This window comes from Aquila chrysaetos, chromosome 5 (genome assembly GCF_900496995.4).
Source record: "Aquila chrysaetos chrysaetos chromosome 5, bAquChr1.4, whole genome shotgun sequence".
Classification (NCBI taxonomy): Eukaryota; Metazoa; Chordata; class Aves; order Accipitriformes; family Accipitridae; genus Aquila; species Aquila chrysaetos.
The window spans coordinates 50,106,851-50,210,921 of NC_044008.1; the positions used below are offsets into that span (position 1 = coordinate 50,106,851).

Below are 104,071 nucleotides of genomic sequence, written 5' to 3' on the forward strand. Positions count from 1 at the left end.
ACATGGTACAAATCCGCATATTAATGATTTCTATTTGATCATTTTCATTTTGCATTTATTGCTCTCAGTCTTTGACTAGAAGATAAAGAATAAGGCAGCAGTTCCCGAAACATATGAAATTAGGCACTGGAACTCTGACAACTTGCGCAGGTTTTGCTCGTTTCCTGTTTGTAACTCTGAAGCTGGACAGAGCACTTGTACATTCCAAATGTGTTCAGCAGCAGGTGTCGGGCCTTGGACTGAACTTCCTCCCATTTAGATGAACTACCAGGAACTGGAATGTCAAGAAAATAATTAATAGAATTCAATCCTCAAGAAACCTGGACAATCCAGCTGTTCTCAAATTTATCACAGTGTTACCAACTAGAATAATTGTTTTTCACACTCATTAATTTAATATTGTTCTGTGGTCACTATGTATTCTCTATATATTATTTTACACCTTTTAGGTCTATATCCTCTAACTAGAATCACCTCTTGATAAAAGTGTGCGTGTTTGACACCACCCCCCACCCCACCCAAAAAATTGAGCTTTCTTACTAAGAATTAATATTCATGGTACCATTAGATATCTAAATCAGCACGTTTTGGCAAAACATATTTATTATTTTTATGTCAGATTGTTCCATATTAGAACTTCACCCTGTCTTTCCCTGGACAAAATAAGGGAATTTCTGAGAGAAATTTTTTTTTTCTTCCTCCCCAACCCCCCCCCAAAGAATCTGTATTGAATGTTTCAATACAAATATATTTTCTTTGCACAATTTTCATTTACACTGTGTCTTTCTGGGCCAATGCGTTCTATACCTTGCTGTACAAAACCATAATTAGTAGATTTCCCCCCCCCCCCCCCCCCAGAATGGTATTTCCTGGTTCAACTTAAATAACAATATGGGGCAGGGGGGAGCGGTTCTACACTTAGATTTAATTTAGAATTATGCTATACAGCAGCTTACCTAGTTGCAAGTGGACTATGGCAGTTGTTTTTCCTGCAGTGAGAGACCAAACATTTAAATCTTCTATAGAATAAACATCTTCAATTTTCATCAAGTCTTCCTTAATGCGATCCACATTTAAATGCCTTGGAACTCCTGCAATACCAAACATGAGATAAAATTAATTCTGTCTTCTGCAAACTCTCAGTGGCCTTTAAAATGTCATGACAGATCTCCATGTCAAAAGAGTTTATAATTTGTGCTGTTGGAAGTCATTAGTAACTTCCAAGTTATCAATAGAGAAGAATATGCAAATTGGCATATTAAGTCCAATATGGGTACAGAAGTTGTACAGGAATTGCAGTGTTGTCTCAAATGTTGTTTTTCCTGTCCAGAATCTGCTCTCTGGCAGTAGCCAGCATTAGATCCTTTAGAGCGATGTACTTGTGTAGACAACTTTACTGCAGCTTCTAACACCTAGTAACTGCTTAGACCAGACACTTAAGGTCAGAATCTAAAAAAAAAAATAACGCTAGGGCCTGTATTCTGCTGTCTCCTGAAACTTCTCTCTTCAGGTAACTGGTATCATTTTCAAGTGCTCATAGTAATCCATCTACAGTGGTTAACGCATGACTTTATCTTATAGCATGGCATCTTTGCAAATCAATGATTGCACTGATAAAGTCCTTCTGGACGTAGTATTTTCAGCAGCTACAGCACCTCTAATGCTTCCCTACTCCACCCTTTAGCTGTACAAAGGGCAGAATCAAAATTTTAGACTATCAACATGGGTCAAAAACTAGTACAAAAATACTGAATAAACTCTGTTTCTGAACAGTTTTGTTTCTATCATAGCTTTTTACTGCTTATCTTCCAGTTTTATGGAGTTTGATTATACGTACTATGAAGAGTTCAGCCACTTGCTTCTCAAATTTCTTCAGAATTTTTGGATGACTTCTCTCTGAACCTGATGCCTTACTGTCTTTTAAAATTATGTTCGTTCCAGTACCATCTCTTTTGAAAGGTCACTGTTTAGGATTGTCTCATATTAAACAAAATTTTCCTTCTAGTGAAGACCATAAAAAATTATTTAACTGATAAATAACTAGCTAACTGCGAGGTATTATTTCTACAGCCGCCTTCTCCCCAGGAAACATGGACTCAAATTTTGATATCTCACATCATGCTATTGATAGGCTTCCATGCTGCCTTACAAATCTGTATTAAAAGCTAGAATCTCATTGCTTGTATTAGATAATCATTTAAGTTTTTAATTTAGCATTCCTAGTATAATGATGAAACTTAAGTTAAAATTAATACTGAAAGCTGATACAACTCCAAGGACATAAAGCCCACCTATCATCACTTTTAATAACATCATTAATTTGGAGATTCTTATGACAACTAGAATACCTCTGCAAACAGCTACAAGTCAAAATATCTGGAATCTGATACACCACTAGTTTCTTATCTGTTTTCTTCAGCTAAATCTTAGCTATTGCATTGGAGCTAATTGAGGTTTCTTAAGCAAATATCACCATTTTTGCCTTCTCAGTGAACTTCCATTTTGTTGTTTTGGGGGGGAGTTTGTTGGGGTTTTTTTCCCCTAAATGACAGCAAAAGCACCTGACATTGAAGATTTTTGAGGTCCTTGATTTAACCTCGTAACATAATAAAAGTAAAGTCAGTAATAGCTCACGTGAGACACCTAGGAAGGTGCAGTTAAAACCTAGGATTTTTCTCCCATCCCTAACATCTTCACTTTCATAAGGTAAAAGTACTAAATCAAGCAGTAATAGTTGGCATGTTAGCTATGATAATGCAAAGAATGTTGCTGGCATCTTTCCCTCTAAGTCACCACATGAGATAAGATTCTTGAGCTTGTGTTCAGCTTTTTCTTTCCTTTTTTTTTCTTCTTCCTTTTTACACCACTCTTTACTTGTAGATTCCCCTACAGTAACAGTAGAAGCACACAAGTAATACAACAGCACTTGTGGAAAACGGGAAGACGGGACAGGCGTGAACTACCTGTCCAGCCATTTGGCCTAAGCTTGCTTCCTCCTTTTACGTGTGTTCACATTCACTTTTAACTTTACAAGTAATGAAAGTGTAGAGCTGAGTGTGGGCAAATGTTCGCTTAGTTTAGCTGATAGGCACTGCAGACGCACAAGAAAGTTCTGTACATTTCACTTTACCATCTCCTGATGGGAAAGGGTGAGCAGAGCTAGGACTTGTGTCATTCTGGCAGAGGTCAAAGACACCTAAAGACTGCTGCAACTTAGATGAGCCATCAAGAACCAACAGACTAAAGCAGCAGCAGGATAAACAAGTCTCCAGACACAATCCATATTGTTAGAGATGGTGATCATGATGTCAAAAAAAGTGCCAATGCTCACTGGTATTTGACATGTAAAGTACTGCAGACTGTGCACAGATCTTACCTTCCAGAATAATAACTCCTGTGTCACACAGAATTCGAACTGTTGTCAAAACCACCAGTATGGAGAATACATATGTACATATAGGATCAGCAATCTTGTATTCTGGCTGCAAGGGAAGTTCCAAAGTGTTAAAGGATGTATGAAAATAAGCTCACTTATAAAAAAAATGTGACTCAGAAAATGCAGTTACTTCTAGCTACAACTTTAATGAATATTTCTTTTTGTTTGATACATAATAGAGATAGCCTTTGCTTATTTTGCATGAATGTATGAAGCTTATAATAGAATATCACGAAGTATTTTTTTTAATAACTTAAAAAAACAAGTCCCTTTTTAATTTAATCACTGGAGTTGAAATTAAAAAAATTCCACCCTGCCTCAAAGACTAGCCATTCCTTACCTTAAAGCGTATGATATATGCAGCTACGAGCACACCAATACTTTGTACCAGGTCCCCAAGGGCATGTACAAATGCTGCTCTCACGGCAAGGCTGCTGTGTCCATGGCTACTGCTGTGGGCTGTGTTAGGAGAGTTCGACTGAGGTACGTGAGAGTGAGGGTGGGAATGGGAGTGGGAATGAAGGTGGCCAGATTGATTCAGCAAAAAACCCATTCTGAAAGTGAAAGAAGAAAAACACGCCAAGAAACAGGCTTTAAGTTTTGGTGGGTGGGGGTTTTTTGTTGCTTTTTTTCTTGTCTTTTAAACCAAAGAATTGAAAAAGTAATACTCAGTATCATTTCTTGTCTTAGTTATGAAAATGAAGAGGTCCAGCAAAATTACATCCCATGAGAAAGTTACAGGGCATGAATGAATTACCAGCTTATTCAGAAATATATTTATAAGTGTTAATGGAGAGAAAGGGAGATCTTACATTAAGTTAACTGCAACACCAACCGCTGCTGTAATCAGCATGATATCGCCATTTATTTCATAGTCCATATGGATAGTTCTTTGAACAGCTTCATACAAGAGGAATGCCATAAGGATATAGACCAGCAATACACTAATGATGGCTGACAACACTTCTGCAAACAGAAAGGAAACAACATTACAAAAGTGAGTCTCAGATCTATTTCTATTTCCAAATTAGAATGTGGACAGAGCCTTAATTATTTTAACTATACAATGCGTGTTATAACCCTTATGCACAACTAACAAGTTGTGCAGTAAATAAAACTCATAAAATAGGATTAACAAATGGAGTTTGTTCTAATAATTCCTTCACACTTCCCTGTCAGTATATCCCTCAAATTATGTTTTCTCTGAAAATTTCTGCACGGGCTATGACTGTGACTTCTTCAGGCAACCCAGAACTTTTGCCTGACAAGTCACAAACAAAGGCCCTGTCCACAGGAGAGGAAGATAGGTGATCTCAAACATCACCAGCCCACCTACAAATAAGAGAAAACTTGATTTCAAGTGTCCACAGTATTAAGCTGGATTTAGATAGGACTTTTGTATATCCCTTTGTATTTAGGATGGAGAAAAAATTATAAAAAGATTAAGAAACTGAACAGTACAAACTTGTCAGACATATTACTCCTAAGCTTCTTGACATATGTGTACCTACATGTTATTCATTGCAGATTTCAGCTATGAAGGATTGCTTAATATAAGTTCCTGTATTGCTGTAATACACTGTTTTAGCATTAGCTAATGTTTACCAAATACTCATATTTCACAAAAGTAAGAATGTTACAACTAACATTTTGGTGTAGCAATTTTATCTGATCAGCAGGGACTTTCAAAAGGGCACATATATCAAAATAAAGAGAAAATTAGAAAGTTAATAAAAAGTATTTCATTGTCCTGCACCTTCCACTGCCATTTACATCTGTGGAAATTGGTTACAGCTCTCTATAAGGTTCCTGCTGTTCTGATGTGAGGTAAATAGGCCTGAATATTTTACGGGTCGGGACCTTAGTGCTGTCTGCCTCAGTACCCAAGTCATGAAATTGGGCTAGTAATAGCATACATAAACCTGTGGAGGATGAGTCCACACTACAGTTTTAAGGTCCTACTATAAAGAATATAGGTATTTCCAAATGGGTCACTAGATTCCTTTTAACATAAACATACTTTTACCCTCTAGCTTCATATTGTGAAAATGATTGCCCTATTGCAGCTGAAACTTAAAAAAAAAAAAAAGGGGGGGGGGGGGGGGGCAAGATACCTGACAGAGAAAACACTGGCCCAGTTAAAAGACTGTCTCAGTTAGAAACAAGTTAATACAGGGCTTTACAAAAAGCACTGGGAAAACCTTAATGCTAGCTCCATTGTATTGCATGTAAATCTGCAGCCATGCCTGAGTAACCTGTAATCATTATGCATAATGCTCTTGACTGTCACTTGCCAGATGGACCCCTGGGATCTTAGCCTTCTTGTGTGAATTCAAAGATCAGAGTTGGAATTAATTTACTTGGAATTGTAATGATTGTTCTTCCCCCTTGTTCCACACATGTTGCCCTCATTTATTCCCCAGTAAGGGCAAAATTCCGCTCTTGGCTCTACCATAGCTCTAAGAATACTGATCTGAGAATGGCCTTGCTTTTCCCTCTGATTTGAATCTGTCAGCGTGTAGTATAACTTTGGTTACTGCAGAAGGTGTCATTTCTAACACAGAACTGCCTTAATTTTATTTATTGAATATTACAGTAAAAAGCATGCAGCTATATAAGCATTTTAATATCACTAAAATCACTTGATCCATACACTGAATTTTTAACATCATTATGGGCGAAGAAACTCACACCAACGCATTCAGCTGCTCAGTAGTGTGTCAGTGCCTGGACAAGTACCAGCATTACCAGGCAGTAACAAGGCTCTGAAAGGCAATTGTCACAATCTCAGATGATTGCAGAGCAACATGAAAATCCTGGAAATATCCATGCAAGTGGTAGCGTTCTTTACAAAGCAGGCAGATTATTCAGGGCAACAGCCTTAAAAAAACCCAGTACATTGCTTAGAAGATTTTTCCAGAATGCTTTTTAAAAAATTTGTGAAGCCATAGCACATTAGCATTTACCAAAGAAATAACATATTTTGGTTTTACAATCTAAAAACTTATTTTCTGCAACGGAAACTAGCGTTTTCCTTGCAGTTTCTTTCAGAGTCATTGTCATGTCAGAATTGTAGATTTGTGCTGAGATCTTTCACTTCCTGTGAAATGAACTGTGCACTGTCTCAGTGGACTGACTGATTCTGTCATTACTAACATTGTCTCTGCAGCAATGGAAAAATGCCAAGTTCCATATCTATGCTTAAATCTGCTCAGCGTCTTGCTGAGAAGGAGGTATCTCCACTTGGTGGTGAAACAGAACTATTTTTGGCTTCAAGAATATAATCCTTCTTAGACATGACTGCAATTTCCATTATTTTGTCTTCACTTTTCTAACCCATTCCTGAATCTGTCAGCTTCCTTTTCACCACTGAAAATGGAATAAAACTGAAGATGGAGCATACATATTATGTATTCAAAGAGAATTCAAATAAATGAAAACTAGTGCTAATTTCCTTCTGGAATTTGACTAGACAACTAATGGGTCTGTTGTCTTTACAATGCAGTGTTTATGGGAACGAGTTTGAAAAGTCAACGTTCTGCAAACTAAAGTGACAATGAGCACCAGAAACATTGTTCATTAGAATGTTTTCATGCTTACATTATCTTAAAACTTGATGCAAAGCAGGTCAGCGATGAGACAGTTCTTGCATGTATTCCCAGTTTTAAACAAATGCTCCCCGTTTTTTCTGTGACAGATGCTCAATCTGTACCCTATCTTTAACATTCTGTCATGTTTTAACATCTCTCTCATGAAATTCAAGCTATTGTTGAGCTTATATTATTTGCTGACAAGCTTCTTACATATAGGTTATTTGGAAAAACATGTTACAGTGAGGATATACCCTAGAAGCAGCTTTGTTCCATTGCCAACATTCACTGATGTGTGAAACTGGGCCCTCAGGCCACGGCATCCAGACTGGGTGCCTAAAATCAGGCAAATAAATTTCACAAATGTGACTTTAGAAAATCTGTGTATAGTAATTTTGAACCATCCCATCTTCTGTACTTGCAGAGCCTAGGTCAAGGTTTGGGGGTCTCTTGCAGGGCCTTTACCTGCTTCCCCTTCCTCACTGCAGCCACAGAAAACTTTTCCCCCCACCCCCAGGCTCTAGTCCTCCTCCTCCTACAGAGAAAGCTGCACTGCTGCTACTCACGCAGAATGGTTGAGGTAGAAAGGAACCCCTGGAAACTGTATAGTCCAGCTCAAAGCAAGGTTAACTCTAGCAAGTTGCTCAGGGCTGTGTCCAGTTGGGTTTTGAGTATTTCCAACTGCGGAGACTACGCAACCCATTCTAGTGTTTGACTACCTACTGGCACTGGGCAGCAGAAAAGGAGTAATTGTTGCAGAACTGAGAAGCTGCTCCCTGTAGCTTCTCCCAGGGAGAAGATGGTGCCCAGGGAGAAGATGGTGGGTGATACGGACTAATTCTATGGGCCAGATCCGACCCATGGGCCACCACTGGATCAGTCTGGGCAGTATTTTTATTTGCAGTAAATGCAAAAAAAAAAGAAAAAAAAGATATAGAAAGTGAGGTGGCAGGAATCCTCAGGGATTTGTGTTTGCAAAGTGCTATGGAGTCCTCAAATTAATTGAAAAGTCAGTGAAAAATTACAGAACTGACTGAGATTTTAATGGTTAAGTAAGTTTCTTCTATTTTTCTTAAGATTAACTCATCTTTTAAGCTAGGCCATGGCATGTTCAATGTATATACTATTTGGTTTTAGAAAAGTTACAAAGACAGACACATAAAGTACTCAAATGATTTTTAAATAGGGTTAAAATATGTATAAATGCTAGCAAACATCCTTCTGGGGAGCATGAGCAAATGCGAGGGGCATATCTGCAAGGTCAGGTTTCAGTATGAGGGGAGCTCCTATCGCAAAATTAAAACTTCTTGAAAGAAAAGTTTGTAATGGGAAATGCTGGCATTGTTAATGCTTTCTTGCTAAAGCCCCAAAGATCTTTGCTAGTGTATAGAGTTATGCATTCATGCATTAGTGACTAACCGATGACAAATGACTGGAAGTGATGGAGTTGTTGAATTCTACTGCTGTTCTAGCAGCCAAAATAAGAATTGCAAATAATGACTACAGAAGACTTTGAAATTCCTTGAAAAATATACACTATAGAATGTATAGAGCAGAGGTAGCAAACTGTGACACTAGAAATTATCTATTTCATGAAGAGTAAAGGTTGAAGCTTTTGGTAAAATGTCTACAAGACCTGCAGCTGTACATTATGAATTACTATATCCAGTTAGCAACCACATGAAAACACCCTTTATCATCATTATGTTTCCAAATATGAAGTAATGAATCCTGAAAAAATACCCTTCCAAGGTTTAATACATAATTCTGTTTATACTTCTTTTTACAGACACCTAAAATGAGCAGAGGTCAAGTAACTTACTGTAATGTAAACCATGGGACATTTTGACCTCTGCTTTGTGTGGTTTGGGGAGTGCAAGAGGAATACTGATTTATGTAGCTTCTGGCAGGGCAGAGCTCTCTGATAATATGCTCTACAGAAATTTTTAGTTCTGGATTAAGATGTCATTTTTCACATTGAATAGGACCTTTTTCCAGTGTCATAATTCTACTGAAGTCAATGGGACTTCATAAATCCTAGGCACTGGCAACAATCTGTTGTGAACAACTGACTGACATGTACAGCTCCTGCACCAACAAGCTCCTCAGTGTGTCACACAAGCAGTAACAGTGGTACAGCAGTGAGTGACCAAAGAATGTGCCCCTCTTCTGCTCAACAGCCTCAATTCCAAAGCACAAAGGTGCACAGGGGCCTAACCTAAAGCAACAGCCCAGTAACTATGGATGGGCTGTGAAACACAGCTGCATATCCACCCTTGTTCTTGCTGGGGACAGCTTCCCTCCTCTGAACCCTTTTTAAACTTCTTAGGCCATGGTTCATATGTAGGAAGTCATATTTACAATGTCATCATGTATCCAGTTCCCCAACCTTCTTCTTTAAGATGGAAGATGTATCAAGCATTCAGAATTTAACTCTGAATCTGCTAAGTCCTAGTTCCACAGAGATGGAGAGACTCATCCTGCTCCCAGTGAGTGAAATGCTGCCATCAAACTTCACTTTTGGCTGAGGTTTAACATTTAAAAATTTATTTTTTTATTATCTATTCCCTTGTGGCAATACAATCTATGTAGTGGATTCACAATGGCCAGTGAAAAGGACATGAGAGTCAGGGTGTTAACCATAAAGCAACTTTTAGGTTTGTTGCTACTTTCTTTCTAGTTACCTATTCTTCTAGAATTAGGTGACCTTTACAATTGTTGCTTAAAATACTCTGTTAATAGCAAAAGCTGGTATCTACATACCTAAACGATGAAATCCAAAAGTGAACCTCTTTGTGGGAGATTTTGCAGACAGCCAGAGAGCAAGCAGGGTCAAAATAATACCGCTAAGGTCAGTTAACATATGAAGTGCATCTGTCATAATTGCTAGACTGTTAGCAACATATCCACCTGAAAACAAAGTTGGAAAAGTCAGGACACATGACATTAATGATTCTAGATAATATCCTCTTGGCATAGCTTACAGGTTGGGGGCGGGGGGTGTTGTATTTTTTTTTTCCAGAACAGAGCATTAAGTGCATGAGAGCCTTTCTTACAATCACTAAATGGGGTTTTCTGCCATTACAATCAAAATGCCATGCTATAATTTAAAGCTACCATAGTTACAAGTGCAGTGAAATGTTCTTTTAAGAGTGACATAGAAAGTATTCACTCCTGTTATTCTCACAGAGACTACCTGCATCATAACATTTGCAAGATCAGGCCCCAAATAGTTTTGTATCTTTTCTCTATATATTATTGCGGATGTGCTTAATCAGCTGATTCTTTTATCAAGCTATGTCTGTTAAATATGTTGACATTATGGAACAGGGACAGAAATCCAATTACTCAATGGCAAGGCAATTTACCCTGCCCCCTTTTTATTCTCATTACATTATCTTTTAACCTTCATTATTCCCTGTCCTGGCAAGGGTGTATAAGTTCTGCCAATATATATTGCAGACAATGACTTTCACTTGCACAGTGTTTTCCTTTGTTATTTATTACCCTAATTTTTTCTCATAATTATGAGCTGCATTGAGACAAATAACCTCAGATCAAAGGTTAATATCTCTGTTCCAATTCAACTGCTAATGCTACTATGGGATGGGTGAGATTTAAACAACGCACCTGTCTCTTAAACATCCCTTATCCAAAGGGGAATCAAGGACAGGCTGCGTTGTCTTCCATATGCATGAAGGTAAGCCCATTTTCTCAGAAAGATCACATCTTTAGCGTCAGCTCAGCTGTGATTTAGTTTCTCTTTTTACCTTGAGATTGTCATTCAGCCTGTAAATTCTACTGAGCACAAGCATGCAGCTGGTGTGCCATTTGGCAGGCTTGAGGCTCCAACTAACATTCTGAGTAAAGGTATCTTCATATACAATTAAAACTGTCTTAAGTGAAGAGGCTGACCATGAGGAGATAGCAACGGGAAATTCACAGCTGGCTGATTGCTTTCAAGACTAGTTATAAAACATGTGTGGGTGGGTGGCTGTGGGTGTTTGTATGTGTACACACCTGCAGACAGCATGGCTGATACTCTAGTATTGCTTGTACTGTGGGTGACTACCAAATACAGCACATTTCAACCAGTTCCTTTCCTCCATCCCCCTTTCTTCAGTTGTTCCAAAGTTTCCAAGTCACATTCTTCTGAGGCTGCAATTTTCCAAAGGCCATCACAGCTCAAAAATAATGAGTTTTTAAGATTTAGCAATTCAGCAGCTTTTCAAGTAAAATGAGTTATGCCTTTCCTTTCTGAATTAATTTGTGTTCTCACATGATTTAAAAAAGTATGACTTAGAAATGTGCAACTCAGCCTCTTTTATAGTCAACATAGAAGAAACAGTAATTTATATCTAAGGACATTCAATTTAGTAGTTTACATGTATGATCATTTAAAGTATCTATGTTAATTCACATGTATTAATTTTGAGAATCACTTCAGTGCAAGATGAGTCAATTCTATTTCAGCTAGCCTCTCACTTAAAGATTTTAAAAATAAAATGATAAAGAAGGAATTCAGGTACTGAAGCTAATCATAATGCAGCATGTGGATTAAGAAAACATAATTGAGATTTATGAAATTCTGAAATCAAAGGCGCTCTGTTTCCAAACGTATCAGTTCATTGCTTGGTTAAAGGTACTGCCTAAGGGCTGTTTAAACATGACTGGCAACTTGGAAAAAGAAGACATCTATAACCTTTACAAATAGACAGCTTGATGGCTCACCACTGTTTTCAGTGACCCGTGAAGGACAACAGTCCTCCTCATGGACGATCAATTAGAAATCTCTAAACATAGCTGAAAACATCAAAATCCTGTCAGAAAAGCTAACTAGGACTTGCAATATGTTTTTCATTTCTTGATGCTAAATGGTTCCCACAAAGTGTAAGTTGTTATCTGACTTTTACAATGACTGTTCATCAAATTAAATAACAAACACTGAGGTGGGCTGGGGTAATGAGCTTGGCTATACTTTGGAAAAAATAGGCCAATCAAGATTTCATAAAAAAGGTGCTGAAACAAGATTTCCTTCATCTTGACATCGGTAACAGACAGCAGAAAGATTTTTACTGAACAAATCAATTGTCTGATTGCCTTTTTTTCAGAAACTCAAATCTGTCAAAGATCATAGAAAGAAGTCAGTTAAAATGTCCTATGTGATCAAACAAAGTTTCCCAAATACCTGAGCTACAGATCAATTCAAAGAGTTCCAAAATTTGAAACCAACCAGACAGAACACAGGGCTGGAGTGAAATAAATTAAACAGGTAGGGCACTGACCCAGGACTTGAGGGCTCCATCTTTAATTACTTGTTCTGCTGCTGATTACTTGCCCTATGACAAGTCATTCAGGTCAAGATCCACAAAAGTACAGAGATACCCAAGTCCTCTATTTATTCTCTGTGGAGGCTGTATGCCTGAATATTTTATAGGTCTGGCCCTTAGTGCTGTCTGCCCAGATAATGAAATAGGGCTGGTAACAGCATACATAAACCCGAGGAGGATGAGCCCAGACAAATCCGCCACCCTGAGCTGAGCCTACAGGAGTCCTGGCTGTAAGGGAGAAACAACAGATGATGTGACAGTGATGAGGGAGTATTTTTACTCTCAACACCTATTATTTCTAGAGCTCTCCCTGCACTAGCTATGGAGAGGTCTACAATAGCATGAATCGGATCCGAAGCCCCTAACAGATACACTCTTAGCAACTTCAGCATCAAGCTGCCAACAGCTCAGACATATTATTCAGCAAGGGGCCCTTCAGACGAACTCAATTCAGCATATATTAGAACTCTGATATGAATACAATCAAATAAAATCACTGTCATGTTAAAGGATGTCTGTGTCTGAGATACAACACTATGTTGCTTATCAAATTTACCCTAGTTCATGCTGAACCAAAATCTCAGCCAGAGACAAAAAACGGAGCCAAGGGGCAAATGGAGGCATTCAGCCAGATCCCTGCAACAGGTTTGATGTGAAGTGCCTTATCCATGATAAGCTGATGTATTGTAGCAGTGTTATTAATGACTAACCACACACTGAGAGATGCTGAAGGACAAAACCACTTTTTTCCATTAACCAGTGTTCCTGAAATAAGGCCACAAATAAAACTGGTGCAGATACAGTCAGCGTTCTGGTCTCTCTTTGAAAAACGGACCATTTCTCTGAGGGATTTTTTTTTCTACTTATGTGGCACATAATATATTATTTATCCTTGGGCAATGATTTTGCTCCCTATCCATCTTGTAGAACTTTCTGTCTTAAAGATATAATTCACAACTGTCCTAGGACAGGTGATCCAAGAGCATGAGCTCACTTCACACCAGCAAACATCAGATCTTCAGTCATTACTGACCAAATTTGCATAGGTGAGGAGGAGTATGTAGGTCCCATGTTACTATACCTGAGGCATCTCTGTTCTTTACTTCCAGAAAGTTTTTGTGACTTGATTTCTCCTTTTTTTTTTTTTTTCCTGGTGAATTACAGCTAATAATTCATCTGATTAGCTCTGATTTAGACTTGTGTGTTAAAATGAAAACAATTTAAAAGCCATTAATTGTTAATAGTTGCTAGAGACCTGGCTCAACATGCACATCAATGTACTGGCACTGTGTAATGCTCCCCACTACTTCAGGGGAAAGCAGATGAGAGAGTTTAAGCGTTCTTCAGGATGCTGAGTAGCACCAAGCAGACACTTGCACTGAATGGCATAGATGTATCCAGAAGACAGATGGTAACAGGACACCGATACTGATAAATGAACAGAGATTAAAAGATAAATACTATCCTTTGTAAAAATGATTAGATAATGGCAAAGGTATAACATTTAATAGCTCACCTACACATCCAAGGGACCTTCAAATTTACTTTTATTTCAAGCCTGTGCTGCTATAGCCTATTGAATAAAGCACAGTCCTTTTGTAGACTGCTGTATAATGCACAGGTTCTCTTCAACCTGAATAGCAAATGACAGCATGCCTTTATGAGGGAGCAATAAAAGCTGAACTTGAGCACCAGATTCATTCTTCTGACCAACAACAATCAGACACTTATATAGGAACAAATTCCCAGGTAAAAACCTTCTGCAAGTACTAACAAACAAAAAAGATAAAGAATTTAATCAAACAAGTTGGTGTTCTTATGCGTTGTAATGGGAAGTGTTACAATACCTATTATTTTAATTGACTTTGGTCATATGATTTATGTCTGGACAGAGCATATGCTAGTCCAGAGCACAGCAGGACATCAGGAAGTTGTCAAGGGAGTGGCTTTCTTCACTGGCTTGTTACTGATAGCTCAGGATTTGTCTTTTCAGTTGTAAGTAACAGTGTATTGCTGTACCTGGTGAATAAGGACGAATACCCGCCCAATATTAGTTTTGTTATTACGGTAAATGTCACACTTAGAAACTCTATTTCCCTCCTCTTCTCTTGTTGCAAACACAGCAAGATATTATGGCAGTAATTAAAAAATACTGAGGATTAAATTTTTCATCTTTTATTGATGTCTGTAATAAAACGCAGCTTCTCCCTTGCTAAAAACACCTTACAAACTTACAAGAGAAACTTAAAAGGAGAAATAAAAAGCCATTAGACATACCAAAAAAAAAAGCATGTTTTATGCCATTTGGGGGGACTGATGAGGTTCAGGTAAGGGAAGTTGCAAATTCCTCTTTCTTTTCTTGCGTGGAAAATACAGGTGGACTTTGCTCCTTCTCACTCTCTGAACTTGCAGCTAATCTCCCCGACCTCTCTACGTGACAGATAGTTTCTCTTAGTAAACGTTTAAAACCAAGGCCGGAGCAGCGTAACAGGCTGAGAGGCACCCGGGCCGGAGAGACGGCACAACAAGCCCCCCACTCACCTATGAGCTCCCCCGTCATGAAGAGGAGGTAGAGGAGGGCAGCGAGCGTCAGCCGCTTCTTCACCTTCCTCTGCTTGGAGCGCTCCCGCCGGCTGCTGCAGCTGCTGCAGGGGTCCGGCCGGCCGGCCCGGGCGCTGCGCAGGGCAATGTCCCGGTCCAGCAGGGAGTCGTCGTCGGAGGGCAGGCCCAGGGGCGTCCCGTTCACCGGCGTCTCCGGGGCCGCCTCCGAGGCGTCGTCCGACACCACCACTCGCAGCTTGTTAAACCGGGGGAAGTCCTCGTCCCCCACCTCGTCCGAGAAGTCAAAGGCACTGGAGTCGTTCAGGAACAAGGGGTCCTCGCTCCTCCTCAGCAGGGACTTGATGCTTGTCCAGAGGCCGGGCCCAGCCATAGCGGCGGTGCCCGGGGTGGGCGAGGGCGGGGTGGCCTCGCCGGCTCGCGGCCGATCCGCGGCGGGCGGCCCCCGCTGGCGCAGCTCCCGGTCGCAGGCGGCGCCCGTCCGCTCGCCGCCCCGTCAGGGCATGTCCCCTACATCGCCCCGCCGGGCCCTGCGCAGGCCGGGCGGAACGCAACGCGAGGCTCTGCCGCGGAGCGCGCGACGCTCGCGGCCCCCCCCCCGCCGCCGCGCCCGGCACCCAGCTGCGAGGCGCCGCGGGCGGTGTCACCGCCGGAGCCCCGGGCCGCCCCGCGGAGCCCGTCTCCTCGCCGCGCTCAGCCGGCGCAGCCCCGGTCACGGCGCGGCCGGGCAGGCGGCGCCGGGCGCAGGGCCGCCTCCCTGCCGGCGCAGGGGAAGCGCCGCCGCCGCCATGCGCGTCACCTCTATCGGCGCCGCGCTGCGGGCATCGCCGCGGGCGGCGACCGCGCCTCAGCCGAAATCCCTGCGCGCTCCCGCGCCCGGCGCTGCACCCGGGCCGGCCCCGCGGAGGACGGCAGCGGTAGGCGCGGAGGGGCCGGGCCGGCAGACGGGAGCCGGCATCCCCTGCGCGCCCGCGGACTGCCGCGGCCCCCGCCGGCACTGCGGCTGCGCCGCCCGCGCGGTGGGGCCGCGGGTTCGAGCCCCGCTCCCGCCGGCTCGCCGCGCCCTGCGCTGACCGCGGAGGTGGTGGGGCTGCGCGGCGCGGGGCCGGGCGCGGGCGCGGAGCTCGGAGGGCGGCGGGGGGTCGCCCGGTGCGGTGGCTGTTAGCAGCGGCCGGCCTTGCGGCTCCCGCGCTTCCTTCGCGGTAGCCCGACAGGCTGTTCCCGTCCCTACGTGCGTTCGCGTTCGGTGGATAAACGTCATGCGAGGTAGAGACTGCTAACTGTAAAAGCCGTAAAATCCACAGACGGTCTGTTGACAGACGAGCAACAGTTTTCATATACGCTGGAAGCCTGAACTGCATAGATCCGTGCTCCGGCTTCAAATTTTAAAAGCCACAAGTTTGCATTGTGTAGCGTTTTTTCTTTCTCTCCCTGTCAAAGGCACGGTTCTTCACACCGTTTCCAGGACCTCCCGTTAGGGCAGTGTCGCGTGGTAGGAAGTCACATGCGCCTTTCTGAACATTCCTTGAAGGGTGTAGGGAGAAACAAACCTCAGAGGCCCTGCTGTCATGTAATTCCTTTCATAACCATGCTCTAAGTTAGAAGTCATTAGGTTTTTGCCTTTATTAATGCTGTTGAGTGGTTATTCCCTCTCCTCGCTGGCCTGAGTACTAGCAATTTTCTTCTAATTTCCAGCCTACACGTATTCAGGGCCAGTTCGTACCCATGGCCAAATTTTGTTACTGTGTCAGTCAGTTCCCTAAGTCATAAACTTCTCTGGAAAAACACACCTGCCTGAGGGAAAGTACGTAACCTGGTTTTTGACCTGGCTGAACGAAATTACCAAGTAAAGACCAGACAGTTGTACAGAACTGCAAGATTTTTGAGAAGGGCACTCCCTTTCTGGTGACGGGCTGATAGCAGATTCTGGCACCCATCAGGGCAGCACTGCAGGTTGTGGAGCGAGCCCCTTCTTGGAACAGGCCCCGCAGGAGGGGAGTCGTGTGTTGTAGACTGGCCTTGGGTGGAGATTGCTTGCTGTTGTTCTCCATAATGATGTCCAAAAATAAGCAGTAATTTGCTTTGTCTGAGCTCCCTTGCCACTTTACAATGTGGCCATTTTCCTATCCCCAGCCCTTTCACCCACCTCGTAATTCCCCCAACAGGGTTACCAGCACAATTATTTTGGGGCCAGATGATGAACTGGGTCCCTGAAATGGGCCAGAATTAAAAAATACATATTGGAGGGGGTTGAGATATATTTGTATGTGTAACTGAGACTGCTTCTGTGATCACAACTTGCACAGCCATCCATATGACAACTGAGGGGGCAGCTAACAGTGTGGGAGTCAGAACGAGCAGTGGAGGCTGGGAACCTGTTAAGCCAGCCTTGCCGCCTAGGGAAGGGCTCCCTGCTGTGTTCCAGTTCAGCCATTCTTAATGTTTTTGTTCTCTCTGGGTGATTTAACTCACTCTGTTTCACCAGTTTCACCACTTGTACCAGCACAAGTGAGCGAGGACACAGGCATGAACGACTAGCTGGTAGTAGCTGCCAAAACAACTGCTTGTAAAACTCTGTCTTAAAATGTTGGGCTTTGCACTGCGGGATTGAGGAATAGGCTCATGCTCTGTTCTGCTGCCCCTTCTACAGGAACAGAAACTTCTAGCACTGAGGAAGGGTAGTAAGTTGGGGGGACTTAACACCCTAAACCAGTGCACCAAGGTTTGCCAGCTTGCCTTTTACTGAATAACTAAGACCAGATTTTTCTGAAACGTTGCCAAGTCAAGAACCAAGTCATATGTTGTCAAGATGAATCTTGGTTGAACAGAGCCTTTTGTAACAGCCTGATACACTCCCATTTCTTTATTATGACAGCCAAGGCTGTACTCTCTCTGTAGTCTTGTTTACTTAATAAGAACAGAGAGTCTTAAAGAAGTTAACTGTTAATGTGAAATATTTCCTTTTCATACTGTCGTCCCTGAAGTCATACAGCACTTTCAAAGCTGATGGTTTAAAACCTACTATTTGCTATAGAATTCAAGGTAACTTATTCCATTTTTACTCAGATTTCTGGGGGGGGTACTGCATATGTAACTGCTTAAATCAGTTACAACAATAAAATCCAGAATGTGTGACAGTGTTGCATTAAAAGTTTCTGAACACAGTTGCCACTATACAAAATTAAAAGGAAACATGATTATCTGCTGTTACAGTGTCACATACACAGGCACTTGTCTTGCCAGTAGTTTGAAATTTAACAGCTTTCCAGCATATGAGCCTGCAATCTTGCTGGGAGCGTAAGACCTCAGAAAGAAAACTAGAAAGTTGTATACAAACTTTGGGCAAGCATCTGGAGATAGACATTAAGTGTGGAATTGTTGTAGGATTAGGAGTAGCAAGTAACTGCAGGAATACAACAGAGGACTGTAGGAGAACAGGAGAGAAAGAAAGGAAGTGTATGAGGACATTAAACACAGATTCATGAATATTGCTGCCCATGGATGGGTAGAAGAACCATCCGCTAAAGAGTCTGGGTTCTTCACAGTCTCCTTTGGGTAGCTCTGTTGCTGTGTAGGGACTATAAATCCAATTCAGCTAATTGTATAGAGATGTCCTCAGCATGATTTTCTTTCTGATTAAAGTTGTTTCATTGCATGGCACCGTGGGTTATAAAGTTTGTTGTTGAGGGGTATCTTATTTTTACATAACAATGGTAATGTTAGTACTGATTTTGCACAGCTCCTTGAAATGAAATATTTAGACCAGCAGGTAACTGTGCTTTTTGTTCGTTTAACCAAATGTTTATGTTCCTTATTATAGGGTTCACTTTACTTCCTTTTCAAACATCTTTTCCTCTTAGAATAAAACCTTAACTAATCCTTCACGGGATAATGCACTTGGTAACGCACTTGGGAAACTGTTACCGTGAAACAGAGAACATTTTGGAGAAGAAAAGGAACAAGAGAGGCTTTCTATCAATCTCTTTTTGGGAGCGTTTGGGTTGATAAATAGTTAAATTTTAACTTGTCTAGAAAAACAGATACCTACCAATTTTATATTCCAGTCCTTGGTCTATTTCTGCAAGACGTGGGAGGGCCTGGAACAGGCAGAGCAGGAGCACAAATCTGAAACTCCCACATCTCAAGTGAGACTATTTCAGAGTGATTATCTCACTTGTTCGTACTAGAAATTCCATCTGGAAGCTGAGAAGTCTTTCCCAGTGAAACTTGCCAAAAAAGTTTTTTTCTCACTGAAAGAAACTTTAAGAAAAATTGCTAACCAACTGTAATTGAGAATTTGATTCCAGTCTAAGTTAATTGACAAGTTCGTGTTGCTGCAGTCCAGCTTCAGACCAGGCCTTTGATGCTTCTTTTTTAAAGCAAAAGCAGAAAAAGAAAGAAAAACAGGTAAATTTTTAATCCAATGACAAAATAGTGACATAATTGTGATCAATAATTAGAATATACTTAAAAAGAAAATATAAACAAATTTGCAACAATCTTGCCAAAAATGTCAATTTTAACAATGACAGAGGGCGGTGAGGTACTGGAACAGGTTGCCCAGAGAGGCTGCGGATGCCCCATCCCTGGAAGTGTTCAAGGCCAGGTTGGATGGGGCTTTGAACAGCCTGGTCTAGTGGAAGGTGTCCCTGCCCATCGCAGGGGGGTTGGAACTAGGTGATCTTTAACATCCCTTCCAACCCAAACGATTCTATGATTCCATGATCTCACAAGTCTGGTTTTTGCCTCGGACTCTTTCTGAAAAGCATTAGTGGGACTACCTGAATTTAATTCAATCTGGAAGGTTTGGGGTTTTATGGAAATATTGGTTTCAAACACTTTCAGAGTACTTCCTTCATTAGTTTCATTCCACAGTTGTGCCTGCCTTTCCTGAAAAGACCTTTACAGATAAAAGAAAGACCCGTAAATCCTACCACACCATATAAAGGTGTTTTTTTCATTAAAAAAATTAAAATTATACACTTGCAAGTTATTATTACTCTTAAAGACTGTTGGGGGAGATGCAGAGACAGATACATACCCATAAACTAGCCCTCAGAACCTTATTTCCTACGGAACAAAAGCTACAAGTTGTGAATAACCTGCATGATTTCTGGAGAATAAAATACAGATTTATTAAGTACAGGAGAAAGTATGTCCCATAGAAAGACCACCCTGCAGTGATTGTAGTTGTTTGTTTTCCCTTGGAGACAGAACTCCCTGAATTCTGCCGTGCGTTCCTTCTGCCCGAAAGCAGTTATTCCCCAGTACCGTGAATGCGTTGCCCGCTGGTGACCGAATTACTCCTTGCCGCTTTTACCTCCGCCTTTGTCAGGCCCCTCGCACCCAAGCAGCCGGGGAGCCAGCCTCCGCAGAGAGCCGAAAACCCCAGCTGCCCGCCCGTCCGCCCGCCGCCGCTCCCGCCCGGTACCACCAGCTACCGGCAGGCCACCGGCCCGCCTTCCCAAGGCGAAGGAGCTGCTCCCGTAGGTCCCGCAGAGCAGGTACAGCCTCACAGGAGCATGCCTGCGGCGGCACGGGCACCACTAAGGGCGACCCGACGCCGAAGCTAACCCTGCCTCCGCGGGCGAATTCCGCCCTGGGCCCCACTGCCCCGTACCCCCCACCGTCTCCCACCTCGCCCCCCCGTACGGCTCTAGCTGTAACACAGGCGGCCGCCCGTGTTGCTGAGCCTGGGCCCCGTCCCCGGCGGCTCCTCCCGGGACCACGCGGCCTGCCGCGCCGCCCCGGGGCAGTCCAGGGTGGCCCTGGGCCCGCGGAGGGGAGGGGAGCGGAGCGGAGCGGCGCCCCGATGGGCGACACTGCCCCGCCCCGCCCCGCTGCCGGGGCTCGGAACGTCACTCAATACGTCCTTTCCGCATCCGGCGCAGCGGCCCTTCTAGCCAGGTGGGCGCTGAGGCGGCTCTATGGTGAGACGCCGGGGCCTGGGGCGGCCGGTGCCGTGCCGCCCCGCTCGGTGAGGGCAGCTGGGCCCCCGCCGCCTTCCGCCGCGGTCTCGGACTCCGCCCTGGGCGGCCTCCTGCCCTGCGAGAGGGGCGTCGCGGGGAGCGGCAGCGATGAGCGTCGCGGAGCGGCCCGAGGAGAGGGAGACGGCGGCGGCCGCGGCCAGCCCCGAGCGCTGGCTGGGTACGTGAGGGGCGGCCGGGCTGGGCGGAAGGTGCAGCGAGGTCCGAGGAGGGGGCTGGGGCCGCAGGCGGCCGCCCCCGGCCCCGGTCAGAGCTGAGCGCCCGCGGGGAGCGGGGCACGCCGCCGTGGGACGGGGCTTTGGCTCCGGCGCCCGTCCCCGGCGAGGGCGGTCAAAAGTCTTACGGTTGGATTCGCTCGGAAACGAAATGCGAGGCGCTGTTGTCGTTTTCTCCCACGCGGTGTGGCTTGTAGATTAAAGTTTTCTGTCTTGGGAGAGCTCTGCACGCAGTAAATAATCACAGCTTGCCCGTATGAAATTTACAGTACCTGTTAACTAACTCTTGCAAAGTTTCGGAGTTCGGCGTGTGCTGTTTTAATGAGTTCTTCATGTGTTTTGGGTGACAGGCTAAGACCTTTATTTGGTGGGCCTAGGTTTTTTCTCTAACTTTGAAAGCAAAGAGTGGGAGTGTGTTAACGTTCAGGTATTCTTGATGCATAGCCAGAACAACTGATATTGCCCCTTTTTTTTCCTCAGTAGACTGGAGTACATGGAATTTTTTTTTGTATAAGGTGTCTTTAGACTACTCTAGTTCCCTCTTTCTGTTGTGCTGGTGTTCAGATAAAACTGTTCCACCAGGAAGCTCATGATACAGGACTGGGAATAAAGGAGGGATAAAGAGGGGAAAGAAAAAGGAAGTGCTGTTTAGTTAATAAAGTGCAAAGAATGATTTTTTCATTGTTGAAATGCTTTTAGTTTTTACACAGGAAAGTATAGTTGCCCTAGGTGAAACCTGAAGTCTGTGCTGACCTGTCACATTCAACCTTGCTATTCTTTGGTGTAGGTCATAGTGATGCATCTCCAGATGAAGGAGTAGAAGAAGATCTGCCTTTAATAGATGAGAAAGCTGTGGAGCAGCTAACTGAAGGATTGATTTCTCATTATCTGCCTGATCTTCAGCGATCAAAATCAGCACTACAGGAACTTACGTAAGCAAATTTTTAAACCCAACTTCTTATGTGTGCATGCTTTGCCACTTCTTTCAGTATAATGTTTTAGTTACCCTTAACTGGAATATAGTTTATTGTAGCATTTCTGTGTTCTGACTATAGCACCCTGAATAGCTAAGTGATTTGCAGGAGTACTTGGGGGTGTATAAGCTGTGTAGCCTATCAGAACTTTGACTGAAGAATGTATAACACTAGAACACTAAAATTCCCTAAGCCAGGTATAGCAGAAGACATGTAGATTTCTCAAATGCTTGTTCACTTCTGTAGTGGAAAGTCTGCTGAAAGCTGGATTTATTTTGCTTGCTGAGATGCAGTTCATATTCAGGGCAGCTTGTAGTATGGTATATTGTTTGTTGTCCAGTCTCTAAATTGTGTTGCAAAAGATAAGACTTGGAAAATATAATTAAGGAGGTAAACAGATAAGAATTCTTCGTACATTGGCATCTCACTGATAACTGAGAATAGTTTATTTCAAATGCAGGCTGGAGCTGCCATGGATGCAGAGATACTGGAAAGGGCTTTACACAGATCCATCTCAGGTTTTGCAGGGTACATTGATTTGGGTTTCACGATGCATGATGTGGTCACGCTGCTGCCAAGGACAGCCTGTGTCTGGAAAGGCTTTAGCAGATTTGTGTGGGATGGAGGATCCTTAATAAAGCACCAAGGATCCATGGAAGTTCTATACAGAAATAACTTAGTCCTGCAGTGTGATGTAGAGGCACCTGAGTGGAAAATCAAGAGCTAATTGTTTTCCCCTTCATTCAACCTGGGTTGTTTACTCACTGCAGCCTGCAGAGTCCCTGTTCAGGGTTTTTGGATAGTCATCCTGAATATCCATGCTGTATGATGCATGCTGAATTTGTGTGTACTCAGCTGGGATTTTTCTAAAACCATTTACTCCTGTCTTTATTGAAATCACCTAGCAATGCATAAGAGGAATCTGATATTGGGAAACATGTATTTATATTGTTACAATCAAAAGTAGTATTTATTTAAAGGGCTGGTTGAAAAGCATATGTGCTTCATTACTTTGGTTTTATGCATCTTTTTTTGTTTCAGACAGAACCAAGTGGTATTATTGGAAACATTAGAACAAGAAATTTCAAAATTCAAAGAGTGTAACTCCATTCTTGATATCAATGCCTTGGTAAGTACTATTAATGCTTTCTTAAATCTCTATTAGTGTAGATTTTTTTGCTGAAGCATTAGTAGTAACTTGTGTATTTTCCTTGTTCTCAATGACCTACAGAAAGAGAACCAACCAGTTCAGATATTCGGGACAAATTGTTGCTGGAGCGGGTGCGGAACCAGCATATTTCCCTTAAATAGGAAGGGCACTGGGAAGAAACAGCAGGCTCAGTCAGCCAGTGGTAGTTAAGCCTAGTTGTTCAAAACCAGTAGCCAAAGCAAATGTATGCCATTTTTTGGCAGGACTGAGGCTCCAACGTGAGCTGTGTGCACCTCTCCAGGCTAGCAGGAAGGGTGCGTCAAACACTGATATATGGTGCATAAAATGGTAATATTTTTATTCTGTTTAATGAGTCGTAATTCAGTAGATTACTGGGTTTATCTGTTGAGATATGGTAGTGTTCTATATTAATACATGTACTATGTTGAACATGTTTAATCCATTATCAAACTGTTCCAGTAATCACTGTTTTTGATGGCTGTTTTGCTGTGTAGCTGTAGAAAACAACTGTTCAGACTTCACAGTCACTGCTTTAATGGTTATGTTTTTGAAGTTTTCAGAAGCTAAACACTATCACAACAAGTTAGTGAATATTAGAAATGAAATGATGATGCTCCATGAGAAGACATCAAAGTTAAAAGTGAGTGGGATAAATATTTTTACTTTCCAACATAGATATTTAATTATGTATTATTGACTTCCAACTTTTATTTTGGATGCACACTGGAAGTTCTGATTAAAATAGAATCTTCAATCCTTATCTTAAATGGATGTTTTCAGTAGTGCCAAACCATGTATGTTTTCAAACTTCCACTTCTATCTGTGCTCAAGCAACTTATGCATCTGAACTACTAGTAAATCTCAGTGTCATCATCGTGTTTAGGTGCTATAAGAATCATGCTTTCTTCTGTCGCTTAATCCACTCCATTCCAACTCGTTCTCTCTGTTGTTTCAGTTTCTGTGCCTTTTTAATGAAAACTAGATTGTCATAAATGTAAGCGTTTCTTCTATTGAATGTAATATGAACAGTGGCATACGTTCACTGACTTGATGCTATATAGGCAGTCTCTGGTTGCATTCCGGCAAGCCCAGTCCTTCAGTATGTTCAACAAAAGGATTTTCTCTTGGAGGCAATAAATTGCACAGTATGCACCTTGTCTGGTACACACGAAGGATGACTTTTACTGAGACTGAAGGGAATCCAGTTTGTATTTTCCCTGTGTAGATCACAGACTTGCCGTTTCTGAATGGTAGGATGGAAGTGGGAGGGAAGAAGAAAAAATGAACAGTTTATGCAGCATTCAGTCATGAGCAGGGTGAATTGGAGAAGATGAGAGAATGGGAGGGATTTTGTTGGTAGCTCCAACTTAAAAACAGCTATAAAACTTCCTTATTTTCTTGTCTTTTCTCTTTAGAAAAGAGCACTTAAGCTGCAACAAAAGAGGCAGAAGGAAGAACTAGAACGAGAACAGCAACGTGAGAAGGAACTTGAAAGAGAGAAGCAGTTAACAGCAAAACCTGCTAGGAGGACGTGAAAGCAGAGCATGCAACAACTTGTCCGAATTAATCATTTCTGCATTCTCTGGGATTCAGGCAGACTTTGCTTAAACTAGCAACAGTCTCTCTATGATACTGTAAATTCCAAAATGGTAATAATAGCGTTGGTAACATTCAAATTTTTTCATTTCAGCCATTCAAGTTGCCTTCTTTTGTAATGCTATGCAGTTTGATCTTATTATAATGTAAGTTAATTTTTATATATGTATATAGGAGAACTTAGGCATCACAGTTTTAAATACCTATCCATTTTTTTTCATCTGTTCTTCTGGTGTTTAGAATTCTGAGAGATATTTGGTGACTGGCATACATGTTTTTCAGACAAAATACAGAATACTAGTTAGAAGTTCAGTTCTCATCACTGGACTTCAGTGGCCACCTATTTCACTGAAACTGCTTTGATTCAGGCAGTTGGGATCTTTTTTTGATGGCCTGGTTCATAAATACTGACTTTGTGCAGCCTTAGTTTGGTCCATCTCTAATGAACTGAAGAAACTTCCAGTGTATTTGCCTGAAAGCTCACTTTATTGCAGCAGTCATTATTTTTTTGTCATCAAGTAACTTTAACAACAGTTTTAATGTAACTTTCGAATAAGTTCCCAGCTAAATTGGTTGCAGGGGGGAAGCAGAACACTAAAGATTCTCAAAATTTATGTGTGCACAGTGCAAAGACTAATGAATTTGTGCTTCCCCAAATATTTGAGTCAAATGAGGGAACTGTTGCTCCTGTAATGGTTCAGCAGGAAGACTGTGTGGTCAAAGCAGATTTCCGTGGAATTAGAAGTTGTAGTTTCTTCATTTTGTGCGACAAAATAAAACACAACCAAAACTAAGCGATTTTCCCTTCATGTGAAATTCAGTTACCTGTAGGAAAAACTACTACATTTTTTTCCTTAACAAATTATTCATTTGCACTTTGGGGTTATGTAAGAGAATTTTTGTTGTGCTGTCCTCACCCAAATTGATGATTATTAGCGTATACTGATGATAAATGGAATGGAGGTTGATATCCATTTCTCTGAATGTAAATGCTTTCTTGCAGCACTTGGTGTGAACTCCCATTCAAATGAATGTACATGTTGTCTAGACTGGTAAAAGAGCTTTAAACTGTTTGTTCCTACAGTCTAACAAACTAGTTATTTTATATCTGTGTTATTTTTTAAGTAGTAATGTAAGCGGTGTGTTTTGAAGTAAGATGAAGGGTACGCGATGTAAAGTTTTCCATAAAATATGTATGGTAAGGTATCAGAGGGGCACAGTCAATTTTACTTTTTCTTCCATTTTAGATGATTTACACAGTGTACACCTGTCTGGACTCTTCTGTATTGTAATTTTTTGAACTACTTTCCTGTTCTTAATATTTGTCATCTTTTTCTGTGAAAGACTTACTCTAACGAGTAATCATCCAACATGCAAGGTAAACTGGGATAATGTTTTGGGGCAAGGAGAACAAACTACTTGAAGTAGTCTGAAAAGACACTGAAATGCTGTTACTGAAGCAGTAATAGATTAAAACTTTCCACAGGTATTTTTCCTTTAGGTTGACTTGTGTCTGTTAATTGCCGGTGGATTGTTGACCTGTGCTGTGGTTTGTATGTATTTCTAAGAGAAATGTAAAGAATTTCCACAGTCCATTTTTGGAGCAGAATGTACATAACTAAATGTTGTTTAAATATTTTATTTTGTAATGTAATCTCAAAATTAGATTCTTGGAATTTAAACAGTTCTTATTAAAGTATAGCATGAAACTAGATGCCTCAGTATCCAAATCGGGATTAAATTCCTGTGGTATTTCTTGATTTGTGTTCCCTCATCTAGAATCCAGTGTAGAGTTTCAGGTTGTGGTCTCTTTCTGCGAAAAACTGTGAGGTTTTTTTTTTCCAAAGAACTGTGGGTGTTTTTTTTTGTTTTGCTTCAAAAATCATGGCTACTTTTACTGAAAATACAGAAGTCTAAGCATAGAAATTGATGCTTTTGCAGTTGCATATTTCAGTGTTTCTTTGGAATAATTTCTGATCAAATGAATAAAAGCTTGCAGTGCTTGCCTGAGGAATCCCATACACGTATGTAAAAATGTAATTATAACTTTTCCCATAAAATTGTAGTAAAATCTTGGTTTTGTATGAATAAGGAACCAATTTTACTAAATGACCTTTCTGTAATAAAGCGGAAAAAATGAATTAACATATATAGGGGGAAGTTTGGTCAGTTTATATAACTTTTTTTTTTTAATTAATAAGCTCTTAACTTATTTCAGTCACAACTACAATTCATTATATCCATAGGATGTTGTTCTTCCAAATACTCCTCTTGCATCTTAATGCATAAAAAGTAAATGCCGCATTGGATTAATTTAATGATACTGGCATCTAAAATTGTATGCTTGCATTAATATGCACTGCTAGAGTAATTTCTATTACTGTATACATTTAGTCTTGCTTGATTTTATAAAAAATTCCTGATCAAGTAGATAAATGTGGTAGTGTTAGACATTTTCTTACTGACTTTTTATTCCATCCACATGAGGAGGTGCAGCTATCTGCATCTTTTTTAGAAACAGATAAAATGACAGCTTTAAAACAGGTTTTGGGGGGTTTTTTCTTTGTTTGTTTGATTGTTTTTTTTACTGTTTCATACCCGGTGTACTCACTTGTTTTTAAACTAGCAAGTCATAGCAGCAGAAGTAAGACACTTAACTGTGCAATAACTCTTTGAATTTTTATTTTGTAAGATTCTACAAATTTAGGAATTACCATTGCTAACTGGGGAATCTTGGTTTCCCATGCTTTTATCTTTGCTGTTGTTAACCTGGATGCTTAATTTGGGTTCCCCCACCTATAGCCATACAGCTTTATGTGAGCTGATTTTTAATCCAGTGAAATCTGGCTTTTTCACTAATAGTGGTAGTTTTGCCATGTTCATAAGACAAATATTTGTTTCCTTTTGCAAAATGGCTACAGAATTATTTTATCTTGTTTCATTCTGTGTGCTGTGACCTAAGTGATAATAGCATAAATAATAATGTAAAGGATGTTTCTACAGCTGTTCTGTTGGGATTCTAGCAGCTGAGAGAGTTCTCTGGCTGGTTTATTCCAAATTATGCTTCAGTAGATACTTCTACTACCTGCTGCTTGCTTTGCAACACTGCTGGCTGTTCTTTATTTTAATTCTGAGCTTGGCGCTTTCATGCTTCACCTTGCAGGGGTCAATTTTTTTCAAGTCTCATTAAATCTGATTGGTTGTTTGATCTTTGTTGGATTAGTTGTGTGAATATAACTAAATTACTGCTAAAAACTTTGCAGGACTTAGTGATGTAAATCTCTTAAGAATACAGACTAGCAGCATAAATATTAATACAGCTATTCATGCTAGGCAAAACAGTATGCACTAAGTTTCTTACTAAGGAAGCATGTGAAGGTAGCAAAGATGATTTGATTTATTTATTAATTCATTTATTTATTTTTAAATCAAAGTGTAAGCTTAAGTTGAAGTAAACAGTTGGTTTTGGCACAAATATCACTGCTTTCCAGTAATTTGAGGTACACTTGTACTTACTTTACTTTTCTCAGTCCTTGGCAAAGTGATTTGTAGAAAAATGGGCACCAAAACTGGACAGTCACATCCCCACTATCACCGATTTATGTCTTCAAACCATCCCTTTGTGATACCAGTGCAGCCAAGAACTCTTATGGTGTGACGAGTTTAGTTTTCTCAAATATTCTCTATATAGGTGATCAAACTAAAACTGATGGGAAGAACATCTCTGTTATTGGTACCTGACAGTGTCACAACAGTGCTGGTGTGGAGAATTTTAACTGTTTTCCTCCAGGCAGTAACTGTTGGCGACTGCAGATCTGGGAGGTTATGATTAACTCAAGTCCATAATCATGAAGTGTTGCGTAGCTTTAAAGCACAGATGTTGGCCCTACCTGGTAACTCAATATTTCCTTCTTGGTTTTGCTCCTGTCTATCTGTTATGTCGGTGATGTCAAGCCATGGGGTGTAAGAAAGGAAATAGAACACCCTCCATGGCAACTGGAAAAGTTGCAACAAATTTATTCAGCTTTGACAAACTTGCAACTTAATGAGGCAGATAATTTAAAGCTTGATGAAGAATAATTTCAAAACTTGTACCCATGCAAAGGCAGTAGTCTCTAAAGCAGTAATTCACTGTAATTTTGCACTGTCATTCACACCGAGATGTAAGACAAAAGATAAGGCTGATCTATTTTGTTTCATGTGTTGCAGTGAAAATACATCCCAGCGCTACTGTGAAAGCAGGACCATCTCTACATGTACTGGTCAGGAAAGCACTATATCTGTAAACTAGCAATAAAGTTTATTGCCTTGATAAGCAAGACTTCTCTTCTGTCACCTGGAACTCATGTAAAGAATAATATCCTCCCATGTAAATACAGCCGGCCAGAGTAATAATAGAACAGTTAATGTGAACTCTTTGCCACCCCGCTGCTATCTGAAACCAATGTTTCACCCCTTCAGCGCTCAACTGAAGTTGCTAGTTTTCCAGTCTTTAAAATTGGGTAGAATTTTGGTAAATTATGCATGAGAATGTATTTCTTACTCTGTTTTGCTTCTACTTTTTTTTTGCTTTTACTACTGCTTATTTTTTGTTAGCCTTACAGATGCTATGATTTAGAGGTATGCCAGAAGAAGAATATCTCCAAGAAAAAATATCAAAGATGATGTGAGGAAATTACTGCTTTTCTTCTACATCACCCAGTGTTACTAGAATTCATTTGAGATTGTGCTCACTGTCAGGTAGGCACTTTCCACGGAAGAATAATCCCCATCCTGGAGAACTCGCAGTCTAAGCATAGACAGACATGGAGATGTCCTGTGGAGAGGTCAGTATAATTAACAGGCCAGGAGGTGCATGCTCTGGGCTTCCCAGGAAAGCCCAGTTGCCTGGTGAGCAGGGAGTGTTACCCATAGCTTCCACAGCCACCCAGGAAAGCCCAGTTGCCTGGTGAGCAGGGAGTGTTACCCATAGCTTCCACAGCCACCCTGGGGTGCTGGTGGCTCTGAGGAGGCGTGCAACCAGGCAGCGTGTGCCCAGCCCTCGCAGAGCAGCTTCCATCCTCTCATCCTGCCTGGACTTTGCTGTTGCGGGAGGGTTAGGCAGCACTCTCTGCAGCTGCAGGAGGGCTTTGTGCTACAGGCGAGTAGTTTCTTCATGTTTGGTTTATGTGTTCTGTTTCAAAGTTAAGGTACTCATTTAAGTAATTTCTTTATTAAAATTGCAGACTATCTCTGTAAGAAGTCTGTGGGGAAATATGCATGGGAGCATAAAGAAAGTATTTTAATATTTGAAGACAATCCTAAATATATATGTTTAAAAAAAAAAAAAAAAAAAAAAAAGATGAGGCTGTCTCTTAGAACAAAAAATGTGGAAAAAAGGCTGTACTTTGACTATACCGGGGCAGCTGGGAACAGGAAGTCAGGAAGCTCCTAGAAATTAGGAAAATGAGCAGTCTGGGTGTTTTAAAACATGTGACTGTAAACTATGGGTTTTTTTCTCTTGAGAGAAGTCACTCTTATCAACAAAGATGTCTAATCTCTGTGTCGTATTTTTAAAGACACTGATTGTGTCTTCTCCCAGTACATTTTCTGTCCATTAAAATCTGTGAAAATGTAGGTGTTCAGCAGCTCTGAAAAATGAGCCTTTGCCTCTACATGGGAATGCACTGTTATCAGAGGTCATTTATTTATTATTAATTATTGATCTAGTAAGTGTTTGGGTTTTTTTAATTCAAATTTAATTATTTTGCTATTTTTCTGTCTATAGAAAAGGACCACTAGATTAAGGTTTAGGGTTGCTGCTTATAGGTAACCTGATAAAGTTCAGATATCAAAGTATTGGTGGTCATTAGGTTACAGCTACTGTAGTTGTGATTTTGGTTTACGTCAGCCTGAAGTGAGTGACCTATGCTAAGTGGTTCTAGGTGGGACTTCTAGGCCGGTGCCAGCCAAATATGCAGCTGAGTTTAGATCAGGGGTTGGCAGGGGTCCAGATTTAGGATTGGAGTCAAAGTTTGTTTCAAAACTTACAGAAGCACATGTATTAGGGGTTTGTTTTCAGATGCACTCAGAAGTGAGAAAAGGGAAGGCATTCGACAAAAATTGGGAGGGAGGGTTTATTTATGTGACAGTGCTTTTGTGTAGAACGTTGTGCAGATCTTCTGTGGAACTACTATTAGATGTGCCAAGTCTTATGCAAGCAACAGGAAAAAATAGTTTGTTTCGGAGGCCTTTTGACTTTGGGCTTGCTTTCTTTTATGTTTACACATTTTAGCCTGGTGTAGCTGGTTCTACGTAGCTGTGGAAAGCATTTACAGAAACCTTACATACCTGTATGGGACGACTAAATACTGAGAAGTTCCTCTGAAAGGGTAACTTGTATCCTGTCAAAATTAATGATATCTTTTGGCTAAACTTGCTTTGTGTATTTTCTGTGAGAACAGTCACTGACAGTGTGGGTTTTTACAAGCAGGCAAAATGAGTCGTTCTAATTCAGATGTTAAGTGCTGTGGCCTCATCTCCAGCAACCTCTGTACCTGGCAGGAGCATCTGTGAGAACAGAGGTAAATTGTCAGGCTTGACTTTACGATTATTGGCCTTCAGCCGTAAGCCGAGAAAAGCAACTGAAGCTTCTTTTCTATAAATAGAAGCTCAAAGTAACACCAAGCATAGGGCAAGTGGCACAAGCAAGCTAAGAGTATTAGCCAGCTTGCCACTGGCTGGCCGTGAGGAGTGGTAATACACTTGAGCTGAACGAATGACAGCTGTGGAGCTGGGACAGAGAAACTGTTCTTGTTTGGAAGCGCAGGACATGATTGCAGTGTGCGTGCCTGGATGCACCAGGGGACTGACACAGGTACTACTTTTTAGATGGGCACCCTGCACAATGTCTTGTTCCCTTCTGCTTCTCAATTGCATGCAGACAATGTAAGAGCCTTGTGGTATCTTCCCATTTAACTCCTGAATGCCTTTCCCCCATTCTTTATAGCTTTCCATAGTTGGCTGTGTATCAGCTGAGTAGTTTTGCCTGTGCAGAAACTTTGTGCTAAGAGAGGAAGGTTGAGCCTGAGAAGGAAATGGCCTGACACATGGTTTGGAGCTGTTGGTTGCTTGATGCATATGAGTTGGCACAAGTAATTTTGTCTGTGTATGTTACTCTCAGTGCTGATCTTCACATGACTTTTTTTGGCTTGACAAACATGGCTCAGTGGATTAACAGCTGTTATTACTTCACGCTGTCACCATGCCATAAATCAAAAGGCCCTATAAAGTTTTTGGGGAAAAACATTTTAAAGCTTGGCTCAGCAGTGGGCTGCAGTTAGCTGGATAGAAACAAGAGATGGCAGCCCTACTCTCTGCTTGTACTGCAGCTGGAAGGATCCTCTTTCTCCATGCATGCAGGTGAGTTGCACCCTGATTTCAGCTTAGTACTCTAATAGTTTGACTTACCTTTGTTTCTTAATATTTCATGTATTTTTTTAACGTGGTGGGATTCCAGGCTCAGGTCTGATTTTTGAGACAGCAAGCTGCAAGAGCAATTGGTTTGAAGACGGAAGGACATTTAGGGGAAAAAAGATTAACGCAAACCCGCAGGCAAAGCTGCTGTGATGCTGAAGTCTGCTCAGCTTTCCTTTGAGTGCTGGCAGCTGCGATAATGGGTTTTGGATCTTGAAGTGAGATCAGATATCCGACTGAAAGTTGGCAGCACCGGCTGGCACGGCACCTCGCGGAGGCGCAGCGCCCAACAAGCTTCACGACCACCGGCTGCTGCGCACGCACCGCCCGGGCCGGGCCGGGCCGGGCCGGGCCGAGCCCGCCTGCCCTCCGGCCGGACCCCGGCCTTTGCCCGCGGGGTGCTGGCCGAGCTCCGCCCCGCCGCTCCCGCTGACAGGACCCGGCGCTTATCGCGCACGGGGCGGCGGCGCGGTCCTTTTCCCCCGCCCTTCTCCTCAGCGCTCGGCGCAACAGGCAGGCAAGTGTGGGGGGCCGCAGCTCGGGGCCGGCCGGCCCGCCCGCCCGCCCTGGCGTGAGAGGGGAGGACGGGGAGCCGCCCTGGCGCTCGGGGCCGAGGGGGTCAGCCCAGCCGTGAGGGAGCGGAGGTCCCGGGTTCGCCCTGGCGGACGGGCCGAAGGGGGAGGCGGCCCCGGGGCGGGAGGGCCGTGCCCGGCGGGGCAGCCTGCGGGCTCTGCGGCGGCAGCGGCGGCCCGTCTGAGCGCGGCCGAGGGAGGCACCCCTGCTTTGGGGTTTCCTGCAGGACGGGGTACCTCGGGACTCGGGGATGGGCGAGGAGAAGCGGGGTGCAGCAGGGGCCTCGCGCGTCCTTTGCGGCACCCACAGCCATTGCTGTTCAGAACTGGGGCGTCCCCGGCAGCAGCAGGCGCCGAGCTGCGCGGTACCTCACCTTGGGTGCGGGGCTGGGTTCACGGAAAGGCAGCACCTGCCAGGGCTGTGTTTGCTGCCTCTGGTGCCGCGGGGTGTCCGAGTCGGGCGACAGCCAGACCCGTGCGCCTCGACCCGCTGGGCGGCTGGCTCGGAGGCCGGAACAGTTTCGCTGTCGTGAGGTCGATACGCGCGGCGTGCAGGCTTTGCATCGGGGTGAAAAACTGCTGCCTGCCGTGTTAGCACGCTGGAGCTGCCGAGTGTTTGTGCATGGGTGGAGTATTTGAACTGTTAATCCGTGGCCAACTGTTAAGAGGATAGTTGCAATGATCTTTACTCTTGCTAGTAAGACTTCTCCAACTTCATTTGTTCTAACTCCCTGCAATAGATTGTTCACAAACAGGCTCGGTGAAGTAGTCAGTCTTGGGAGCTAAGCATACGATAGATACTCCAGAAAGGAAGAACGTGTAGTCGTCCGCAGTGCCTCTGTGTCACACTTAAGTTAAATGTTTCTTCTAGGCACTAGCTGTGTCTCAGGGCTTGTTTACTGGATGTGAATCTATAGACCTGACAAGAGAATGGCTTGTAGCACTTGGTATTCTGCGTGTGTCCCTTGGGTCTGAGGATGTACCTGTTCTGTGATACCTCCTCTACGTGGGTAATACTGCAGAATTAATTGTGACTAAGTGCCTTCCATGTTAGATCAGCTGGTGGACCGAATGAGTGCATGTGAGAAGAGGTTGAATTTTGGTGCTTGTAATTAACCACTCTCTTGTGATTTGTCAGCATTGTATTTTTGTTGTCTGTGTGTTTATTGCATAGAGGTTGATTTTAGTTACTTGTGGCCATTAATACATGGAGAACTGTAGCCAAAGGTAACTTCTACACTTTGAGCCTGTTTATAGGCTGGATGGTAGGTTATAGCAAAAAGTGTAATGAATGCAGTTAGGTGGATTTCAGCTGCTCTGGTTTGGATCCTGCACAGAACTGGCTGAGGCACGCTTATTCTGTTGAATCTGCTGTTTTCTTGGATAGAGATTGGAATTGGTTAGAATACACAAAAATATCAAATTGTAATGCATTACCTAATAAGCCTATTTTCAGCAAGGTTCTTCTTTAAAGAAAAGTTAAAAAAAAGTTGGTAACCAATTCATTTCCTCAATGATGCTTGTAGAAATGTCACTTATTTGTTTTTTAAGTACAGCTTAATGAAGATAGTTCTTTATGGTTTGTTTTCTCAATCTCTTAAGGGGATATAAGCCACTAACTCTGGAAAACAGTGTTTTCTATTTCCTTTTTTTTTTTTTTTAACTGAAAAGTCACTATTTTTATGTTTGTACTACCTTAACCTGCTTAATGGCATTCAAATGCTAAGTGATACTGAACTCTCCTGGTCAGTCTTAACTGTTGATTTTTTAAAAGTGCATTTTCTTCAGTATTAAACAGACTTATTCTAAAAGCATGCAAACAAATAGCCTTACAGTAAAAGGGAAAAGGGATTTATGAATGGAGGTGTGCCAGTCACTGACTATCTTCAAGCTAAGTCTGTTTAAAAACAGTCTGTTTTCAAAAAATGAGTTGGGGGGTAGGGGAGAAAGCTTTGAAATGTTAGCTCTCCTGGTAGAAATGACATTTTCTGTGGACTTACCATGAGTCACATCACCCTGATTTTTATGTGGTGCTAGGTGAGTTGTGCTGCAGTAGCGTTGCACAAGCTGCTGACGCTGTAACAAACCACTGTCCTGAATGCATTTGTAGAACAGATTTTCCTCTCTTGGTAACAGAACTAGTTTTAAACAGCAGAACTGTCTCAGGCTAAGCAGAGCACTCACTAAGGTGGAGAAGTGTATTGTAGGCTTTACCTTTCTAGGCAGTGCTTTAAGACTTGTATACGAATCTTCATTAGGCATGTGATTTCACACTACATAAGGCTAGTATCAACTGTTGTGTTTTGTTGTTCATAGTCTAAAGGATGATAGGTAAGTGTGCTGTGTGTTAAAATGGTCTTGTAAAAGCTTAAAATTTCAGCTCAGTTCAGGAGGCTAATTACAAATTTTCCCCTTTACCTTCATTTTTGTTCTGTAATTCCCCTGTTCCTTTATCTCCAGTGTCCAAAGTAGAGGGTCGATGTGTTGTTGACTGACTCAGTCGTACAGCTGCTAACTTGAGAGTTTAATATGAAGAATTTTGCTGTTCTTTTTAAAACAGCTGTCTACAAATGACACTTCAGATTGTTCATTTCTGTATACTTTGAAGCAACTTCGAAGCAATACAATACTGCATTCTCATCAGTTAGGCTGCTGTTAGTTAAGACGCATCTTGTGTGTGTTTATAAGCATGCTTACTTCAAAATCTGTTTTGTTAGAGAGGATAATTGTTCCTTAGTTAGCATTACAAAAATGAAGTCTTGTTCTCTTGGTCCAGACGTGCTGTGTGTTGTCAACCAGTAGGCCGCTGTGCCTGTTCTGTGTATTTAATAAAACCCAAAGCAATATCCTGCGTTCATGAACTTCCGGAAACAGGATGTCCCTCTTAAAACTGTTTTGCAAACAGAAGTTGCAAAACTTACTCTTCACCATTCATCTCTCTCTGACTTGGAGAAAGCAGGACACATCTCCATCAGGTAACTTTTATTTCTAGGGCTAGAACAACTTCCTCCCTTTGCTTGAGTGGTCTTTCCACATCTTTAAATAACTGCCTCCACTAGACAGATGATAAACAGCCTTCTAAAGTGAAACTAAGTTATTTGAAACTAACTTATTCTAGAGTTGGGTGTTTTTATTTTGAATGGGGAAGGGGATGGGAAGAATATGTCTGCATCTTGGAAACTTCCTGTAAAACAAAATGATTGTTTCTACAGTGGACACTTCTGAGATTTTCTCTCTCTGTTCCAAATTAATTGTACTGTAGGGATTAATAATGGGACTTCATAAAGAATTTGGGGTACACAGCGATGAGGGATGTTAAGATAGCACATGAAGGTGCAGAATGAATCTCAATTGGAGAATTTTTGAAGCTGACCTTGGAAGATTTTCTTTAAAATATTGAAGGTTTCTAGTTTAGTTTTCAAACTCCCGTCTGTAAATACCATAAATGAGTTCTACCCTTTTAAAGTGAAAAAGCTGGAGTTCTTGCCTGATGACTCAAGAAATTAAACAAAAGGGAGCAGGTATAGAACACAGGAAAGTCTTGTCGTAAGTTGCTGTTAGAATGCTTACTCATTCTTTATTGGCAACGTGGCAATAAGGAACTGAACTAAAATGAGTTTATACCTGTTTTATCATTGAAAAGCTAAAAACTGATATTCAGCATGTGCAAACAATGGATTTAAAACAGGAGAAGCTCTTGTTCACTCCAGCAGAGGGAGGGAAATGTGGGTTAGCCCTGACTGTCTTCTAGGTAACACAATTGCATATCCAGTGCTACGGTTGTTGAGATATATCACGCTTTAGGGTTCTGGCTCTCAGTTGTCAGGCGACAAGGTGCAGCTGTAGCAAGGATAAGTAGGTTTCTGACCTTTGTTTCCAGCTACTTTGCTGATGTAAAAGCTAAGAGGTGACCATGGATAGAGAACTAAGTGTTTTGGCTATACTCAAAGATCCCACATCTAGGAAGATGTAAACTCTTGTTTCATGGAACTTTGTTTTCCTATCAAGCTTAGGGCTCACTACTTCTCCTGCAAGAATAGACTAATACACATGCCCTTGCTCAAAGCACCATAGAACTTGGCATGCTTACTCTAATGGCTTGCACCCCTGGGAGGCAGCGAGAAGGGGTATGTCTGATGTGTGCGTTTGTGCTGGTACATCCTAACATTAAAATACAAATGTAATGATGTGTTTGACTGACACATTACAGTTAGTGGAAAGGCACTCAGTATGTTCACACAACTACCTTGTTCAGTATTTCAGTGATCTACAACGCCTAGCAAATTCTTGTTCCTTTTTTGTGGCACTCCTGTCCAGGATTGTAGTATTATAGCTGGAGTTACAGCATATGCATTGCCTGTACTATAGGATCAGATACACTTTCCTGCCACAATAACCAGAAAATGTTCTTATGCTTTGTTAGAATTCATTTGCTTCTATGAAATTTCAGTTTCCTGGTGGAGGCCATGATATACCCCCCCCCCCCCCCCCCCCCCCAATTGATTACAATCCATTTGTAAATTAGTGGTTTAGCTGCAACAACGGTTTAGTATTATAATTCTTGCCCTGAATACTCATCCAGGCATATAAATAAATATAAATTCTACATTCTGTAATTGTTACTGGTGCCTTTCCTTATCTTATAGCTTCCCACTTACTGAAAGATGTCAGCAATTGGAGTAGTGTCCTCCTGTTCCTGTCTCCGTCCTGGTGTACGGCTGCGGAAACCGGGAATGGAGAAGATGAGCTCCTTCGGCTTACACACAGCAGCCAGGTGTGCTGCCAAGGATTATTATGAAGTACTTGTGTTGGGTGGAGGCACTGGTGGAATCACCATGAGCGCGCGGATGAAGAGGAAAGTGGGGGCAGGAAACGTGGCTGTTGTTGAGCCGAGTAAGGTAAGTCTTCCTTGACTGTAAAGCGTTGAAAAGAATAAGCGTTTTACAGGTGTGACCAGATTGGTCTGATTCTCACCCTTTTCCAACCCCACATGTTTTTAAGTGTGGAGAGGAAGCCAACTAGCCATCTTTTAGAAGGCTTTGCAAGAAATTTGTTGCTCCATGATAGAGATGCATGCATCCCTCCAGCTTTGTCATGCAAAATTCTTATTTATACAGCTTCTTTTGTTAAGAATAATACAATGTTAAGAGCACATTGCTTCCTGTTTGGAGTGATGTGCCTTCTTCTTAAAGTCCCTTTAAACAGTTCTTAAACATCCATTTGAACGTTTCTTTCAGACTCATTACTATCAGCCACTGTGGACCCTCGTTGGCGGTGGTGCAAAGCAGCTGGCAACTTCTGCGCGTCCAACAGGAAGTGTAATGCCTAAAGGTGTTGAGTGGATCAAATCTCGAGTTACAGCATTGGATCCAGATAAGAACTGCATCTGGCTGGAGAATGATATTAAGGTAATAATGTAAAAAACAAACAAACAAAACAAAAGTTATTCTTCTTAGTCTCTTATTCTATGTCATGAGTTGTCTGTCCATTTCCTGCAGATCCCCTTGGAAATGCCTATTGAGCAAGACCTTCTTCCAGCATCTAGGAGGCCAGGAAATTCCCCTAGTCTTATGAGAAGTACTTGATCCTAAAATCTGTTCCTAATAAAAATTTGTTGTAGATAACTAGGTTAGAATAACATCAACTTAAAATATCATTATCATAAGTCTTTTCCCTGTTTATAGTGAACTGAACACAATAGAGAGAATATTTTGCTCCAGACACTTGGTTTTATGTATAGCAAGGGCTGTGTGTATAACTCATAATGCAGTTAGCATTTTAACTACAAATTATTCTTAGAGCTTAACATTTACATTACTAATGCACCCTCCATGTCCTTCCCTTATGACTCTGTTGCTGTCAGGCAACTTAAATTTGCTTTGAGGTAATTTTGGGGTTTGGGTTTTGTCTAAAATACTTTTTTCCTTTACACAACAGGTATCTTACAAGTATCTGATAATTGCTCTTGGGATTAGTCTGCATTATGAAAAGGTATTTGTTTTACAGTTATCATGTTTTTACTAGTTTTAATGGCATTACATACCCTCGTGATTCACTAAAGTAAATGGCTTTTCAGTACACTTTTTTTACTGCAAGATATTGAACGCTAATACGAATTAAAGAGCCAGAAGACAGCCTAATGACTTTATTCCTTCCACAGATCTCTATGTAATAACCCAAATTACCCTTGGGAAGGTCTTTTAAGACAGCTTTGTTCCATCTCTGTGGCAGTATCAGAAGATGGGGCAGCAAGTTAAATCCAGAACTTAAAGGCAGTCTGTAATAACGAAATAATAAGGTATGCTGGCTGTAGTCTAAAGCATCTCTAATGTAAACAGAAGTGAGGAATACACAGCAGTCAGTAAAATCTGTCCTGCAGAATTAATTTGACCCACCCTCACCTTTCTTAAAGGATGCACTTCAAAAGGAACCAGCTGAGTTACCATGCTTGTGCTTAAACAGGCCCTGGGGCCATTCCCATTTATTAGGCTTCCTGTACACTTTATATGGTGGTGCTCAGAGGAAAATGTTAATACCATTTTATGGCACAAGAATGACCCTAGTGATACGCAGGAGGAGGAAAACACAAAGGCGAGATGTTTGAGTGATTTGGTTCTTGTGGTTTTAACCTGACCTGTATATGATGTAGTAGTACCTGATAATATATTTGAATATCTCTCTGAAAAGCTTCCAAGGTATCTGGAAAGCAAGAACTCAGTTAACTATAGTCACACCAGATAAACTCTGGTGATTAGGTCTGTGGAATGAAGAGTTGTATTGTGTTCAGTGACCCTCTCAGTCTTCATATATCTCTCTTCAGTACAACCTGATAAAACTAAATTCAGTATTCAGTAATTAGAAGCCATGTGATACAGTTAATCACTATTACTCTGTAGTGAATAAAATTCATAGTAACAGATTCATATGGCTTTAAAATGAAAGTAGCCAGTTTGAAAAGAGGGATGGTTTCTCCTACTTGTCTTCACCAACAGTATACTTCCTGGTGTGGACTGTAATGTCCCAAACACATTGCAGTGCATGTAACATGAGTCTGTTTTCTCACAGAATTTCTGCAATCCATTATTTTGAAATGGGGACAACTCCCTTTCTCAAAAGCAGATGCTCAGGCGTAGTAGGAGTAGTAGGGAAATAATTATTGGAGACAGTTGAGTTAAAACAAAATAACCCTAGGAAGTACAGGTATCTGTAATCCGACTACTGAAAAGTTTCATTCAGCTTATAAATGTTCATAACACCTTTTTTTTTTTTTTTTTTTTTAACATTTTTACTTATGATGATGTGGCAGTGACTTTATCTATTCTTACCCTGAATTTCATGCACTAGTCTACAAAAACTTGGATCTAGGTCTGCACTGAACACTTATGCAACAGATGTTGCAGACCAGAGTCATTTCAGTAAATGTTACATCTACTAAATCATCTACTAATGGAAATATGTTTGATTGCTAGGCTTATTTTCAAAAATGCCAACTAGAAAGTATGTATGGGCTTTCTTTTTGCTAGAGTCTTCTTAAATAGCTATTTCTCAAGTCTCCATTTAATACTTGGTGATGATGACAGAATTTTTGCCATCTGTACTTTAATTTCATTTTCTTAGATCAAAGGCTTGCCTGAGGGTTTTCATCACCCTAAAATAGGTTCCAATTATTCAGTTCATACGGTAGAGAAAACATGGAAAGCTTTACAAGATTTCAAGGAAGGAAATGCTATCTTCACTTTTCCCAATACACCAGTGAAGTGTGCAGGGGCTCCTCAGAAGATCATGTATTTATCAGAGGCCTACTGGAGGAAAGTAAGTATTCTATTCTCTCTGCCAGTGCTTGTTCCCACAGTTGGAAGGAAGGCTTGTTCTAAGGCATTCATATTATCTTTAAAACAAACAAAAACCACACGAGAGGAATGTGACTCAGGATTATTAAATTAAAGTGACCGAGTTGCTTTTTCTATTATTAATGTATAATAAGTGAAGCTAACTGAATTGTACATAAATATTTAGCATATATTCAATACTGGAGAAACTTGTAGAATTCAGAATCCATAAGGAAACAACTGCGTATCCTGCTTCTGGTGAGCTACAGATCCAACTGTTCTCAGCCTAATTTATAACTTTAGGTGGTATGCTAAAATAACGCTGGCTGGAATTAAGTAATTCTTGTTGCTTTAAGTACTTAATACCTGTTGCCATTTGTCTTTCTGCTAGTCTGAAAAGTGCCTATGCTTCCTCCTTGTGGTGCACTGTCTCGGCATGAGGAGGAGTCTCAGCCAGGCTGTTAAAGCAAGCTTAGTGGAAACAAAAGACAACTTCAAGTGGAAGTGTCAGGCTTCATATATGTTTAAGTATCATGAGCTATCTACTAGGCCAGTATCTGAATAATGCATAGAAGTGAGGGTTTCAGAAAGCTATATAATGCTAAGCTGCTATAAGTGCTTAACCTGCATACAGCAGTTCCTCAGTGAATTGCAGCCACCTCTTCTCACTAGCAATTTGTGTGGGGTGTCTTCAGTACCTCACTCAGAAAGGGCAAAGATTATCTTGTCTAGCATCTAACATGGTTTGAAATAGCTGTACGTCAAGAGTTCTAGTGTTAATACTGCATTAATAGTTGAACTGCGTTAATAGTTCTATCAACTCTTCAGTAGTGCAGCATAGTTCTCTTGTCTCTGCTAGCTTGTCACAGTTTCTTAGTAGAAAAGGCTAATTTGATCTCTCTGTCCAGACAGGAAAACGTTCCAAAGCAAACATAATGTTCAACACTTCACTTGGTGTCATTTTTGGTGTTAAGAAGTATGCTGATGCATTGCTTGAAATAATAAAGGAAAGGAATATTACTGTTAACTATAAGCGCAACCTTGTAGAAGTTCGAGCAGACAAGCAGGAAGCTGTGTTTGAAAACTTGGACAAACCTGGAGTGACTGAAGTTCATCAGGTCAGGAGCTTTCAGACCTCTAGTTTGGTTCTATTTCTTTTCCTCATATACTGTAACATAACTGCCACACTACAATAACATAATGTTTGCTTCATTGTATACTGCCGTTTCCTCCTGAGACTACCACCTCTAACTTTAGCAGAAGATTAAAAAGTTTGAAACTAAGGTGGAGAGAAGGAAAAAAGTATTTCATAAACCATGCCTGGACTCCTGTATGCCTTGTCAGTGTAATTTGGGAATGTCTCTGATGTACACAGAGGAAGGCAAATTGCTTTTATGCCAGTCTAAATGGAGGTATCTGATAAGGTTCATGTTAATAGAAGGATGCACTTAAAATTTGAGAGCAAATTTTCATTCTATATACTTGGTTTTGTTTCGTTTTGTTTTTTTAAACACAACCACCAAACCAACCAAGAAAACCCCTCTCCACACTGTGCTTGTTGCCTTGTATCAACACAGGTATGACTTACTCTGGTAAACTAGCCATTGAGTGCCTTTTCTTTCTGTCTAGTATGAAATGCTTCATGTCACACCCCCAATGGGGCCACCTGATGTACTTATCAACAGTCCTGTCTCAGATGAAATGGGCTGGGTGGATGTAGATAAGGAAACTCTACAACACAAAAAGTATCCTAATGTATTTGGTATTGGAGACTGCACCAACCTTCCAACATCAAAAACTGCTGCAGCCATAGGTAAAGTTGCACGTGTGTGTGTGTGTGTGCAATGGAAAAGTTTGAGAGTGACAGTAAGCTTCTTGTTTAGTTTGTTACTTCTGAGGTCTTGACTTCAATTATTTCCAGCTTTCAAAAAGACATAAGTCTCCTGGGCCAACTAATTAGCTGCAGACCATGCTGATGCCGTTAACTCACAGCTCTCTTGTTCCAAATGCCTCACAGATGAACTAATGCTATTTTCTGTGTTCACAGAATGGCATAAAATGAGTGTAATACTCTCGCATTCCATCATCATTCAGTAACAAAACTTTCTGCTCTATCTCAGCAGCTCATGCGTATGTGTCAGCTAACTGATAAGTCACTACTGAAGGATCACGTGTTCTGTACTTGTAGGCATAGGGTCCAATATAAAAACACTTTAGGCATATGGTCTCACAACTGAAAAAAAAGCAACTAAGAGTGTGGAAAAAAAGAAGGGCTATACAGTATGTTATTGGTGTAACTTGAAGAACGCTATAGTCAACTGTTCCAGCAAATGGGTCTAGAATACTTTCCTTACAGCACTCAAAATGAAACAAAACTTCACTGTCACAATCTTAGTGTTTGGGAAGACTGAGCAAGTATAATTTAGGATAGGAGAGTGGGCATAAGCTAAAAACATACAGCTCAAGTTTCATTAAGCTTTAGCATGTTGGAAACAGTGAGGCTAAAGCATTATTTCAAAATTTTTTTTTTTTTTTTTCTTAGCTGGGACTGTAAACTTCCCAAACTGATTTGACATTGTAACTTCAATTACAGCTGAATTGTCCAATAAAATGCCTGGCTACTAGTGTTTGCTCTAGTGATGACAATAATTGCTGCCTGAAACAAAGCCTTAATACACTTTTTTTTTTTCTTTTTTTTTTTTTCTTTCTTATGTAGCTGCCCAGTCTGGAGTGCTTGATAAAACTATTTCCCTGGTAATGAAGAACCAGTTGCCAACTAAAAAGGTACCTACAGATCTTATCTTAGGGAAAAGTTACCTTGACTGTTTTCTGCATTGTTATGCAGGATATCTCGCAAGCAGCTAAACCGTGTGAACTGGAAGGCAGGAAGGGCTTTGCATCAGCAGCTGGGGTGCAAAGTGGCTAAATACTGTATATCATGATAGTAATTTCGTTGCACAATTCATATTCTCGATACTGCCATTAAAAATACTATCTATTTAATTCCCTGACTTCTGAGTGGAAAGAAGTTTAAAGGCTGATGAGTCTGGGTTCTTCACTAATGCAGGTGACTTATTTACAGTAAAACTGTTGACTAGTATAATCCCTACTCCAGGAAAACCCTTGCCAACTTGATACACCTGTACAATGTTAAACATGCCTCCTCTGTACAGAACACGATCTTTTAAGGAGTTGAATTGAAGGTTTTGTACTACAGGAGATGTTAAGCCTATAGCTATGTTCAAATTTCTCTTTGGGACTTGGCTTTCATTTTACATATGGCCTCTGAATTAATATTCCTTGGGCTACTAACCTGAGTATCATCATCCATACTGCTGCAATCCTATGGAAATTCTCGCAACTAGATTCAAGATCCCATTTATATACTGACTGTTAAAGCCAGCACCAGCTCTCATCCTTATCTACTAATCACCTATTCTGCTGGTTACAATAATAACCAGCAATTAATGACACAAAGCCCTATTGTTCTAGGTTAGTTCTAATTTAAGCATTGTTAACCAAATCTACAGTCTGTTTGAAATAAAATGGCTTAGTATTATGGTTATTAAACCGTAATTGGCTTAGCAGCCTTCCACACTCCCTGGTATTAGTGCTATAAACACAGAAACCTCCCAGTAACTTATTTTGAAACATGAATATTAACAATATGGCTTGTAATACCTCAGCATTTACACCTTATTCGGATTAATGAAAAGGGGGTATTCTTCATTGCAGTATGACGGATATACTTCCTGCCCGCTAGTAACAGGCTACAACAAGGTGATTCTGGCAGAATTTGACTACAATGCTCAGCCTTTGGAGACCTTTCCCATTGACCAGAGCAAGGAGAGAATAACCATGTACCATATGAAAGCCGATATGATGCCTTTTCTCTATTGGAACGCGCTACTTAAGTAAGTATTTAAATTCTGAGCAGGCAGAGCTGCTGTGATCATTCAGAAAAAAGCCAGGTAGAGACACCTGTTCTGGCTTAGTTCCTTAATATGAGTAGGACCAAATGAAGCACATCCTTAGTCATGACTAAGACCTGGACTTTCTGAGGATTTGGGGCACTTTGCTATTAACAGGGGTTCATTTGTTCAACCAGAATAGAGTTGAATTGCACAGAAGAGCAGCCCTTGCCCTATTGAAAACCTCACTGAAGCAAAGATGATTTTCCAAAACAAACCCCTAACATTCATCTCTTAGCAAGTATGGTCTCTTATGGGAGTAAGGCGAAAACACTCCCCGCAAACCCTACTTCAATAGTACATACAGAAAACTTGATGAAACAACTCTCTCCATTTCTAGGGGATACTGGGGAGGACCAGCTCCTGTCAGGAAGCTAATGCATCTGGGCTTGAAGTAACTACTGGTTCTCAAACCCTTTTGAAGAAAAAGGACTGGTCTTACAATGGATCAATATGTATCTTCCCTCTTGGACCACATAGTACTGATTTTTTTTTTTTTTTAATCAAGCTTTTCTCCTAAATTCACTTTTTTTTTTATGAGTGATTAAGCCTTCATATGCTCTCACTGCTCTTCTATGTAAACCAAGGCCTTAAACCACTTCTGTACATACACAGGAGTTTGAACTTGCATTAAGCTACAGAACACTACCGAAATCTTCTAGAGCAATCAATTTTAAAGCTGTTGTATATGTAAAATTTTCTCCCTGATGCTAAATAGAATTGTCTACATCCACAGTCAATGCGTGCACTGGATTTAACAGAATAATTCAATGCTAGTAAAATGGCCTGAAAAGCTCCTATTGTTCTCTCATTTTTTGAAGAGCAAAATCAATCCTAATTTCTTTGTCAAGAAGCATACTTAATGCGTAATTAGATTATAGAAATTCAAGCAAGTTATTGAAAGGAAAGAACCCAAAGCAGTGTATGTACATAGGCTAGTTGTGCTGCTTCAGTTCTGCTATAGTGTTTTACTCTCACAGGTTAAGAACATAGTGAAAAGAATTCCCCATAGACTGGAGAGTGGGAGAACGCTTGAGATCATCTGAGGCCACATACTAGGCTGAAGCACAAATTAAGATGACAGACAAGGGGGAAGTGCTTTTTAATTATGACCATATGAACAAAGTCAAATTTAAGAGTTGAGAGTCTTCACAGAAGCTGGAACTTTAGTGGCAGTCAGGCAGGCAGCGCAGAGCAAATGGGAATCATCTTCACTGACAAGAATCACCAGCAGCAGGTTATTTCTGAACAGAAAGATATACAGGAACATATTTCAAGTTACAGCTTCATGCTTGTTCAACATAGCCTTTAAAAGGGTTGCCTTTGAGTTGCAGTTAAGCATGAACACGTACCTGCATGTCAAGTAATTCTTCAATCTTATTCTGGATCTGTCCATACACATCATTAAACAGCTCCTCCTTTGATTTTGTTCCATTCAAGTGCACTTAAAGTAAGAAAGTAAAATAAGAGAGCTATAATTGAATGTTTCTGTAAGCCTGCCAGATCCCAATTTAAAGAGCACGAACTTGACTGGTATCAGAGAAATATACTCCATCCACCTGCTTCCACTCCTCTCGTGCACTTAACCAGTATGTATATCCCAGGTTTGGAAAGCACTCTCTCATAAAGCAATCTTTCGGAAGTGCTTTTGTCATTAAAGACTTACCCACATCAACTCCAAGATCTTCCATTATCTTCCTGTGCTTCACATACATAGGCCAAACATGGCCATCAAACAATCCAGGTGGATCTGGTACAGTGTAATTCCTTGAACTATAAATTAAGACATTGTTATTCACGAGTAGCCTAATTACAGTTTAGGGAAATGACAGTTCATTCAGTTTCTCTACACGCTACCCTGAGCCTGTTGCCTCCAATGCAGTTTCTGAGTTTATCAAAAGTCAGTATTCAGCATAAGCTGCAAGCATAAAGATTCCCCCAAAAAGTTGCAATTTGATGTGTGGGTCCAAAGTGTTCAAGATGCAGAAAGGATTCCCAAGACGGACTGATCTTAACAGTGACAAATAGCCTTCTCTTAAAGCTTTAGCAGAACTTGGGTAAAACAGTTGACTGCTTATTCCTTGGAAACCCAACTTTTTCAAGCGTAACATGTTTCATTTGCGTTCAGAACAGTGTACGTGTACAACAATACAGCCAAATATAAAACCCTGGGATAGTTTGAGATCTGGGAACCGTATCATTGGAAAACTAGAAGGGGAAAAAGTCTGTTGAAAGATCTGTGCTGAAACTGAGCATCAGTCTCATACACAACAGCTTGGTAGGAAGCTTCTGGGTTGGTTTGGTGAAGGAAGCTACAGTCTACTCACAACAGCTACATTAGTGTTTATCCTTTCTTATCTAAAAGCTTTAGAGAAACAAAGTCTTGAACGGAGTAAGACGTTACTGGGCTAGCAAGGGAACTTCAAAAGATAAACTTACCTTCTTCTCCTTTTACACTCTTCATATGGAATGGAAAGAAAAAATCGATGGTGGAATACATCAATCAGTGGCCTGAAAGATACACGTTTGGTTGCAGCTAGACTGTTTGATTAGTAGCAAGAAATGGAAAAGTAAAACTACATTCATTTCCTCTGTCTAGAGCTATCTTCAGACTTGTGACACCTGAACTTGCCAGCAGTCAATACTAGCTGCTAACTCTTGGTTTAGAACAGGTCTTTTTATTCCCTTGGAGGTTTGCCTACCACGTAAAAATCAAAATACGTGAAGTCACACTCGATTACCTGTAGGTGTAAAGTAGGAAGCCTTCAACAATAAGAATGTGGATTGTTTTGTCTCCTCCCTCCTTATCTTGTAAGATTGGGACATCCAGTGTGTTGTTGATCCCGTGAGAACGTTCAAATTTGACTGGGTTTTTTATCCAAGCGTTTATGGTACTCATCATAGCTTCCATATCTAATGCACTAATCACTAAGACAAATCAAGACAACTATCATTAAGCAGTAATCAAGTATCATCTAGTAATAGAGTCAGTACAAAAAAAAGCACACATAAAGGATCAAAATAATGCAAGTTTTTGAGTTGCACTTTGGTAACAGCGTAGCAAAGCCTTACCATCGTACTGTTTAAACCCGTCTTCAACTTCTATTTCATCTTGGGGCTGAAACAGTGATAAGAAAAAAACTGCTTGGTCAGCACACCTGCTGGGAAGCTCGATACCCATTTCAAAGCAAGATTCAAGATCCGAACCCTGAAGCTACAAAGAGGAATCTTAACCCTCCACCAGGTTTCTTGGCGTGCGATAAAAAGCAGTAGTAACGAGGCTAAGATAAAGTAGCCTGCTCCTCTATCTTCCCGCCGTACGGCGCCCAGAGAAAACGGAAAGTCATCGGGTCATGCGACAACGTGGGCCGGCGGCACGGCCAGCCCAGCCACCGCTGCAGAGGAGCCGCGGCAGAGGGCAGGGGGACGCCGCGGGCCCTGGGGCGGAAGCACGCGGGGTCACCCCTCGCCCTCCGCCGCCCGTCGGCGGGCGGGCGGCCGGGCCGGCAGGCGCCCGCCTCACCTTGAAGAAGTCATCCTGGTGCACCACGCTGCAGTTGGGCAGGGCCTGCATCAGCTTGCGGGTGAGGGTGGTCTTGCCCCCGTTGGTGACCCTGCGGCGAGAGGGGCCCGGCCGTCGGGAAGCGCCGCGGGACACGTGCGCGAGCGCGCGCGCCCTGCCGCCTTCCCCTCCCCCGCCCCGTCCTCCGCTCTCGCGCCACTGCGGCAGCGGCACCAGGAGGGCCGGGGGGGGGGGGGGGGGGATGAGTGCCCGGGCCGCGCCTCGGCCCCCCCCGCAGCCCGGCGGGCGCCCCCTCCCCCGAGCCGCCTCCCCCCGGCCCGGCCCGCGGCTCTCACCCGCCGATGCCGATGATGATGTTCATGGCGCGTCCGGCAGCCGCACGGCCCGAATCCTAGGGCCTGTTCCTGAGGGGCGGGGGGGGGGGGGGGGCGGGTATGGGGACCCGGCGTCTCCGGTACCGGCCGCCTACGTGCCTGAGCCGGGACCCGGGGAAGGGGGGAAGAGAGGGGCTGGAGAAAGAGGAGAAGGTAGAAAGGGGAGAAACCCAACGTCAACTGCCGGGCAACGCCATGGTCGGAGGAGGAGGGAGCAGCAGCAGAGCTGGTCCGCGCCGCACCAGAGCGCTCCGCAAAGGGAGGCCAGCACCCGCCGCATGGGGCTTCCCCTCACGCTCCTGCGCGCCCATTGGGCGGCTGCCACCGCCGCCGCAACCAATGGAGCGCGCGCAACGCGGACGCCTCACGGCTATTGGGTAGGGCGCGTTCACTCACGCCCGAGAGGGTTACAGCGCAGCCGTTCGGCGGCGCTCATTGGCCGCCGCGCTGGGGGAGGGCGGCTGCGCCAATGGCAGGGGAGCCGCGCGCCGGAGGGGGGCGGGTTCTGGCGGCGGCAGCAGCGCTGTGCGGGCGCGGGGGCGCCGCGCCGGGTCCCGCGCGCTCCTCTCAGGCCCCGCTCGGCCGCGACAGCTCCGCCGCGGGGCTCGGCGGGCGGCTCGGCGCCGCCGGACTCCTGCGCGGTGGTAGCGAGGGGCCGCCGAGCGGGGGCTCCGCCTGAGGAGGGGCGAGGTGGAGCTCCGCGCCCCGAGGAGGGCGGAGCAGGTGTCGGTTCTGCCGGCTCCTCTTCAGGCGGAGCTGCCCTCCGCTTGGGCGGGGTGAGGCGGCGGGCGGCCCCCGCCGGGCTGTGCCCTTAGCCTTGTTACGCGGAGGCGGTTCTCCACCTCGCTGAGCCGTTAGTGCCCGTCTCCGAAGGGCCCTCCGCTCCGCAGAGCGGCCCGGCTTCCGGTAGCGAGGAGCTGCGCTCGCCCCCAGCGCCTCCCCGCCCGACGCCGCCGTCGTGCCGCGGCCCGCGGCTGCCCGCAGGGGCGCGGCGGAGCGGGGAAAGGCACCGGGAGGGTGGCGTGACTCGGTACGGCAGGGCTGCTCCGAGTGGGAAAAGTGGGGAAGGAGTCCCGCGGGCGGCGCGGTTTGCGCTGTGGCAGGGTGACCCCTGCAGGTCTCCAGGGGGAAACGCGCCAGCAGTTGGGCAAGCATCGGCGGCGTTCAAGGTCGAAGTTTGTCCTTGGGCCGTGAAATTAGGGAGTTCTAATGGGCGTGTAGAAAGTCGAGTGGGAAACCTAGTGTGGAGGGTTTGTCTCCTGCGACCCCCAGGTGTTGAAAGAAGGGCAGTTCCCTACTCCTTCAACTGGAGGAGCACACGTGTTTCCTTGGCCGTGGTGTTTGTCCCTCGGCTGCCGCGCTTGGACTCCTGCAAACCGCAGAAGACCACAGGACTGGAAAATCTGCTACGCCTGAGGGACTTCACCTCTTCTGGTTAAGGCTTTTTTCCCTTCTATGAAGAAATAAAATGTATGGTCGTGGCCTTTTTTTTTTTTTTTTTAATCTAATCTGCATTTATTCTTGGTAATGTTGAATTCCATCATTTACAAGCTACTAAGTCAATTCAACATGTTTACAATAGCAGTGGTCGGTGTGTTGCCAACCATTCAGCTTGCTTCTCATCTTTTTGTGAGTTTCACTGATTTTCTTCTGGTAAGGCTCCAGACGAATCTCAGTTGATTTCTCTCGCAGTTATTTTTAACTTGCAAACAGAACACGTAATTTGGTCTCTTGGCTCTTGTTTTTTGAGGGGGGGACAGACAGTTAGTTAAAAATGCATTTTTTTTTTTTTTCACTTTGTGACTGAGCTCATTTCTGATCTGCAATAGAGGATCTGGGGGTGGGTTTGGGGGGTTTTGGGTGTGGGTTTTTTTTTTTAATGGGTGTGTCTACTTAGTTTTTAAATGGAGAAGCTTCACATCTCAGATGACACCCAAATTCCTTAGATTAATAATACCAATGCACCTAGATTAATGGAGGTCTCAGGTAAAACCCCATTCTCAGCTTCCTATGAAGCTTCAGGATGGCAGAAGGCCAATATATAATCAGACTACATATTAGTGTTGTTATGTAGTTTGAGGACTACATAACAAACTTTGTAATCTGTACATGTATTAATAAAATCAGATGCTACTTTAAAGCAGTTAAGCTCACTCTACAGCAGGAATTCAGCTGTTTGGCTCCAAGGTTCTTCCAAAGTCTTGGTAAATTTTTTTTTTTTTTACTCTTCACCTTTCACCAAGCAAGATGCACTGTTCAACTTTCATGCTCAAAACTAATTTTTGATGTGGAAATTCAAGTTCCGCTGTTTTTTACCATACCTTGCCATTCAAATATGTAAACATACAACTGTTTCAGTATTTTAAGATGCTGTAAATACCAAACGAGCACAGTAAGGATAATGAACAAATTAGAAGCACAGTGATTTTTAGAAAGGCAATTAGGCTGAAATATGCTGCTCTCACCTCAACTCAGTACTGATAGAGCTGGAATGAAAATGACAGTGTCTGGACTCAGAAGTTACCACAATTTAACAGCTTGGTTGAGGCAGGGTGATGGTAGCCTGCACCCAATGTGTGAAAATATATGCTGACTTTACACTCATTGTCCTTCACTAATAGCTCAGAGTCAAGGATTTGTCATGATCAGACCTCGAGTCTAAAGGCCAATTCTGAAGAACAGATACATTTAGTGGATGTTGTTTATCAAGATTATAGTGCATCTCTCATGTCCATGAAAAGGGAGAACTCTTGTTTTTGAGTCAGACAAACATTTTCCACTTCATATAGAATGGATATTCTGTAAGTAAAATACAAGAATATTTTGAATACTGTTTAATACATGGCAATGGTAGAACAAATTGAATGTTATGCTCAGTAAAGTATATCTAAACATTAATAAAGCTTTCGGGCGCTTTAAGGCTACGGACTCCAGAATGGCTGTGCATCCTGCCCATCGCATTCAACATCTGTGTCTGCGTGTGCTAGCCATTTCCCTGGCCCTTTGTCTCTCTCTCCTCGATGATACTGCTGCTATGGTGAAAAATAGAGAGAAAGAACAACAGGATATTGTCCAATTCTGGTCTGCGTGCCAACACTGACAAAATGTTGTTTTCTCCTCGGTTTGGGGATTCTTGTTGGCTTTTATTAGCCCTGGGTGAGCCTGAACACATTAAGATGTTTTTAAAATTCTTCCAGTTAGCGTGGAAACCTTGAGTCTGTGGGAGGAAGGTGGTGTCCCATGCCCCAGCACAGACATTCCTGTCCTGGAGGATGATACTCTGACTCACGCAGAGGAAAAGCAGCGTTCTGTTGTAAAAGACAACAGGAAGACGTCCAGTGCTGCTGTGTGCCAGGAGGACACCTGCAGAGCTGCCGCAGGGGTGGAAGTGAGCCACAGGCTGTATGGATAGTGCTGAGAAAACTGCACGGCTGCACAAAGCTGACGCCAAACTAGGGTGCTATTTGTGGTTTCCGTTCTGCTTTTCTGACACCTGTAGGTAAGCGTGAAGTGCACAACAGAATTCTGCAGCACCTTACAGAGTGAAGGAACCGTCGCAGGGAACGGGATCACAGTGAAGCATTCTTCCTTAGCAATCAGGATTAATTATAACCCGGGAATATGAACTGTAAATGTGCTGCAGTTGCCAAGACAGGAGCTGGCTGTGTGCCAGCGCTTGCATGAGGACATACCATCCCGTCAGGACTCCCTGGGAGCAGCAGGTAACACCCAGGTACGCGTGGAGCCCCACCGAGGTAGATGGCCAAATGCTGGGGGGTACGGCAGGAGGAGAGTAGGTGTTCGACCGTTATTTTGGGATGGGAGTGTTTCTCTATCTAATTTGATGCTCATCTCAGTCTGCTTTCAAAATAGGTTATTAGCGTACAGCAACGCACTTTATGATTTTTAAGAAAATCTTAGCTTTGATACTGTCTCCTTAACATGAAATAAACCCCCAAATTCTGCAATTAATGTGAAGTGTAGGCAAAAGCTTCGGCTTCCGCATGTTCTTATGGTTGCATGGGCCACTGTCCCTTCTTTGCTGCACTCAAACAAGGTATCAGTGGTGATAAAGACCATTGTGGGAGGATGAAGTGAGGTGAAAAATGGTAATTGAGACAGATAATGAGTTGTATTAAAACTACCCAGCATAAAATGGAATAATATATGACACATTCTGCAATAAGTATCACATAGGCCACCTAAAGCTGAGGCAAATGTAACAAACGCTTTGAAAGATAAATGGCAGAAATTTAAAAAATCTGCTTGAAGTGTGAGAAGTGATGAAGTGTAAGAAAACCACAAAGGTGAAAGAAATAGATGTGCTAATTACATAATTGTGGGACTACATAAGAAATGCCTGTGAAGGGGGAATCTTATGTTGTTTGCTTGCGAAGACTTTAGTGGAAGCTTAGAAAGACTGAATTGATGAAGCTGGAACTTCTGTTAAGCTGTAAGCTTTAAAAAAAAAACCAAACCCTTTTTTATAAATTAACATGTTATAATATTGTTTTAATAATCTGATGTATGAAAAAGTTGATATGAAAGGCTACTCTATAGTCCTGGGTTTGATTTGAAGGAAGATATTAAAAAAAAAAAGAAAAGAAAAAAAAGGGGGGGCGGTAACCACTAAAAAGTTGGTTTTTATCATAGCTTCAGGGCACTTAAAGTTAGTGAGTTTCCTGGTTGTGTGTCTAGTTCAGGAGTGCTATGTTAATAGTTTTATACATTCGGGGAAGCTCTAGGCTCTGATGAATGGTTTCTGTTGCTGGTATACAAAGCTTTTTTTCCCCCTCTTTTAAGGGCTTTTTGGAGTTGTAGAATAGTCTTTACTTTGAGCTTTTCTATGTCTAAGAAGAGTAACTATGTCAGATGTAAGAAGGAAACTTTCTTTTGCACCAGTTTGTAAATGTTAAGCATTCAATCTGTTGTGCTTCAAAGCTATTTTCTTTCAAAATACTAAATAGTTTATGAGTATTGGCTAGCTCTGCTTACAACTAGATCGCAGACTGTTAAAGAAGACCTAACTTAATTCTAGCATTTCTTTTATTACGCTTCTGTAAGGAAACCAGAACTTATACTACTGGCTGTCTGGGTGTAAATGTGCAGAGTTCTTAACCCTGACTTCTGACATGAACATACTCATCTCAAATTGATGCTACTTTTCAGTCCAGGTGTGTTTAAGAATTTTACAGTCTTGTTTTAGTCTTCCGAAATGTCTGTTGCTCAATAACTGTTACAAGACTTTGATATATTTTAGTATAAATTTAAATAATCTCTTTGCAGGTATACTCATCAGATGCTTTCTATGATCTTTACCAGTGAATCTGTACAAGCAATTCGTTCCTAAACTCACCTTAGGAACTGCATCTTGGTCCTCGTATTGCTTTAACTCCCAGAGAAATAATTACGCTTAGCAAGACCTTATTACCTGCTGAAAAATAGAATGACTGAGTTCCTGGTTTGTTTTAATTGGTGCAATGGTGAACAGCCCCAGCCGGTAGGTAGATGCACAACTACCATCCTTTGTCAGATTTGAAATTTTGTCTTTCAATTATGGGGAACACTTCCATTGTCACATTGTTTTGATTAGTTTGGGCTAAGTAATGCAAAAGCTAAAAGCATGCCTGTTAAACTATGTTTAAGCTATGTGTGTTTTGCCAGAAACTTTGGCCATGTGACTGTTTGCAGTTCTCAGGCCTTGACTTTCCAACATTAAAGAAAGTTCTTGCAAAAATTCAATGAGCTGTAATAAAAGTGACTTTGACCCTCTCTTATTGCAAACAGTCTGAAACTTCAGCCTGGTTGTCATGAGGAGTTATTAGGGGTCAGTACTGACTGTCTTTTATCTCAGCTACTTGTTTCTGTCTGAAAGTTGCTCATGTTTTCTGAATAGAGACCTAAGGTATCTTCTTTCTTATAGAAGAGGCGTCGGAGACTGGACCGGAATATGATAGGAGAACCAATGAACTTTGTACACACTGCGCATGTTGGGGCAAGAGAGATGAGTAGTGACTATTCATCAGTAAGTGTGCACCTCTTGGATAAGCAGAAATCTCCACTCAGTAATGTGTAGAACAGGTAGCTAAAAAAGTACTAGATAACTGTAAGAGAGAGAAAAATCCGACTTCCCCCCCTACCTCCCCCATCAATAGAATAGCATCAGAACAGAACTCCTCTTTGGTTTGTAAACATAAGACACTGTGGAAGATATATTCAGCAGGAACTGCTCATTTCCCCAGTATCTTTACGTATGATGAGAGCCTTTTGGATAAGGATTCTGTGGATACATTTGATACTAGGTCCAGATAACAGATCACCTTGAAGTCAAAGCTGTGCCAGGGTGAAGGATGTAACAATAAGTGGATTTTGAATAGCAGGACCCATCTCATGCACTGACTGAAAATAGTCCTTAACAATCCTGGGTTTAGCTGTTATTTCTCCCTACTACTGTTGGGACCCAAGAGTGTAAACATACTCACCTGCCTCTGCAAATTGATGCTTTTAATAATTGTTCTGGCAACTAGACTTTATAAGATGCATGTTCTAATAAACTCTTTTTTCTAGGCTGTATCAATTCAGGACCACATGAAGTCTAAAGGTGGCTACACAAACGGCACTTCTGCAACTGTTGAGATATAGGAAACTGAGAGGATGCTGGAATCTGCTCTGTCTTATGAGGACCCCCTGGACTGTGCTTTCATGTTCTCTAAAACCTCTTTATCATGGAGTAGGGAGAGTACTTGAATTATAAAGAGGTCTGTGCAAGCTTTGGTGGTCTTTGCTCAATAGCGTCTGAAGGAGTTATTGTAAACTATCCTTAAAATGCTCTGTCATGGTAGTGTTGTAGTAGCAACTGTAATTTGTCACCGTAGATGGCTTCCTAGCTGTGTTCCAAAAACCTCACAAAGTTGTCTTGTAGGATGGGATTGGAAGTCAGTATGAATTGTCTGGGGTTTTGGTCTCTGTCTTTTTCTCCCCTCAAGACATGCAGAGGTTGACTTAATTGGAAGATATCACAGGTTTGCACTTTTTATGTGGGCTAACCTGAGTTGCTAAGTAGGATCTTGTAACCTCTAATATAACTTCGGACCTGTTTTTTAGATGGCTTGCAGCCTAATGCATAAATCTACTGAGCTGTACTTTGGTATTTTTTTTTTAATGTCTTTTGATGGTGTAACGTAATATATTTACCCGAGTCTGCAAAACCCAGTGAAACTTCTGCCTTGCTGTGATAATGCTTTTGTACCTAAAAATTGAGGTTTTGCAAACATACACACTCTTGAGTGAGGCTTAGAAAAACAGACGTTTCTCCCAATTACTGGGCTGCCTGCCTTCCATACGTGCACTAGTGTGACTGACAGGTATTACTACAACAGAGCTAATAATATGTACCAGTTAACTTCAAGTGGTGCTACAATATGCTCACAACTGTGTGTTGATTTTGCATGACTACTATTGAATTTTAAACTAAACATATCTAAGATCACCCTCTCTTACTTATCTGTAACAGTAACTACATGGGACTTCAAGGGATATCTTGCTTGTCTTTGTGGGTCCTTAATTTCAAGACTTTTTAGATGAAATGTATTTTTTCTTGCATATGTTTTATTTAAAATGTATGGTTTAAGTGATACAGCCATGTGAAGGACAAAAATTTAAACAATATTGTGAAAACTTGCAGGAGAATATTAAATAGAAACAGTGTCTTGCAGAGTTCCAGCACTTCATAAATATTTAAATAATAGCCATAAATATTTAGCCCTACCCAAACTATGGTTTATTACTTAGTTTGTATTCATCTTTCTATTAAGTGATACGACAAAACTGCTGAAGTAGAGCTAGGGTTTTCTTTTACCCAATCACTGACAACTGTTCCCCAGCTCTAAATGCTGAATGACTACCAGTGCAGAAACTTAGGAAATCTGCTTGCTGTCATGGGGTTAACTAAATACAAGTGTTTAAATTGCTGCCATATCAGCACCAGTTCTGCTGGAATTCAGTGGAACTCTCTCCTTGCTCTAGGCATAAGATCCATTACGAACTTTTTTCCATTTAAAAAAAACCATCTAGCTGGAAAATCTTTTAATTTGTGTGATTCTGTTTGTGGCTTGTGATACTTCCAAAATCTAGACTGCTGGCTTTGCTGAGTTGTTAGGCTGCCTTTTGTGAGTATACTAGAGAACTGAAAATATGAAAGGTAGCTCTATGTTTCTGTATGCATTCAACACACCACCACCCCCATTTCATCTTTGAGGGCCAAAGAGGAAGAGAGAATGTTACTTTCTGTAACAGTCAACAGCTGATCATAATGTTCTGCAACCGTAAGAAATATAATATCCATGTCTTGCTAGATCCTTACTCTTGAATTACAATGCATGCCAAATTTTAATATATTTTAAAATTAGCATGAGCTAGATGTACATTTAGCTTTTTTAAGTCTTTCATATTTCTGTCTTCTAACTTCAGATTTATTCCAACAGCCTAGTTAAGATAGAGATTTTAAAGAAGCTAAATCCTGTATACTGTTGAGGAAGCATAAAGTGGCCAAGTTGTTTTAAAGAACAGATCCTCATTCATCTGCTATTAAATGGAGTTCATGCATTCATTTGTCCATACCTGCCCAGAAAAAATAGTGGTAGGGCAGCTGTCATGTAGAAAATGGGTTGTATTTTGTTAACACTGTAAGAAAACAAATTGAACAGGAGCTGGTATTTCCTGAAGACCCATTCAGTATCTTTAAGATTGGTGGTATATGGATAACTAGAAATAAAGGAGTTGGTGATCACATCTGTTCTTCTCTCTAAAAATAAATCAACAGACAATTTTGTTATTAAACCTTTATTTATAGAAAAATCCTAGTTTTCATTATGTAAACCAAGTAGCACTATCTGATGTAAAACTAACCTATTTTCATCAGAACATACAGTATTATATATGACCATATTAAAGTCTCACATAATTAAAAGGAAGTATTTTGCTATTGTCTTAAGGGTGACATTACTTTTAAAATCTAAATAAACATAAAAGCATGTCTTGAGTTTTTGTTGTTGTATATTTAGAAATCTAGCTGTAATCTGTCATGTAACTCAGTATAAACCTATATCGGTTATAATAAATATGTTGAATTAGGCACTTGCACTCTTTTCATATTGTGGAAAATCTTGATATTTTCTCTGCACTGAAAACCTGTTGGTTAAGTGGATGGATCAGCGTGTCTTGAAACTTTATTGCACAAAATCAAATTTCTCCACCAGGGAGAACAATTTTATATTAGGTCTTTTCTGTCTGTTCTATGCAAGATATTACTCCATTGTGGCATTTTTTTTGTTTGGTGGGGTTTTTTTTGTTTGGTGGTTTTTGAGCTTGGCTGGAATAAAATATAGCAAAAAAGACCAAAGGATCAAACTTTTTAATCTATGTTGTAGGCTGTGAAGACCATATATCAAGACAACATGGTAATGGAACATTACTGCTCTGACTTGATGGTGTTTTATGTTTGGGGGGTTTTTTTTGGTAGTAGGAAGTAAAATAACTTGCAAGTGGAGCAGGATCAAGTCTTTCATATGTAGTCTGGCAGAGTCTCAGCACTGTATCTGTTTGCTGCCTTCAAAAAAAAAAAAAAAATCGGGGACTCACTGTTATTTTATATACTGTCTGTCTTATCCCTTGATGTCCCTGCTAGGCTTTACTGACTGTCCCATAACGCTGCATAAACCTGCAGTCAGTATATAGAAAAGGTTATTTGGCTTTTTCACAACCTAATATGTCTTTTTACCTCCTGTAGAGCTGCTTTTAGAACAATTATGTGGTGTCATGCTATGTTCCAAGTTAGCCTGTAATATGATAACTTGCAACCCAGGCATGTAGCATTATTCCTTTGTATGGTGTAGCCATGTTGGACTATTGGGTGCTTCTGTAGCTTCCATTCTGTATAGACAAAAAATGTTTAAGACATTAATAAATACCCTTAATCTTACTGTGCCAGCAAGAATAAGCACAATTTGACAATGCTAAATTCCATGGAGGTATGTTTATGAAATTAATTATATGTTACTAAATACAGTAACACTGGGGAAAAAAACCAAACAAATCTGCCATTGAAAGATGATTACATGGCTGCTCTTGATTGTGTTTGGATTTACTTTGCTATCAGCACTGTGACATTGCCATAAAAACCCACCAGTTGAAGATAGAATGATCTTGTTTGCCTTTCATAATCACCGTGGAGATAGACGAGATGAACTACAGGAAGAAAACATTGCTGTGTTACAGTGGTGTCAAAAAGATCTCCGGTGAGTGGGTTCCTGTAAGGTTTCCAGATACTTTGTGGTTCTGCAAACTTGGTTAGTCAAGTAATGACACTGTACTATAAAATCACTCAGATAAAGTTAGGCAGTCAGGGAATATGAGGTAGAAGCCAGATCTTCCTTCCTAGCATTTGTACCTTCTTTCCTCATGAGAACAAACTTCAACGGGACTAGTTAACAAGAGTACTTGCAGTATTCTAGTTTACTAGGTTATGCTTCTAGTTTCTGGCTCCTGAAGGTAGACTTTGAATTCTAAAATCTGTAAGACAGGTGAATCGCACACTAAGGGTTAATGTCAAAGTGTGGAGTCCTGAAATAAAAAAATTTCTGGTTCATTAGATTGCAGATTGGCTTCAGGGCAGAAAACAAAGACTAAGCATAAACAGAATGTTTTTCTAAAGACAAGGCTGCTTGGAATAAATCTTTTTTATTTTTTAGTTTTTAAAAAGTGGAGGAGACTTGCATTTTTAACTCCTTGCTATTGTAGTACCAGTCTTACTATGTACCTTTCTGTCTTAATACAGGGGCTGGATCAACAGAGTTTAGACCCAAAGTAGCAGTTAATGCTTGAAGTGCAAAATTTTGGATGCTTACCTCTACAGAAGTCCCTGTGCACCTTAAGGAGATGCTCTATGTGGCTGGTACTTGGGCTCCTGCAGAAAAATTGCCCTTTCTCCATACACAGTAATTCGTCTGGTACACAAGGCCCAAGTTACTTACATCAGTTGTTTTCCTGCTGATATTCGTGTGGTTACAGCGTATATGTGAAAGGTTTCCTAGTCCTGCACAGATCAAGTCCTCTCTAGGAACTGGCCTGTTAGACAGTCGTTTCCTCAATAGAGCCTTAAGCTGTGGAGTTACTGAAATTTACCACCACGTGCAGCTCTGAGCCAGTTTTGTGCTTTGCTATGTGAACGCATAAAGTCTCCTTGTTATTGCTTAATTCTTCATACTCGAGGGAAGGTGATCAGAGAGGTCAATGGGTCGATCAGGAACTACAGAAAAATGAGATACACAAGCGAGGCAGGTTTAGAAGGCATAGACAGGCAGTGTGGTATATGTTTATGAGGAACGAGCAGGGAGCAGAACATGTGTGCATATTAACTTTTGTTATCTGCAATGCACAGGACATCTTTGTTGAAATCAGTTGGAAAATACTCATAATATGTGCATAATTGGTATATGGAGGAAATTGGGCACTTAAATGCATGACTAAGCTGGGACTTTGAGACACAGATTGCCAATGTAACTTTAATGGATAGCAGAATACTCTTCCTGTGGTGGCTTACAAAGCTATTTTCAGAAAGTATGGAGCCACCCAGAAAGCTAGCTTTGGTTTCAGCAGTTGCAGACCGATGGCGCATATATGCTTGGAAGATGAGATGGCTTCCCTCCACCCTGATGAATGTGAGGTTGCAGATGTTCTAACTGCTGAGGCCTGCTGCACCCAATGCTACCTCCATGGAACACAAATAAAACTTAGAGTTAATACAAAATAGCAGTAGTAAAAGGGTATTTGCCTTTGGTCCACCGTGCTGCCAAAACTTCAGGGAAATTAACTAGATCCATCTGATATTCAGCTTCCTGGTGTTGGGAGAGAATGGATGGGTTGGAGCTGAAAGGTCATGAAGACTTCCTCGTGCCTGAGGAGGTTTGAGTGATGTTCTCCTGGACTCGCTGCAGGCTGAGGTGCCAGAAGGTCACCATGGCTGCACCAGATTTCTCCCAATGCTATGTAGAGAAAGGAAACATGAAAAAAAACAGTGAAAGCACTTTGAGCAGGCAGGAATATTACTAGTGTGTGTTCTTGTGCCAAAAAAGCTCCCAACTTGAGGTGCTTGACACTGAACTAGGACTGCTGTCTTCACCTGGCAATTTATAGATGAGCAAACTCATGTTATAATAATAAAAAACTGCCCTTTCAGGGAGAGGGGGGTACAAGGGCACCCATGGCATGGTATGCTCTGGCCTCTGCATCACCAAAACCCAGCCCTAACTGGGTATGGCTACTGAACACCCTGTGGCTGTCACTTCTTCCATACATCCTGTTTCTGTGCATCCCATTAGCGTGACCAAAATCCTAAAATGTTAGCCAAAAACGTCGTTCAAATGGGAGGAAGTTCTCTTAACCTAGTTTTAATCTCATTTAGAAAAGAGGAGTAACAGATGGACAACAACTTTGAGGTGTCTGTTGAGATGTCTACAGTAAATTACTCAAGAAATCAAGGCCACGAAACTGTATTGAAAGTACTTTACTCAGTGAACCTTTTTTTTTTTTAATTAAAACAATGTAAATGGGAAGAATATTCTCTTTATAACAAATTTTATCTTTCCTCTGATATTTGCACATAAATCCTAACTGAACAAAATCGAGGTGGTTATTACTAAGGGCACACCCTAATTCAGGGGCAAAAAAAATGAATTATGTCTTTTAATGTTTTAATATATATGTATATATTTAGACCTTCATCTTAAGTAATGTGGAAGGAAATAATCCGTTCTTTTAAAGTGAAATTAGTACGATTGCTCTGGCTTACTGGAAGTTAAAAAAAAAGGACTTAAAATCTACATTTTAAACTACTGAGAGAATTTGGTGTGCTTTTAAAGCTGACATTGGCCTGTACAAGTGGCTGACTAATTTCAGATTCTTCATCAAAGAGCTAGAAAAAGTGTTTGGTTGCAGGATTTTTCTTTTTTTTATGTAATAGTGTATTTACATGCATCTGATGTTGCTGGTGCTTAAGACAGACATGTACCTTTTATACAAACTACTGAGCTAAGTCTAAAAGTGTACAAAGACTATACTGATAACCAGTAATTAATCTCTTCACAGTGAGCTGTCCGAAATTAAGGGTTCGTAGATCTGGGAAAACAATGGCACTTATTCTAGTCAGAAATCTATTTTTAAAAAAATTGATGAGATATATGTAAGTTTGAAAGTCCAGTCTCAACATGAGCTGAAGCTACATATTAATGGTGAAAGTAATACGCTTTTAAATGCAGTTACCCACATTTACCCTTGTAGTCTCTACCACCAGGAAATATTAAAACCTGACTCAATACCTCTGAGGGTGTGATACAAGCTTGAAAATATAATTCAAATGGAAGGCTTACAGTCCTTCATTAATGCATGCTAATGTGACCTTGCTGCATAATGGCGTACAAGGAAGGCTTTTAACATCACCTTTGAAAATGCATTTGAAATGGTTATTCTCTCTGCTGCGTAATGTCCAGTGAACTAGGGTATCTCTTGCTTGCATAGAATGGTGTTTACTGGTGTTCAGATAAGGCTGTTAGTACATGGGGAAAAGTTGCTAGACGTGTGTATTAATAAATGATTCTTAAATACCAGTCTTTCTATGTTTTAGATTATTTTCTTGCCAGGAGATAGAGGTCCCATCAGCCTGTTGTACATGTCCTCATCTTTGCCATGCGTGTATGTCTCACAGAGATGGCGGTTTTCAGTAACAATGTTCCCCGTGTCACTTTAATCAAGAGGTTTCACAGTGTTATCTTGCTGTCTTGTTCCAGACTCCAGCCAAAAAGCTGTGAAAATAGGAAGCACTGAAAGAGACAGTTTATAGGACAGGGTAAAATTTTCTTTGGTTAAGCCACTTCCTTTTCCTTGTCACCTGCTTTATTCTGCCCTATTACTCTACTGCCCACTAAATTTCTTAGAAATATATTTACATTGACTAATTGGGTCAGTGTTCTCTCTTAGTTCTTAGAAATTAATACAACGTATTAAAAATTCCTTCTTTCCTTTGAAGCTTGTGTATTGATTAACAAACCCCAAATCCCCTCTTTACTGATTTTTGTATGACATAACCATTTAGTGAGCAGAGTCTAGTCCCTTTTACAATCTTAGTCTTTTAAAAATTGTGCAATATATTTTCTCTTAAATACCTAATGCTGATAGCCGCCCTTCCAAATCTGCCTACCTGACAAGGCAACTATTTTCTGTTTATGGTATTTTATGCAAAATTAACAGAATTAGACAGTAATTCAAAGTCAAGCTAATGGAAGAGCAAACTTAATTGCATAAGGAGTTATAGGGAAAGGAACAGAAAAAGGCAGATTGGTTGGGATAAGTTCACTCAAAAGCCAAGAGGCTGATAAATATGAAAAAAACAAAGTAGCACTTAATGCAATGGGAGAGTCAGGAGAATGGCCTTGGAATAGACGATGTTTTGGATGTCTTTCCTTGTGAGTCAAAACATTTGTGTTTAGAAGTGTGTGTATGTATGTGGTGGAAAACAGGCAGGGAGAAGGAAAGGATAATTTCATTATCCCTTTGAAAAGGATTGCAATATATGTATAGTATTATTCAAGCAGTTTATTTTCTGTGCTAATGGCTATTTAGCTTGAGTTTCCGCTTTCTAACTAATGTGCTCAAAGGCTACATTAAACATCTCTGTTCCTTAATGCTTCAGGAATGCCTGAGTTGAGTTACAGATTTTATTTCATGTTGATATTTTGGTTGGGAAAGAGATTTTTCTGAGCGCGTTGTTGCTCTTTTTTCTCTGATGGAAATAATTATGGTGGTATAGAAAGGATGCAATTCTTGGTGTAGATTTTTAGTATCTTACACTGATTATGGGTAGAAGCTATATTGTTCATTCCAAATAAGGAATTTCAGGTTTCAAACTGGAAAAAAAAAAAAAGGAGGATCCTTTTTATAGGAAGCTTTGAAGTCATTCTTCAGGCTCTGAAGGCCTTTATAACCCAGTTTTCTTCTGCCTGGGATTGGAAATAACATATATGAATAAAATCTAGTTTTTCTCATCGTGTTGAAGTTTGAGACTAGATCATCTGGCTTTAGTTTTGGTTATACATTAAAGCTAATGGTAAAAATTAGGGACTAAAGTTGCTAATAAAGATTACCTAAGAAGTTGTTATTGATGTCCTGAATGTGAGATGCCCACGTTCTGAGCTAATATTAGGGCTCCTCAACGCAGGTATTTCTAACCTGCACAGTCCTGCTGGGCTGCAGGGAATGTGTTTAACGTAAGAGACATTTACACAATACCTTTAAACATGCATCAAAGCAGGGGAGATCAAACCAAACACACACTTTTTGGGAGAGCAATTTCCTTTTATTTAAAGGAAATGATACTGCTAGTATTTCTCCTCGACCCGTTTTTTTTTCCAGCTGCAGACAGAATAAAAACTGCTGTGCTTTCCTGGGGAACGCAAGGAGAGGGGTTAGTATTTGGTAGGGAATCTGATCCCGTGAGCAGCTAAGCATTTGCAATTCAAATAAAACACTTCTTCCATGCCTGAAATACACTGTCATGTACATACACTTAGCTCTTTACAGATCATAGAACTGGCAGATTTATTGAAGTAATCTGTATTAATCTGTCATCCAGATCTTGTTAGATTCAGAAGAAGAGAGAGTAGTCGGCGTAAAGTGTCATGGTTACTCTGACAACAGCACCAAAATAAACACACAGATGGACAATGTACTAGCCGTTTTTTTTAAATACCAATTCTGCATGGAATATTAATTATTAGCTGTGTCATGGTGTACCATTTTCTTTCACTGTTTAAGCACATTAAATTGTTAGACACGCTTTTGCGGCCTAGCAAGTCTACAAGATGCATAAGCCTGTTCTGTTGCTGATATAAAGATGAATTGCAGATTGTCACTGGGGGAAAAAAAAAAGCTTGCCTGTTATCATCAAAATATGTGTATTGATCAAAACACTACTTATTTACAGGTATGTAGATGTTATTCAGATTTTCACAGCAACATAACAGCTTACTGAAAATTCACCACAACGCAGCGGGGAATGTTCCCTGTAGCTGTTTTACACGGCTTTGTCCTAAATTCACACAGAGGGAAAACCACGCGTGCAGGAACGCCCTTCCTCAGTAGTAATAACAAACGGCCACTTAGTTTGTGAGCAACTCAAGCAAGCGGGTTACCCGCTGAAGGCTTGGATTTACTAACGCCGGACTGCAGCTCAGCTCTTCCCTCATGCCTCCGCCATCTCGCTCATGGCCACATCCCCTCCTTTCTACAATTATTTTTCTTATCTTTGCCTCTTCCGCTTGCTTCCCTGTGCGCGCTCGGCCCGAGGCAGGCCCCGGCCTGCTTGGAAACCTCTGGCGAAAGATGTTGCACACCTTCCTTAGCTGGTGAATCACAGAGCTGCTTCGTCTATCTCCGTCCTGCAAGTCGGTGCTGGCGCTCACGCCGGGCGCATCCCAGCCCTTCCAGAGCCTGGACCACATCCCTGAAGCGCCTTTTTTTTTCCTAAGCGCCAACAACGCAACTCCCTCAACCTTTTGCTACAGGTCATGTTTTGCTGTTTCCCGCACTGGTCGCTCTTTGTCTCGGGAGACGTGGGGCAAGCCCGACCCTTTCCTTTCCCTTGTAACGGGTGTGAAGGGTTTCGGGTAGCACTAAAGCACCTAAAACCCGCGCCTCCTGGAGCTGCTGGGTGGACCCCCCCCCAGGCTGACGGCTGTTGACCACCCGGAGAACCACAGGGCACGAAGAGACGCGGGGGGGGCAGCCCGGCTGGCAGCAGGAACACGCGTGGGCGGCCACAGAGCGCTCCGCCCGGGCGCGGCCCCGCGGTCCCGGGGCGGCCGGCTCGTCCCCCCGGCCCCGCCCCGCGGCCGCGGCGAAGGGCGGGCCGCGCCTGCCCGGGGGCCGCCCCCATCGGCCGCGGGAGGAAGAGGAAGAGGAAGAGGAAGTGGCGGCTCTCGGGAGCCGGCGGCAGCGGAAGGCTCGGCGGCGGGCGTGGGGAGCCCGAGCCCAGCCCAGGCCCTTCCCCGAGCAGCGGCGGACGACGATGATGAGGGCCGCCGGGCTGCTGTGGGCCGCGCTGTGGGGCCTGCTGCTCCCGCCGGTAAGGGGCTGCGCTGCGCTGCCCGAGGCGCCGGGGCCCGGCTCCCGGGCGGGCCTGGGCCGCGCCGCGCCGCTTGTGGCGGGCCGGGCCAGTGGTGCGGGGTGGCAGTGGGGCCGGCGGGGCCGCCCGCCGCTCCCCCTCCTCTGCCGGCCGAGGGGCTTCCTCTGTCCTCCTTATCCCCCGGTCCCATCGTTCCCTGGAGGACCCCGACCGCCGCGGGCAGGGTCCGGTCCGCGTAGCTCTCGCCTCCTCCGGCCGGACTGGTGTGTGCCCCCGCCGCCAAACGCCTCCGGGCCGGTTTCGGGCCTGCCTTGGGCAAGGACCCTCGGTCCCGTCCGCCCCCCCAAGCCCCTACTCTCTCCCCCGTGCCCGGGGAGCACAGGCCAGACCCGGGCTCCGGTCACGCGTCGGTGGGTTTGGATAACAAATCTCCAGGGTGCCTGGGTAGATAAACGCTGATGTTGTTTCTAGAGGTATTTAAATTAGGGTGCTGGGGAAGGGGGGAAGCTCGTGGTGTGTGTGGGTGTCCTGGCTTTTGGCATGTTCATCTTAAGTGCCATTTTGGTTCCTGCGTGGGACATCTTTGCAGCTTCTCTCTGCACACAGGTGTATATTGCTGTGGAAATTTGGTAGATTGCTTTCTGCCTAATGGAGTAGTGTGGTGGGTTGCCCCTGCCTGGGGGCCAGGTGCCCACCAAAGCTGCTCTATCACTCCCCTCCTCAGCTGGACAGGGGAGAGAAAACAAAGGGCTCATGGATCGAGATAAGGACAGGAGGAGATCACTCAACAAATTACTGTCACAGGCAAAACAGACTCAACTTAATTTATTGCCAATCAACCAGAGCAGGGTAATGAGAAATAAAACCAAATCTTTAAAACACCTTCCCCCCACCCTTCCCTTCTTCCCAGGCACAGCTTCACTCCTGAATTCTCTACCTACCCCCTGCCAGTGGCGCAGGAGGATGGGGAATGGGGGTTATGACCAGTTCATCACACATTGTCTCTGCTTGCTTCATCCTCCTCAGGGGGAGGACTCCTCACATTCTTCCTCTGCTCCAGCATGGGGTCCCTCCCATGGGAGACAGTCCTCCACAAACTTCTCCAACATGAGTCCTTCCCACGGGCTGCAGTTCTTCACAAACTGCTCCAGCATGGGTCCCTTCCATGGGGTGCAGTCCTTCAGGAGCACACTGCTCCAGTGTGGGTCCCCTGAGGGGTCAAAAGTCCTGCCAGCAAACCTGCTCTAGTGTGGCCTCCTCTCTCCATGGGTCCACAGGTCCTGCCGGGAGCCTGCTCCAGCACGGGGTTCCCACGGGGTCACAGCCTCCTTCGGGCATCCACCTGCTCCGGTGTGGGGTCCTCCCCGGGCTGCAGGTGGATGTCTGCTCCGCCGTGGACCTCCCTGGGCTGCAGGGGGACAGCCTGCCTTACCGTGGTCTTCACCATGGGCTGCAGGGGAGTCTCTGCTCTGGCGACTGGAGCATCTCCTCCCCCTCCTTCACTGACCTTGTGTCTGCAGGGTTGTTTCTCTTGCATGTTCTCACTCCTCTCTCCAGCTGCAGTTTCTGTGCCCTCTGCACCTTTTTTTCCCTTCTTAAATATGTTATCACAGAGGCGCTACAACTATTGCTGATTGGCTTGGCCTTGGCCAGTGGTGGGTCTGTCTTGGAGCCAGCTGGTATTGGCTGCATGGGACATAGGGGAAGCTTCTAGCAGCTTCTCACAGAAGCCACCCCTGTAACCTCCCCACCGCTACCAAAACCTTGCCACACAAACCCAATACAAGTAGTGAAATGGGGAAGCCATAAACCTCTGTGATCTGCTGAAGCAGTGTGAAGGGCATATCTGCATTAAATGCTGCTCCACTAAGTCGTTTTGTTGTTGGGGTTTTCTTGTTTGTTTGTTTGCTTGTTTTTAACATAATTTTTACCTTGTTTTGGTAAAGCAGGATGCAGAGTACTTTCCTGTGTAGGAAGTCACCACTGGATATGCTCAACAGCAGGTGCACAGCGCAGTTTGTTAATGCCTTGAGAATGTCTTTGGGTGAAGTAGCTACGAAGTGCTCCCTTGCTGTTTGAGAGTCCCATGTAGCCGTCGTTAGTTGTGTTGGGGTTTTCTGAAGAGTAGCTTTGCTCCTTAACCCAGTGGTTTGCTGCTGCTGACAGGGGAAGGGGCTTCTCCTGCCCTCCTGTAAGACTCCAGCCCTGTGTCCTGCCTCCTCCTTTGCTCTACAAATGCAGGTATAGTAGTGGTGAGTTTTAGACCAGGCTGTTCAGCCTCAAGAACGGTATCCTGAGACTAACAGTGTGGGGAGTTAGCTCTCGGGAAGGTAGTAGTTTTCAGGGAAGGACCACTGCTGCTCTCTGGGCACGGGCACCGGTTCCCCTGGGTCGCAGTGTCCGGAGGGAGGGACGGTTTGCGTGTGTGTCACGGGGATGCTGGCAGAACTACGAAACGATGCTTGTTCTGTTCATGGCTATTTTTTTTCCTACCTTTTTAGGTTTCTGTGAGGTTTATGTTGTTACTTGCTACGTACAAAATACCTTCTCCCCGTTCTGTAGCTTTGTGTTTCTTCTATGTCTTATCTAGATGCCAGCTGTGATGCGTATTGTAAATATAGGCTCGGTTTGGTCTCTATGTCCACTGGTTCATATAACTTCCAGTATTCTAGGTGGTGGGGTTACTGGTGTACTCCAAAGCTTAACAGTCAGCCCAAGGTTATATCCCTGCAGTGACAGGGACATGTTAGGAAAAATAAGAATTAAGAGACGTCATCTTCTCTATCAAAGATAAGGAATTATACAATAAAAGTTTAAAGGTGGTAAAGGAAGGAAATATAATGAGGGAATCATCTGTCAAAAATAGGAAGAAATTTGTTTGAAGGTGAGAGGCCATTGGCAATTGTTTGAACCTGAAGTGAAAGCAGGAGATGATGCCCCTTTAGGTAGGGACAGCTGTCACGCCTCTACTCCACACGGGAACATTTTTATGCTGGAGCAAGTCAGCCTATGGAAGCAGGTTAATCTTTTCAGGAGCAGTTTTGTGGACACACTCTTAGTCTTCTACTTAAGTAACAAGATTGAAAATGTGCTCAGTAAGAAATTTTTACTTTGCACATATGCTGAGAGTAAGATTTGTTTTGTACGCTTCAGTGGCGCAGCTGACTGCAAGGTCATGTACCCAAACTGGTAGCCCTTGTCTGTTGTGAAAGAAGGATACTGAAGCAATTGGAAAATAATAAAAGTTCAGGTGGATGCAGCAGGATTTCAGTGGGGGTGTTCCAAGTGAGGTGTAGCATGTAGCGTTTCTCTTCATTTTTAACTTCTAAATGCTGTCTTTAGAGCTCAGCAGTGAATACGTGAGGGTAAATGTCATGCTCTGGTCCTCCCTCCCCCACCTCACGAGAAAGAATTGTGTTCCCTGATTCATCCCCAGAGAAGGGAAGCTTGCCAAACAAAACCTGTGTATCAAATAAGCAAGTAGTCACTCCTTCTAGGTAGACTTACACTTGTGGAGCATTAACATTTGATTTCCTGGAACCCAGAAAACACTTACTATTCTACTTTGTGAAACAGAAAGAGCTTTTAATGGATGGAAACATCGGGGTTTTGCACCTTTTGGAAGTCTTTATTGCTTTTAATTTGCCATTAGTTTGTACTTTTAGGTGAGTGCACTTAAGAGGGAAGCTTGATAACTTTTGTACTGATCATAAATCATGAAACAACTTATTTTACCTGACAGCTGAAGAACTGTTATATGTTAAACAGTTAATGCGCTCAGGCCCTTTGACACAGTTCTCCCATCAGATGTTCATGTGTTATGGCCAATATAATGGATTCCTCTGAAGAAGGTTTTTTGCTATTCAAACCAGGCAGACGTAAACCTCTGAAACAATATTGTCACATGTTTTTCTTTTCTCTGTAGTTCTCGCTGCAGAATACTGATACGCCAGCCTGAGGAAAAATGCCTCTATAGCACTGTTAATGATTAGCATTGTATATTTGACAAATATTTGGGCTTTCCCCCCTTACCCATGCCTACTTCTAGCTTAATATATCAATGTTCTTTCAGACAAACCTGGAATTTACAACAGGATTTAATTTTTTTAAAATCTATTCATACTTCCTAATATTGAGGTCAGTTTCTCTCAAGAAAAAGTCAAAATGAGATCATCTCCCAGTTTTCTTAAGGTGACACTTCTTTGAGATACAAATGATACTTACTTGTTTTCACTACTTTGCAGCTGTAGCTACATCTAATCCTTAGTCTGTTCATTTATCTCCTTAGATACCTGACCTTTATTAGTATATTAATGCTTGGGGAGAAGTATATATCCCTAAAATTATCAGAAGTTTTAAAATTCATATGTATTAGTAAATAACAGAAATCGTAGTACATGAGGCACTCTGAGAGTACTCTTAAGAGACACCAGTATTTCCTTAACTACGCAAGTTCTTCTTAAAGTACACTAGTTGATCTCTTTGTGTTTACAGTTATTTGATGAAAAATATTCTAGGAATTGCCATATAATACCTTTATTAGTAGGGGAAATTCTAGATTCTGCAAGCAGGGAAAGACTTTAATCCACTTTTCCATGTACTGTTTTAATTGCTTTCTATGTAAAATTTTACACTTTTGGAAAGTACAGAATAAAGAGTCTGAAATCATTTGCCTGGGTTTCTTGATGGGATTCTATTTGGTGACATGAACTGTACAGGTAACAAATACATTGTATTTGAAATGAGGATAAGCAGCATTATACAGTGACTAGATTCTTACTAGTTTTCCATCCTTCTCTCAAGCTACCCATCTCTCATGGACTCAATCATTATATAAAATAATTAATTGAATAAATTCATTTTCTTCTAACAGCTCTTTCTCTTCCTAACAGCTTTTTAGAAGAATGCCTGTATACTGATATTCTGAACTTTGTTTAGTTCAGAACACCCTGGTTTATTGCAGGTAACTGCAGATGAGGGGATCCTGCATGCTTCTGGAAGTGGTGTACCACCAGTAACGAAGGATTACTGCATAATTTACAATTCTAATTGGATTTCTCTTCCAAAGAGCCTGGACAATGCTGTAAGTAGTTTATAATCATACTCCCTAAGAAAACTAGAATGCAGAATGAATTTGGGTCAGCTATAAGTGGTCTTCAAAATCTTGAGTTAAATAGGTGCTACAATGAATATTTACCTTTTTGGGTCATGTTCCCGCCCCCAAATATCTGTAGCAAACATTTCTATAGTTTAGAAAGTCAGCTTCTAAAGTTTACAAACATGATGCTCTCTCTGTGCTTAGAATCGATTTGAAATATGTTTACATACTCATCTGATATTGTTAACTTTTTTCTTCAGGTGTTATCAGTATGTCTAAGTTTTAGATTTGGGTGTGAAACTTCTGTTTATTTGTTGACAAAAATGTTGTAAACTTGTGAAACAGATGTCTTATACTGGTTCATCAGTTTGATCTTCTGTTTAATTGTCTTGAAAACATGGTGGAATAGGAGATTATCTGGAATCTATCATCACGCTGTATCTTCTGAGTGTGTTTCTTTGAGCCAAACTAGGGTGTGAAGCATAAACAAATTTTCTTTAGGCACTCTTCATATAAACAGGAAATACTTTGTGTTTGGAAGTGATCAAGGCACTCTTCTTTCCCTCCTGTCATTCATTAGCAGGTTAACTCAATGTAAAACAGAGTAAAAATCATTTGTCTGCCCCAAACATCTTTGCTGTGCTACTTTGGCCACTGGAATGTCTTGACCAAAGAAAACTGACAATAATTTAAAAATAATTGTCAATATGAAATTGAACTTTGAAATAAGGATAGAAGTGGTTTTTTTTGTTTTTTTTTTCTTTTGTAACAAGTAATATGTTATCAACCTCGCCAACTGTTTTTGAACAAGTATTATACTTCAGAACTCTGGTTATGTTGTATCCTTCAGTGTTCTTTTGGCTTGTGAAGCCTGGAAATATCACAGAGTGTACTCTGGATTCCCCAGAACTACAAGCAGTGATTTTACTATATAACCAGTTTCTTACATTTAAATTACAGCAACAACTGCTGTGAAATTGCATTTAGAAACAGCCAGATATTTCCGCTATATGCTGCTCTAAATGTCCCTCAGTATTGCAGGCTGCAGAAACTGCTGCTCTGATTTTATATTCCTGAATTAATGATTCCCTTCTGTTACACCGCTTTCTGGCAAACCTCAAATTAGGGAGCGTAGTAGTCTTCTAGATGAGTTTGCAGTATCAAATTTCCTACTTTTATCATGTTCCTTTTCTCTCTGCAGACTTCCAGGACTCTGGAAAACCTGACTTCTACAGTACTTTGCAGTTCTTCTGAAGTTCCTTCTGGCTTAATGAAGGACAAAGCAGTTGTAGTGATGAGAGGAAACTGCACTTCTTTGGAGAAAGCAAGAATTGCACAAAGTTTGGGTGCTAAAATGCTGTTGATTGCCAGTAAACCTAGGCTGGTAAGTTACAACATATAGTTTTCTTCTGCAGTGAAATAGTGTCTTACCTATTTGGTCCGATGCAGTCTTGTGCAGGGTTAGCTGAGAGAAACCCCAACAGCAGAGGACCCTGGCAACGTGTGGGATTCCAGCATGAGTCATTAACCTTCCCCACAGAGCGCTGTGTTGGCGTGACTGCTGTTCCTGAGACAGAGGGTCGTTCCGAGTTAGCTCTGTGCAATGCTGTGTTATGTCATCTAAAAGTATCTACAGCTGAATTGTATTTTTAATCTGCTCCTTGTATCTTTAATCATGTTTCTGAATGCAAATGCTTGTCTTTGTCATTCCCTAATTTGAGTGTACTCTGAACTCCCTGTAATCTTAGGTGATACTGTTTTAGACACGCGTGACAAAAATAAGGTAGGAAAATGTAATCCAAAATTGGAAATTAAAAAAGGCATTTTGAGGTACCTTTACAGGTACTTCTGTTGCTTTTTTGTTCTTACAGCTGCAGTATGCATGTACAAATTTTGCAATTTGTGAATTTGTGTGATTATCATGAAAAGTTAATCTTGTTTTAAAAGCATAGAGAATAAAAACAGTTTTGATTATCCCTTGTAATACTATAAAAACACAAGAACTTTATGAATCTGGATGTGTTGGTAGTATCACCTGCTTTGATTTAAGTAGAACTGTCTTCATTAATCTTTTGCAAAAGGTGATGCATGAGCTCTTTTTTTTTTTCCTACACATACACTGGAATTTAAAGGATAATCTGCTTTTGGGGATCTAACCTGCTTTGCAAATAGGCTCAACATACTTATCACTGACGCTTTCTCTTTTAGTCTCCTCTTTCAGATAACAAGACTGATTTTGAAGATGTAACTCTTCCAGTTGCTCTTATAAGATATAATGACATAGTAGATATGCAGCTGGTAAGTAATAAACTTCAGCATGTTATGGTTTGTATAAACTTAAGTTTTTGGACAAATAGATAAAATAATTTCAGGTCAGATCTGGATGTCTGTGTGATTTGAATGTGTGTAGATACTGCTTTCAGTTTCACAGGAGGGGATGGATATTAAGTCATGGAAGTGCTAGTCTTCCTAATTCAGGTTAATTTGAGAGAATGATTAGTTAGAAAACTAAGAATGGGAAACGTAATACCTAACTGGAGGGAGGGTAATCTTAGAAGTCTTGCTGGTAAACAAGATAAGCAGCCTTCCAGTAGACTTGTATGCAATTGCAGATGCCTGACATACGTCAGGAGCTATAGCCTGAGTGGGCTGTTCCTTTAGCACAGATGGTAGAACAGTTGAACTTGTACCTACTGGCATATCTTTCAGGCAAGCAGTACCTTATCAGGTTGGATCTTGAGGAAGGTGTGAGGGTTTTTTTTGTCTTTGCCAGATGATGATCGCTCTCTTTTACAGCATGACAGCATCTGTTACAGAGCAGTTAGGCAGTATAGTTTGAGTTTCTGCTGATGAGTTCATGGTGAGATGCCAAGCGTTTGTCATTAAAATGTGGCAGTTGTGGTATCTCCTACACTTTATAAGCAGGGGAGTTTGTTTTGGGGGTATTTGGAGTTTGTTTTCCTTGACATGTAATATTAGGATACAGGATATTGCAGAGGGTTTTAAAGAAAATAGTATCTTTTCTTCAGTGTGGCCTTTTCTGTTGTTATTGTTGTTTTGTTTTTTATTTGGTGTTAAATAGCTTTGCTAGGCAGGAGTTGCACTGCACATGTTTTTCTGTGAATAGCAGAGGCTAGTGCTGACCTGTGTAGTCTTAGCTTCTTGGATTGAATTTGCAAGCTCACTTCACCATTTCTGCTCTTAATCTTCAGAGCTGCCATGGGAGGTTGTCTTCGGTAAGTATGCAAACTGAAACGGTGCCTAGATGTATAGGACTTTGGTTGTTTACTGTCTGTTCCCATTAAAGATTGGTTCTTGCTGAGCACTTGCCGAGCACTGACATGACTGAAGGTTTGTGATGACTATCCTCAATCTGCTGTAGTCTTGATGAATACTGTGTTTTGGTTCAGGTTGTCCTCTGTCTTCAACTTTGTTCCTTCAAGTAAGACAAGTGGTGTTTGCTTAGTTGAGTGGTTTAAGATATGCCCTACTAACATGAAAGGGAACTAGGGCAAGATTAGATCCCTAACTTGTTCTAAATCTTCTCAGCACCACTTTATTGCCTAGTGCTGCTTGGAGTGGTGTCGTGTAGAATCACTTCTGTATAACTCTAGTAATCCACCAAAGTAACTTTGCTAGTACTGTGCCAGGTGTTGAATAGTTCATAGTGCTGTTGAATCAAAGAATTCAGTTTTGTCTTAGAATGTGAGTCATGAAAGTAGTGAGGAACACAGCCTAGACTACAAGTTCTGATGTAGTTTTTTGCTAAAGCCTTCTGTCATGTCACTGGCAGCTGTTGTTTTGAATGGCACGTGCTGCTTAGAAGCTGGCAGCCATTGTAGTCTTCCTACTACAGTTGTATTTCTGTTTTAACTCTTTTTAAGGCTTCTAACTTTCTCCTTTTATTTACAAGAGACAGCACCAGTCTGAGGGCAGCTAGATTGTGTAAGCATTCTTTCTACTTTTTCTTAGAAGACTTCATCTCTGTTAGCTTTCACCATTCCAGTCAGGAATAGTACGAGTCCTGATAGTGATAGCAGAGTGTTACAAACCTTCCAGGAAATGGACAGCTCTCTTGCAGAGTTACCTGATGTGATGTATTTGGTTCTAGTGCTCCCTGTGGTGGAAGTTGAGACTCTGCAAGTTTTTAGTGAAGAGCAGAACAATAGGAACAAAAGGAAACAATCACTCTAGATTCTAATGTGAATTATACTTTATAAGATTTATGAAACCTAAAGGGAAAACTGGATTAAGACGTGTTGGAATTGAATACTAAAAATGTATAAGCTTTTAGGTTTCTTGGGTTTTTTTGGCGCTTTTTTTGTGTCTGTCTGTGTTTTGGTTTGGGGTTTTGTTTTGTTTTGTTTTACGTACAGGATGCTGTAATTTGAATACGGGTTTTTTTTGCCTTTTTCTAATGTTATGTTCCACTTCATACAACTGCAATGTTTCACTAGAATTTAATTTAATTTCTTGTTTTCTGAACTTCCATAATTTCAGGCAAAGGAATTATTCTGACTTCTTTAGCCTGCAGTAAGGTTAATATCTGTAATTAGATAATTCAGATGCTGAAATGAATCAGCTTTCTTCACACATGGCCAGTGTATTCCACTACACTACACTACACAGCTTCCCATTCAGTCTCTCCACTGCCAGTTTGATCTTTCTGTAGCCAAACCTGTCTGGTATGTTCATCTCCTCTCCCGCCTGTATCCCACATGCAGGCTGTTAACAAATCTGTTTTACTGCTGCATCTCTGAAGTCGTATGTTCACTGCAGGATTGCTTTAGATGCCTTGACTGACTTTGACTACAACAGCAAACCTTTCTTTCCTACCACCTTTCATTTCCTGTCAAATTATTATCCTTTCTTTGTTTCTTAAGTCTCACCTTTTAATCAAATGGAAACATCCTGGTTTTGCTTTCAACATTTTTGTACAATTCGGTATCAGTTATATCTCCATGTTCCTTCCCATCTTCTTCAGTGTCCTTCAGCTGATTGTTTTTTTTTTTTACTTTGGTCTTAAATTTTGTAAGTAGCGTGAAATTGCTTTATTTTCTTTTGAATCCATCTCAAATCATGTACGTATAAAGCTGCTGTTTACTAACTTTCTGCCACCTTGAGTTTTCACTGTGTCCTGTCTGAAGCATTGTGCCTGTATCTCAACTGAGTTTTGTGGTTTCAGGAGCTAGAGGTAGACCTCTGCTGACATGTTGGTGGACCTGTGAGTTTGTATTTAAAGCTGATTGACTCACATAGGCTTTCCTGCAGAGTAGATGTCTTTGATAGTACTTGGTATGTTTGGGGGATGAAACACTTGGGCTAGAGGCACAACTTCTCAGAAGTGTTGAAAGAATGCAAAGTAGTACCATTTTGCCTTGTGGTATCCATATATTTCCACACAGTAGTAATAGGGTTGATTTCAAACCCGACCATCCTGAAAGGTAGCATGGGAAGCATTGCTTCTTTACAATGACCAAGGCAAATATGTGGCATGTCTTGTGCAGTAAGTTGAAAACTTGCTCTCAGCATTGTGTAGGTTAAGAGCAGGAAGTCATGATGGGCATCTTATTGGAAAATAAGCAATATAATTTCTTTATTGTCCTTATGAACCAACTTGTATGTTATTTTTCAGACGCTTGGAAATGAAGTTAATGTGACTCTGTATTCACCACCTTTGCCAGAGTTTGATTGCAGTATGGTTGTCATCTTCCTAATTGCTGTGTTTACAGTGGCACTAGGAGGCTACTGGAGTGGAGTAGCAGAACTGTAAGTTTGTTAAACGGAACTACTTAAATTACGTGGAGTACAAATTTTGTGAAAACTGTCACTATGATCAGTAAGAAATTATGTTCCTTTAGGTTGGTAATTAAAAAATGAGAAGATCTGGGTGCAGTAAGCTGCTTTGCCATGAAATGCTTGAGCACTGCAACCTTTGAAAAGTCAGCATAGATCTTTCAGGAGCCTTGACTAGTAGATTGTAAAAGTCCCTGAGGGCTAAGGCAGCTCTTGGGAGGAGGAATGAGTTAACATTTTGACAAATTACCAAATACCCTAGATATTTTAAAGATGCCTTTAAAATCCAGTGATCCAAGAGGTACATACGTAGTTGTATGTAGTGTCTACTTTGGCAGGGATCTGTACAACTGCTTCCTCCCAGCTGGCTGACCAGCACCCTCTGGGATGTCTCTGCACTGGACTCCTGTCACTAGGAGCACTGGGGAATGCGATCTGGTTGTGTCTGGGTGGCTTCAGACAGTTAAAGTCCAACCCAGGCTTATCTGCTTCAGCTTTGTGTGTTGTCTGGTGGAGCAACAGAGCCAGGGACAATAGCAGCTCTAGGACTAGGCAGGGGCAAGGAGGCAGCAGGAGTCCCTTTGCAGGGAAGGGGATGGAGTGGAAGTGTAGAAAGTGGCAAATGCAGGGAAACGAGGGCTGGTAAGGATTTCTGCACTGTGCTTGAGGGGTGTGTGGCTTTTAGTGAACTGAAGCACACTCACTGTACAGAACTGTTTTTAGTCTGGGGTTAAACTGGATATAGCTGGCCTTTCAGAGCATGGTATTATTCTGCAGTATTTCTTGGATGCCTGCATATGCTGAATGGGCCAGTGTTTGTTGCTACCTAGGGTTTACCATCTCAGTGGTGTTCCAGTGCTTTGCTCCCCAGAACAACAGGGAATGGATTGTATGTGATAACAACAGCTTCCTCTTTCCCACTAGTTATGCAAATCTAGTGATTTTAAAGAGATTAAAGTAGTAGAAGGGAGGTTGTGTGTTTCTTTTTTTAAAGGTTGGATCTGATTATGCTTCTTTTTTACCCTGCAGTGTTATAGGGTGTGGCTGCACTGAATGCTAAAATAACAAAATGTGATGCTGTCTCCCATATTGAAAAATACCTAGATGTAATTATATTAAACTTTTTAAAGTGCACTTTCATAAAACTAGGGTGAGCTTTTTTTTAAAAAGCTGCTTATTCAAAGTGAGAAGGTGATTCATCTAACAAAGTACTTTATTCCTGTGGGTTTTTCTCTTTTGAAGGTAGCGGTTTCAGTGCTGAATTCAGCATTTTGTAGGTAGGTGCTGGGATTCGTCAGGAACATGCTATCTGATGGGCAAGTTGCACTAGCGTCTGTACTAAAGAGTAGTAGGGATATCTGCTCAAAGAACAAACACAACAATTTAAGTCTCCTTATTTTGCATGGTGAGGTATAAATATGGAGTATGTATGTACAGAAATCATACTCCCAGTGAAAATCCCCAATTACACCCCCTCTCTTTCACTTACTCTCTAATTATGAGGTGTAAGGGTAAAAGAACTGGTAGTTAGCTAGCTTCATCCTGCTAACATGAATGGGATTTGCAGACACTTAATTTCTGTAGTTGAGGTTTTAAAACAGTGTGTTAATACCCATGATTTTGATTTATCATAGGCATATTGATCAGATTGACTACGTTTAGCCCAAGAAATTTTGTAGTCAGAGGTGATGCACTAATAAGAGTTGAGTGCATGCATCCTGAAAAGGAGTTTAAGAGTTTTGATATTGGACTACTGTTCCTCACATGGGTCAGGGTTTTGGTTTGGGGTGGTCCTTAAAGTTGGCAATCACCAGACAATTGGGAAGGAGGGCAGTTAAGATTCTTTTATCTTGTGATCTCTGCTAGGTTAGAAGTGCATATGTCCATTAAAAAAATGGAGAGAAATTCAAACAATAAGCATACCATTTTTCTGTATTTTTAAGTCTAACAATGATATGAAGGATTAAACTGAAATGCTGTCAGTCTAAATGCTTTATAACCAACAATTCTGGTCATAGTAAAACATTTTCATAATCTGTCATCTGAGGTAAATGCATTTGTTTTCTTAAAACAGTGAGAATTTGAAAGCAATAGCAAGTCCTGGGGAGAGAGAAACAAGACGGAAGAAGGAAGAAAATGTTACTTTCACCCCTGTGACAGTTATCTTGTTTGTTGTCATCTGTTGTGTCATGCTGGTCTTACTTTATTTCTTCTACAAATGGTTAGGTAAGAAACAATGGATAATTTCATTTGACTTACTTTTCTGCATGATCTTATTAGGTGTCTAAGTCTGAAAAGCTAGATATCATAACTAAAAACAATGTAATTTTTTAAATTGTTCCCTCCATGCATGAATCGAGGGTTGAAAAGATGTAGTTGTTACTTGAGAGAAGCTTTCCTCTGCTCTCTTACAAAGGCTGCCTTGACAGTGCTTATTCTGAATGAAGTAACGTGGAGGAGAGGTGACTAGCAACTAGTAAAAAACATATTTGATATATGTCAGTGTTCTTGGGAAGATCGCAATGATAACTTGGTAGTGTTTAGAGTGAAAGTTTTTGTTCAGTATTGCTACATTGATGTTCAGTTTGTGGTTGCAGTGCCCTAACTAAAGTACCAGGCAAAATGGCATTACCATAATAGAGTAAACTCAAGCATACTAGCAATAAGCTAAGTTCTTGAATCATGTAATTCCAGTAAAATATAGTTTCCAAACTGTTGGTTGATTTTTTTTTTTTTCCCCTGCCCTCAAATCATGCAACCAGAAAATGTACACTGTTTTAAATTATACTTTTTGGTACAAACAATGTAACTTTAATTCTGAAACCTTCCTAAATTCACTCTTTCCTAGATTTTGTTACCAGTTAACCTCCTGCTTCTGCAAAAGAAACTTCACCATCCTGACTTCTGATTTTGTTTAGCTTTTGTTATCTTCACTATGGGCATTGTTTACTAAACTTGTCCCACTAAAAGACTTTTGATGTGATCAAAAGGTTTAGGTTAAAAATGTCCCCTGTTTACTCTGAGATGTTTCAGGTGAGATTTAGGAAGAAGTGAAGAAAGAGGCCTCTTAAAGGAGAAAGGGAGAGGGGTAACAAATTAGTTAGGGGGTGGGAGAAATGTGAATGGTTCCAAGAAAATACGTAGGAGGTTTTTGCTAAGAAGCCTTAGTTTTGTGCCCTTTGGAGCAGACATATATGAAATTTCTTGGAGGTAAAAAAGCTGTTACCATGGTATGGCATGCTGTCCCAGGGAAAAATCTGTATTTAATTAAAAACAAGTAACCAAAAAAACCCCGCTTTGATGTGTCACTACTGTAGTGTGTGAATGTTAAGTTGTAATATCAGTACTTGGGGTTAAGATCAATTCTGTAACCAAAGTACTAGGGAGGGAGTGTTTCCAGCACAAAGCCAATTGCAAAGCTGAGCTCTGTGATGGAGTTCTCTGTATCTCTTTCTGTAAGTATTCGGGCATTATTAATTCTGCATTGTTGCCTCAAAATTTTAGATTTCCTGAACAGCTGATTTCTTACTGACTTCAGAGGAACCTGTTGTGCAAAACTTGTTTTGCCTGTTGGAGGCTTAACAGATCCTAATGGCGCACGATCTTGGTTACAACTATGAAATCCACCTTTCTTGCCTGGTTTTTTCAGTAATCTCCTTATAGGTGTCAGAATTACTTTCTAGCCAGAGCTTCCCTACCAAAAAAACCCCACCCAAAACCCCAAACCCCAGCTAGCAGAACAACTGATTTTATTGTTTGTCCACATTTCAAGGTGCTTACCATAAGTTAGAATACACAATATACTGTAAGTTAGAACATGGAATATTGAGTTCTTTCCTAACCAGGTGGTTCCTAACTACACAGAATTTTTTTGGAAGGGATGGGGTGTTTCTTGTCTTAAAATGCCACCTAAATCATCAGTCAGATCTTGGGGATGCTAAAATTTTTACGCATAAGCAAAGTGATTAAAGGGAGAATTTGAAGTGAGGAGTATTATCAGAAATTGAGAAAACTGGCAGTTGTAAAATATCACTTTGGTTTTAGCCATAACCAAATAAAAGTATGTGAAAGCAGTAACAGATGACATATTTCTTCTTAAAGGGAGGAAAAAAAAAAAAAGTTTTTCAGTTAAAAAATTTCAAAACTCAGGTCTTTCCTTGATAAGAACTCTTGTCATGGCAGAGATGCTCAGAATTCAGCACCTTCTGTAATCAGCTGACTATAGTCTCCAATGACTGTGTCGAGCAGTGCTATAACTGTTAACAGTTTATATCAAATGTACATCATTGTGTTTGATTCCTGTTTGCAATTTTTTTCTATTGTATTTTGGCACTGATTCCTATCTTCCATTCTTCTTATTTAGTGTATGTTATAATATCGGTCTTCTGCTTGGCATCTGCAATGAGTCTATACAACTGTCTTGCGGCATTGATAGGAGAAATACCTTTTGGGCAGTGCAGGTATAGTACACCTTTAAATTATTATTAATATAAGGTTTCTTTTGGCTATTTTCTGGTTGCTACTCAAGGTAGCGTGAAAAAATGAGAACAGTTTGACAAATTGTTTCCTGTATGGTTTAGTGTGTGTGTGATTGTTAAAAAAGAAAATTAGAAGCTCCTTTAATAGATATTAAAGGTATCTGTAGCATAATCAACAGTTAAAATAGCATTATGGGAGACTTGCTGCATTACTTTTATTTGAAAGCATTGCTATAATCAAACTTGAAAGGCTCTGCTTGGCTGTCTGAGCTAGGTTTTACAAAATTCTGATTGCCTGTAGGATGTGCTCACTTTGTTCATCAAGGAACTCCATAAGGGGGAATCCTGCACATGAGATCCTGTTTTGAGCAAGTACTATGCTATAGGCAATAGAGGTGGGTTTTTTTTTCCCCCCACTCATTTTAATCTCTACTGTACCTGTGACAGACCCAAGTTTTAACTTCCTTGCGAAGGCAACACATTGCTCATGTCCTCAGTGTTAGAAGTTAGCAGTTACAGTCCTAACTCCGGGTAGTGCGTTATCAGTGTACAGATAGCCTCTTCTTACTACTCAGAATTAAGTATCCTGCAGGTATTAGTGAGTATGGGAGTGTCCCTGTTTTTCTCCCCTGTATTTTCCACTTTAAAAAACCCTGATGTTTAAGGCAACAAATGTTTCTTTTCCCCAAAAGAACAATGCTTATAAGCTTGGAAGCCTAGGATGATATTTGCATAGGATAGTACAGGATATTAGTGCCAGGTGATCCAGTAGCCCACCAAAGGTAGAGATCAGGTAGAAAAGACAGCAGGTTTTGTGTAAGCTGCAGGACAGGCGTTACTTCTGTCAGTTAATACCAGTTGAAGAACTGTCCCAGAAAATTGAGTAGGCAGTGGAAACAGATATTGACTCACAATTTTGCAATACACAGTTATTCCATTTTTAAATCTTGTATTATGTGTCCTAAAACTGATTTTCCCCACCACCCCCCCTTTCAGGAATTATGATATGACTGTCCCTCACTGACATAGTTCTGTTGGCATAATTGTTACATGACAGAAGTGGATTAAATAAATTCATCTGGTTGCTGCCTTCCCTGGATGTATTTGCTAAAATGAGGACTGGCCATCAAAGCCCAACTTGGCTTACTATCTGTGGGCATGTTTTTAATGCAGCCCAGAGAAGGACTGGTACTACAGTTGCAAGAATAATGCCACCTGAGTCTGGATGGAGCAAATGGGCAAAGGAGAAGCTTTCAGGATGAGAACACCATGTCAGCTTAAGGACCCATGATAGCGCAGGCATGCGATTTGGCTGTTGCAGGATTTCTTTTTTAATTTAATTATTTTCTTTTAGGATTGCATGTTGCAACAAAAACATTGAAGTGAGGCTTATTTTTCTTGCTGTATTCTGCATAGCAGCAGCTGTCGTCTGGGCAGTGTTTCGAAATGAAGATAGGTAAGCAATGCATTCTGACTTAAGAGTAAAATGAGTAATTGTCACTAATGAACTTCCCATCATGTAACTAATCCTGGAGCATAGCATCCTTCTAAATTCCAGTGCTGATGCCAAAAAAGTCATGAAAGTATTATGAGGTTTAACAAGTATGGGAATTATAGAGAACAAAGCTATACAAATGAACTCTGTGGTAATTTGAAGTTACAAAAAAATAGGAGGATGAGGAAGAACTAGCTTGATTGCTAATAATTGCCACAGAAGACAAAAAAGTGCAAAAATACCATAGGGACCATAGGACCTATACTTCCTATGGTCCAGTGGACACACAGGACCACAAATACACAAATATTATAGTACAGTCCTAAGTAGCATCTTAAGCCAGATGTTAAATAGGGCTTCCAATCAAGTGAGCAATCATACAAGTGAACACCAAGGCCCTGTTGTGGCCTCTGTTCAACTCATCTTCTCTGTAGTATGCTGATGAAGAACAGTTACCTATTTATGATCAGAGGCTACTGTAAACTGACCATCTTGAAGCTAGTATTTTTGTGGTTTTGGTAGCAATACTTCCTACGAACTAATTTCTTGCTTTCCAATCCATTTTGCGATCTTGCTATTTCCAGTAAAATCTGAAATTGTTATTTCACTTAGATTCCAGCAGTAGTTTGAACAATGTGTAAAATGTGTTCTTATTTTTAGGTGGGCTTGGATTTTGCAAGATATTTTGGGAGTTGCTTTCTGCCTAAACTTTATTAAAACACTGAAAATGCCCAACTTTAAGGTACTGTAAGTTGCTTCCCTTAAGAAAGTATTCTAAAGCCATGAATCTGTAATTTTAGTGTCAGGAAATAGGTTTTCAACACTCAAGAAATATATATTAAAAAAAAATCTTTACCATTGTAAATAATTATTTAAAGAAATTAATCCTGTTCTAAATGTTATGCCAGAATAAAAACATGGTGGGGAGGGGTGTTTCTTCTTCCTTTTTTTTTTTTTTTTTCCTAACATGGTGGTACAGTAATAGTACCAGAATCTAGCTATGCAGTTCTTGAAAACCTATGGTAATATTTTCTTCCTTTTTTTGCCAGTCCTGTGTGATACTTCTAGGCCTTCTCCTTCTATATGATGTGTTTTTTGTCTTCATAACACCATTTATCACAAAGGTATGTCTGTGAATTTATCTTTAAAATAAAAACAAAAATGTTGTCTGGCCATTGGGGCAGTATTTTTGTCAAACAGATTAGCGTTTTCAGTATTCTTGATGCAGAAATGCTGACTTCCTTTTCTTTTTCCCCTTGTAAGACAGCAGTGGCCTAAATTTTCATCTTGTATGGGCCATAGAGTGTAATGCTTGTGTAGGTGCCATAAATTTTGTTAAATGACGTAAGTTTTCAGCAATCACATGGCCAAAAGTAAGCTGTCCGCAGTTGTGTGACAGCATGATGATGAGGAATTACTGTCCTCTAGTTTTCTTGCTTCTTTTGCTTTTAACACCCATATATTGGAACATGCTCTAGTCCTTTCTGCAGTGCTCATTTGCAGTGTAGTATGAACTGTATGCAAGCATGCCTTCTTTTATTCTGAAGCAGAAAGCTCGTGGCAGAAAAAGCTGACTTGTTTTTATCTAAACTTCCAGCTACATCTAGTGGATTTGTTGTTTGTTTGGGTTTTTTTTAAATGGTTATTTTAGGCTGGACTACATGGTTTTAATGCAAAACAATACTGTATAATACTGTATGATCCTACTGCATTCCTTTTGATAGTCAGGATTTTTCCAATCCTGAATTGTAAGATGAGGTACAAGCAGTTTTTGTAAATGTAGTGTGAATGTTTTGATATATTAAACCACTGACTTTTGAAAAATAACCTTAATTTCAGAATGGGGCAAGTATAATGGTTGAAGTTGCAGCTGGTCCTTTTGGAAACAGTGAAAAGGTATGAACAGCTGTTTTAATATGTGCAACATAAAAATACTGACACTACGTAGCTAATTCATAGTGTGCTTTTCGGCATAACTTTCTCACAAAATATAGCCAGCTTCTGCTATTTTCTTTTAAATATTAAATACCTGTTGACTTGGGTTTGATCCTAGAATGATGGAAACTTGGTGGAAGTCCCTACTGAACGCTCAGCTCCCCATGAGAAAGTAAGGATTGTATTTCAGATACTGGATTTTTAAATGATTCCCTCTGAAAAGACTATTCTTTTGGGGAAAACCTGATTGTCCAAATTTCTCTTCAGGGCCTGGATATCATTGATCAATACTCTATAGTTAGGTTAATAATCCAGATTTGTTACTCCCATAATATGGTTAAATTTTGTCTTAACTTTTTTTGGTGTGTGCATATTATTTGTAAATCTGAAATTCTAGCTTACCTGTTGCCTAAGCTTTATCCACTCTCTATGTTGGTTTCTGTTTTTTACTTTAGGTTCTACCTATTTTGAAGTTCTGCATTAACAATAAATTAATAATATTAAAACTGTTTATTAATTTAAGCAAACAAAAAATCCAAAACACCAGGATGCTTTAGATTAGATTTATGTGGGCTTCTGAAATACTGTTTTACAGTTACCTGTGGTTATTAGAGTGCCTAGACTTGAATACTCTGCATCGACACTGTGTGACATGCCATTTTCATTGTTGGGTTTTGGAGACATTATTGTCCCAGGTGAGCAAATGTTTTTGGCAATTGTAACTTATGATTAAATATTTTAGGTTTGACCCTCAACTGACTTTTATTCTACAAAGTAATTACTGACTCAAATGCAGCAGTTTGCCTTGACCTGTCAGTGCAGAATACAACAAAAGCCGCAATATAAGAAAGCTTAGTATGTTACAGAACACTTAAATAGTAAAGGGGTTTTGCTTTTCTATTGCACTGTGTTGTAAATGCAAGTCCCACAGATAAATCCAGTTGTCAGTATTAATTAAATCTCATCGAAATCTCACAGAAAGCAAGTATTCTGTGACTTCAAAATATTTTTGTATCCTAGACTACCTAATTAGAGGTGAGGTAACAGAAAACGTATTATCAAGTTTTTTCATCTTTCTCAGAAGAGCTGAATTTTGCCATAGTTGGAGTCTTGAGCAAATTACTTAAGTTAGGCATGAAGCACCATCTCGTGAACAGTGTGCAGGCAAATTTGCTAAGAGTGAGCATTAAAATCCTATTGAAGAAAAGTATTAAAATTAGGTTGTTACTTTTCTGTATTAGAAAATTGAAAATAGCACAATATAATTAGCTTGCTTAAAAACACAAAACCTTTTAATACCAAGCTCACTTGGCTCATATTTCCATTATGGCTTCGATTTTCAAGACTTACTGTAGGATTTCTTAAACTGGTTCTTGGCTTTCCAGAAATAAATGGGAATAAGATAAAGTAATAGGAAGTGTTACTATAATTTCTTCTTATGCTGCTTTGATTTGGAGGATTGGGGAGAAAAATATTTCGTTAATTTTTTTTCTTTTTTCTTCAAGGGCTTCTGGTTGCTTATTGTCGAAGATTTGATGTTCAAACAAGTTCATCTTCTGTATACTACATTTCCTGTACAATAGGTAAATCATGAGATATTTCAATAATGTTGATCTTCATGCTAGCTTTTTTTAAATGGCAGAACTAGATAGTTTTCTTCAGTTAAAGGTTCAATGTTGTCAAGAATCTCTTTATAATCTCTTTTTAATATGCCTGCCCATATTTAAGGTGAGTATTCTCTAGGGTAGTCAGTTGCTTTGAGAAAGCTTGCAAATAGAGAGCAACTTACTGTCCCTCTTTTCTTCAATTATATTAACAAGGAAGATATTACTTTATAAAAAAAATAATAATTCTGGCTTACTAAATGAGTGACAATTTAAAAATTCACCTGTTCTTGACTGTGTATGTATAAATATCTTTTTATAGCTTATGCCATTGGTATGGTGCTGACTTTCATTGTCTTGGCATTAATGAAGATGGGACAACCTGCCCTTCTCTATCTTGTACCGTGTACACTCATTACTAGCTCACTTGTTGCTTGGAGGCGCAAAGAGATGAAGAAGTTTTGGAAAGGAAGCAGTTACCAGGTAGGCTGGATGCCTTGAGTATTTTGTTGTTAATTCCTTTGAATATATTCTTCCCTAAGTACTTGGAAATATATCACCTGCAATCCACTTTTTGCTAGTCTTCATGTTATCTTCTGGAACTAATAAGCAAAAATAGTCTTTACTCTTAGAAAATATTAGTCTAGTAGTTGACATGGCAGAACAAAGCTTAGGGGAGATGAAATAGCTGGTTCGGTACTCATGGGAAAAAGTAATTTGTTCTGTTTTATTTTCTTTGAAATGTTTTTTCATGTTTTAACATTCCTCATCTATGATCTTGATGTGGTATAACATGAGTCACTGAACTAAGCATGCAGATTCCAATCTGCACTAGTCCTTTATTAAGAAAGACTTCAAAAAAGTTGGTGATCAACTAGAATTTTAGAAACTTCCCATGCATCACTGGTGTCCTGCATCATCAGGATTATATGGAGCATTCAGCGACAAAATAGCTGGGTGGGTATATAACTGTTTTCTATCACAGCACACGCTGTGTGCACACTGCCTTGGGTTTCCTGCATTTCCCCTTTGGTTATCTCTAACACTACCCAGGAACTGCAGTCCTTAAAATCCCACCAGCTGTCTGCCTCTGCCTGTTGACATGTGCACATTCCCCCTGATTTGACTTGTAGTAATAGAGTGTGCCAGTAGGTCTTGTGAGCTGGCATTTATCATAAGACAGACCAGTCTCAAGATTATTTTAAATTTTGTTTGAGACCTAAAGTCCAATATTGTTTGAATTCAGAAACTATCACCCGTATCTAGGCTGTGTTGAACTCAGCTCAGAGAATGGAGAGTCTGTTGGGGGGGTAGGTGGGTGGTGCAAAGTTGATGATGGAAAGGAGCAGCTCCTGCTTTTTCAGCTTCTGGATTGCAAGGTTTAAGTGGATCACTGGAAGTCAAGGTGGTGGTACTTCTTGTAAATGTAAAACTGCAGGTATGCAGCTCCTACGGTATTATCAGCTAAATGCTACCTTTTGTTGATCTAACTAATATTCTCCACCTGCTTCAGCTGGAGGTTGGCTAGGTATGAAATTACTTAGGATATCTTCAGCTTTAACTAGATACCCTGTCTTTTTGTCTACAAAACCAACTCTTCTCCTTTCATAGGTCTAATGAATAGAAATGTTTCTCTGTAGGTCAGAATGAATTTGGCTTAGCATGCATTTGTATATAAATCGGTGACTGTTTGCTATTCTAAAATAAACAGTGTCGCATATATAAAGCCCAGTAACTCTGGGTCTGTTGCGGGGGGGAAAAGCTTTGCAATTTATTTTCCTCACTTGAGTTCTGAGTAGGATTGGCCTAAGTAAATCTGGCAACTCTTTTTAGCAACAAGAATTTCTTGCACTTCTCATAGCAAAACTCATACTTGGAAGAATTATGTTGCCATAGTAGTTATTTCATGGCCTTTCAACTGGTTTCTTAAAGGATTAAAACTGCTCTGAACTTCAGCTTGTTTTGAGGTCAGATGACTTCATTTCTGGCACAATTTAAAATGTTGATTTCCACCCCCACTCCACCACCCCTGAGTTAGACTTGTCTGTGATTGAACACCTCTGTGTAACTTTACTAACTCCTATTTTTCTATAACTTTCTGGAGAGCTTTTTCTGTATTAATTTTTTTTCCAGAGGGTGTTATTCAAGTTGCACTCTCAGAATGCTGCAGCGTTGATCTTTCTCATATGTTGTCCTCCTCACATAAAGCAGTATTTAGAATTGTCTTTACTGAACTTACAAACATCGGGGAAAACAAAACAAAACAAAAACACCCTGCCCCCCCCCCCCCCCCCCAAAAAAAAAAAAAAACCCAAACCACACAACCCCAGGTTGAAATTGCCAGCTTTCAGTGCTCATCCTGAGGAGGAAAGATGTAGAAAGGTGACAGAAGACTTTTTTTTTTTTTTTTTTTTTTTTTGCTACAACAATGGTAATTTGCACTGGAGCAGAGCTGCCCCATTGACAAGGGTGACCAGACTTCTGTAGAGGTTTGCTTTGTCCTCATGGGAACAGAGAAACCTTGCAGACTTGTTAGAGCAAAGCATGCTAAGAATAGGGGTACAAGAGCATGTACAGTGTATCAGGTGACTAAACTTCATGAATGCCGCTGTTTGTTTATGGTCCATTAGTGAGCTGCTTTGAGTTTGGGGTTTTTCTGATTTTTGTTGTATATGATTTTAATAATATAATGAATTTTATTTAGGTATCGGACTCCTCCAGGACGCCTTTGCTACAAGGTGTGATTATGGCCTTCTTTTAATGCAATTTTATTAATCATCTTATGGTTTCTTTTTTCTTTTTTCCCCTCTGCTTCCTCTTTTCATTCCTTTTTGCATCTATCTTTGTAATTTTCCTGAGTAATTCAATAGAAGAGGGTAGAAGTGAAGACAAAGTATAAATCTGTTTTTATGCTTAGGTGAGTTTTTTTCTGTTTCTTTAAAGGAATACAGGAAAACTTTATATTTGAAGTACCAATGGAGCCACGATTCCTAAGCCTGCAGGCAGGCTTTGTATGCCTCTAATTTCCCAAATCCCTAGGAGTGTCTTCAAATATTTAGAATTAGTGTTAGTTCCTCTACTGTTAACCTATATGGAAGTCCTTCACCTAATTTTTCTGTGCCACTGCATTGACATGAAAACCTGCTTAGTGCTAAACAACAATTTTGTGTTTGTCTCTCTTATAATGTTCGGTATTGTAGTTTGCATTTAGTAATCATGTCTACAGTCCCTCTATCATCTTATTACTTGACAGTATACTTTATCCCGTATTGTCTGCAGTGCTTGCAGTGGGATAGGGAGCAAGGATTTGGACCAGCTTTTGTGGTCTTGCTGTTGCACAGCATCTAGACTGCAGCGGGAAGGTTTAAGTTACTAGGCTATAGCTCATGACTGCTAACACCAATGCTATTTATTTTAACTGTCTCCTGTGTCAAGCACAGCATGGAGAGAGCAATGCAAGCTTTCAAATTTCAACTTCTTGCATTTAAGCATTTAAATATAATCTTGAATTTTAGTCAGCAGTCTAGAGTTACACATCTGTTTATAAAGCGTACCTTGTCTGCCCTATACGCTGAAGACAATTTGAGATGGTGAACTCTGACTATGTCTTAAATTCTGAACTAAAAAGTACTTTTCTCACTAGCTCCTTTCCTCAAATAAAGAGTACTTAAACAATTTAAGTCTCATTAAAAAGCCTTAATAATAAAGAAATTAGATACAAACCCAAGAAGAGGCTAGGAAGTGGGAGGGGCTGAGTGCAAATTAAAATCAGATGGCCAGACTGTATTTTTATAACTTAAACTTCTTCTGTCCTGCTGTGTGCACTCAAGTTCTTGGATAGGATTGTTAAAATCAGTTTTTTCCAGTTTCTACTTTATACATATGGGAGATACTTGACTCCTTAAGATAGCTCTGAGGTCCCATAATTCTTAGATGAGGCCATTTCTGTTTCTGCATGATGATGCAGTCTTAAATTCTAGTTATGCTGTGTGGCTTTTTTATGGAGTAGCCTTGAGCTGTAATGAGTTGCTGCACAGAAGAACATTTTGACTATTCACTGAAGCACAGGGATTTCTAGGGAGAGTAAAGTACCTACTTCCCTACCACTAAATGGGCGGTATGGCTGCTGTGAAGTGTGTAATAAAGGTTTTTCTAGGTTTTTCTGGATTGCTTATACTCCTCATGTATGCCTGCATGATAAACTAATTTGATATGTATTTCCCAGTTACTGATTTAATTTAAAAATGCTATTTGTTTTTTGTATGAGTACAATCTATGAAATCATTTTAGTAACATCATGAAAAATCTAGTGGACTAATGCAACTTTGAAGTCTTCTAGATAGAATAGTCTTGCAACTTTTTAGTTTGTCAATTTGAAGTGTTTAGCAAGATTTCTTATCTCTCTTTGAAATAATAAATCAACAGATTGGTCAGTAGCATGTTACACAGCATGCACCTGCTGTTTAGTACTTAATTTTAAATCACATTTTTAGATACTTGCAAACTAATCATAGCTATAAGTTGTTAAGAATTTTGTGAATGCAACATCATAATGAGTGAATCTTGCAGGCAAGTGTGTATAGGTACTACGTGCTCTTTTGCAGGCAGGAGTTTGTATTGCTGTTTCTAGTTTGGCTCTGCGTGTGGTTTTCGGGGGTTTGGTTGGTTTTTGTTTTTAATAGTTCACCATGTTAGGAACTAAACATAAGTAACTGAAATACATTTATGTTTAACCTATCTTGACACCCCCCACCCACCCTTAAAAACTGTCAGAAATTCAGATGTGGGAGAAAAGCTTCTGAATCTCTTCCACTTTAAAAATGTTCATCAGCTCTCCACAATGTATGGTCTGATTGCTTTGGCTCTTTGGAGGCTTGAAACAATAACTTTGTCCAGGATTTTAGCACAGTGCCTTCATCTTGCTGCTGGTTGTCGCAAAGGTTCCTGCAGCTTCTGCTGAGGCTTTGAGGATAGGGTTGTCCTGAGAGAACCTACAACTGAGGTACACTTGTGGAAAAAGCTGCTTAATGCAATCTTACATGTTCAGAAAGGCATCTGTTGTCCCTGGCTTCAAGTTGTGGGCTATCCTTCTTCTAGAGGGTCGACAGATTAGAAATGGGGTGGGGTGGCTTTTTTTTTTGGCTTTGTAACATCTATGTATATCAAAAAAACCCAAACACCCTTTATGCTCTAGTAGCTATTTTGGTTTTAAAGTTAACTTAAAAATCTGATATATTAAGCAGAGACTTTAAATACAGGTGGTATCTCCAGCGTAAGTACATTTTTTGCTACTTACCTTGTTGTAGGATTAAGAGAAGAATCTTTGAGTTTGGGATACACTGAATTGTTGCAAATAGTGTCAACTCCTCCTTCTGGAAGCATCTTTGATAGGGAAACATTTTACAAAAATGCTTACCAAAACTACCTTCTCTATGCCAGCTGTTAGATGATCCTCCCTAGGATGAAGGAAGATACATGGCATTACTTGATGCAATGTGGTCTGTGTGGGGGTTTTTTGTTGTTTTTTTCCCAGAAACAGACACTTCAATCCTCATTCAAAGTGACTGTTTGACTTCTGTAATTGTAGGGAGTGTTTTGCTTTGGGTGACTTTTGATGTGGGTTTTTGCTCACAGTGTAGGGGGAAAGTTCTAGGTATACTGAAGTGAATGCAAGGTTGTCATTAGCACGGGAGCTTGGCGTTCACTGAGCATGTGCTATTGCTATAACTCAGTTGTTAGGTGTATTGGCAAGACTAGTGCCTGCCTTCATTCTTATTGTCTTAATTCTGACACATGAAGGGAGAGATGTGAAAGACCTTTTCTGGTTTTAGTCACATTGATACTGTGGCCACTAGGCTCTCCTAAGCTCTACCAAGTCTCAGGGACTTGTTTCTGCCTTGGAACTGTCATCTCAACTTACTGCAAGGCATGTTGGTGCATCTGGATTGGGAAACTGCTTGTTTAAGCAAACCTGCTTTTAATAAGGCATGTTTGTATACCTTGCAATCAAACAACTCTGTTGGCATAAAAGAAGGTATGGCACAGAGGTGGGTCATAGCTAGAGAAGAAGAGAGAAGTTAATGGAACTACTCTCTTTGCCCTATATATAGAATTATACCATGCTAAAGTGTTTATGACACAACAGTATCAGAGCCTGGCTTTGTCTTGCGAAGGATCCTGCAGCGGGTGCTAGTAAGACAAGAAAGCAGTTGTGTCCTCATCATGTGGAAATCTGCCCAGTTTAGAACCCACACGGTGAGCAGCTGTTTTACAGAAAGACAAGGAGCCTTTTTACTACTAGGCAGGGTTATTCCACTATGGAAGAATGTATGCAGGGGTTTCTACCTTTTGATGCTGAAAGCATTATGCCCTTGTCCTAATAATCCTGCCACGCTGGGCATATGAGCTCCTTGAGACATTCTGTTTTTCAGCATTAGTTTTACTACTTCTGTATCTTTTGTCTCTGGTTGTCAGCTATCAAAACTGTCCAATCCTTGGCCTCTTGTTAATTATGCTTAATTCTGAAGCCCTCAAACTTTTGGGTCTCAGTTTGTCATGCTAACAAACGTGTGTATTACCTCTGTAATGTATTCAATGCCTTGTCCCAGGGAGGAAGCCAGAGCCTTCATTGCCCTCTAGCAATACAGCAGTAGACAGGGAAACAGGCTGCTTTTTAGTCAGGAAAAGTAGAATGTTGTCTTGTGTTATTCAGGTGACTTAATCAGTTAATTGGAAAGTATAATCAGTCTATATAATAATCTGGTTTAGATTCTCTTCTGTTGCAGGACTTTACAATTCCATTTCCTTTATCCTTTTCAAAATAAAAGGAAAATTTACAAATAAATGCTGCCAAAACAGTTAGGTTTGCTGACTGTAATATAGCTAGCCTTTACAGTCAGGGAAAGAGAAAGCTAGTCTTTTATATTCAAACTATCGCTTGCTACCTGTAAATGTTAGGTAGGATCCTAAGATCTATTTCCAGTTCTGCAAACCATGTCTTTGAAAAATTTGCTTAACCCCAAACGTTTTTTTTTTGTTCTCAGTATTTGATAGTTGAGACACTTTTGACTCATAAGTTTAATTTCTTGTAGAGGTCTTGGATCTTTAGTTGGAGAATGCTTTTGTAGTGGAAAGCATTAGCTAAGAGAGCTTTGATTATTTGGCTTGAAAACTTTTCCAATCTATAGAGGACTTCCTATCTTCTGCTAAAATGCACTCTAACACATGTTTAATTATATTTCTCTTAGCTAACAAATACTTTGGACCAATGGGGGAAAAGCAGTACTTCTTTATAAAGAGCCATCTCTTTTTTTTTTCTTTTTTTTTTTTCTTTTTACATTTAGATGATGGAACACCTGGATTACCCAGGAAATGAAGAAAGCACAGTATCAGCCAGTGAACAGCCTGGAGGACAATAATGTGTAGGATCCTGATTTAAAATAGTATTCAAATTTTCTACAAATTAATTGCAGTAAATTTGGTGAAGTTTTACAATAGAGTATTTCCTACTCTGTAAAATGGTTTTTTACTCCTGCACCTATATTTTTATGGAAAATATTGTTAATAACAGAAAAGTAATCAAAATAGACTTGCATTTTTACAGCCAAACCATAGCTAGTAAAACCGTGCCTTATTTCAATTTAAATAAAAGGATATTTTCTATGCAATTTTCCAAATGTGTTTCTATACAGTATATTTTTATAAGTTGCTTGCCCATATCAGTTTGATGCATGAAATGTTCTCTTAATTTTGATTAAGACTAGTCACATTAAAAAAAGTACAGTACCCTTCATAGGATTTCTTTCCAGATTTTGAATGCAAAGATTGATAGTAATGTAACTATAGCAACTAAAGAATGAAACTATAGTTCCATTACTACAACTGATTGAATAAACAGTGTGTATGTTAGTCTATGTACATTGTAAGCCATAAAATAGATAACAGGGCAAATTTAGCTTGGGGTTGTGAGCCCCCCCACCCCCGGCCCTGCCCCGTAATATCACTGGCTTATGCCATAACTGTGAAAACTGTTAAGCTTTGATGCAAGTCATTGGATTATATACATCGCCAACCATTTAAAAAAAAATAAAAGGGGGGAGGTACTTATACAGTGATCCTGGAAACTTCAGTGCAGCTCCTGGAATAGTTGACAAACAAGATGGTGCAAAAGGCAAGAGAGTTTTTGCTCAAGGAGTGCTATTTGGGAGGGTGGGGTGAAATGTTAACTCTGGCCTGGTTCTTCTACTCATTGAGACTAGGTCTGTATTTGTGGTCTTCATTTGGCTGTGGATCGGTTCAAAGGGGTGGTGGAAGACAGGACAGATTTTTTTAACTTTTGCATCTACACCGTACTTTTTTTTTTTAAACTGTTTTTGAAAATTCTTTGCAATTGATAGACAAAACAACAGGTTTGAATAGTGCTAGTAGTGCCTGTGTTAGTTATAGGCCAATGCATGTGTTTAACTTGTTTAATCTTAATTTGTTTTAGCTTTTAAAGACTTGGAAAAGGAAAAATAGTTTAAATCATTAGTTGGCATTTAGAAGAGTTTGAGTTTGTTTGACACTTCCTTTTTTTCAGGAAACTGCTAACTGAGGGGGATTAGGCATAGAAAATTTGTATAGCTGTAATGCTAACATTTTACACCAAAGAAAATTGGAGAAGGCAGCAACAGGAAACCACTGAGTTCACTTAGTGCTAATGTCAGGTAGTCATTAAAACATTTTTCCTATTCTTTAAATGAATGTCATACCTATAGTCAGTACAAGTTCAAGAACCCTGGAGAAAACAACCGAATAAGCACATGCTGGGCAATGGCAATGCAGGCTTTCCTGCAGTGCCTCACGTAAGTGCCTCAGTGTTTGTCTGAAGGTCACCTCTAGACATTTACAGTTAGTTTGGGGCGTGTCGGCTCAGGAAAATTTACCCAGATTAAATCTAGTGTAGCTAGATTTACTTTGGAAGTATGCTAATTAAGACAATTGTAAATCTGTATCGGCAGTTAACAAAGGTTTACTGCAAATTTGCCACTTTACGTAATTTATATCAAATTTGAACTCTTGTTCACAAGAGTCAGGAGCAGACACACTTACAGCCTGAGTATCAGTTCTTGCTGTTCACACAGATTGACCGCGGTGCCAGTTTATATGGGTAAGATAACCACCTTGTTTTTCCCTAAGAAAACAGAAATTACAAAAGTTTTTGTATGTTAATAGTTGCCCCTCTTGACTTTCTTGACCTAAGCTTGAACTGACAGCCTCAGAATACAATGATCTTGTGCACCATGTTAAATTTTTATTTGACTGGGACTTCAATAAATTACAGCATACCTCAGCGTTCCAATAGCAGACTGAAAATTTGTCTTCTGATGTGTTGTCATGCTCTTCAACAAGCCCAGTATCTGCCAAAGTTAAATGGCTATGAAGTTTCTGAAAATTCCTGAAAGAGATAAAGAAGTCATAACTCAAAGTCATGCACTACTCAAAGCCCTCAGAAGCTTCACAAATCTATGTAATATGACTCCTTTTTCTCTTTGAAATCTTCTGCATGGAGGTTTTATTAAATTTTCAGCTATAAATGATAATTGAATTAGTATAAATAAAGATGACCTTTGGTAACAAGTGTATTCAGCAGCTGGCTGTGGAAACTCTGTCTTGTTCTGTGCCTAATTGTGCTCCGTGCCTGATCATGCTTGAGGTTTCACACACGTGCTGCAGTTTAATGGGATGTAAACTAACTTTTTTCTTTCAAATGCTTAGGTGCTTTGTTTACAAAAATTAAGAATGGAGTTTAAAATTTTATATAAATAATAGGTTAGTGTTGACTACTGAAATGAGGTTTTTATAAGTTCAATAGAACTGATTGCAACACTTAGCAATTTTGAATGTTTTTAGTAGTAAATTTGGTTGGGCTAAACACTACGTTAAAAGCCTTTTTAGTCATACTTTAATATAAAAATCGTACTACCTTTTCATTGTATGTTTACTGACAACAGCCCCCTTCCTTATGACTCTTAAGTTATCACTTTAAGAATGTTATTAATAAATGTTACTTGGAAAAAAAATAGTTAAGTAATTGCTTTGTTCTGACTCGTCTTTTTCTCACTGTGAACATTCATGGCAAAACAGTTAACACTTCATACCAAGTAAATTAAAAATTCATGATACACCTCCATAAATATGTAGTTGCAGTTTTTATACATCCTGTCTGATGTATCGAAGTTATAAGTCTGTTTGTAAATACCTGTGTGGTGGTTTTGGTGGATTGCCCCCCCCCCCCCTTTTTTTTTTTTTTCCAGGGTCTGGGGAACTGAAGTCTGTGAATTTGAGCTACATCAATTTTACTGGTCTAACTCAGCAAAATGCTTGTTGCACAGCTGTTAGTCATGGGGCTCTGTGAAAGTATACCTGACAAACAGTGAGTTAGAAATCTAACGTGCAAATTTCCTGATGGTAACAAGCTTACTTGCATTCAGCCTAGGAAACAGGGCTGTAGAAGCATTGTTCACCTGAATGTACTTTGCCTTAGACATGAAGGGCAAGAAAAAGCCAAGCTTCAGTCTTGAAACCCAGGCTTGGGTTGGAAATGTTGGCAGGAAAAAAAGAAAATTGCTGAACCTGAATATACTTGGTGTGTGATCCTTGTTACATCCCTAGAGCCCTGTGATAGTGTGTTTGTATTTAAAATGTTTGTAAGTATTTTAAGTCTCTTCTGCTCATACACTGGAGGTTCCAGTAGCATTGAGTCATGGTAACTGAGTACTTAACTGGGAGAAAACTCTCCAAAATGCTCTTTGAATTTATGTATTTTTAAAAGTAGAGAAGTTAAGAATAGACGCAGCTCCAATCAGCAAACTTGTTTGTCACTGTCTGTTCCCCATGCATTCTTCTTAAGGCTGGTACATTTGACACTTTAGCAAAAGTGCAAATCTCAGAGGCTTCAAAATTGCAAGCAGAAGAGAGGCATTTTCTTCTAAGGAAGAGGGTTACCATTATTAGTTAACAAGTGCTTGCCTATTTAGATTGGTCCAATCTTTACAATACAGTTCCATTTAGACATAAGAAAAGACACAGCTTTTCACTGTGAGTGTGGTCAAACACTGGAGCAGGTTGCTCAGAGAGGTTGTGGAATTTCCATCCTTGGAGATACTCAAAATACAAGTGGACACAGGCCTGGCAGCCTGCAGTGGGGCTGGACTAGGCAATCTATAGCGGAGCATTCCAACTCTACTGCTCTGATTATTAAGGCATTGTTCTGCTTGTTTTCCGGCTTGAATAATCTGTATATTTTTTTTTCTTCATAGAAAAACTCCGGTTTGATCACCACAACGTGGGTTTGATTTTTCACTTGGAATAATTTACTTCTACTAAACTGTTAGATTTAAGCATATTTAAAAGTTGTCTTTAGATTTGTAATGCTTTCAGAAGCACTGTTTTATTTTCAGATAGCCTATATAGCACATCTTACTGTGAATGATTTATCTTTTTAATTTTTGAGGAAAGGAGGAGGAGAGCAATTCAGACAGTTATCCCCTTTTGTCAGAAGTGAGTGATCAAAGTTCAAGGTTTTGTGTTCTTGAGAGAAGCTGCTGATGGAGGCTCAGGTATCTCTGGAATCCCTCTTAAAGAATGTGCAAGATCCTGTTTCCCTGAACACAGAGGGCATCAAATAGCTGAGAATAGTTTTTTTGCTTGCAGCTCAAAGACCTTTTAACCAAGAAAGTGTTTAGATCAAAAGAGCTTCCTTTCAGCTTTTTCTTAAGAGTGTGCTCACAGGTATTCTGCTGTCTGTTTTTCTGTTCCTTCTCCTTGCTCGTGCACATATTCACCTCCTTTCTTTCCTCCTCTTTTCTATTTGGGGCAATACCAGCATGTTTTGAAGTGTCTTTGCACATTACTTTGTCTTGGAGAATAATATTTGCCTCTCTTCCGGTGTGGAGACCAGAGTTTATGAGGAGGTTTAATCTTTTGGACCCTCTTAAATGCAGCAGTCATGCCCACCAGCTCAATCCACCAGTAACAGTAATTTAAAACAGTAGCTCATGTTCTGCACATCCTTATCTGTGTTACAGTCCCACTGGCTTTCTGGGGTTCCATTGAAGTTGGTGCAACAGCCTGGCTTAGATTTGAAAAACAAAAAAAAGTAAAAGAAGTTTTTTGTACAGTTTTATCAGAGGCTGAAATGTGCTAGTGGTGGCTCTCCCTGTGTTTTGCAGAAAGGCTACCAGAATATATCAACTTCTGTATTGTACATGGTTGGGAATACAAGGAAATACAACAGATATCAATACGCTTAAAAGTTCAACAGTAACTCAGTTACTTTAATTTCAACCTTTGTTGTGATGTGTCCCTATCAAAGCTAGAAGAAAAGTGGGGTCCTTTTAATTGACCTTTCTTTCAAAAGGTAACAGGGACTATGCTGGGAAATTGATCCATCCTTGTGGATTTAATGCAACTAACTGCAGAAAGTTAGCAAATGGGTGTTTCTCTGGTAGGTGAGTATTTCTCTGGTAGCTGATTTTAAAAAAAATTAAAAGTAAATTTACTTTATAGTAACAATGGAAAAAAGAGCAAATGCATGCCCATTGGTAGCTTTTTCTCTAAGAAATGGAGCAGCAAGCCTCTGCAGGACAAAGTGACACTTTTGTCCAGGGTCACTGTCAAATAAGAATTCAAAGTTGGACAATTAAGACCAGTCCTGTATAGGCTTACCTAAAATTTTACCTTTTGATTATGAGGTACCTATCCCTGGATTTAAAAAGAAAAAAAAAATAATCAAGAAATGGAGCTCTGTAAGGGTACTTGTGAACTTGTTTCTGATTTCGCAAATTCAGGAAGCAGTTGGTTTGACCTGCTGCCCTGTTCTTGCAAAGCAATTTGTTTAGACTGTGGCTGGCATTGCCTGCTACTGCTGCCTGACTGCACGGAGAAGCAGCACCTCTGGCTGCTGCTGCTGCTTTCTGCCCCTGGTTCAGGCAGCACAGTCATGGAAGGAGATGCTGCACCTCTGCTTCTTGCACGTGGAGCATCTCTACGCAAAGGCCACCTCGCTGCCTGTCTGCCATGACCAGCTCAGCCGCTAACAAGCAAAAACTCAAGAATTTGTGAGCCCAAAGATTGCAGTGGAAACAGTCTTCACAGGGAAGCTTTAAAAAAAAATCTTATGAAAGTTATGTGGGGAGAAAGTTCAGAAGGAACAAAACTGACATAAAGTAGTTTGGTTTTTTTGGGTTTTTTTTGGTTTTTTTTTTTTTTTTTTAAAGGCAGGCACTGATAAAAATCTTGCAAAGGGTCACCATTATGATGTAAATGTCCCCATACTGTTCCTGGCAGCTCCTGGTTTTACACATGTTGGTAGAGATGTGTGGAGGCACACCCTTGGCAGTTTTGTGCAAGACTTCGGCCTGTGTTGGTTAAGCTCTCAAACACAGTTTTCTGAGCAGTAAGTAACGTATCATATTCCCAAATACAGGATATGCTTACATTATACTTTAGATGATGGGTTGGGTAATGTATCTTTTTTTGTACACTTAAGGAGCATGTCGAAGGAAAAATCGCACATTCAGAACTACTGTGTGTGTGCTCAATTAGCTCATTAACTTGAATATCCCTTCCTGTTAATATGGAATATCTTTAATGCAGATTTTAAAACTGGAAAACCCACACTCTCATTTGCCTAATTTGGATGTGACAAGCCATACCGCAAAGCCGAACTTGGGTTACTGGTTTTGCCCTCTGAGTGTGGTGTGTTAGGTCAGCGGGCCCTTTGCACTGCCATCAGGAAGCCACTCTGCAGTCCTTCCCTGGTGCTGGTGGTAACTTGCCAGCCCCAGAAAAACGGGAAAGCACTGAGAAACTGAGAAGCCTCACGTAGCTTTCCCTGCATCTGCGTTGCAAAGTAAATGGCTGACTTTGTATAATGCTGTAGCCCTAAGTTAACACCTCAGTGCAGTGAAAGCACCCTCCTGCTGTTGTGATGGGCCTCACCCTTAGAGGGGAACTGAACTGCGCTGGTGGCCTTGGCGTGATACCGAATCACCTCCCTTGCCTCTAAAGGCACGCTACCTCCGTGTTCCCTTTTTATAATTACTTTGTACAGTAAGATGTCACTGCTATTTTGCCAATTCTAATACAAGATCAGTTCTATTAATTTAAATACATACATTGCTTGTGAGCTTGGAGTCTAAATCAGTTACAGGGGATAATTTGTTTTATGACTGTTAAATATGCAAAATTAACTTTTTGTACATTATTTTTCTCCTGATGTATCTTGAATTTACCCTAGATTTTATGACCTATTTCTTGAATGTACAGCTAAGACACTTGTTTCCTTTGAGGGAATACATCATCTCAGCTGTTAAAGCTAACGTATTTCTCAGACTAACTACTTTTTGAAGAACCTTGGTATAGTGCAAAATGATTACCTAACCTTTGGGACCACTTCAGAAGATGATGTGTAACTGGAGTGTGCCACATACCAACAAAGTAACCAAAATTTCTAAACAGTTTCAGTTACACATTTTTTGAGTTTTATTTTCCCTGGCTTCAACAGAAACAATCCTCCTCCTTTTAGGTACTATTTCCGAAGTGTTGTGATTGACAGCAATAAGCTGTTTCTACTTCATCCCATTTTGAAACGGCATATTTTGAATTGCTGAAAAGTTGTGTGTTAGTAACGTTATTTGGTGTATTATCTAAGAGGTATTGGGCAAAATATTTTCACAAAAACTTGGCAACTCCAGCACTAGAAAAACCCTTCATGTATCGTGGAGGGGACTTACAGATCCCATTAACCTGTGTCATCGTACGGTTTTTTCTTACTTGACAAGTTTTAAACTTTCATGTTGAAAAAATAAGTATCTTCAGTGTTCAGGAGTAGCAGTCAGAATGTAAACTGGTGAGTTGCCACTTTAGCTATAGCTAGACAGCTGATTTACCTAGATATATCAGAAATGGACAAACGTGTGGCCAAAAAAAAAAAAAAAGAAGGTATTGGGAGAATTCACCCTTGTTAAAAGAATAAGAAAAGTGAATCGTTAATACCTCTTTTCTGCCACAGATGACTTTAGTAAGGGACAAAAATGGTTTCTACACAGAATCTGACCTTGAGTAGGATATTAACTAGATCTCCTTATCAGTTGCCATTTGCATCTGATTTAACTACATGAACTCCAGCACATATTTTGAACAACTTGAAAAGAACAGCTGCAGAATAACAGAGCATATCTCTGGTAAAACTTTTTATGGACAACGAACAAACAAAAAAAAAGCCCAAACCAGATTACTTTTATTTAATGGTAACTTACTTCATTTTTCATAAAGAAGAATGCTGTATTTGATTTTTTTTCTTTCTGTGTATGAGTCAGTATTTCATCTACATGAGGGTGAGTAAGCAATCAAATGGCCTCATCCTGGCTACTGGATATTGCAATATTGAGATTGGGCTTCCTTAGGTTTCTTAAAATCCTTTAGCACTTACTGCAGTGAGACTAAGTTACAGCTGGTTTAATGCAATGTAAAACCTAGCAAAGTTGACATCACAAATTTTACTAGTTCTAGTGATGATTACATAACAAATAAACTCAACATAAAGTGCCAGTGACAGACTGATAGTTTAATCTGAGATATAAATATGAGATACAGGAACAACATAGCAAAAGGAGTTTTGTGTAAACCAGTTATATTCCATTTTACATAACAGAAGCTTGCTTCAGGTTAAAGGTCCTTAAATGCAATAATGTATAAAATAATGCTTGATTATTTCCTTCTAATTCACTGCTGACAGTTGTTGATTTGGAAGGAGATATCAGAGGAATTTTGAGTTGACTGTTGGTGTGGTTGGAAGGTAACACTTAGGGTGACAAGTAGCAAATATTTGTCTTACTGCTTAGCCCTCTAAGGTTGAGCTACAGTGATGAAAACAAGATTTAACATCTGAATGTGCAAGAAGTCACTCTTTTTGGATGACTAAGGCTGCTAGCTTAGGGTCTAATCACATCATGTTCTGTATGGCTGATCAACGTCATAAAAGGATATAAGGTGACTTCCTCAGGCCGTGTGCCATCACTCCTGGGTCACAGGGATGTATTTCACGGTGGTGCTATGCCCTGCCCCCCTTCACAACGCTCTGAACGCTGACCTCCCCCAGACAGAGTGAGGCAGAGAGGATGTTGATGACTCATTTTCCCTTCATTTTCTTCACAAGCTGTTCCAGTGAAACAATGTGCTGTCTCTCCATCTAAGCTTGTCACAAACAGTTTAACTCTCAAACAATTTTATGTCAATCTCTTTACAGTTTTGCAGGATCAACAGGAAAAAAAGGCATGGAAAATTCCTCACCTCAAGCATGTTGTCCTAAAACAATTGGTTATACCAAAGAAGTCTCATGCCCAGGCTGACCTCCAGCTACTTTTTCCTAATTCCCTTGCTCCTTCTAGCTCTTGGATTTACAAATATTAAACTTGGAGGCCAACATGATAACCATGAGAATCAATCAGTATGGCCCAAATACTGCTGTGACGTGAGATGAAGGACCTAGTCATAGAAGAACTTGCTTATTAACTTCATGTGGGATGTAAGGAGGTTTAGATTGATTAATTAGAAAGGGAAAAAAGAGGAAGGGAGGAAACAGGAATGTGGTAGTTTGTCAGAAATGCTTTATAGTGTGAGCTGAAGAATTCAGAAATCCCCCATTTTCTCTGCTTTCCTTTGGAAAGTTATTGAACCATCTCCAGAAAATTTTACTGGGCTTCCACTGCTCCTTCTGTTCCTGTTCCGTAAGCCAAGAACTAGCGCTAGCACATGGGAATCCAGGCAGGAACAAGTAGCTGTGGATCAGCAGGCTTGGGATTTCTCCTGCAGTAAGACAGTGAATTTAGCCTGTTAGTTGTGAGATCTTGTACTGAAAGCTGAATGCTTGCAGCTGCATGGGTCTTCTCAAATTTTCACCTATTGTTTGCAGCAAATGGGTTCTGGGACCAGAATTTACTACTGGACTTGCCTTGCTAAATGGCTGTTAATGCGAGGACGTTTCATTTCTTGTGATCTACAGTTCAGTTTAAACTAGCAGCTGCCAATTCTGCTGCTTTTTTTTAATGCTTGGTTTGATTTTTGATCATCCCTTTCTAATTATTGGAGTGGGTCTAGTAAATTTGGTAGCGTACCGAGCCTCAGACTCTTAAGAGGCTGTTGCTGTCATGCTGAGGCTCACCAGGTTTTGGCTGCATGTGCAGAGCTCTGTTACCCTGTGATGCAGAAACTGATGGTTCAGGTGTGAGCACACACTCACATGTCTATCAGCTTAGCCCAACGCTATATGGAGTTAATGTTGGCTTTTTGCAGCAAGGGGAGACAGATAATACCTGGTTCAACATAGTATCACAACGGTACAGACAAATGATAAGGCCTGACAATGAGAATCAAAGTTTTTAAATGAACTTGAATGTTCTGACTGAGTTCATACAAAATTACCACTCTTGTATGGCTACGGTATTTCAGAATTGGTACCAGGACCTTTGAGCCAGATTTCACTCGCTTGTGAACCATGTTTTCATTGCAAAGGAAGCACTGAGCTATCCACCTGCATATGTCTTAAATAGAAATTAATGTCATAATATTAGACATGCATTTTAGATTAGAGATTTTTCTAGGAAGTCTTTATTTTTCATATTTAGGGAACCCAAATAATTGGAGCCGAACTTAATTAATCTCTTTTCCTAACCTTACAAATGCTGTTTATTCTAGCGTACAGTTTGGGCAAAAGACATATAATGAAACATAGAGTGGGAATTACTGCATGAGGCTTTTTATTCGTGGTACTGATTCTCAAAGTTTGCCATAGCATATAGAGCCCAGAGAAGACAAGGTTCATGCCCTGGGTGGTTCCTAATCTAAACCGGGAACAGAGTTGATTGA

General features: G+C 40.9%; 6 protein-coding genes and 1 long non-coding RNA gene across 22 annotated transcripts in view; 4 read left to right on the forward strand and 3 right to left on the reverse strand.

Annotated features, from left to right (window-relative positions):
* SLC30A4 (solute carrier family 30 member 4) overlaps nt 1-15,563 on the reverse strand; it is a 17,658-nt gene extending 2,095 nt beyond the window's left edge. The window contains exons 1-7 of one of the 3 annotated variants that reach the window (XM_030014637.2): nt 14,898-15,510; nt 9,790-9,936; nt 4,249-4,402; nt 3,777-3,990; nt 3,377-3,482; nt 957-1,091; nt 1-274 (exon numbers count right to left, since the gene is read on the reverse strand). The exon at nt 1-274 is cut by the window's left edge and continues 2,095 nt beyond it. In XM_030014637.2, coding sequence (XP_029870497.1) covers nt 120-274; nt 957-1,091; nt 3,377-3,482; nt 3,777-3,990; nt 4,249-4,402; nt 9,790-9,936; nt 14,898-15,288 — 1,302 coding nt within the window. In that variant the 5' untranslated portion in view covers nt 15,289-15,510 and the 3' untranslated portion in view covers nt 1-119. Of the gene's footprint in view, nt 275-956; nt 1,092-3,376; nt 3,483-3,776; nt 3,991-4,248; nt 4,403-6,127; nt 6,202-9,789; nt 9,937-14,897 lie in introns of those variants that run through there. The other 2 variants (XM_030014638.2, XM_041123708.1) reach the window with 2 other exon arrangements.
* Nucleotides 15,564-19,309: 3,746 nt separating this feature from the next.
* Nucleotides 19,310-20,555, reverse strand: LOC121233326. Its single transcript, XR_005932460.1, has 2 exons — nt 19,957-20,555; nt 19,310-19,815 (listed from the first exon to the last, which is right to left on the reverse strand). It is a non-coding gene; the product is annotated as an uncharacterized LOC121233326 (long non-coding RNA).
* A 236-nt stretch (nt 20,556-20,791) lies between these two features.
* Nucleotides 20,792-27,007, forward strand: BLOC1S6 (biogenesis of lysosomal organelles complex 1 subunit 6). The gene is made up of 5 exons (XM_030014641.2): nt 20,792-21,062; nt 21,905-22,049; nt 23,133-23,220; nt 23,816-23,902; nt 24,678-27,007. The coding sequence occupies exons 1-5, from the start codon at nt 20,993-20,995 to the stop codon at nt 24,795-24,797; spliced, it is 510 nt and encodes a 169-aa protein (XP_029870501.1). The 5' UTR covers nt 20,792-20,992; the 3' UTR covers nt 24,798-27,007.
* Nucleotides 27,008-27,428: 421 nt separating this feature from the next.
* On the forward strand, nt 27,429-45,481 carry SQOR (sulfide quinone oxidoreductase). 8 transcript variants are annotated; one of them, XM_041123702.1, is made up of 12 exons: nt 27,431-29,598; nt 35,662-35,860; nt 36,894-37,012; nt 37,532-37,783; nt 38,123-38,293; nt 38,823-38,876; nt 40,503-40,697; nt 41,623-41,832; nt 42,344-42,527; nt 43,431-43,498; nt 44,450-44,628; nt 45,026-45,481. In XM_041123702.1, exons 4-12 carry the CDS (start codon nt 37,550-37,552, stop codon nt 45,081-45,083), a joined length of 1,353 nt encoding a protein of 450 aa, XP_040979636.1. In that variant the 5' UTR covers nt 27,431-29,598; nt 35,662-35,860; nt 36,894-37,012; nt 37,532-37,549; the 3' UTR covers nt 45,084-45,481. The 8 variants fall into 8 exon arrangements, with proteins under 8 accessions (XP_040979641.1, XP_040979636.1, XP_040979637.1 ...); XM_041123703.1 differs by having other exon boundaries at nt 36,899-37,012; XM_041123707.1 differs by lacking the exon at nt 38,823-38,876 and having other exon boundaries at nt 27,429-29,598.
* Nucleotides 45,482-45,757: 276 nt separating this feature from the next.
* Nucleotides 45,758-48,866, reverse strand: LOC115341497 (nicotinamide riboside kinase 2-like). Its single transcript, XM_030014640.2, has 8 exons — nt 48,544-48,866; nt 48,209-48,299; nt 47,758-47,803; nt 47,427-47,613; nt 47,125-47,196; nt 46,352-46,458; nt 46,038-46,129; nt 45,758-45,929 (listed from the first exon to the last, which is right to left on the reverse strand). The coding sequence occupies exons 1-8, from the start codon at nt 48,567-48,569 to the stop codon at nt 45,924-45,926; spliced, it is 627 nt and encodes a 208-aa protein (XP_029870500.1). The 5' UTR covers nt 48,570-48,866; the 3' UTR covers nt 45,758-45,923.
* Nucleotides 48,867-51,698: 2,832 nt separating this feature from the next.
* On the forward strand, nt 51,699-58,561 carry LOC115342175 (CDC42 small effector protein 2-B-like). Of its 4 annotated transcripts, none has more exons than XM_030016138.2 (4): nt 51,699-52,315; nt 53,869-54,082; nt 54,506-54,607; nt 55,150-58,561. In XM_030016138.2, the coding sequence occupies exons 2-4, from the start codon at nt 54,029-54,031 to the stop codon at nt 55,222-55,224; spliced, it is 231 nt and encodes a 76-aa protein (XP_029871998.1). In that variant the 5' UTR covers nt 51,699-52,315; nt 53,869-54,028; the 3' UTR covers nt 55,225-58,561. The 4 variants fall into 4 exon arrangements, with proteins under 4 accessions (XP_029871998.1, XP_029871999.1, XP_029872000.1 ...); XM_030016139.2 differs by having other exon boundaries at nt 53,905-54,082; XM_030016140.2 differs by having other exon boundaries at nt 51,699-52,304.
* A 7,028-nt stretch (nt 58,562-65,589) lies between these two features.
* On the forward strand, nt 65,590-93,828 carry SPPL2A (signal peptide peptidase like 2A). Of its 4 annotated transcripts, XM_030014821.2 has the most exons (17): nt 65,648-65,755; nt 70,648-70,838; nt 72,055-72,237; nt 73,062-73,151; nt 74,066-74,089; nt 76,489-76,622; nt 78,724-78,875; nt 81,013-81,109; nt 82,482-82,583; nt 83,283-83,364; nt 83,672-83,746; nt 84,462-84,518; nt 84,676-84,729; nt 85,153-85,252; nt 86,063-86,140; nt 86,484-86,644; nt 93,505-93,828. In XM_030014821.2, the coding sequence occupies exons 3-17, from the start codon at nt 72,124-72,126 to the stop codon at nt 93,577-93,579; spliced, it is 1,395 nt and encodes a 464-aa protein (XP_029870681.1). In that variant the 5' UTR covers nt 65,648-65,755; nt 70,648-70,838; nt 72,055-72,123; the 3' UTR covers nt 93,580-93,828. The 4 variants fall into 4 exon arrangements, with proteins under 4 accessions (XP_029870678.1, XP_029870680.1, XP_029870679.1 ...); XM_030014818.2 differs by lacking the exon at nt 74,066-74,089 and having other exon boundaries at nt 65,590-65,755; nt 70,719-70,838; XM_030014820.2 differs by lacking the exons at nt 74,066-74,089; nt 84,676-84,729 and adding an exon at nt 88,866-88,899 and having other exon boundaries at nt 65,590-65,755; nt 70,719-70,838.
* Nucleotides 93,829-104,071: the final 10,243 nt, after the last annotated feature.

What these genes read in the sequence shown, in the direction of transcription:
- BLOC1S6 (XM_030014641.2), top strand. Translation starts at nt 20,993, where the DNA reads ATGAGCGTCGCGGAGCGGCCCGAGGAGAGGGAGACGGCGGCGGCCGCG. An exon ending in CAGCCCCGAGCGCTGGCTGG is followed by an intron (nt 21,063 to 21,904) that starts GTACGTGAGGGG and finishes TCTTTGGTGTAG; the next exon opens with GTCATAGTGATGCATCTCCA. An exon ending in AGAAGACATCAAAGTTAAAA is followed by an intron (nt 23,903 to 24,677) that starts GTGAGTGGGATA and finishes TTTTCTCTTTAG; the next exon opens with AAAAGAGCACTTAAGCTGCA.
- SQOR (XM_041123702.1), top strand. Translation starts at nt 37,550, where the DNA reads ATGTCAGCAATTGGAGTAGTGTCCTCCTGTTCCTGTCTCCGTCCTGGT. An exon ending in CAGAGGCCTACTGGAGGAAA is followed by an intron (nt 40,698 to 41,622) that starts GTAAGTATTCTA and finishes CTCTCTGTCCAG; the next exon opens with ACAGGAAAACGTTCCAAAGC. An exon ending in ACCAGTTGCCAACTAAAAAG is followed by an intron (nt 43,499 to 44,449) that starts GTACCTACAGAT and finishes TCTTCATTGCAG; the next exon opens with TATGACGGATATACTTCCTG.
- LOC115341497 (XM_030014640.2), bottom strand. Translation starts at nt 48,569, where the DNA reads ATGAACATCATCATCGGCATCGGCGG. An exon ending in ATCATCATCGGCATCGGCGG is followed by an intron (nt 48,300 to 48,543) that starts GTGAGAGCCGCG and finishes CTCTCGCCGCAG; the next exon opens with GGTCACCAACGGGGGCAAGA. An exon ending in CGGGTTTAAACAGTACGATG is followed by an intron (nt 47,614 to 47,757) that starts GTAAGGCTTTGC and finishes GATTTGTCTTAG; the next exon opens with TGATTAGTGCATTAGATATG.
- LOC115342175 (XM_030016138.2), top strand. Translation starts at nt 54,029, where the DNA reads ATGACTGAGTTCCTGGTTTGTTTTAATTGGTGCAATGGTGAACAGCCC. An exon ending in ATGGTGAACAGCCCCAGCCG is followed by an intron (nt 54,083 to 54,505) that starts GTAGGTAGATGC and finishes TCTTTCTTATAG; the next exon opens with AAGAGGCGTCGGAGACTGGA. An exon ending in TGAGTAGTGACTATTCATCA is followed by an intron (nt 54,608 to 55,149) that starts GTAAGTGTGCAC and finishes TCTTTTTTCTAG; the next exon opens with GCTGTATCAATTCAGGACCA.
- SPPL2A (XM_030014818.2), top strand. Translation starts at nt 65,699, where the DNA reads ATGATGAGGGCCGCCGGGCTGCTGTGGGCCGCGCTGTGGGGCCTGCTG. An exon ending in TTGCCAGTAAACCTAGGCTG is followed by an intron (nt 72,238 to 73,061) that starts GTAAGTTACAAC and finishes TTTCTCTTTTAG; the next exon opens with TCTCCTCTTTCAGATAACAA. An exon ending in TTTCTTCTACAAATGGTTAG is followed by an intron (nt 78,876 to 81,012) that starts GTAAGAAACAAT and finishes CTTCTTATTTAG; the next exon opens with TGTATGTTATAATATCGGTC.